This window comes from Pyrgilauda ruficollis, unplaced genomic scaffold (genome assembly GCF_017590135.1).
Source record: "Pyrgilauda ruficollis isolate IOZ18807 unplaced genomic scaffold, ASM1759013v1 scaffold73, whole genome shotgun sequence".
Lineage (NCBI taxonomy): Eukaryota > Metazoa > Chordata > Aves > Passeriformes > Passeridae > Pyrgilauda > Pyrgilauda ruficollis.
In genome coordinates, this window is record NW_024529155.1 from 4,114,184 (window position 1) to 4,230,463 (window position 116,280).

At 40.4% G+C, this 116,280-nt stretch overlaps 1 protein-coding gene across 2 annotated transcripts; it reads right to left on the minus strand.

Annotated features, from left to right (window-relative positions):
* Positions 1–6,276: 6,276 nt before the first annotated feature.
* FBLN1 (fibulin 1) lies at positions 6,277–81,876 on the minus strand. Of its 2 annotated transcripts, XM_041486004.1 has the most exons (17): positions 81,518–81,876; positions 68,889–68,988; positions 60,823–60,958; positions 55,017–55,188; positions 52,468–52,527; positions 50,639–50,740; positions 48,954–49,091; positions 46,724–46,861; positions 45,135–45,278; positions 44,182–44,310; positions 43,570–43,695; positions 42,311–42,430; positions 41,340–41,471; positions 40,168–40,291; positions 27,215–27,357; positions 25,244–25,375; positions 6,277–7,441 (listed from the first exon to the last, which is right to left on the minus strand). In XM_041486004.1, the coding sequence occupies exons 1-17, from the start codon at positions 81,603–81,605 to the stop codon at positions 7,302–7,304; spliced, it is 2,124 nt and encodes a 707-aa protein (XP_041341938.1). In that variant the 5' UTR covers positions 81,606–81,876; the 3' UTR covers positions 6,277–7,301. The 2 variants fall into 2 exon arrangements, with proteins under 2 accessions (XP_041341938.1, XP_041341939.1); XM_041486005.1 differs by lacking the exons at positions 6,277–7,441; positions 25,244–25,375; positions 27,215–27,357 and adding an exon at positions 31,829–32,284.
* Between the last annotated feature and the right edge of the window lie 34,404 nt (positions 81,877–116,280).

The following is a 116,280-nucleotide window of genomic DNA, read 5'->3' on the forward strand; positions in this document are numbered from 1 at the left end:
AAGGCATTAAGCATTGTAGAAGAATCTAAAAGAAAACAGAGGTTAGGGAGAGAGCTAGCAAAAGATGTTCAGTCACTAATGAAATTCACTGGTCAAAACTAATGGCAATGCTCCTTACACTTCAAAAAAGCAAATTCAGGCCATGAACTGCAACTCAAAGAGAATAAAAGAAACTTGTGTGGACAAGACACACATGCAGTGTAACTTAAGGGACAGATGCTACTCAGGTATTTCAGTGTGATGCATTTCTGAGGCAGACCCAAGGCTGTACTTACCCAAAGGCTCTTTATTTGAGCATGAGCTCAATTTCATTAATAATTACCAGCTACAAAACAAAGCAGTTTACATCAACCCAGTGGCTTACATGGTATTCCAAAGAAATGCCAAAGAGCCTGGCAGGTGCCAAACAACTGTAGAGGGCAGGGAGGAAAACATGTATACCATTAGCACTGAAAAGGAGATTAAATAAAAAGAACATAGCTGCAGATAAGGTGCTTTTACAAATTCCTTCAAAATGTCTGATGTAAACTCTTTCACATACTGCAAGTAATTACATTCTTGGATTTCCTTTAACCTCACATATGTGAGACTTACAGCTTTGAGTGAGGCCTCTGTGGTTTGAAGGTGATTTGTTGAACTTCTATGTATCTGATAGCCCCCAACACAGCACTGTAAATTAGTCATGGCTAATTTGGTTATAGCAATGCTTTATCTTTATTTTTGTTATGATATTTTGTCTCTCCCACTTATAGGGAGAAAACAATCTCTCCCACCCCAAAAGTAGTTATTTGTCATTTTAAAGGCTTCTGACAATTCAAGGAAAGAAGGACCTAGGGACCAAGAGCTATAGGTAGGAGCACTTCAGGGTACTGAGCCCTTGGACTCGCTCTGCAGGATCAAACCAACCCTTCAGGATCCTCCCAGCTCAGGATATTCTACAGCAAGGGCCAATGGAAGCCACCCTGTGAGCATCCCCTGGAACACAGGGGCAGAGCTGTGCTCTCTGCTGAAGGTGTTTTCCCTTTTGACCTCCCCAGTAACTATTGCCTCCCTGCAGTGGTCCCAGACAGCCTTTCCACTCTTTCTGTCAAGTTTCTGGGTTATGAATTTAGAACACTTCCAGAACCTCTCTTAACATTTTTATACAGCTAAAGATGTATATTAAAGACAAACCAGTTAATAACATTTCCATGTTCTCCAAAAGAGTCTGCCACCCAAGGGTTCAGTACAACTGGCCTTTATTTACAAAATATCAGAATGTGAGTTTTTCAGACAACTATCCACATAATCTCCATACACAGCAGGAATGGATAAAACATGAAGAAGTAAAACACTTGCCCAAGGTCTCTTTGAAATGCTGTGTGCCTGATGAATCAGGAACTCTTCATTAACTTCAATGGACATCAATTTAAGCTTTTAATGTCATTGCCAGAAGATGAAACAAAAGTCAGAATGTCCTGCCCCCAGTGCAGTTGCAGAGAGTAATTGGATGGCTGTGTTTTAGATCATTTTGGACCCCCCCAGGCCCTGGACCTCCTTGGCTGGCCCCAGAGAAACCACCCAGCCCTGCCTCAGCAGCCGAGCAGGTGGGGAGGCAGGCTGGTGTCTCTATGTCATCTTATGAAAATCCTTTCACTAGGATTTTCTCCTGAGAAGCCTCAGAAAAGAAATGTAAACAATCACCTCTCTGACTGCTTTGGAATGTGGTCTGGAGCTGGTTTACCAACAGGTGCATCTTTGATTTGTTCCATGTGAATTGTTTGTACTTAGTGACCAATCACAGCCAGCTGTGTCAGACGCTCTGGTCTGTCACGGGTTTTTATTATTCATTCCTTTCCTAGCCTTCGGATGTATTCCTTTATTATTTTTAGTATAGCTTTTGGTATAGCATATAATATAATATAATATAATATAAGATAAGATAATATAATATAATATAATATAAGATAATATAAGATAATATAATATAATATAATATAATATAATATAAGTCAACCTTCTAAGAAATATGGGGTCAGATTCATCTCTTCCCTCATCCTGGGACCCGCAAACACATCGACAGGCTGGGTACACTGAGCCCAGGGAGGAGCCCGTGCTGTGTGAGACCAGAGGCACAAGGAGCCCTTCCAGAACATTCCTCCCCTCCATGGGCTCCCACAGCTGCACTCAGGCTGCTGCACATCCCTGGGTCCAAACAGCACACGGCCATCAGTCCAGCACCATGGCCTCTCCATTCCACCAGGTCATACTGACGCACCCTGGAAAAGAGGATGGACCAGATGGGTCCCAGCCCCTCTTGCCAAGCCCCTGCCTCCGTGTGTCACAGGAGATGGGAGTCCAGAGCTTTGCTGCAGAGACACTAGAGAGGCTCTGCTGACCTCATGGAACTGCTGTTCTCCCATTTCTCTCCCAACAGAGAGGCTCCTGCAGAGGCAGCCTCTGTTCCAAGCATCAAATACAACACCACTGCTGAGAGGGGGTTTCCAGATCCTGCCTCAGCTGACTGTGTGTGCCTGGTCAGAGTCCTTGTGCCCCTGCCCAGGTAAGCCCATATCCATGGAACTCTGGTTTAGTGGCTTTCTAACCCTGTCCCAGTAACCACTGCCTCTGCAGATCTGGGAAATCTTGTGGGTTTAGGGGGAAAAAGAGCAGCTCATTTTCTCAGTGCCCTTCAGTGGGAGCAATCTTGTAGCCACCCACACCTATCAGGTAACTGCACTTGGCCAGTCATCAAAACCAAAGGCAAGCGTCAGCCACTCGTGATTTCAGTGTAGCTTTGCCTGGCAGGAGCTCAGGGAAGCCCACACGTTCTCAGACTGCATTAATACTCCCTTCCTGCTCGCTAACACGGACACTTTCCTGCCCTGCTCACCCCCATGACCACCTTCTCTGGTCTCTGACACAGCAGCTCCACAGCACAGTAACTTATGGAGCAGAAAATCTCATTTCTCTTTGACTGACACAGGCATCTGCAGCTGAAATACTCTGTCCATGTTCCCAGGTGTTCCCCACTTGAGAAACTTAAAGAGAGGGAAGTGGAATAAGGGGTCAGGTGTAAATCTTACTCAGAGGAGAGGTAAAAAATAATTGTAATCATAAACATTTAGAGAGCTCAGTAGCCAGAGATTCTTCTACATTGTGGGTTCTTCTACAATGATTTGGAAAAAAATCAAGTTGCTTGTATGAGTTGAAGACAGCACTAAAATCAATCAATGCATGTAATTAAAGACAAAATGAAACTCACTGTTGCTAAAGAAAGCAAAGTTTACCATGACTTGTTAACTGATGGGCTCTAATTAAAAAAAAATAAATAAATAAATAGGAGATTTAGTGGCTGCAAATGAGATCCCTAATCTGTAAGATGTAAAGTGCATCATAGGTTGAAGGCTTGACAGTCCATTTTTCTTCAAGTTTTTGGCAGCTGTTTTACAAACTACTTCAGCCTCTCAATACCACAGAAAATCTGATGCTTCCTGGTAGAGCTGGACAAATGGTCACCAGCTCAATAGGTACAAATGTACACAATTTTTCCACTTTGCAAGAGAAAAACCCCATTTTTTTCCTAATTTCTAGCTTCTAGACAGCTGGCCACAGTTCAAGCACCATTTAGGACTTTCTGGCTAGCCTTAGTTAAACACATATTTGTAATTTTCAAAACCTAAACTGTAGTTACAGAGTTATGATGGTATCCATTACAGTATTGCTTTTTTATGATTATTACAATTTATTCTCAAAATGTTGGCAGTATTAGGACAATTTGGCAACATGAAATTTAACTTACCTCACATCCACAGTCAGGGGTGGTTGTTCTCATCAGGTCCAAGGTCACTCATGGGCTGGGTTCAGATAAAGTTGGTTTTGGCTTTGCCTGAGTGGAGGAACCCAAAATCCCTCCCATCACTGTATGACCTGCACCAGATCTCACTCATGTGAGAACCATCAGCTAATGACAAAACAAAACACCTTACCACCATCTTGGGGATCAACCTGCAAATGTTGCTCTGTGAGCATGGCTAAGAAACCCATCACCTATGGTGTGATACACCACAGCTGCTTTCCTTTCATGTCTATTGGTTTTTACCTTTTTTTATTTTATATATTCTTAGTATTCTTTACACATATATTTGGAGCTCTGTAGCTTATTACTGCATTTGTAGCTAGTTTTCCCTGCCCTTTCCCTGAGCAGGAACACAAAACAAATTCCAGAGCTCCAAGCCCCGGGGGTACAAGGCCTCTATTCTTGGTTTTTCCTGGGAACCAAGGCTGAAAACAGCTCTTTGAGACACATTTTCATAAACAAAGTACAAATAGTACCAAGTGGGGTGGAGTGGAGCTCCAGAGAAGGGGCTTGACTTGGGGGGAATTGCATCACCACTTGTCCTCCTAGCTGGTGCTTTTTATCAATTATGCTAATTTCCTGAAACCTATAAAAATGTATGTACCCCTGTGGGGGTGGATTTTTGTGGGCATTCTATAACTGCTCTTGGAGTTCCAATAAAGATCCACTTTTATATTGTCTCCTATACTAAAACTATCTCGAGTTTCGTTTCTAGGTTGAAAAAGGCGTCACCTTCCATTTGATTTATTGGTTTTTAATTTAAGTGGGGTGGCTTGCCTTCCATCTAAGCAGTACCAAAGCCAGACTTAAGCTAGGTGTGATCATGGAGTATCTGTGCTTTGCCCTCATGGGTTCTCAAACACAGTGTAAAAACCACAGAATCCCAGAATGTCTTGGTTTGGAAGGGACCTCAAAGGTCATCCAGTTCCATCCCCTTCCACTGGATCAGGTTGCTCCAAGCCCCATCTGACCTATCCTTGGACACTTCCAGGTATGGGGCAGCCACAGCTTCTCTGGGCAAGCTGTGCCAGGGCCTCACCACCCTCACACAGAAGAAAATTTTTTTTCTAATATCTAATATAAACCTGTTTTCTTCCATGTGAAGCCATTCCCCCTTGTCCTGTCACTCCAGACCCTTGTAAATAGTCTCTCTACATCTTCCTTCAGGGCTCCCTTCAGGTACTAAAAGGCGCAATTAGGTCAATTCTTTTTTTTCCAGGCTGAACAATCCCAATTCTCTCAGCCTTTCCTCACAGAAGATGTGCTTCAAGACTGAAGTTTAAAAGAAGGTGGCCAGAAAATGTCCCATGAAAGTGTCCCTCCTGGCATGGTCTGGATGTGATTCAGAGTATCATGATAAATCATTTGGGTATGAAAGCAAATGAGCCTTTGTCTGCAGTCAGCCCAGGAGGGGTTTTCTCTCTGCAGTTGTTCAAGATCTCTCTCCTGGGTCTGGTGATCATGTTTAGCTCAATTGATCAGTTGCAAGTAAACACTCATTGATACAAAAAAAAAATACAAAGATGGATGCAGAGAATGAGAATATGGGGAGGGAGAGAAGTCAGTAAAGGAAAGGAAGAGGGAAAAACCCCAATGGGGTAAGATAAGGTGAAAGCACCACCCGCCAACCACCTCCGTCTCTGTGTGTGACACAGCCAATGGCAAAGGGAACAATGCTTTGCTCAACCTCTGGGAAATCCCACCTGGCTGGGAAAGCTGTCCAAGGTGATGAGAGCACCCCAATCGTGGGTTTCTTGTCCAGCTGCATTAGTGATCTCTGGTGTCAAGAGTGAGACTTGGGAGATGAGTTGTCAGGCTCAGATGGGTAAGAAAAAGGCAATGTGGGCATGGCGTGAACGTCTCCATCCCTGCCCAGCACCTGAATACAAACATAAATACTGTTTTCCTACACAGTGTGGCTTAACACCACCACAGAATACTGAAAAGTCATGTGTCAGCATCCCTGTAAAAGCCATTTCTGTAACACTAAATGCAAACTGCTGAAACGCAGCAAGGGGGTTGCTAGAGGCTGGTGCTCACAGAACATCCCTCAGAGCCCACACTCTTCTGTCACAGCTGGCACCTGCTGTTTTCTGCATCAATAACAACCTCCCAAATACACCCAGACCACAAACACACATTTAAAAAGCAAAGGTAGCAGGATCACATTGACCTTAAAGTTCATTCAGTTCCAACCCCTGCCATGGACAGGGACCTTCTACTATCCCAGGTTGCTCCAAGCCCCATCCAGCCTGGCCCTGGGCACTTCCAGGCATGGGACAGCCACAGCTTCTCACAGCAGCCTGTTCCATGCTTAGTGCCAATAATGACCAAGGGGGTCTGGTTAGAGTGGGGAATATGGATATGATGAATTTGCTTACAAAAGCTGAATCATGTAATTTTCCTGGGAATCAGAAACCATGGCATACTTTGGAGTATTTCCCATCTGACCTTCTTTATTTCCTCATATCTTAACAAACATAACAAACTGAAACATGGAGTTATTTCTTTTCTGTTCTGTAATAAAAAGATACAGTATTTTGATGCCCAGAAAATACATTAAACATTCATTTATTGGTGAGATTTTCATTATATAATTACATATGCCTTAGTTTGGTGCATAGGAAATGTACAGTTTAACATGCTAATTTTATTACCAATTTTAAAAAGGCATGGAGCTTTGTAACAGACAGGAGATAAGGTATGAGGTTCCCATGTATTGTTGAGTACTGGTGAGATTGGAATTGAAGCAATGTGCTGTGTTCCTGTAACAGATTCATTTTAATGAGAGGTACCTGTTCAGTTAGAATCAATCAATCTTACAATCAAATAATAAGTACCAAAAAAATAGGAGTATTTTTTTTAATATGTGCAATAGCTTGTTAGTTTCTAAGTATTTCTAATTCCTTTTGCACTTCCTCTGGCAGCTGCAGCTGAATGGCACTTCTTAAATATCCAGACTGAACTTTTCAGGAATAATTAGCAGTTCTGGGGACCTATTCAGAGGGCCCAAACCTATTTATCACTCTCTGGAAATCCTCTGCAAGGTAGTTAATTTGAGGTGAAATTATTAATCCTTATCCAACTTCTTCCATCCAAAGACACCGTATACTCCTCCCAATGAACCCTGACATCTGCTTTGTCACACAGCCTGTCACCCAGGTTATCTGACCAAGGAGCCAGTTGAGATCTGTCCAAACATTTAGAAAAGTTTTAAATTTCACCAGGCAGCTGAGCAGTTTTACACACTATGTATTTATACAAACAACTACGTCAGGCTCACTTAATTTGCTCAGCCCTATGTCTAATCAACATAATAGCTTGTTATTTGTCTTAAACTATAAACCAAATATTTAAAAATTAAAAAAAAAAAAGAGAGAACACTATTGGGTTTTAAAAACAAGTATATGACATAATAGCTTGTGGTAATGTTTCAGGCTGGAGCACTTGCTGTGGGTGTCCCTCAGAACCAGTACTCAGACACGAAGATGTGGACGTTGACGATGTTGCGGTGAGACACCACCCCGCCCATGACGTAGTTCATCTCCAGTTTCAGGATGGCATGAAAAGGTCCAATTATGGGCCTCACCTGGCGAACTACACCTGTTGGGACAGAAACAGGTTGCTGAGATTATTAGATCCAGCTAAGTCTGGGGGAGCTACCCTTGGTGTTCAGTACAGCCCTGGAAAAGGTATTTTATCTGTTGGGCCTGTAAACAGCTTGCAAGAAAGCTTGCAAAAGAAGGATAAAATACAACTTTTGAGTCAAATATCTGGAAGATCTATAATGAGCACTGAAGTGTTGCAAATGGCAAAACCCTCCTATATATTCTGAAATCAATAATTTTTTTACCTTTTATTTGGAGACATAAATTCAATAAGCATGCTGTGACACTGCTTTTACATAGGGCAGAATGAGATTTCCCTGGGTAACCCAGAACACACATTCTGGGTTAGCACACCTGGGAACTCCATGCAATTCCTGGTATTGTGTTGAAAACCCCATTTCATTTGGAACAATGGAAACCATCTGTATTGCATCAGTAAAATCAACCCTTCCCCTGCGAATGACACCAATGATGTAAATCATTGACAATGATGTAAATCAGATGACACCAATCTGTAAATCATTAGTGTGCTGAGTCATGGATGGACAACCCCACGGGACACTACAGGAATAAAGTTTAATGAGGAAAGGGGGCTATCTCTGCACCTGTTCCCGTGTCATCCTCAAGTGAATGGTGGCCAGCACTGGGGTTTGATAAGGAAGGAAGCAGTCAGGGAGAAGCAAACTCTGTCTTCCAGGCCTCCAGTCCTGTGACTGGTTTGCCATGGAGGACCCCAGTGCCAGGCACAGCGTGATGGAGACTGCTGGGCTCCTCAGAGGGTGGCAGGGCAGGGCTTGTCCCCCTCCCCAGCCAGGCAGCAGGGCAGCCCAGGGGCATCCAGGTTCAGCCAGAAACCCACATCATGCCCTGGCTCGGGGGTGATCTGGGCCAAAGTCAAACTGGGGAGGAAACGTGTGGGACAAGAGAAAGTGGACCCTCATCTGTGCTACAGCCAGAGCCCAGCTCTCTTCCAGCACTGCTCAGGCAGGGGACTGAAGGTGACATTGGCTCCTGGGCTCTGGGTAGGGGGTGGGAGAGGACCCTGGGCAGGCACGTCTGGGTCACGAGGGGTTGTCTGTGCCTGGACGCGATGCGGCTACGCAGAATAGGGATGCAGCTTCAGACCTACAAAACAAAGTCAACACAAGCTTTGCCCTCGATTCCAAAGGCTCCAGATCAGGTTCTAAGCATATTCTCACTTCTTGTTTATTTTCTAGGCCTGGTGTTACAGAGTAGGCAGCTACCAAACTGCTCTCAGCTGAAAAGGATGTCCCCAGATGTCAAAATCGCAGGAAGCCAAGGTCAGCCAGCAGGCACAGGGAGTCTGGTGGGGACCCCCCTCCACAGACACCTCCCTCTGACAGCAGACTGCTCTGACAGGCTGTTGGATTCAGAAGGAAATGCACAGTTTAAGGAAGGATGGTTTGAGATGTACTCCTCCTGATGCTGGGGATTATAATGCAGTCCCAGCCCAGCTCCTGCAGCTGTTCCCTACAAACACTCTGGCCTGAGATCTGATGGGAGACAAAAATGTTTGCTTATGCAGCCTGTCAGCACCTTTTCCTAAGGCAGTGATGACATTACACTTCTGTCCTGTTCAAACACTAACTAATATCTTCAGCATGCAATGAAATAGAAAACTTCTCACCACAGTCACTTTGCCTGCCATATTTGATGAATACACTTTTTAAGCATCCTGCCCCCTACAATTTATATGCATGCATATAAATACATACTTATATTTTATTTTTTATATTTTAATTTTCTTTAGATTTCTTGGCTACTCTCCTGTATCTTATAAAAATGAATGGGCTTGGCAGATGATGTATTGAAACAGAAAAACCTTGCTAAAATTGTCCTCCCTTTAGGGTAGCAGTTAAAGCATTTTACTACCAACACATCACATTATTGCAGGCACTGCTCTAAATGAGAGCCACAGAAATGCACAGCATTGAAATCACTCAGTGCTGGCAATCTTTAACCGAGCCTGTGAGCAGCTCCTGCAGTCATCACCAAGCCCTAGAGAGCTGCTGGTTTGGTTTAGCAATCCTGTTATAGCATTCTACACTTTCTGCACCACTCCACTAGTTCACTCTGCTCTAGAGTGGGATTGCAGTATGGCAAACATTCACACATCACTGATGCAGCACTCAAAGCCATTAGTAACCTCCTCATTCGTGTAGAGATGCTCCCTGCTGACAGGCAGGGAAAAGGTGCAATGGGCAAACACTGCAGTCCATGTGGCAGTGCCTCTTCACACAGTTCTCTTGCTGCAGTTTTAAAATCCAGCTGATAAAATGGCTTGAGAAGTGAATGCCACACATGCTGACAGCTGTACTGAAGAAAGAACTCGAGGGAATGTAGAAAGAAACAATACTCTGACAATAGTTATTTCTACAGTTTGTTGTTCTAGATGGTCCTGAATCCACTGCAGGAAATACTTCCCTTCTCTCCCATTAAATGAAAGAGGATGATACAGGATGATACAGGCAGATGGTTTTGTGCTACAGCATATGTGTAAGGATGCCTTTGTTCTGAATAGGTAGAATGAAAAAAAAAAAAAAGAGGAGAAACCCTTGAAATGTTCATATGAGAGGTTTGCTGCTCTTGGCAGATTCACTCCTTGAGAGTTTTGCATTTTTGTTTTGTGACAAGTGCTAAAATGGAAAACCAGAGAATTTTTCTTCACCAAACTCAAGGACAAACACAGGTGGAAACCATGCAAGATGCTTTCTGTGTCTGATTCTCTCCTGTCTCAAACCTTTCACGTCACCTACGAGGGAGGCATAGCTCTGCCAGCCCCAAACAAGGCCAGCAGTACCTTGGGCTGACTCACACAAAAGACCAAAAAAAATCTTGAGATCTAGGCCTGGTCCATGTACTTCCCATACGTGGCTCAACAAATCAGTCAGTATCTGAAAAGCATTTAGCCCAGGACACATTTGAAGAAGCCACATGTAATAATTCTGGGTGTTTTGAAGTTACATGGATTTGTGAGACACTGCAGCATTTGCATAAACATGCTGTTTCACTATCCCTTTTGGCAAACTCCTGGGTCCAGATTTGTGGTCTGGCAACTGTCAGCATTTAGAGCTGAACACTAAGTACAAAAGCATACCTTATAGAAACAGGAAGGTTAAGATTTTTAAATGCACTGAGAAGTCAGGAAATGTAAAAATTAAGCAGCTACTCTTTGATCTGTTTTTTACCTGTCCAAATCCAAAGCAGCTGGGTGGAGCCACTCAGATTTGCCATGGGGATAATTGGACTCAGTCCTGGAGCACTGCAGCCATGCCCACTGTCTGTGGGTCACTGTCAGGAGCACCAGTGGGGCTGCTCAGGAAATTACTTGCAAACAGAGGGCTCTCACATTTTTGGTCGTCTCAGGGACCACAGCTACATGCTCCACATTTGGCAAAGAAGTGAGTTCCTTTAAGCAAGCTCACCCCAATTCTTTTCCAACAATGTTAGACTTCAGCCAGGGTAGCATAGAAAAAGAACAACAACAACAACAACAACAACAACAACAACAAGGTGAACCCTTGATCATAAATGAACACGGAGATTCCCCCTGCTGAATCCAATGTGTTGGGCAGCCTCAAGCATCTGTGCTGTCTTGCCTGCAGGCACCTAGACCAGTGTTGGTGCTCTCCAGCCAGCCTGATGAGCTGCTGGTGCTGTTCATTCTCTTTGGTTCATCATCTGTGACCCAAGCACAGACTCAGCCTGCAGAAAATGCCATGTGTCACAGGCCAGGCAGAATGCCTTCCATGAGCTCACCTGTGCTGGGATTTGCTGCTTTGTTAACTGAGCACAGATGCTATTACATGTCCCAAATCTGTTTGGGTATCTTCATGATTTGTTGACCTTCTTTGAAAAAACAGTGATAAGATTTATTTCTCTTGTGAGCACAGATGCTATTACATGTCCCAAATCTGTTTGGGTATCTTCATGATTTGTTGACCTTCTTTGAAAAAACAGTGATAAGATTTATTTCTCTTGCACACTTTACCATTATTGTAAACAGGATCTATGGCAATCCTCTCCACCTGCTGATCTGTGAAAGCAAATAGCCTCAGAGGGAGAGGCAGCAAGTTTTTGGATGTCACAGTAATGGTCTGAACCACGGTCCAGCTCCTAAAGCTCTGTAACTAAAATATTGAGCTACTCTCCTCTCCTGTTTTTTACTTCATGTTTTGTATTTTAGTTTTTTTCCTAAGGTAAAGCATGTCACCATGTATAGTGAGGACAATAACCTAAATAATATATAATACATATTTTTAAATGAGAGCAATGCCAACAGCCAATAATCTGAGTAACTGTCACTGACTTACCAAAGCTTTGCTTATCAGAGAAGATGGGATAAATAAGACAGCAAGGATAATATTGTTAATATTCCTAAGCCTTTCAGCAGCATTTCTAGTATTTTAATCTGAGAGAATCATATAATTGTTGAGATTGGAAAAGGCCTCTAAGATCAAGTCCAACCATTAATTCAGCACTGCCAAGGCCATCACTAACCGATGTCCCCAAGTGCCACATCCACCCGTTGGTTAAATCCCTCCCGGGTTGGTGCCTCAACTACTTCCCTGAGCAGCCTGCCCAAATGCTTGACAACCCTTCTAGTGAAGGAATTTTCCCTAACATTCACTCTAAACCTCCTCTGGCACTACTTTAAGCTGTTTGCCTTTGCCCTTGTTCCCTGGGAGCAGAGCCTGACCCTCCCCTGGCTGCCCCCTCCTGTCAGGGATTTGGGGACAGTGAGAAGTTATCCCCTGAGCCTCCTTTTCTCCAGGCTCAGCTCCCACAGCTCCCTCAGCTGCTCCGCCTAAGACATGTGCTCTAGATGCCACAGGTATTCCTTGGGTTTTCTATACCTCTTTAAGATATCATTGCATTTTTCTGCTTCAAAAGATCCTTAGGCAATTCACCTCTGTGTTTGGTTTCTGCTTGTACTTCTGCATTAGGCAGCAGATTTGCTAAGAAGCTCAATTTTCAGCTGAGGAGAAGAGCTGCTTTTTTGTTCCCACATTAACCCAATCTGGCTGACAAGTCCCTGCCTTGTCATGCACTCACATCTTGCCTCCAGACTCCTAATCCTGATTTCTATTCTAGCTCCTTAAAATAGTCCTGTTTAAACGAACCTTTCTTCCTCTTTTTCCACTGCTATCCACAAAATCTGCTGCAATTACACTCCCAGGGGATCTGGGTCGTGATGTTCCTCACACTGCATTTGCATTTCCTCTAAAGAAAGTTCCTCTAGGAGGATTCACCATAGTGTGCAAAAAGCAAAGCAGAACCAAGCAGCTTATTTTCATGCTGCCATAAGAAACAACTGGTTTGCATTGGTAGAGAGGTTGCAGTATTTTACATTTTATGGTTCAGAGGTGAAGCTCATAGGATTCTCCACAGGGATTGATTCTTGAGTCTAGTCAAATATTTCAATCTATATCATCATTAGGAGCACAGAACAGACATAAATTGCAGCCATTCCTCAAAAAGAGAGCTTCAGAGATCCTAAATTTTTAAGGATCCCCCAAATCAAGCAGAGAAATGTTAGTGGAGCAGGCAAATAATCAGAGGCTGACAGTGGAGCTGTAACTGGCGACTGCTGGAAGAGGGGATGTGCTGCAGTAAACTCCTCTTGCCTTGCCTGCATATTCAGGCAGATGTATTTGTGTATATATAAACAATCCCAGCTACTGCCAAATCAAAAATTGTTCTTCCAAATAACCTGTGGGCTACACTCAGGGAAATACAATAAATAGTTATCAAAATTGGGATCAACTCCCTCAACCACATTTCGAGCTTTGTGTTAAGTAACAAGCACAAGAGCTCTTGTTCCTCTTGCCCCCTTCCCATCACTTCCCCCATGGGCCTACAGCTATATTGTTTTTTCCTGCCACCACATACCAAAGGACAGTAAAAACCACCTTTTTCATTCTCTTTGTGCTCACAGCAAGCACACAATGTCCTTTCTTGACTCTTCTCAGGAGGCAAGTTAACAGAGAGATGTCTGCTTGGTTACTGTTGGGTGAATCCAGCAGTATTACCGTATTTTCACTAGTGTAACACTTCACCCTTGACATTACAGGCAAGTACTAATTTAGCAACTTATTCTGGGAACAAACAATTGATTTAGGATAATTCGGTTTTGGTTTTTTTCATTGTTTAGTTGTATGATCTGTGGTCAGCTGAAAACTGACCATGAACTGAATAAGTTCATGGGATGTACGGTAAGGAGTTACTGAGAAAGCATGAAATGATAAAAGGAAGAAAATCCACTTTTCTTAATCATTCATCTATAGCTGACTTATTAATGAGATCATAAATAGAACATGATGCATATTTTTATTAATTCTAAGTCCTATTTTAAATTAAACACTCTGTAAAAAAGGTGTAAAATAATAAGAACGGGATATATATTTGAAATACCAGAGGCAGTCAAACAAACGCCATGGTTTCATGATGAATGTGGTGGTGGTGCTGGGTTGATGGTTGGACTTGAATTTAAAGGTCTTTTCCAACTTTAATCATTCTGTGATGCTGCAAAGTCTGACCATAGCTCATCGTTTGCTTTTCCTTCAAAATAAGCACTTGCTGCTATTCGGCTATTTTGGGGTTTGCAGTGGCCATGCACTATTGAAATTAACTTCCATTAATTGGAAACTAATACTGGTAGCAATATATGAATGTCTATTCCTCATTAGATAAGTAAAATCCCATGTGAGATCAAGCATGTCTGGTGTTCTCCCTAAATTTCCCAACGCTTGGGCTACGAAAGGCCTGACTGTAAGATAAAGCTTAAAAAAGCTTCATCCTGAAAAGGAGCCACAGAACCACAGTGTGGGTTGGGTTGGAAGGGATCCTAAAGCACATTCAGTCCTTCCCCTGCCATGGGCAGGGACACCTTCCACTATCCCAGGTTGCTCAGAGCCCCATCCAGCCTGGCCTTGGGCACTTCCAGGGATGGGGCAGCCACAGCTTCTCTGGGTACCCTGTGCCAGGGCCTGACCACCCTCACAGGGAAGAATTTCTTCTGTATATCCAGCCTAAATTGCCCCTCTTTCACTTTTAAACCATTGTGAATCCATTGAAAATCCCCCCATTTGCAAAGAAGCACAGGAAGGATTGTCAAGAGGATGTGCTGTTACATGGTGAGAGAGTGATGTCCCAAAAGATGGAACTTTTGGGATGAGCTGCTTGTGACACCTACATGACAGAGATTTCAATGACATGAAAAAATCCCACCTTATAATTTTTCCTCCAGCTACTTTCCTTGTGCTTTAAATGGATACTTGGAACATGAAATGATCAATTGGGAAAAATTCAAGGATGAGAAGACCTGATGAGAGCTTTGGAACTGGAACCTAAACTCAGCTAAAACTCAAGTAATTTATTTGCCTTTATATTAAATTCCAAATTATCTCAGGCTATGTTCTGAAGTCCTACATTTAGCTGTTCCTGGGCCTCTGTTTCCCCACAAAAGTTTCACTTGAGCAATACAAGACCAAGCTCCTCATGTTAATGTGAGATCCTGGACTATAACTTCAAATTTTCTTTTCTCCTGAGGGCTTTTTGCTTTATATTGCAGGCCAAGATTTACAGAATTAAGAGTAAACATCTCTACTGCATCAGTGTTACTTAGGAGTGCTGTCATAGTTTCAGAAGAGATGTTCAGGCAATTACGAAATTTAGGACTAGGGAAATGATCATGGCAGAGATTATTATAAAAGGTAAATTGATAGTATCGTTCCAGAAATGAGCAAGAGGAAAATAAACCCAGACATGAATTAATGCTTCTTTGGATCAAATCATAGGAGTTGCAGGTTAGGCTTGAACACCAAGCTCTCTCAGTCTTCAACATGTAAATACATATCTATAGTGTGAAGCTAAAACTTCATAGCCAATTTTTGGCTTTTCAGACCTTAACTCACAAGAAGTCATGATTAGATTTGTAATTTCTTATTCAGTATTAATTACAAGTATACAGAGTTTATCAGTAAGGTTGAAAAATAATTCACATCCTGGTCACAAACAGAAAACACATGTTTTAGGCTATTTTAGCAATTTTTTTGTTCTGTAAAAAGCTTTGTGTTAAAGTTTAATTAAATTCTTTTCCTAAAGGCTTCTGTTTATTACACAAAAGGTTGTGCCAGAGTAATGATTAGCAGTGCATAAATTGCTCTGCCTACATAATTACTGGAGTACTTACTGACCTGTGCTATGCCAGGGAAGGGAATCAACTCCTAATTGCCTAATGTGTTCTGCCATTGAAAATGCAGTGCTCAAACACTGCACATCAGGGAATGTTGTGCTGCACCTGGAAGAAGAAGAGCTGCCTTTGCTGGGCCTCCCAAGGCTCCTGTCAGTCTGTTGCTCCAGCCTCTCAAGGTGCCTCTGCCTGGCAGCACAGCTCTGGTTCCTCACCTCTGTCCAGGTGCCCTCTGACTCATTGGCCAGGCCCTTGGTGAAGAAAGTGACCCCAAAATCGACCCCTCAGATGCACCATTGGTGACTGGCAGGGAGCTGTGCTGCTGGTCCCAACCCTACCAGCCTGGAGTTCAGCCTTTTTCCAATCTATCTCACTGTCCATTCATCCAGCCTACATTTCCTTGAGTGAGGATATGAAGGGGGATGGTGTTGAAAGCCTTACTGAAGTCCAGATAAGCAACATCCACTCTTCTCATCAATCCAGCCGTCTTTTTGTAGAAGGGTGTCAGGTAGGTCAGGCAGGATTTTCCTTCCATAAATCCTTGCTGACTGCCTCCAGTGACCTCTTGGTCCTTATGGTGTTTGGAAATGGTTTCCAGGTGGATTTGCTCCATCACCTTCCCAGAGAGGCTGATCTGTACTTCCAGATCCTTTCTGGTCTTCCTGAAGATTGCAGTGACATTTGCCTTTTTCTATGGGAACTTTTGATCACCACAATCTTTCAAAGATACTTGAGAGTGCCTTACAATGACATTGGCCAGTTCCCTCAGCACTTGTCTCTCAGTATCCCAGCAGCACCCATGGACTTGGTTATTCCCAGCTCAAATGTTCCCAAACCTGAACCTCCTCCACTGTGGGTGAGTATTTCCTGCTCCACATCTTCTTCTTGCTCTGAGAGCCCCAGGACTCCTGAAGACCAGTCTTATCAGTAAAGAATGAGGCAAAGAAGGCATTGAATACTTCAGCTTTCTCCATGTCTTTTGTCACCAGTTCTCCTGCCCTATTCCTGCCAACACAGGCAGCCTCACAGGCATTATTTCCCTCCACTCCTCTCCAGTTCATGACTGTGCCTAAAGGAACAATCTAGCTGTCAAACTGCAGGCATTTCCCAGACCACCAGATATCTGTCTGCTGACTGCAGAAAGTTAATTTATATTTGAGATTCCTCCATCTCTCAAAAGCTGAACAGGTTTTTTTTTCATGTACTTTTTTTTTTCTTTTTTTTTTCTTGTGTATGTGAAAGCTTTCTATATTTCACTCCATTATTTGTCACAATAACAATGTGGCTCCTGCTATGTGGTGCTCTATAGTTTCTGATATAATATGTTTTATTAATAAGTGGCTGCTCTTTGTAAAATGAAATATTTCTTGGTAATCATCACTTCAGGCATCAAATCATATACAGAAAAATAGCTCTGAAGATATCATTAATCCTTAAGATGCCACACCTGACAAACATAACTACAGTGAAAGGATTCAGAAAACTCATTAATCAAAATACAAGTACCAAAATAGATTTCCTCATGCTTTGAAGTATATTGCCCTCATAACATTGTGAATTAGACCTTCATTCAAGTTTGATGGTGAACACTTCACAAAATAAAAGTTTTGGAGAATCAAGTTAGAGCTGGATGTTCACAAGGTTTCCATGCTGATGGAGAACTGCTTCACAGGAATGTGACTGGCTATACATGTCTTTGCTGAAGTATCTGGGGACAAGATTTTCAAAAACATACTTTTCAAACATGAACATCCCAGATCTTTATTTAGGAAAAAGGCCTGGTTTTCAACTTTTGAGCAACCAAGTGCTTATAAAAGACTTCAGAAGTCAGTTTGGGCATTTAAAATTCACTTTTATAAGCTATATGACGCTCAGGGTAATTTCACTGTTGGTTTAAGCTGATCAAAAATAGTGGTCCTGTTATATCCTCCACCCCTTTCCTTGGATGAACACCTGGAAGAACCAAAACCACAGCTTGCCGCACAAGCACTCATCTGACCACAGGGTGGAGTGTGTGCTCAGAGGTGGGCAGGAGAAGGGGATTTCCCTTTGGAGCACCAACAAAGCTCCATAACCCTGAACACAACCCCCGTGTTCCTATTGGGAATAGAAAGGTAGCAGTGATTTGGGTTCTGCACTGGTGGCATGAACAGGGCTCCTAATGACCCAGGCCTGCTGACTGCAGTGGCACATTACCCTGGGATATAAAAATAATATATGTGTGTGTGTGTGTGTGTGTCCCTGGAGAAATTAAACTACCATTTTCCAACAGTGCAGCTCAAGGCACCACTGGATGCTCCTCTGAGAAGTGTCAAAGTGGACCAGGGGCATGTCAAGACACCCCTCAGAAAAACAGTGTGACCCGGTGGGCATGCCTGGGACCACAGCCACCACCTCTGGCTCACATCCCTCCCGTAGGCAGAAGATCTGTGGCCACCAGAATCATTTATGAGCCACGTAAAGGCAAAGCTCTCTTTTAAAAACTGCTTAAACAATTGTCTAGAACTCCCCAGGTACTCACAGCCTTTGTTTCCACCCAGGGTACGATTGTTAGTTGAAGTTTACCTAAAACTGAATCTTCTTCTCTTTTCCCTTTTGCTTCAACTCCAAAGAGAAAAAGATTAAATTACAGTGCAGGAATTACATTTCAGCATGGAAAAGGATATTTCTGCATTACTCAACAGATCAGAACTTAAGGATTCAGTTTGTTATGAATTCAACAACTCCATGAAGTTTAATTTCATTAACCCTTGGGCTTCTCTAGAAATCTTTGATTGCTGAAATGCATCAAATAAAGAGGCCATAAAGAGGTGTCATCGCATTAACACATTTTTTGGCCAGAAACAAATGGTGAATATTTTCAAAGCTATTATCTGTCATGCTGGATCATATGGAGCCTTGGTATTATGAAAGAATTTTTAAAAATCTTTGATTTTACTGAGGTTTGGATAGTTTACAAATACTGTGATCTTTATTAAGGACACTAAATAACTTCAGAGAGATGTGCTCTTATCTTGGTTTGGCAAACTTTAAGTGCTTTAAGATGTCTGGTTTGCCTTCCAGCCAAACCTCGCAATGGGTTTCATTGTTGACAATGCTGTGAAATCACTCATGCCTAAAATGCAATAACGGTACTTGAAGTAGCCTCATTAAGAAATAGTTTCCATCATATATTTTTAATCTTTTCTGTTCCACCTTTAGGAATGTGAGATGCTCTGTGTATTAGAAGAGCCTTACACATTTACTAAAACAGGTGGAAAAAAACTTGAGCAATAAATGTCCAAAATGTGCAATATCACATATATCAGCCTCTTGCTACTTTATTCCCAATATCTTCTACTGCAGCCCTTGTGATAAAAGCATTACTTGGCAAAGAGCCACAATTAAGGCACACAGCATGATATGGCTCTGTGACTTGATTTACCATGGAAGAAAAAGAACTTAATCCTGAGGCTTTGACACAGAAGCCCCTATAGAGTGCTCAGTCATCACCTTGAGACAATAGCTCTGCTTTTCCTGTTTGCAGAGTTCTGACAAGGAGACTTCCTGAATTTTAATGTGTGTCAATTCCTGACCAGTTCTCAAAGGCTAAAATAAGGGTTCATTTCACCACGTTTTTCCCCTTTAAAAACAAAAGTTAAGATAGGGCTGTTTTTAAGTGAGCCAGGCATCTGTGTATCATACTGAGAAAGATTTACAATACACTTTGGGTGTTATGTTCCTTTTCCATTTTTATGGGGTGTGTAGGTGCTGCTGCAGGAATAGGATGGTTGCCATCAACACACAAACTTGGATACAGCAGCAGAAGCACCTGAATCACAGAATTATTAAGACTGGAAAAGATTTTCCAAGACCATTAAGTCCAACCTTTGACCAAACACCACTGTCTCAACCAAACCAGGGCACTGGGTATCATGCCCAGTCATTAATCAATTGCACATATATTTCACACTTGGAGAGCATCATAAAAGCAGGTCTTTGACTACTCTGAACTGGGCAGAGCACCTCAGAAAGCTGGGTTCACACAGACATCTCTCAGAGCAACTGCTATGGTATATTTCTTGGTGTACTGGATTTCAAATCTGGCTTTATTTGCTCATCTGTGCAGTACCTTATCTCACTGTTTAACATGAATACCAGAAAATGCATGCTATGCAACCTGAACCAAGGACTTTGGTGCTCTTTGCTGTCCCTAATTTAGTCCATTTCTTTCCCAAGTTGTCAGGTTTTATACTTCCCACCACAGTTCACAAAACTTCATCAGAGCTGCAGGATAATTTTAATTTCCATGAGCCTGCTGAGCCTCATGGAAATTGTAACCAAAAGTGGTCTGTACCAATGGGAATACTTGTACCACCAGAGAGGTGAGATGAACATAGATCCAGGAGGAGAGTTGAATTAACCAGACTCTTGCAATGTGCTAGAGTGAAATTGGCATTAGAAGGTTGTTCCCCTTGAGATCAAGACTCATTCTCACCAGAAAAGCACCTTCAGCATTTCTCAGATATGAAATGAAAATTTGCCTCCTGCTCAAGGTGCTTCTTTGCCCCCAGAAGAGCTCTCCATCCTCATTTTTTTTCTGGAGGAGAGGGAGGGTGTTGAACAATTTGACTACTGAGCAGTGCAGTCAGCAGCATCCTGAAAGGGCAGGTTTAGGCAGCAGATCCAGGATCCCATTTACCAAATGGCTTCTGGGCACCCTCATCTCAAATGCACTGCTGCTGATTTCAACAGGGCAACCTGGCACAGAGAAAAACTCAAAATATTCTTTTCTGAGGAGGTGCTCTTGTGAGAGAGGAAGCCTAGGGATGAAACCAGAACGAAGATACTGAAAGGGACTGTGTCTTTTTTAATGTACAGCTGCAAAGCCCTGTTGAAAAACCTACTGAATTCTGTCCTGCTCCATGAGCTGGCTGGCAATGACTGGGCAGCACCAGTTTGGTATGGCCAGACCCCATTGCTGTTTCACACTTATGACATTATAATCACAACAAAATGTTCCTATTGCTGCTTACTTTCTAGAAAGAGTGTCCACATGGGGAGATAAGTGTTCTCTCTCCTTGCCCCTGAAAGCAGCAGAGCTTGCCTGGATGCTCTGGCTCTACACCTCCCTGCCTCACAGAAACCCAGCTGTAGTGAAATGTTGTTTTCAGCACCAGCTGTGCCAGGAAGCCCACATGAGTCTGGGAAACATTTTGCTGAACACCAAAACATATGCACAGCAAGAACCAGTCAGCCTCTAGCCCAAAGACAGAGTTTGGAGCAACAGAGAAGGAGAGAGAAACGTGAAGGCACTTGCCTGGCAATGGGTCCAGGGACAAAGTTCAGAACCAAATCTTTTGCAGACCAATGACTGAATTTAATGTCAGACCATACAAACATTTGCATGGAGGACTGTAAAAAGACTGCCACACTGCTACTGGCCAAACTACTGATGAGATACAGAGCTACTACCCCTGTGCTAAGGACAGGGGCCACAAAAGTCAAACCAACCTCGAATCTCCTTCTCCTGCCCCAAATAATATGGGATCTCACAAACACACTTGATCATGGTACCCAATTTTGTTTATCTTCTTGATCATTTTTGACAGGTCTCTCTTCAGACTCTGGAACACACCAATCATGACACCACAGTAGAAATTAGGTTAGTGACAAATCCAGCATAGTGCTACCAGTAGTTGAGACACTTCAGTGGTTCAAGGGTAGCATCACAAGTTGTCACCCACATAAAAGAGGCAGCAAATTCAGGACAGAGGCAGCAATGGACCCCTTGCAAATAGCAATGGAGAGCAGTAGTACATATCAGGGTAGATACAAGTGCATTCAAGCACCAGCACAACCCACCATTGAAACTCTTATAGTGACTTTTTATAGCTATATTGGCTCTGGCTATTTTTCCAGAAGAATAGCACCATTCTGCTTATAGGCAAGGATATAGGCTTAGGTTATTAACCAAATGCAATACGGAAGATTTCAGCCTATCAAAACTACTTTTAGATGTGTTATGAAGTTTTTAAACCTTCCTGAAGTTTACCAGACTACAAGGTGGGATTACTGTTTTAAAAAAATGAATGCATAGCTGAAGGGGAAAGTGTTTTATAGCAACTGATAATACCTTAGGCACTGATAGGACATTTTTGCACAGGTTGAAAATGCATTCTTCATTTTTCACTGACAGCTGGTTAAAGGAGGAATGCAGTGAAAAGTCTGTAAAAGTTTTAAAGAAACACCAAACCTGGATAGGTCTGCACTTCTGTTTTTCTCCCACCCATGCTAGTAAGTGATGTTAGGTTTTTAACAGTATCATTTAGATTCATTGCCACCTTGGCCTGTAACCACACCAGGAAACAAGGAGACCTCAGCACCTTCTGAACCAGGAAATCCCCAGGATTGGGGATTTGCATTTTTGTTTTCATACAACAGGGTAAAAATATAGGAAGCAGATTTTATACAATTCTTTTTTGTCAGATTGCATGAAGTCTACACACTGCCTCTCCAGGAATCTGGCTTTCATTCTTCCCCTTCCACTAGAAGATACTTTCTGTAGGTCAGCAGAACTACTTCTGGAGTTTGTTCTTAGTTCTTTTGGCTCCTCCATGTCTGATAGTGCTCATCATTGATTCCTGTTTGATATGTTTTCTTTCCTTGATTTTGCAATAGTGTCCTTGCCTCTTTCTTCTCCTACCTTTGGGCCTAATTCTTCTACATATCTTTTGGGAGACTGTGTTCTTTCTTCTTGTAACATTCCCTGAGGCAGTCCTTTCCTCTGCCTCTGTTTTCTTCTTTTATGTACCTCACAGCTGCTCCTTCACACTCACCTCCTCCGATGACCTCAGCTGCAATCTGTCCCTCAGCAAAGCACAAACCAGCCTGCTCAGCCATTCTCCATCCCAGCTCACACACCACTCAGCTTCCCTAACTAACATCTCCCTGAAGTCTCAGTGTCAGCTTAGAGGGGTAATGGCTGAAACTGGTAACCTGAATCTTTTCAGCCCAAAATTCTCAGTGTTGAACCCCCCACTTTTCTTCTGTAACTTTGCTCTAACAGCTCCTCCCACTCTTTAAACCTTTCCCAAAGTAACTGTATTTTTCACTTTTTTTTCCCCCCCAGTTGCACTTTGAGGGCATCTTGTTCTTTTGCATTCACACAAGCACAGGTTACATGAGGTCCTTCTTAAGGCACCACCTCTGTCCTTGTTAGTGACAGCCTAGCTAAAACTGTATTACTAAGGAGGGTCTTCCTGCAAGTGCATCTTCGTTGGTCTGTCCTTCCTCTCCCTCTTTTCCCAGTGCTCCCTCCTTTCTCTGAATCCCTTCATCAGCTTCCTCTAGTCTGAAACTGAGTCAGGGTTTATTACACTGAGGTCTTTCAGTAATTCTGGTTATTATTTTCCTACTTTTTCCATATACACTTATGCATTTCGTCACACTCTGCATTTGTCTGTGTCTTTTCTTTAACAAAAAAAAAAACATCCACTCAATCAACAAAAAGCCTACTGCAGAAATTGCCAATCTTTTCTCTTGTAGAGAAAATTAGTTTTGTTAAAAAAAAAAATAATGGGTGATCTAATTTCCATTAGCAGACAAAATATCTTTGATATTCTGGCCATTTCTCCTGAAACACTACAACAGAATGAAGCATGCTTCTTGTTTCTTTTACCAATGCATTTATGATTTATTATCAAAATAAATGTATTCTTCCCTATATAGGCAGCAAAAAGACATTTAAAAGTATGTATAAAAAATTTTAAAATATGCTGCATGGATCTCAGTGGCATATGTGATCATCCAGCATGATGGTCCAGGTATGCTCTTCCAGAAGTGCATAAACTGGTTTTTCAACAAGCTGGAACATTGTAATTGCAGAAACAATCCTGAAAACCCTTCTGTTACTGCCCTAGCTGGGCATTTGCTCTGCTAGAGTTGCTATGTTCCACACAGTTCTCATGTCCCTGTAACGTAGTGGGATAACCACTAAAGCTTTCTGATACTGTCTGTGCCCTTTGGGTTTTCCTCCCTTACATAAACCCTTCCCTTTCTTTAAAACAGGGACTTTGTGAATTCTCATGGACTAGGATCCCATCTGATTTGTCTTGAAAACTTCCCAGAACTTTTTAAGGAAACACCTAACATTCTGATTATTAATAATAATAAAAAGTATATTATGATGAGAGCAGCAGAACTGCTGCTGGCAGAATTATTTGCAATCCTAATATCACACAATGTGCTGTCCTCAACCTCTGCCCCTCCAGGTAATTTCAGCTGGGGGGTTGTTTTGATTTTCCTTTTCCAATTCTGCTGTAGGCAGTTTTCTTTGCAGCTTCCATCCATTAATCTCAAAGTACTTTTACATAGAGGAATTAATTAAGAGTCTTACACACAAGAATTAATTAAACAGTAGTAGGCATGTTTTATCATCTCCATGTTGCACAGGGGGAACTGAGGTGAAGAAAGAGTTGCCCAATTCTTTCACAGAGCTGGGAATACACTTGGGCGTGCACCATATCTTCTCAACTCAGTGTGTAAGAATATCCTTTCTCTCTTTACAATGTGAGACAAATAATCCGGTTTACCAAGTAAAATACTATGACACACAGTCCTGCTCTTCAAAATGGAAAGCCTTCCCTCAGGCAAATACCTTGGCCAGTTGAATTTCCAAACACATCCTTCTTTCTTATTTCAGACAGAAAGAAGCACACAGCACGAAAAGCAAACTACTGTAACTCCCATGAGATCTGATAACATTTATACTCTGCTAAAGAAATGCCCCAATAACTGAAATCTGTAATCTTATCCTGTTTTAACAGACTCTCCCTTTTTCTCAGCATTCACATGTATACTTCTGTTTGATCAAGAAAGAAATAGAAACCTAATGACTTGGGATTTTTATCTACAGTTCATAAAACCTTTGCAGAGCTGACATTGTGCTATCCTGCTTCTGAAATGCACCAGTGCCACCTTCAGATCACGGGAAATAGGGCTTTTTCACAGCCCTCCATATGAAAGCTGCAGTGGTTTTTCTTTTCCCCAGGACAAGTCCTGCTGAAGCACTTGTATGAACCTGAGCAGAATCTGCATGTTCACATACCAAAGCACAAGTGTTCACTGGGAACAGGAGTCTTTCTTTGCATAAATAAACATTAATAAAGAGCAATCAAATGCTACTTTTTAATACTTGGCATGAGGATTCCAGTGTATTCCCCTGCCACTGCCTGGGCAGCTCCCATTGGGCAGAGCAACACATCAGCTGGGATCTGCTCCTGCCCTCCTCCTTAACATCATTTGCCAACTGCTCCTGGTTACATTAGGTTCCTCATCATTTTAAATCTAAGCCATTTGCATTTTTAGCTAGGGCTAGTTCTGAAAAAAAGTTAAAATACTTCTCAAATTAAAGAATAGGCCTCTGGTATTTTGCGTAAAAAATTATCCATGATATTGGTTCAAATTACATGTATTGGACTGAAGAATATGAAATCAACACTGGCTTGGAAATAAAGGTAGGAATTAATTACTTTAATTAATTTCTGTGACTCTGTCCTACAGTTAGTTGAAAGAAGAAAGCAGGCAGAAAACACTACTCACCCACTGTCATACCATCCATGTAACGCTTGATGATATCAAATGAATCTCTTAAATTTCCTTCTGTAATGTCAAATATGATATCTGCCTGGTTGGCCGGATATGTAGGTGTGATGGCACGAAGAAAAATAATCTCTGCAAATAAAGAGTATCACAGAATGCACTGACAAGTATTTGAAAACACCACTGAAGAATCCAACAGAATTTGATCCAAAATGACTTGTCCTCAAAGTTGGTGGAAGATATTACCCTCCCTTACCACTGCCAGTTTGTCCTTTAGAATGGAAAGGCAGAAGATCTAAGGGAAGCGAGGATTTGGATAGATTTTCTTTCTCCTCCTATTTCCACCATCCAAGGGCCCTGAAGCCAAAACAGTCTTACTTTTAAAATCAAAAAAGATTGCTCTGAAGAAGCCAATCAGATTTCCAGCATGTACCCAAAGAGGACAACACCAAGGATCCCAGGCTGGGCTGAGGAAGGGACCAAAGAGATAAACATCTCCACTCCGATTCCCCATGGCAGTTACACAAAGTATTGCCATTACAAATTAAAGAGTGCTTTAGAGTACTGGAGATCTTTAGGTTTAAAAATAAAAGTGAGACTATTTTCAAGTCCCTTGTGAGGGATGGAGGTATTATTACTCTCATTATTATCCTGACTCTACAGATGATGAAACTAGACTTGGAGCTGTAAGAATTCACCTGAGGCCATGCACTGAATTACAGTTTACATCTTCTGGGCTTCAGCAGTAATCTCAGATCACTAGGTCTCATCTCTTCTTATTAAAACACGCGGATGGACTCTTGAGGTTTGGGAAGCAACCTGGGCCAAATCCTTAGCTCTGCTGCCAGTACACCTGGTGGAGCTGAAGGGGTATGTATGGGAGCAGAAGTGGCCATGGGGCATTCCTCCATTCCCTGTGAAGCAGGGCCAGCCAAGGCCTGAAACAGAACCTACAGGAGCTCTGCATCAGTGGTTAAATTGTTCCTGTCTGGGCAAGGACTGGGATGTCTTTTTCTCCACTCCTGCCTGGTGCAGAAGGGAAGAGTCAGCTTTGGCTTTCCTTTAGGACAACTTCCAGAAACAGCAAGGCTGAGACTTTGGGTACATCAGAAATGAGGATTTAAGACCTTTAGAAACCCCTCCAGAATAACCTTTCTTACCTCCATACCCTTTTCTCTGTGTCTGTGCTACTCAGTAAGGTGCTGAGAGCAGCAGGGCTGCAGGCAGTCATCCCACTGATGGATGCATTGCCAGAAAATCCGTACAAATGGCAAGGAGCAAAAACTGGCTCTTGATCTGTAAGTTTTTAGTTTTTATGTGAGCTAAGAAAGTGAGTGAAAAGTGAGTGTGAAACTGCAGGACTTAAAAACTCGCAAGTACTGCAGAGGACAGCCACTCAGTTGGGTGCTTTTTGAAATTCTTGTCTTAAAAACTTTCTGCCCAGTCCTTGGAATTTCCCTTCCTTTAATCTATAATGAACAATACTTTGTTCATAGGTCAAAAATCAGCCAATCATCATATACTCAATATAATTTATTTTGTGATTAACGTCTGCATGTAAGGTTTTTATTCTTGGAACAAGTCACCTGTCAGTAGCAAACAACAGGTCATAGACAGATGAGAGAAATATATTTAGTACCTTGTTCCTACAGCAAAACCTGCAAACAAGGAAAGAAAAAATGTCATGGGGCATATGGCTATTGTGTGAGTAAATGTGGTACATGGGAATTCAGAGTCAATATTTCCTTAGACTGGGAAGCAGTATGAGTTAGAGCTCAGAATGACTTTCTTTCCTCCATAAAATTAAAACTCCTGGGTATCGAAGGTTTTAATTAAATGAATGGTAAACTGTAATTTGGAGATGTGCAAACATTTACTGCTCCGGTAGTGAGTCTGGCTTTAGGCAAGGGTTTCCGGTGCAGGTTTTATATGCTGCAATCTATTAAATGGAACAAGGAACAAACCACTTACCTTCAGGTCTTGTAAATTCTCTGAACGTGGGCAGTGAAATGACAGTGTGGGAAATTGTGTGGACGGGATCCAGCAGACAGCTGACATCATTTGGTCGACAAGACTTAATACAACGGATGGTATCTGTCTTTTCTAGTCTGACACTAAGAGAAACCAAAAAGAGATTCATATATAGACTGAGTATTAAATGCTTTGTGTTTTGCAATCTAGGGAGCCAGAAACTGTAATTGATATAAATGTTGATTCTTCACCACAAAAACTTTAGAGAAATGCAGTTCGTCAGAACTTGGGGACCCCTGAAGAACTTGGTTTGGCTCAGAGGTGCAGTCAAAACCCCCTCAAACCCAGTTCTTCAAGCCAGGCATGTGAAAACAAAGAGAATTGTAGTGCCCAAGATGCCATGCAATGTCCTTTTCCAAGGACAAACAGGACCAAACAGTGAGACCCACACCCTCTCAGCTGGCCTGCTTTCAGCAATTTCAGTGGAGCCACTTTTACTGGCACAAGCCTTTTTTACTCAGTCATATAAAGCAGACAGAATTGATTCTGTTTTAGAAACCTGGCACAAATATGTAAAGGGCCAGCTTTCACGATTTTCAGTGTAGCAAGGGCCAGAAGAGCCTCTTTTAAGTCTTTTTGTCACACCCTCCCTTTCCATCTGAAAGAACTGAGAAAACAGAGAGGAATGGAAACCAGGGGGAGAAAAAGTTAACCACATTATTTAAAATCTCACACAAAGGTTGAATTCTGAGCTTGGGGAAATGGTAAGGATCATTTCATATTCCATCTCAACCAGCTGCTCATTCGTCCTTGAAAGTCTATTAAAAGTTAAATGACTTCTCACCCTTGTCCACTAGAGTGAATTTAAAGTCACTTACAGTTCAAGAACTTCACACAATGCCCACTCTGTCTTCATGAGAGATGAAAGGGCTGTGCTGGGACTTCAAATGTGACTAAGCCCCACAAATGATCTCAACTTTGACCTGCCCATTTCTACATATTTCTAAGTGGAAAAAGAAAATGCTGCAGTGTCAGAGGGGGAGGAATTAAAAGATTAAAAGTAAGGAAAAATTATTGAGTTAAAGGGAAACCAAAAAAAGGAAGATTTATTTTGTTCTAAAAACAAATAATTCTTGCTCTTTTCAAAATGTCTTATCCCAGCCCACACCTACAAACCATCTTTTTTCAGATGTTCAAAGGGACTTTATGGCTCTATAAATAGATAATTTATAATCAATATATCAGTAATTTCCTTACATATTTTATGTATATATATAATAATAATCAATATATCAGTAATTTTTTATAATCAATATATCAGTAATTTCCTTACATATTCCCAACTCTGCTCACCAAAAAAAATTAAGCCAAGCATGATGATACAGTATGAAGTTAAGTAAGAGGAAAACACAAGGAACTCATGCTTCAACAGATGTGAACTGGCACAGTCCATGGGGAGGCAACAGAGCTGAGTTAATAAACACCAGCTGAGCCTGGTATTCACACCCTGTACTTGATGTTTTGAGACTGGACAGGAGATACAGGCCTGTACCCTTTTGCTTCCCACCATTATCTGTGTACAAAGTCTTGTCATGTCCTAGACACCTCACTTACAAACAGTAAGTTGTAATTGTTGTTTTGGGACACTATTGCAGATTAAATACTATTAGAATACATAGAACATCCTAAACTACCACAGCTGTATTTAGATAATAGAATTTGTATGCAGAAAACATTGTGGTGGGAGTGTCTCAGGCATTCAGTAGTGGTCTCCTTTTGCTTCTTCCTGGGAATGAAAGGGAGCTTTACTCTCAGCTTCAGCTGGAACAAAAGGCAAATGCAAGTATTTCTGAAATACTTTGCCAATAAAGCCATAATTTTGTGTAAGGTGAAGTCCTGAATAAGTCTTGCATTCATGGTCCTCACCTGTGGAATAAAGCCTTCTGACATGACTTTGGTACAGATCAGAGGATCTCAATGGTCACAAGTGATTTGTGTTAGCTCTCATCTAAACTGAGTTTATAGATCCATCCAGCTCATAACCACACGTGTGACAGATAAATGTCTGTGTCAACTCTATTTCTTTGCACCTTTTGTGTCTCCTCTTACAAATTCCACTAACTTTTGGGGTTTTTGGAATGCTCTGTCTACACTGCTAAACTGGAATTTGTTCTTTCATTATACTCACTCTCTGATCACCTTTCTTTTGCTATCCCTGCTAATTGCCTCATGCCAGCATACCCAAAGTGCAGTTGATAACACTTTGTTCTCTCATTGCTTCATCTTTTGGACATCTCTGAACTGAAGTAACTTCTTTCACAACTAACATCTATCTCAAACCCTGATATTTGCTATGAATTATATGCTCTGTTCTCATAATACTTAATAATTTTATCCTTACACATCATCTTTGCATTTCATCTTCTGATTAGCTGATATTTTCCATTTTGCTCATATTCTCCTACAGTGGGGATTATGACATATGACTATGAAGGCAAAAGTTTCTTCCTCAATGATGAGAACTTTTTTATTTGTACCTTTCCTTCAAGTTTTCTGCCTCTAGCACAAATTACAGATTTGGAGATCCTCTTCCCTCTAGGCATTTTCATTTAAAGAGAAGAAAGTTAAGAAACAGCTCAACTGCTCTGATTATTTCCTGAGTATAATCTTTTCATTCTTCTAAGGTCCTGGTACTATTCTTTTTCATATTGTCTCTTAGATTCAGTCAATAAATTCTTTGGACCAGGAGCTGTGATTTAACTTTCATTTGGAAAATATAAATAGCACTTATGGAATAGTAATGGAATTACCTACATGGTCCTGAAAGTCCCAGTGACACTGCAGCATTCAAGCGTCCAACCCAGAGGAATGTGAGCTTTGTGCTCTTGAATTCCTTGCTAAATACAATCAATGTGGCAGCATTTTACAACACTGAGGGTCCTGTTCTCAAACTCCCTTATTTTCCTGCCAAAATATATATATATTAATGTTTGCAAAAATGAATATTTTTTGAATATTTATCCTACTTCATTATGGCCTCATAAGGAACTGGTAGCCAGAGAGCATTTATATATAAGCACCTTCTGTGGCAGTAATTAACCCCACTAGCTCAAGTAACAGGGGCTTGTGCTCTCAGTATTTAAAGCTGGGACTCTCTCCCCACTGGCAGCTTCTGGCACCTTTATAAGGATGTGTCAACAGGCTTATTAAACCCTGGCATTCCTTATGAGACCTGAACTCCTGTCAGCCAGCGTTGATAAACTTTGCCTTGGGGAACATGCAATACCCTGGCAGAGTGCTGCAATCCTGCCCTGATCCAGGCCTTGGCTGAGGATGAGCCTGAGAGCCTGCAGCTTCCAGCTAGTGGAGTCATTCCCTGTGCTCAGGTGATTAAGGCTCATGATCTTGCTTTAGAAGGCTCCCAGTTTCCACCCTTGTACCCTGACTGTCAGCACTTACACAGTGAGATATTTTTTCTGTAGGTGCATCCACATGGATGATTCCCTGCTCTTCTATGGAATGACTGTTCTGCCTGTCTAATGAGCAGCAGAGATGACTGAGCACAGGGCAGTGTAGAACATTAACTTTTGGATCATATCTCTCGGAGTGAACTTTTAATATTTATCAGCACAAGGACTCTGTAATACATAAATCCTCTTCCAGCTCAGAAAACAAAAGAATTCCAAAAATATTCCAGTTGTATTGTTCTTGACTGCTTAGAAGTAAACAAAGAAAGTCAAAGCAAAGGAAGAAAGAAATGGACATTGGAATTCTGACTGACTTCTCATAGCACTTATGGTTTGGTGTGATGGTAGTTGTGGATAAAGTCTTTACTGGTCAAAATTTATCAGCTTTAATAGGAAAGCTGGAGAGACAAAAGTGTTATGAGACAAATCAAATGTCTTTTTCAAATGTTCCTGTAGAGGGGAATGTTTCAGGATATAGCTTGTGAAACAGAAAGGAGCTCTCTGCTATTAGCTGAATGCTGTTATGAAGTTCATTGCTGTTCTGCTGTCATTAGTTTTTCCATTCAGCAAAAACTCCACAGAAAGAAAGATGAAATATCTCTCAAATAAATGTTCTTTAGAGGAGATTAGCTTTTGTACCATCGTTAGAGGCTAGAACTGGGATCTGTACCTGGTGGAATTCAGCATTAGCTCACGGGATACAACAGAGCAACAATAGGACAGCTTGAGAATCCGGCTGCAACTTTTACACTGACCCACGTGCTGGGGCACCTCAGGGGTCCTAAGGGTCCAAGTTAAGCCCTTTTAACAGATTTTCAGAAAATGCACACTATTTGCTGCATAAGTGATGAAATTTTCTAGGGATGTCTCAGTTGAGACAGCTCAAAATGTGTACCTATTTTCTTTGGAAAATTTAGACCTAAACCTATGTAACTGTGTATGATCAGTTGACTCCCCTACTCTGTGAAGTAAATTAATGGCTTTCAGTCCTCAGTATGCTCAGGTAATGAACTCTTAGACAACAACTTCTGCTTTGCATTATGATGCAGAGTACACAGAAGAATCTCCACAAATTAAGATGTTCAGTTATAGGGGAAAGTGGAAAACTGTAATGATGATGGCAAATAAAATGCAAGTGCAGCATGCAACAGATGAACTAAAACTTTATTAAAATTGGGGGGGGGCGGGGGGGGGGGGAAGCTACTCTTAGAAGAGAAAGAGTAGCCAATGATGACTGTAAGTGAGGAATCAAAGCTGTGCAGAGACAAAGATAAAAAGTTTGGCAACAAATGTGTTGACAGTTCCGTGGCGGGAAAGTCGCATTTGAATTGTCAGAAGAAGGTCTCTGGGCTCTGTGATTGGACGCTGCATGACCACAAGGCCACTGTGGTTGTTCACTTTTTTTGTGGTGAAAAACCCCTCCTGGTTCCCGCTGATGATGGACAGCTGAATTTTATCCCCAGGGACAGCATTGGAAGGACCCATGCGGAAAATGTCGGTGGGTACTTGAATGTTGGTGGGAAAAGAGAGGTGATAGTAGGTTATTCTCAGAGGCAGGCTCTGGCACTCCTTATTTTCATTACAAGGCAAGCGCTCACAGCGACTGCAAGAAAAGTGAGAACACAAGACAAGAGGAAGATTAGCGCACACGTAGCGAGTGGGAGGGAGAGCAAGGGCAGTGGGGGTGGGAAAAGATAGGCTGACTGGCATCCTGTATCCACTCTTCAGCCTGGCACCTCACTCATATTGCAAAGGGATATGAACTCAATGAGGATGAACTTGCCTGCAGCTGGAGCTTTGGGAGAAGCGTTGCCATTGTCAGGAGTGTTGCCCTTGCTCTGCACGCACAGATGGATCAAGTCAGGCACCTCAGCAGGGATGAGAGTTTATTTTCATTTACGTCAGCCAAGCCCCCCTGGGAGAACACTGCCACTGTTTTCCCCTCCAAGTTTTATTCTTTTGCTGGTTGGACATATGTTCAGTAAAGGAAGAGATTCTAAATGGTAAGGGAGTGTGTCTTACTTGGGATGTCTGGCTGTATTTTAAGACTGAGTGAAGTACTCTGAAAACCATGAATGTCCAAGGAGTTGGTCTCTGAAGATGAACCTTTTCCTGCTGATATGGCACAAGTATTGCTCTGTGCTATCAGAACCAGAGTCAGTATAACACCCTTCTAGGCAAGCCCTGAAAACAAGATCCAATGGCCTGATGTCTCCAGCATGTGTCCTACACATTCAGTCTCCTCCTACATAGCCCTAAGTCATGAGAATGATTCTGCTGAGAGGAGTTTGCCCTCTGCTCCTTCATTCCCTCAGCACTGCGTCACAGTGAAAAATCCAGAGCCCTGGCAAGAGATCACCCATACAGGCTGGCAGGCAGCAACAAACCTTTACATTAGCAGTCACAATCTTCATGCTTTCTGCTCCAGAGAGAAGAGAACTTTGTCCAGAAAATATGGTAGACAGCTATGGGCATCCAAGTCACTGCTGTTTAAGAGTGTTATAGTTTATGAACACATTAATGAAGATCTGACATCATGGTACCTGGTGGGTTTGAGAAGTGTGTAAAGGATTGCTTACTGGGTAAGTTTGTATGCATTTCAGATTAAAGATATGCCCAAATCACCACACAGGTAACCCAAATATCCTTTCAGGCAGGTGTGTGGAAGTAAAGGTAAACAACAATCTCAGCTGGATGATGACTTTGCAAAATTTCATCATGATCAGGTTGAGCATTTAGCTCCAAATTTGCTTCCTGCAAAACTATGAATCAATTATATGCAAGAGTCCCTCCACTCTAAGCAGTATTTGCTCCACCGGTTGAAATTTTGGAACCTAAACAATTTCTTTCCTTACCAAGAAATGCTCCAGCATAAAAGCATGGTTTGTTTCTTACCACCTCAAGGAAATCTGAGTGTCCATTTCATTACTTTATTCTGACATGAGTTTGAGCTCCTATCAGCAGTATCTGCTACCAACAGAGCTGTGGTTCACGAGCAAGCCCCACTTTGTTGCCAATGCACTGTGATCTGAATTCCAGGAACTTCTCATTATATGCAAAATCATCACTTTCAAGAAGACTAATTAAAAGCACCCTCAGTTCTTCAATTAGTGTGTTGCATGTTTTCTTTTAATACTACTTGCAAACAAAAGTGGTTCTTTGAAGCAATTCTTTGAAGATTAGAATGCATTCTTAGTTTTATTCATGTGTTTAAAGATCACGCACAAGTCCTCACAGGATGGCCAGCTAATTAGGCGTGGATACTCTTGAAGTATTTTCAGGTATGGAGAGCTCTGCATTCTTTTCTGAAACGTCATTAATAACTCCACTAAGGAGAATGACTTGGTATTGTTAAAATCATGAGGCTACTTGGTTTTGCTGAAATCATGGAGCAAGTTGAGGCAGTTAATTCCTTAGCTGGGAATGTTTTCTTCAAGTACAATTTCTTAGAAGCATGTACATGCTTATGAGCACTTACACTCTCATAAAGATGCTCTCCCTTATTATTTTATAAAAATAAAATACATTTTTAAATTATGGCCAGAATTTTTTAAGAGAACAAAAAACCAAAACTTCCAGCTTTCGAAGAAAAAGGACGTTTTGTGGATTCAGAAAGTTATTTGTGCAGATAGATGTGCCTGCAGCTAGGACTAAAATTATTCAAAATTCATGATCTTTTATCTCATGCTTTGGTGGTATGCACTGCACACTGCACTGCAGGTTCAGTTAATGTGCAGTAATTGTTCCATCAAATAACCACAGAGGAGAGATAGCAAATATTATTGCTTTCAAGAACCAGAGTTCATTCTGGGGTCACACACCACAAAGGTGAGAAACAAAGAGCATTTCAACCCCGGTGTACTCTCCAGACTTCAGCGGGCAGCAGGAAATCACATGGGAGGGATGCAACAAGGGAGCAGCCCAAGCCCTGTGGCTCCCTGGGAGAGGGGAGCTGCCTGCAGAGCTCCTGGGTCCTGCCACTGCACTGAGAGCCACGGGACAGAGCCAGGGGGCCCAGCAGGAGTGGGGAGTGCTGAGGAGGCACAAAGTGCCACCAGAGAAAACCAGCCCAGAGCCCAGGGGCAGTTTTACATGTCTTTGCAAAACTCTGAAATCAGGTGCATATCAGGGCCACAGAAGTAAGTGTATTCTGCTGCTAAATTCTTATTCCTGATTTTGAACCCAGTTATTTTAGCTCACTTTCTACTCTGTTCTATTATATGTGGCTGAAATATTGGTTTCAAAGAAGTACTCCTAGTTTGAATTTCATGTACCAAACACTGATAAATGAAAACTACCAAAACTGGAGGGATTCCATTTGTAGATAATAAATACAACATTTTGTAACAGAAAAACAAGGATAAAAATATTTTGTGCTTTCCTTCACGTTAATTTCTGAGTCAGATTTTCACTTCATTGTGCTCAAAGGAGTTGAGTGGTATGTAACAATTCCTCATGTACTGAAGGAAAACAAACTTTCTATTAGCAAGATTTATGGCTTTATTACTTACTTCCTACAGGGAAACCAACATGCTGAACAACTAACCAAGTTTTATTAGTGAACTATACCCTCACTATACATTCTATGCTGTAGATTTCCAGAGCTGTAACCATCTTCCAGGCCTCCTGGAATATATTCCACTGCAAAGGCTCATGCTATTGTTGGTGTGCACTTCTTTTCAGCAGGTTGCATCACACTATGAGGTCCAGGGTGAGCCATTGCCACATCATGGACATTGATGCTAATGATCAGCTGTGCAGGGAAGGTGATTTTTGTCTTAAACAGACCAGAACTTCAAGGGAATGAAACCAACTGATGGTTGGTCTTCACAGACAATTCTTAGCCAGAGGAGAATCTGGAGCCTCACTTCAGGAAGGAAAACAGGATGCAGCAGAGTAGTGATGAGGATGGACAAGTGCTCTGTATGCTCCTCCTGTCTGGCGATAGAAAGTCTCTAGGACATTGCAAGCTGTAGAGGAGACAGAACTATATTCTCTTAGCCCTCAGCACTGAGCCTTTGCATCCAATCCTTGTCTCCTTTGTCTGTCTTTCCTAATATAGTTTCTTCCTCCTATCCCCCTTCCTAGCCTATGCCCTTGCTTCCCACTCAAATATTTGGCATCAGGACTGTCTACTCAGCCACTGCCAATCCTCCTCTTGCTCCATTCTCTCCTGGCTGACACTTAGTTCTCTGTTTCCACCTCACAGCCCTAGACCCAAAGAACAGATCCTTTCCTTCAGGATCTTTGTGTGGCCTTCCCAAATTATTACTTCCATTGATGGTCCTCATCCATATGTGGAATAGAATAATGGAATCATTAAGGATAGAAAATACCTCCAAGACCATCAAGTCCAGCCTGTGACCCAGAGCCTTGTCACCCAGAGCAGAGCACTGAGTGCCACGTCCAGGCGTTCCTTGGAAACCTTCAGGAATGGGGACTCCAACACTTCCCTGGGCAGCCCCTTCCAATGCCTGGCCACCACTTCAGTGAAGGAATGCTTCCTGATGTCCTCTTGTCCTGTCAATAGTTCCCTGGAATCAGCCACCCTTGACCATAAGGACCTGACCCCTGTGGCTGCCCCCTTTGTAGTTTTACCCCATTTTACCTGCTGCCCCTGAAGCATCTCCCAGACTCATTCTCCTCACCTTGACATACCTTCAGATCCTTCCCTCCCTGCATTCAACCTCCTTATCTCCAAGTATTCATTTTTTTCTCATCTTCTTCTTACCAGGTTGGCTCCTCTCTCACCGCTGCTAGAAACAGCTCACTGATCCATGGAGCTGGGGCTATCCAGGCAGGCAGTACCTGGCCCAGGACAGACTGGGCTCCCCTCCTGTGGCTTTATGTGGGAGCAGGCTCAGACAGTCTGTGGAGTTGGATCTGCATGTCTCAGGCTGCTTTGAAGAGCAATAAGAAGCTCAGGACCACTAAATCAGAAGTGAACTCTTTGTTGATGGAAGAAAAAGACCTCCCAATTGATAGGAAGAATTAAATTGCTGTGAGGCAGATAGCCAAACACAAATGCAGATTGCTACTGAGGCTATGAAATCCTTATCCTTCAAGGACTTGGAGCAAAAGAACTCTCAGAAAGATTCCAGGTATGTCTGAGCCTATTTTGGCACAGAGGAGTTGGTTAAGTTTACCCATTAAGGTCTTAATTTCTTAAAAAAGGCTGAATGCAATTCTGCAAATTTTGCAAAGTTTGTAATTTTAAAAGTTTCCGAGGATTTTGGTAAGTATGACAAAAAGTGCAAAAGCAATTTCATAACAAATTTCAGATTTCTGCTCCATAACATGACAGCAAACTGTTAAAATAAATTTAAAAAAATAAATCACCAAAATGTCTTTAAAACCAGTGTGTTCCTCTCTCCACTTGTTCTTGGAAATGGGTGAACTGCTCTGGCTGAAATTTGCCAAAACTTGAGCCTGAGTCAGACACCTGGCATGTAAAATTTCAGCCATTGGTTACATTTTGGCAAAATTTTAAAGAGTTAAAAACGTCCTAATAATGATAAACACCAGGCAACCTTAATAATATGTACAGACATGTCTAGAAAACACAAATAGTTCCCCATTTGGTTCAATGCAGCACGTCTGACATGTTGCCATAAACGCTTCTTTATCTTTTCTACTATTTTTCTTGGCTTAAATATTACAAATGTTAGACTTCAGTGTCATATAAAGAGAAGTTAATTGTTATGCAATTTGAAAACAAAAACTGTTTGGCAAGGCAGTGCAGCAAGTTAAGCTCTATTATGAGGAGCAGCAGATCTTATCTATCCTGGGAAAAATCCCAAGTCTATAGACTGATCAATGACAAACAAAAAGCAGAATTTAAGCAAAAGAGATATGGCCTTCAATAAAATTGTTACCATTTAGATTAAGCCAGGCATTTTGATGTCTCTGAGGAAGATAACACAGACTGTTTCCTCCTGGAGCTCGGAGCATCTAAACAGCATCCTGAGGTTTCAGCCCATAGCTTGGGATGATCCTGCAATTACTTCACCTGGTGGCAATCACCACTGCAACAGCCACCATGCAAAAAACCTCTGCTTTACAGGCACTGGGTAAAGAAAATTCTGGATCACTGAGTGCTGTTGCCTGTACATAAGGATTTTAGAGAAAAATAAGAATACGAAAACTTGGATTTACAGGACTGAGGCCTATTAAACTACGGCTATTCCAATGAAAATAGTGGGGAACAGGGTAAAAAAAAATTTCCTGAGGTGCCAGCTTGATGGGAATGAAAAAATAAGTTGTCTTTCTTATGATGTGCCAAGCTGGTGAAACTGGAATGTGTTTTGAATAAAAAGGAGAGAAAAAATAGTATCTGAACTAGGTGTGATAAGAAGCCAACTGCTTTGATTTTAGAGCCTGGGTGAAAAAGCAATTTAATGTCGTTATCATGCAGAATGTAACAAAGATATGCTGGCTATCAGCCCTGCTGGGGTACATATGCAAAACTGATTCAGTCAAGGAGATGTAAAGTAGTTTGGTTGTAAAAAGGGTGCTAAAGAGCTGCCTTATGAACTGCTCCCCAGTGAGCACCAGGTAATCCCAGCCACAAACCCTGATTCCTGCACACTGGTGTAACATTCCTATCCATCCTGTGGAACCCACTGTGCTTCACCAATAACAACAGTGAACTCACATTCTCTTTGCTTTATGCAAACATCTTTTCAGCAATCTATCCATAGCTGTTGAGAGGGGAAAATCTAATAAATCCAACAAGATAATAACTGAAGGAATTAAAATAATTAGAATTTCACTGAGCAGCTGCAGGATTTGTGTCTGACTCAGCCTAATTATAGCCTGAGCACATCAGAAGGATCTCACCCCATGAGTAGGTCTGAGTTAGGCAGAGAAAGCCATTACAGAGCCCAACAACCTAGACACAGAGAAACATTCAGACACTCTACTGCTTTCCCAAAAGATCCCATATAGCTCAAATAGCCAATGAAGTCAAATACAGATAAGAGAGAAAATGAAATGGAATGTGTGTATGACATGTATTTTATAAATTGAACTCTGCAATGCAGGAATGTAAGAGCAGAAATCTGCTAATTCTGCCTAGTGGCCCATTGCAGTTTTTTCACTTTTTTAAAAATTAGGATACCAATGAACCCACAGTCTTACAAATAAAGAGAACATCTGCGTCATGAGGCGCTGCTTGGTCACTGATGTGACAAATTTAATTTAAAATTCAATTCCTATTACCCTTCCCAGAACACAAGCCTGCTTTATAAATAGCTAGGTTTACACCATGAACTTCCTCTCCAGCATTCTGATCAAATACATCTGCTGTGCCACTTATATGACATTTCAGAGACTAAGGCTTAAATGCAAACTAACTAATCCCCACAAAATCCCCGAGATGGAGATCAGTGCTGGCTTCATTCTACAGGGGAGGCACTCAGGTCTGTCTGACAGATGGTGGCCATGCCAGCACTGACTGGGAAAAGCAATAGTGGGCTGATAGCAAATGGGATTTGTCAGCTTTCCTCCCTGGCTGGTGGAGCACACACTTACCTGAGTATGGGGCACACGGGGAGACCATGAAACAGCCTTTGGAAGAATTGCTGGAGTACAGGGTGGCCTGAAAGCCACAGGGCAGGAGGCAAAGCATCACCTTCCCCAGCCACAAACTCTAGCTACACAAATGAGAGTTTGCAGCAGCTTCTCCTCTCTGCTGGCTCAATTTGATGGCTATAAAAGAGCTGCCAGCTGCCTCTCCTCCCAGAGCTGTCTCCTGTTTCCCACACCAGAATGCACAGACTATCTCTGAGCTAGGTTAGAGACACAATTATGAGCTGCAGCTAATATACCACCCTTGCTAGGATTCCCAGGTTTTTAATATGGGTGAAAATTGGATACAAATTGAAAGAGGGGAGGTTTATGTAAGATATAGGAAGAAATTTTCTATTGTGAGGGTGGTAAGACACTGGAGCAGGTTGGCCAGTGAGGTGGATGCCCCAACCCTGGCAGTGCTCAAGGGCAGTTTGGATATGGCCTTGAGCAAACTGGTCGAGTGGGACATGTCCCTGTACATGAGAGGTGATTTTTAAGGTCCATTCTAACCCCTTTATAGTCTATGATTCAATTAAATGGTACCAAAAATAATAAATTCTCGCAATGCTTTGCAACAGTACAGGTGAGAATTCAGAGAGGGAGCTAAAAAGAAGCCTTCAGCTGAAGTGTGAAGGTAAGGAAAGACTATGTGTGATTCTGAAATAAAAGCCAAGGATTTCAAAGCCCAGTATAGCCCTCCTATCAGGCTGTCTTGTAAGGGAGCCAGAAAGAGAGTATCTGCTTATGGATCTGGAGATCATTATGGTGCAAACCACTGACACATGGCATTTTTTAAGGGAGTATCTTTTTTCCTTAGAAAGAGGAGCATGAGAAAGAAACCAGACTTGTGAGTGCAAAACACAGGGTAGGCCTGCCACCAAAAACCTGTTTGACCTTGAAGAAGAAGGTACTTACGTATCTCCTGACTTGCGATAATTCTCGGGACATTCCAAAGACAGGCAGCGAAAGCCACCCTGAATGTTAAAGCAGGTCTCATTGAAAGAGCAGTTGTGGCTTTCTGCAACACACTCGTCGATATCTGCCAAATGGAAACAGGGGCGTGGGTTAAACACAGGCTTTTCCTCTCCTTGCAGGTGCCAGACAATGACAGAATGACAGAATCACAAGGTTGGAAGAGACCTTCAAGATCATCAAGTCCAACCCAGCCCTAACATCTTCAGCTAAACCATGGCACTGAGTGCCACATCCAGTCATTTTTAAACACATCCAGGGATGGTGACTCCACCACCTCCCTGGGCAGGCCATTCCAGAACTTTATCACTATTTCAGTGAAAAACTTTTTCCTAATATCCAACCTGTATTTCCCTTGATGCAGACTGAGACTGTGTCCTCTGGTTCTGTCAGTGCTGCCTGGAGAAAGAGACCAGCCCCACCTGCTACAGCCACCTTTCAGGAAGGTGTAGAGTGATAAGGTCACCCCTGAGTCTCCTTTTCTCCAGGCTAAACACCCCCAGCTCCCTCAGTCATTTCTCACAGGGTTTGTGTTCCAAGCCCCCCTCCAGCCTCACTGTCCCCTCTGGACACACTCAAGCATCTCAAAATCCTTCCCAAAATGAGGGCCCAGAACCGAACACAGCACTCAAGATGTGGCCAGTATCCTGTCAGGTACTACAGAACATGGGCGCAATTAAACATTACTGAAGGACTGCAAGGAGAGGACAGAATAGCAAAAAAGAAGAACACAAACCCAACCAACCAGCCAGAAGAAAAGGAAGAGCAGCAGTGCCACTAAGTGGACAACACCTAAATATTTGCTGACATGTTTACAGCAGGATATTTCCTTTTAATGGCTAAATTAACTCATAGCATTTCACCATTGGAATCTTCATTGTAAGAAATTTTTATAATTATTTAATAATGTTTTTAAAAGTAGTCTCTACTGAATTACTTTGTAACTGAAATTTCCTGTATATGTATTATAAAAGACTTATTTCTTCAGATGTCGAGCTGATGTGTACTGCATTACCTATCATGTCACAGGAAAGGCATTTTTTAAGTACAAAAACTGCTAGAATTTGTCAGAATTCCACAATCCAGTGAGGTCTCCCTGCAGTTATTGAACCCACCTTGGCAGTTTCGTGCATTGGGTGCCAGCCTGTACCCAGTGGAGGGACAAGTACATTGAAAGCTCCCAGGAATATTAATGCATCGAAAGGAACAGATATGTCCTCCAGTGGGCAAAGCACATTCATCAATATCTGCAAGAAAAAAAACACCACTAATATTTTATGCACTCATGACATTCAGCCCAGTGCACACATACAGTGCTCCTGCTATAAGCTTCAAATACAATTTGATTATTCTAGTTTCTGGGCAATGAAGAAGATCATCAGATAGGTGTGGCTCTAGCCAACAACATCTAAATAGCAAAGATTTTGAGGAATAAATGGAACACTGAAGAAAATTAAAAGATGTATCAGAGCCCAAGAGACAAAGTAATGGACAAGAGCAAGCACTTTACAATGACATGTATTGTAGTGCTTTGTAAAAGGGAGGGAGAGGAATAGTTTTATCCTTATTTTCACAAAAGGAAATCAAAATTAGGTGTTCTGCCCAAGGCCTCACTTTTTAGTAAGTCTTGGAGACCTAAGTCCAAGCTCAGGATCTTGTCCACAAGGACACACCCACATCTTCCTTGTATTTGAGAACACATTAGCTCAGAACCAGCCACAAAAAGAGGCTATATAAAATATTCCCTAGTAATATAATGTATTTCATATGTAACACATAAATATGTTCATATCTCCACTTGCTGAAGACTAGAAATTCTCTTAATTCCTCAGGAAAAACACAAATTTCTGTCAAATTACAATAGTGTGTCAAGCTACAATTCAGTGTGAACAGCAAAAATGACACCACACATACAAAGAGATGCTTCTAGAAAAAGACATGGGCGGGAGACCTTCATTATATACAGTTAGAAAGTAAAGAAAATACCGAAGAGACTCAAATGTTAAAATGAAAGAACTACATGGAATTGCTCATGAACAATAAGAAATGGCCATCCACCCTCTCCCTGCAGCACCACAGAGCTCACCTTCACAGGAGATGCCATCGATGTCGCTGAGCTGGAATCCCCGGCGGCAATAGCACTGGTAGGAGCCGTACACATTGGCACACTCTTGACTACAGGGGTTGCTCTCACACTCATTCAAATCTGAAATGCAGAGTTATACACCTGAACCCCAAATTTATTGCAATATTCATCACTCCTAATACTGGAATAAGACAAAAATTTGGAAGGTAGCTGTTTTAATTAAAAAAGGATGGTGGATATCACTGAGTAACCTGGAAATAGGGGACTCTCTGTGTGTTACTCTTAACAGGCAGTATAGGTTAATTTGCAGTGTGCTATAATTTCCTCCTGTACTTCAAAGTGTGAGACTGGGAGGGAATCTTTAGGCCAACACTTACATTTTTGTGTCTGGATATCAGCAAGGCTGGTTTTGAAGGTTTTGAACCTGATTAAGTTGAATCACCCTTCAGAGTGCAGCAAAAGCAGACCCATACACCTCTGCATCACAGAATCACAGAACCATTCAAGCTGGAAAATACCTCCAAGACCATCGAGTCCAACCTGTGCCCAATCCCCATCTTGTCACCCAGACCAGAGCACAGAGTGCCATGTCCAAGCATTCCTTGGACACCTCCGGGAGGGGGACTCCACCACCTCCCTGAGAAGCCCCTTCTAATGTCTCACCACCCTTTCAGGGAAAAAATTCTTCCTGATTCATCCAAACTGAACCTTCCCTGGTGCAGCTTGAGGTTGTGTCATCTTGTCCTGTCAAATGATGCATCTAAGGGTGATATATTCAAGCTGTGGGCTACAGTGGCCTCGACCAAGCACAGCAGCACTTATCTAATCAAAGAGACCGCACTGTAACTTTCTCATGCCATTCTAGTGCAGTCTTGCAAGCTAAAATAAAAAAAAAAAAAAACAGCTAAAAGAGCAATGAGCTGTTTCTCACACTCCATAACCAAAGCACTGCCAGCCGTACCTGTCACTTTAGGACATGAAATAGAACGACGCGGACACTGGAATCTCCAAGGTAAAAAAAAAAGGGAAGTTTAATTCTGACTAACATTTATAGATTTCCAAAAGTGACAGTGGATTGGAGGGTGAAAGTGCCACCTCTCCAATGACACTGGACAAACCAACAGTCTATCAAATCTCTCCTCCTCCAGAAAAGAATGCAAAACAATTAATTATTTACGTAAAGTCCGTAAGAAAGTTCGTTACAAGAACGTAAACATCAGAAGGCTTAGAAGAACTCGAAAGAACAGGGCAACACGTACCTTCACAGGATCTGCCATCAGCTGAAAGTTTGAAGCCCATGGTACAAGTGCAGTAGTAGGAGCCAGGAGTGTTCTCACACTTGTGAGCACAGAGGCGGCCTGGGTAGCGCCTGCACTCATTGATATCTGCAATGACAAACACAGAGAGCTCTGTGCATTGGCTGGCCCACTGCAATACCAGTCTGGACAAGAATGTGATTATAAAAGTTTGATTGTTATTTTCCAGATTTAAATTTCATACTGAAGAGAGAAGACGTCCTCAAAATGCTCATTTAGAAGCATGCCAGAGTATAATTAGATTAGATCTGTACAGGAGAAAGTTGCTTTGATCTTCCAAAGGAATCTTTTGCTGTTGGTGCTTATAAAAACATCACACAAAACTCTCACAACCTTACTTTTTAACAGGATAGCAGATAACATGTTACAATACTAATACAACTTCCTTTGAAGTATCAGCAGTTCTTTAATATGGTTTTAGAGTCAGCCAGATAATACAGCAGTCAATTCTACATTCTGATGACAGAGGCTGTGCACAGAGCAGCAGCATTCTTTACACAGGATCATTTTGTAAGTGCTGTGGCTGCAGGTATTTAGATTGATGGTGCAACTTACCAATACATGTCCTACTGATGACATCAAAGGTGTAGCCAGCCTTGCACTCGCAGCGGTAATTGCCTGGGGCATTGATACAAACGTGCCCTTCTCCACAGGGCTGGTTGGAGGATGAGCACTCATCCACATCTGAAACAAAACGTGATTTTAAGTACACTTCTAACTATGCAAGTTGAGAGAAGAGCAACATGTTAATGTATTTTTTTGTCCTCTGGTGGTTATAAAGTGTTTTGAAACCGAAAACAAGATGTTATCATGCTCTCAGGTTTTACAAGATCAGAGACACAAATCCAAACTATTCGTACCAAAGCAGGTTAGCTCTAAGGTGTCCTTAATGTTGATGGACTTGGGATGAAAACAATTAAGTAATCAGGCAATCTTTGGAGGAATTCAGGGGCAAAATTGTTTTATTATGCATACTCATATTTGTGGATCAGATTTTCATCTAGTCTAAGATGTTTAAGATCCAGTCATCAGTAGTGCTTTGATAAGCCACTCACAGAAATGAAAATACATACAAAAATGCCTGTCTTTGCTAAAACCACCTCAGTTAAAAGCCAGCCAAAGGCATCTGTGCCTTTCAGTGTTACTTGCATGGCTTCTGTGGGGCATTAAGTTGACCTTGTGTTATCTCCCTGTACTAAGGAGATTTGGGACCACACAGCATGGTTCCACTGATGCAGTCACAGCCAATGCCATTTATGGGGGCTGATAATAATTACTCCTCTTCTCAAAATGTAGGGTTTCCTGAGTTTTACGAAGGACAGAGGGTGGATGCTTGTCATTCTTCACTTGCTGGAACTGCCATGAGGGAAAGAACAGGATCAAGAATTGACTGTGGGAATGATAAAAACCTGGACAAAGCACAAGAAACTGGTAAACATAAATTATTTATGTGAGTTATTTTCTTAGAACTGCCTTTTCTTCCCAAAGAAGAAAGAAGTGTCACTCACCTACGCATCTCGTCCCATCTTCATTGAGATGGTAACCTCGGCCACAGCTGGGTGAGATTCTCTGGCAGGTGAAGGAGCCATCAGTGTTAATACAGATCTGGCCAGCTGGGCACGGCATGTTGGTACTCAGGCATTCATTGATATCTACAAGAGCACAAGTCAGTGTAACTCTTTCTGAGGTTTAAGGTAAGATGCTCTCATTATGTAACCCTTCAGAGAAAAGTTTTGCCTGTGGGAGAAGAAAACTATTTATGACATTTTAGCTTCACTGTTACAATTCTTCCAGAGTGAAGACCGGGGAGGTATAAAAGCCATAGTTACCACTGAAAAGCAGTGGAAATTTGGTATAGAACTCGTATTTGTTTTAAAGCCTTTAAAAGCCTAAACATACAAAGAGCTGATCAGTAGTTCAGTTCACCAGCTTAACCAGTTCTGCTTCATTCTGTGTGTTCTGATGGAGCTCTTAGCTTCTACATGATGATCAGAGTCACAAATCCAACAACAAAACCCCCTCAGCTCCGCACAGAGCAGCGTTTGATTCCCAGTGCGTAAAGTCAGGCTGTGAAACTGCCTAAATGTTTTGAGCAAATGCATTTTACAGGCCATAACTATTGCTGCTGCAAATTGATGTGGCTTTACTGATGTCCATGACAGCAAGTGAATCAAAAGCTGCCATGGACCTGGCACTACCTGTGGCAGGCGTGTTCTTGCAAAGGGCTTGCTGTGCACAGGCACTGCCCCCCCTCGTTTTAAAGGCTGCAGTTTTGTTTTCAGTCTGTTTCCAGTGTCAGATTTCAACACTACAGGAGAAGAAGAGGCTGATAATGAGTGCAACTTGGCAGCTGCTGCTGCTCGGCCAGTTCCACAAGTCCAAGGCTTGCTATGCCAATGGGGGAATTAAAAGTTGAGTTGAGACTTGAAAATAATACTCAAGGGAATAACTGATAGATTTGTAGGTCACATTAGACAAATCCGTATAAACTCTGCTGGAAACCAGTAATTTTAATGCATTTATGTGAAGGCTATAATTCTGGTTTTGGGGAGTCTTGGAAACAAGGCATTGGCCTGACAAGATTGTCATCAGTCTTTAAAGTAAAACTCCTCTCTACAGTATGTTATAACTGTCCTATCTTTCTCATACTCAGTAAGATTCTTCATGGGCTATAACGTGGGACAGGTCTGGAAAGACCTACATGCCTGTAAAACCAAGCAGACTAATATCAAAGGGTGTTCCAGAGGATGCCATAATAACAGCTTTCTACACAAACCTTTGGCTAAAACCTTTTGGATAGGGTTAGATAAAATAAATGACAATTTTTTCTTACAAATTTTGTTTCAGATAAAACACCCAAAGACTTAAGCAGCTAACCACCACCTTAGGCAATGCAATCTTATTAAAAATAGTGACCTAACATTTAAGTCTTTTATTTAAATGTCTTTCACCTGTCACTCTTACCTGTGGGATCAAGGAAAGAGCAATGCACACACAGACGAAGAACGGCTTGAGCAGTTCAGAACCTACCCAGTGAAATTACAACTTTTCTCCCAGGCAAGATGTGAGCATTCCCCAAGACAAGAACAAGCCTTACCAATACAGTTGCCTAGTGCATCTTGTATAAACCCACTCATGCACTGTAGCTTGGGTCGGCAGCGGAAAGATCCTGGAGTATTCTGACAGATAAAATCGGGGGGGCAGTTATGAGTACCAGTCTCACATTCGTCAATATCTGGTACATCACAAAAAAAAACTGTTAGCGGGAATTAGACAGGTTTTTCCATTACATTTAAAACACAAGACATCATTAAAATCATCACATAGATTAATCCTCAGCATACCTTCCTGGAATTCTGTGATCCAGGATCAATCTGATTACCTCGAAAAGGATTACAGTAAAACCAGGTAGGTTAAGAATTTTTTACAATTTCATTATTATTATTATACATAGGGGTTGTCTGTGCATATTATGCTTTACAAGTTTAGTTTTCACAACTAAATGATTCAAAACTATTATAGAGTACCTAAAGCATCACATTCAGCATGGCTCAGCCTTGATTCAGCAGTGTGCTGGGATTTGAAGTCAGGAAGATTTAATTATCCAAGTGCAATTTTAATTTTAGCTTTAGATCTAATGCAGATATTGTTCATTTCTTTCATAAGTGAATTAATTGGCCTTGATTCCCATCCATATTAAGGCTTGCAATATCCCTGCATTACCCTGCTTTAAAATGCACATAAATATGACTTCTGCTTACTTTAATATTCTACTCCAGTTCAGAATAGACAATGAATATTTCTGGATTGTTATTCACGTAAAGCAGATAAAGGAGACAACAGCAAATAAGGTTTCACTCACAAATGTAGTCCTGTCCACATACAGCAACTAAAATTTAATGTTTGCCAACTGGCAATGGGATGAACTCTCCTAAAGCTATCAAAATACAGAACTCTCCAGCAAAAGGATACCTCAGCTTTCTCATTCATGCAGTTGATACAACAGCAGCCCTAGAGCTTTGTGGGACTTAAAAAATGAGTGTGGAAACCATTTGACGTTTGGGTTGAGTTAATACTGAACTGGGTTTAGCAGGGTTCTACATGTAGCACAGCTCAGTCATGTTACTTGGCATTTAAAAACCATACATGACTATTTTTATCACTATTAACACAGCATTAATTATTAACATTATTAACATATCTTACCCTGATAAGAACTTTCTAACATTAGCTGCAGGTATAATTTACTATCTGTACTCCTTTTTTCCAACATAGAAATATGTTAATACTTGCCAGTAAGCTATTTGTTGGCCTAAATGTCATTCAAACCAATGGAAATGTTACTTCAGAGGGATCACAGTTACACCATGATACTTTCAAAAACATTGCATGATGTTCTGCAGGTTTGGCATTGGAGTTTGTTCATCAGCTTTTTTTATTCAATCTATTTATTATTCATCACTGATCAGTTCCTACAGTAAAACCTTACCTAAAATTTTGGTTGAGTTAATTTACTTATAAACCAGTCTAAGCTTAGGGGGAACAGACTTTCTCATGGTGAAAACCAATTCCACATCAGCTGGAGTTTGCTGCTAATTTAAATCTCTGTAAAGGCAGCATGCCAGGTGAAGTTACAGATGCACATAAGAGCATTCTTTAAGCTAGATGGAACTTGAAATAAGTAACTTTTTTTTTTTTTTTTTGTTCTTGACTAGCTGAAAACCACTAACTAGTGTTTTTTACCCCTTTACATTTTTAAATCCCTAGGAATGCTGTCATTAAAATATTAATACCTTTGTAACCTCCTAATGATAAAAGCTTGCTTTCTTTTTCTAAAGATGCCTCCACCTTCACATTTTCAAACTGAATCGTCTGGTTCCTCCACTTGCCACAATTTTTTTCACACTCCAGAATGTGCAAACTTGGTTCATTCAGGTGCATCTAAACCATTAGATATGCTCCAAGAACAGGACTTGGGCACTCCACTCACAAATGAGCAATCAATCCCACAGACCAGACTGGAGCTAGCCAGAAATAATCTCCAGGGTATTGTGTATAGTGTGAGTTCTGGGCCTTGGTAATCACCTGTTTTAGTCCCCAGAGCAGCTCCTAACATGAAACACTAACTGCCAGTGTGAAATACAGTTATCTCTCCTGGAATTCTTTGCAGCAGCCCACAGCATGACCTGGATTTTTGCGAGGCGGAAAAACTGCTGTCCTTGAAGTGTGTGTGTCTCATTTACCAAAGGCCAAAGAGCATGACATGATGATGTGCTTAGTTTTTAACTTAAGCCTGGAAGGTTCTGGTTTCTCTGCAGAGGACATACCTTTGCATCGACTGTCATCTGTCAGCTCGTAACCAGTTCCACAGCTCGTGTCCCGCTGGCAGCGGAAAGATCCCAATGTGTTGACACAGGTTTGTCCAATCCCACAGTTGTGTGTCCCAGTGATACATTCGTTAATATCTACAATATGCAAAATTATTTGAGAGTAAATAAGAAGCATGACATCCCTGGGAAGAGAGCAGGTTGAAGGCTAGCTGTGGGCACACCTCCAACCAGGCATTCCTCTGAATTCAAAGGTGTGGATTTGGCCTCACATTCACATCCTGCTACACAGCTGTCACCAGGGCATGAGCCAGCAAAGACATTTGGACCCTGTTGGTACCAGAACTTGCTGATACACTGTACTTAAGAAGAGGAAGTTTAACTGAGTGAGAGCAAAGACACAACATCATCTGATTGAGTCTAGTAGTCGATGATGTCTCCAGATGTGTCTAAAGCTGTTACAGCTAGGATGTGTGTACATGGTCTGCTGTGGAACTGGCAGTGTTTGGTTTATGTTGGATTTGAAGATCTTTAGGGTCTTTTCCAACCTCAGTGATTTCATGGTCAGATTATAGCGACTATAGGAATGAAGCAAACTTTCAGAAATCCTCCCCTTGCTCTGCATCCCACCAACGGCTGAGGGACTCTCTGAGCCAAGCTGTGACTTTCTACTTCACAGCTACTGATAGACATTTCCTTTGTGAATTTCTTTTTCATTTTTACTTTGAATGCGTAAGAAAATCTGTCATCCATGTGTATCAAATGTAAAAGATCTTCCTTTTTATATGTCCAACTAGGTTAGCGTTAATCTTACCAATCATCAATATTTATTTTATATTCTGAAGTTTGTATCTGAGGTACTTAAGTACAGTCACAGACAGACAAAGGCACTCTTCATCTGGAACACTTGTCATCCTTGGATAGCTATGCAGGATGGGCAAAGTGAACTATGCCCTGGAAGGGCTCATATCCCTCAGCAACAGGGAGCCTGGGCTCACTAGCTCAGAGCCAAATGGCATATTGCACATGCCTGAAGCCAAATGCAACCTCTATCCCAGCCCATTTCATTTGATGCCACAGACTAGAATATACTGACTTGGAAGGCACCCACAGGGATCATTGAGTCCAACTCCTGGCCCTGCACAGACACCCAAACAATCCCCCCTGTGCCTAAGAGCATTGTCCAAACGCTCCCGGAGCTCTGGCAGCCTTGGGGCCGTGACCATTCCCTGGGGAGCCTGGGCCGTGCCTGACCACACTCAGGGATGTAGGAAGAGTCAGTTCTTCTCCTGGGAGAAACTAACAATCCTTCCTTGACAGTTGCCATGCCACTCACAGAGTCCAGAACATTAATCCTTTCTGTCAGTTGTGTCCTTAACAAGCTAAAGAATCCTACTCTATTTATTTTGTCTGTCTTATTGTCAATAACAATCCACTTTTACAAGAAAGAATAGGTGTTCTGTTTTGGTTTTTCTACAACAACAAATTCAAACTCTGCCTCTTCTTCATTCTAAATTCTCCACCTTTTCCACTGACCCTCTCTTAACTTCATTTTCCCACAATTCTCACTTCAACACTCCATTCAAATCAACTTTTTATGATTTCACCTCTTTCCTTTTTTGTAGCTATTCTTGCTCTTTTAAAACAAGAACATTTAATCAAAACAAGGGCTTTATTTCTTTTACCTTCACAGGTGATACCATCTGGTTGGAGCTGATAGCCAACAAAGCAGGAGCAGACATAACTGGATCCTGTGTCTCTGCACTGCTGAGAGCAGGGACCACCACCTAATGAAGATGTTAAAAGGCCTCATGTAATTAAGGGGCTCTTCACATGAACTGAAACAAACCATTAATTTACAGGATACTTGACTTAATTAGAAAATAAGTTAATACATATACAAAAGAAAGAAAGGGTTAAGCACTGAAAGCTCTAAAAAGTAATAAAAGAAGGGTTATTCTGACAAATAGAAAGAGAATACTACAGAGGATTTACACAAAATTTGGCTTATCATTAAGAAAACTTTTTCTGACCTTGTTAAGATAATATTAAAAAAGTTTCATATTCTAAAAACAGAGAAAAGGTTATACACTTCCAACAACAAATATTTGTTGTAAGGCTGCAGTTATTTTTAGTACAAACAGAACCCAAGTCCTGTTTTTTAGAATAGCTAGATAGGCATTAAACAAAAGGTGTGAGATAGGCACAATCCATGTGAGCAATTGCAGCTATAATACATTATAAATAAATTAAGTACAACAATTTCTAATGAGAACAGGGCCATTCATGCATCACTGAAAATTAGGCAGAAGCATAGTTTTGTAATTGATGTCAACAGCCTCTGCTCTCTGAATCTCTGCTAATACTGTGAGCCTCCATCCTGACACAATAACATCTGTAGTGGGAGTGTTGGAAGAACAGAACTAATTTCCCCATGTAACATGAAGGAGCTCCAAAACAAATTGCTGGAAGTTCCATTGCCTAGGAAATTTAAGTTTCCCCTGTTAAAGTTCAGGAAATTACAAGTACTTTTGACATGCCAAGTTTATCAGAAAATATACTGCAGACAGAACCACCAATTGGCAATTAGCAATACCAATCCATCTCCTGCAGGCAGCTGATTAACTGAGAAAAACAACAACTGATTACATGAAGAAATAATGGTAGAAAATATGTAACACATATTTCTATGTCATCTCCTCTAATTAGCAACTGGAGACAAGGAGGAGAGGCACTGTTGACTCTGGCTCACTAATGACCTGGTAGGTATTCTCACTCTCTCCAGAGTGTAACAGCTGTAAAACATGGAGCACAGTAAATAATTTTTCAACTGGAATAAAAGCCTATTAAATTGATTTTATCCTAAATACATTTCTGAGTTCTGAAATGCTGGCAGAAAACAATGAATCACTGTTGGTTTAGGTTTATAGACATGTAAATCATATGTGACAAGCAATAAATCAGAATACTTAGCAGAGCAATATTCCAAATGCACATTTCCAAGGAGGCAGAACAGCATAACTAATCAGAACAATAGCCACTTTTGTCTTCCTTTTTTCAGGTGCTGCATCTCAAATATAAACAAGTTTAATTTCATATTCAAACACCCTGATATTCAAACACCAAGAGAAAAAAGAAAAGATGCACATATTTAATACAGGATCACCATATTCTGAAGAATCCAAAGTACTCCACAGGTTCAAGGGTGACACTTCTGAGGTATTACCCACTAGAAGTTAAGTACAAGTTAAATGTATTGTCTCAGCTTCACTTGGATAAGATGGACTGCACTGTGAGAGACAATGCCTCCCTTGTATTTGGGCACTATTTAGGCATCACATAATGGCCCATTACTCCTTGGAAAGGCTCTTCCTCATGGTTTTTTTTTTTGTCCTTTTTTTTTTTTCACCCATAACTGTGCTAGGCGAAGGGCTTTGGTTAGATCTAATTTAGCTTCACTTTATTGAAAGCAATCACAAAAGAGCTGGCCAGCAGGACTAGTCACCTGACTCACCTCTGCAGCCATCATGCAGATAAGGATCTTCTTGGTCTAGTTCTTCCTTTGAAATTTCAACTAAAAAGAAGAGAGATAGGCATTAGAGGAGAAAGCACTTTTCTTCTCAAGGTAAAACACTGTGTGCTTGGGATGGAACTCACACGAGGGTTTTGGACAAACCTGAACAAAATTAAAAAGCATTATTTATATATTTTACAGCTATTTCTTAGATTTGACATTCAAATGCTCATGGCTATGGGGCATTTTCCATCTGACTGATTCAATATGAAAGTCACACTGTGATCATAGATTACATATGGACTAATATTTTCAAACACAGATTCTTAGTCTCAGGCTTTTAACCAGAGCTTAACCTCATTTTCATAAGTCATGCTGTTGAGGCATGCTTGGCTTCCACTGACTTTATAGTAGCTTGGGGTACTCAGAGATTTAATGAGAATCAGATTAACCTCAGTTATTTATTTAGACTTCATTAAAAAGCACTCCACACCTAAGTTTTTGGGCACATACTTACAGCATTCTTTCAAATGTACTTCTATACATTAGAAAGTTTTGTTCTGTGGTACTCCTGCCACATGTACAAATTCTAAGAGTCCATTCTTTCCACATGAGGACATGCAAGGGCCAAACACATCCTGAACCCATTGCATCCCCACAGAACCAGCTAATGGACTTTCTCCAATCCCACCACTCTGAACACAGGGGCAAAGGTAGGTTGGTAGTGTGTAAAAACACAATCCCAAAATACTCTGCTTACTGACTTGGAAACTTGGGCTTGTTTCAGTGACTGTGCATGAGCCCATTCCTCCAGCTGTCACTTACAAGCAAGTGGTGCACAGAGGATGTGAAAGCAGTGTTTGTGCAATGGCACGAGGCTGGGTTGGTTAACTGAGCCCTCAAGCCATAGGGGCACATCTCAGTTATGCAGAGCAATCTGATGGAATCAGTTTGCTCAAGTCTGGCTGTGTTTGGTACAGGTCTCTAGGGACACAATGCCAGAGATCACAAAATTAATTAGGTTGGAAAAGACCTCCAAGACCATCAAGTCTGACCTGTGGACAACACTTTATGTGACTCAGAGAGCCAGCTTGCCTCTCCCCTGCAGCAGAATGCCCTTCAAGCACTGCTGTGGCACAACAAACACAAGGTTCTAGAGTAAAAACCTGCCTTGCAAAGAGGAGCCTCATCTCCCCTTCACAATGAGCCCAAGTGTCTATTTGTGTTGTTAGCTCTGCCCTTCTACAGGCATTTTTTATTGTCCATAGGGTTATTTGATGTATGTTCAAACACCTGCTTGTTTCTTAGCTGAATGATGAGAACATTGTCCTGCCCTGCTCGTGGACACAGCCCCAGCTTTGCAATGCGCAGTGGCTCTTACGTGTGCCACATTCACCACACCAATGATTGTTGTGTGTGTCACTTACCCACAAAGGCAAGCAGGGAAATACTCTGCCATGCTCACAGTTCTCATAATGGCATATTTCTCATGCCATGCAGGTACATTGAGTATGCAAATTTCTGTTATTAGCAGAGATGTCTGAGTGCGAGAGATCTACAAGTCCAGTGCTAATGGGCAGGGGAAATTCCCTCCTGAGACAACAGCACACACAGAGAAGCTGCCCAAAAGGCATTTCCAGATGTTACCTCATAAGGGGGACACAGAAAAGCCAGGCTGGAAAGACCTGGAACAACTCTGATAACATGCTGGCTCAAGCAGATCAGTGCAAGCTTTTGTGATGGGACTTGCGTTTAAATGATTGATTGGGATGATGTCCCCCAAAATCTGTTGCTTGTGATCTGCCAGCCAGATGGAATGTTTTCAGTGCTCAGCAGCCCATGAGGGAGGCAGCACCACACAGCATGACTTGTCTGCAGTTTCAGGTCTAAGTGAAAAAGGGGAAAAAAACCCCCAAACAAATGGGAGTCTACAAGGGTCAGTCTGTACCCATTCATCCTCTTCAGCTCTGTGGACTAACTATGGAGAAGGGTGTCAGGAGCTACTGCCATCTAGGTACCCCTCTTTCTTTGGTAATATCAAAAGAAACAGTTTCCACATTTCCTGGTGATCTTCAGTTGTCCCAGGCAGTCCAGGCATTTCAAATCCCTCTGGTTTGTGGGCATTTGCCTCTTACATAATGGCAACATTTTCATTCTGCTGAGCTGGCAAAGGCCCTCTAGCTTTTCAACACAATTCAAAGAATTGTTTGTTGATTTTCATTTTAATTAAGCATTTGACAGTGGGGAAAATGCCATTAAAATTAATAGTTATATTCAGCTTCCAAAGTAAGATAATTAGTTGCCAAAATAAGCTCTTGTACATTTAAGTTCTGACACCAGAAACTGACCTCTTTCCACCTCTTTATTTTCAACAACAGCCTTTCAACTGTTACTAGCCAAAAAAATGAGCTCCAAAATATGCATCATTAAATTACTCAGATGAGATGTCAAATTAGAGGAATTCCAACAGAAATAATTTAAAATGCAAACACTCCTTGTACCCTGTATCATTTTTTGTGTCTCACTCTTTTAAGTATGCAATAAAGTACCTGGCTCTTTCTTAGGAGCATAATCACTGATGGACAGATCAATGCCTTCTTCACCTTTCCCACAGCAAGTTCTGAAGACAATTCCACACTGATATCCTATCTTCGGGTTGGGCTCACAACTCTGTCCTTGAACTTGGGCAGCCTTCCCCAGCAAACAACAGTAACAACACGTCTGTTAAAAAGAAAATGAAAATATTAACAAAGTCAAAGCAATGTGAGCTTTGACAATGGTGTCAGTAGTTATCTCACCTTGATACTGATGGAAAATTTTCTACAAACTCTTCAAGAACTCCAGGTGTACTTGGGCTCGAATTTCTGAACCTGCTGTGGAGTTCAATGAGCTCTGCATCTGGCCAAGCACAGAACCTGGGTTCAATTTCTCAGAAACACTGTGTATGTGTGAAGGTGTGTGCAAGCTGATGTGGAGGACCACAAAACCCCCCACACATACATGGGATTTCATTACTCCCTGCCCTCACAGCCTGGATTCAAACACCAGCCAGAATTCTTTACACCCCTGCTTCCCCTTTGTGTCCACATTCAACGAAGTGCAGGCTCAGTTTGACTTGTGCTGCTTGCTCACTTTCCTCCCTGAATGAACAAACACACCTTGTCCAAGGTTTGTGTTAGTAGCTGAGAGAGGAGCTCTTTTGCTCTGAAAAGCATGGCCAGACATTATACAAAAGCATCACCATCCTGATATGGTTTCCAGGAGCAACACTGGATCTGCCTCTTCAGGACCTGCTGAACTGCAGCCCTGGCATGCACCACAGAAGCAAGGACAGGACAGGTTAATCCTGTGGAGGCTTCCTTTATTTTAAATTGAGAAGATGCTACTGATTTATCCAGTTTTCTGCCTTGCTGTCAGAAAGCAGCTAAAGTGTTTGGTTCTCTGGAACTGGTGTCTGCCAGTTGCTACTGTCACATGAAAGCAGATTTAAGCTTTTTTATTAGTTTTGTTAGTCTTCCAGACTCCATTTTTCTTGAAGGAAATTGCCTGCACCATCAGACAGAACAGATGGAATATAAAATACCTAAACTTTCAACTAAATTTCTATAGTTTGGTGCTTTAAGCAACACACTGCTAAAAAGAAGGCAGCTATGAAATGCTTTGCATTACTTTGAGATGTCTATCCCTGCCTATATTCTAAGTTTTCCCTTGTAAGGAATTACATGTTTCTCTCCCTCTACTGAACTCAAAGGCACTTTTAAAACTTAGAGCAGCGTGAAGTCAAAACAGTAACAGCATCCTGAAGTATGCAAGTATTCCATTTTGTAGGAAGTCATTAAGGACACAACAGAAACTTTTCTGTGCTGCAGACTGCTGTAGGGCTGGAACTCCTCTCTCCTGGCCTCATCTCCTGGAATCTTGTTTTCATGCCCTCCCAGTCTCCAGGATACATGTTTTCCCTTATTTACCCTTGTTTGGAGATGGTTCCTACTACCCACTTTTTTTACTAGTTCCTCCAACTACTTCCATCCAGTGGCAGATGCTCCAGTTTCATCCTATTATGTCTGGGATAATTCCATCTTTTCTGGCTTTTTTGGATGACTTTAGAAATAAACCCCTGATGACTGAAACATTTCGCAATATTTATTCTAACATATCAAGCAATTCCCTGAGGCATCCTTCTCAAAGTTCTTAAATGTATGACGATAATTTTGTTAATTTTTAATTTTCCCAACCATAAATTAGAAGACAAATATGAAAGTGAGCTAAAGATTCATTACTTGACTGAACCTGCATATTTTTGATAAGCAAATCTTATTTAAGTTATTGAATAGGCTGATGCCTTGACAAATTCTGGTATTATGTAATTCTGGCACCCTCACTGGCTTCTGCTGGAAGACTCAGACCACTTCTTTATCTTGTCACAGGATGTTCATATTGGGAGTTACAGAGTTTCTCCTGAATTTTTTTGAAGAGTGATCATCAATTTTGCCCTTTTTTGAACTGTTGAACAGCATTAAGTTCCTTATTTCTTTCAGGCTAAGCTGCCATTTGAAAAGCCTCTGCTTCCAGCTCGTGTGAAATTTCAAGTACAGAACTTGCTAAATCTTGCAATATCTCTAAGACACTGCATCTTCAATTAACAAAACTGTGTGCCCTGAACCATTTGTTCCAACCCGTATTTATTCTAACTGTGCATGATGCACCTTGATTTAACTTCTTGATAATGAGAATAATTTATGTTTCTATACCTCAGCCAAAATGATCCAGAGATGGAAAGTGTCAAGTGTTTTCTTAACAGGTTTTCACAGCCTGGTTTTTGGTAGTGGGGGAGCCCCAGAGGTGGCTCCTGTGAGAAGCTGCTGGAAGCTTCCACCATGTCTGGCAGACCCAATCCCTCATGGCTCTGAAGAGGGACATGCCACTGGCCAAGGCTGGGCCAATTAGAGATGATGGTAACGCCTCTGTGATAACATATTTAAGAAGAAAATCAAAACAAAGAGAGTGGGGCAGTTTTAATTCCAGACAGGGAAGAGGAGGAGGTGAGAACGTGTGAGGGAAACAATATGGAGACAGCGAGGTCAGTGGGGAAGGAGAAGGGAGGAGGTGCTCCAGGGGTCAGAGCCAAGATTCCTCTGCAGACCGTAGTGATGACCAAAAATCAAGTTGCTGTTCTACCCTTTCACTGCCTGTAGGCCTCTGCTTCTTAAGTCACCCCAATAATACTATCAAATATATAATAATATCAAACTTTGCCCCCTCTGGCATTAGCAAAATGCCATGCAGCTTCCAAGCCATGCCTTGCTCCTCATGTTTGAATAGATAAGAGTAGACAGCTGTGTCCTGCCTGAAGTCCTGTGTTCCCTTGACTGCCTTCTCACAGCAAGGAGCAAAGGAGTAAAGTTACATGTGAGGAATTTGAAGATATAATTTTTGGTGTGATTAGGAAGCACATGAAGATTAATAAGGTCTAAGGTTTCTTAGATTAATAAGGCCTTTTGAATATGTAAAGTTTACAATACTTTTACAATATTTCTTATTATTTATGTTCGGATTTAAGCCAGTTTTGGTGTGAACCCTGTAGTAACGCTGCTTTTGGTATCTGTCCACAAGAGGTCTCTCCCTTGCTGAAATCCAATAGATGCTAACCAAAAACCCACTAATAACTCAGAGGAATTTTCCAGAACTCTTAAAGAGCTAAACAAAAATTAAAAATTAGAAATATTTTCAACAGTCCAAAGCAATAAAATTTTTGTGCTCACCTATTACACACAACCAAAGTATTCATGGCAAAACTTTTGAGATAAGGACAGATCTCAACCTTTGGAAATTACCTATGCCAAATTTTGGGGAAAATGTCCAAGTACCTTAAAGGTGGTCAAATTTCTAGAAGCTGCACTCCTTTCTGCAGGGCTGTTGTGGTACAAACTTCCAGAAAATAATTTCTACATCTTGTGTACCTAAACTGCATCTGGAAATTGATTGCTTTCTTTTGATAAGATTTTAAAGATTAATCATTCATTTTGCATCTCTTTTTCTTCCAAAGCTAGAAAAACTATGCTTCCAAACAATCAGAGGAGAAAATTCTGTCCATCATTTTCTATGCCTATTGCCTTTATGCGTAAAAGATAAGGCAAATGTGTTTGAGTTATGGTCTTTTTATCTTCTTTCCAATCCCAAGTTTTGGATTCAAAGGAAAGATTTGCTGCTTCATTTGCTGCAAAGGGCTGCAATTAATCCTACTAATTGAATTACTAAATCATTCTTTCTGCTTCCTTGAAGGAGACAAAGAAGATCCAAAAGACATGACCTAAGATTAAAAAAAATGGACCAACTTAGGCAAAATGAGATTCAAGTTTGTTTAGCACAGCAAGGCACAACTTCCAGACATTGTATGTCTCAAGGTGATGAAATTCAAAATGTATTCAACAGAAGAAGTGATGAATTGTTCACTGATATTGGATCATAAGCCACCTATGTCCACCATGGACCAGGGACTACCTTCAAAGGTACCCCTGGCTCAGTGAAGCTGTTAAGTGTAGGATGTTCCTGTTAGGGAATGGAAAGACAGAATGTGACACAAAGATTAATTAACTTAGGCTATGATTATACCAGTAAATTAAACAGGGAAAGAACACAGGCTCAGGGCATTACCCCACAATCACCTGTAAATTTTAAATACCAGCAAGCTGTAATGGCAGCTAACACTCCATCAGACAAGGCTGAAGTGTGTTCCGAGGCCAGCACAGCCCTCCTGCACTGTGTGTTGCAGGGGAAGGACAGCAGCTACGTGACAGCTGTGCTGAGCCACTTCTTCTCAGAGCCAGAGGTCAAGACCCAGTCCAATTTGTTTAATAATAAAACTGTCACTATGAAAATCTGCCATCTTTAAAGAAGTCTGGTCATTTACAAAAACACCATTAAGTCTTCTTCCTCATGCTGGCAGGCCTACATAGGGAAACATCAGGCAGTTGGTGGGTCAGTGGGTTTCCTTGAAGAGCTGCATTCTGGTTTAGAGCTGTCCTATGGCATGTGGTTAAAAGAGTACTGCTGCTAAAATTCTGTCTTTGGTAACAAGCATTTGGATCTGCAGAGTCCTCACAATGACTCCTTGTTCATCTGCTCAGAGCCCTTCAAAATATTGACACAGAGGGTGAAATAATATTTTGTGCTGCATTCAGATTGAGGGGGAGTAGTAAAGGCTGCACAGAGGAATTCCTGTGTGCCAAGACCTGGACATCATCAACAAGGGATGCATGGCCCCTCTCGGAGACACCGTGGGACAAGGAAATCCCACACATGCAGACAGACTCAGGAGAACCCAAGTGTCAGCCTCATTAGCATGGGATACCTTTCTTCTGCTCCCAGGGAGAACATGGATTACTTCCCAGCCCTAGAATCAGTGACATCCCAGTGACAGGAGCAGATCAAGCCAGCATTTTTTAGAATATGAAACTTGTCAAGCCAGCATTTTCCAGAATACGAAACTGTCTGCCATCCTCTGTATAGTAGGGGTTTTTTATTTTAATTGAATGAACCATTCAGCATCTTGAAGCAGTGGGAAGAACTAAAATCATTCTCATCTGTTCTCATCACCATGGAAAGAAATCCATAAAAAGACCAAAGCTGTTCATGACTGGTTTATGGTCAAGGTCATGATCTTACCGGTGGAACTTTCTTCCAAAAATAATCTGAAGAAAGGTATAACTATGCTCCCTTCCAGGCAGTGAGAGACAAAGACAGCAATAAAGGTGGAGGGCAGAGCACAGATTGATTGCAGATGCCAACAACAGGCATTTTTATTCTGATATCAAATGCTGGTATCACAGGCTTACAGATCTCTCCATCCAGCTGTAATTCAAAATCATGTTAACTTAGAACACTTACACAAGCTGGAATTATAAGTACTCTGGAAGGGTTAACTTCAGTCCTACCCCTTTGGACCACCAATATTGAAAACCAGTGAGTCTGACCAGTGACCTTAGGCCACGATGTTTTAGTGAAAGCTGAAGTCTGAACTGTGTCCGAGTTTCTCACCCATCCGTCACTACAGCACTGATATCTTCTTTTCATGCAAAAGTAGTTTCCTGAGCAATTATCCATTCAAGATTTTCCACCCTTTTTCATTCTCCCCTCTGCCTCAGCTAAAATGCAACGTGACAGTCTGCTTTGCTGAACAGGGCTCCATTTCTCAAAGAGAAGGACAATGCAAACAACCTTAACAGAGACACGAGGTGCAGGCGGGGAAAAAAATGTTCACATGCAGCAAACCGAGTCAAATAACCTTCAGGGCCAACCCTAAATAACCTCAATTTCACTTCTTAGAGACAAAGAGGAGTATCTCTGGTGTCTCACCTTGAAGTATTCGGCTTCACAGGTGGAATTTTTGTCGATATGTGGGTCGCACTCCTCACGCGCGTTGGCAAATTCGACCCCGTCAGAGCAGGACTGCTTCTCCAGCTGGCTGCGGCAGCACTGCACCTGGGTCATGCTGCAACAGCGTGGAAAAAAGGGAGAACAATGTCACACGTGGGTCAGCAACAGGTGATGCAACACTTGACAATTAGTACTCATACTAAGGGGTTTCTGTGGGAGCACTGTTACAACATAAAGATATTGTCTGGGAGGAGGCAGATTGTCTGTGCACATGGTTAATGCAGTTTCATTGCTCATCTACCTTGCAGTCTGCCCTAACAACTTTTTTAAACAAATGGGTAACTTCAAGCACACCTGCCCCAGGGCTCAAGGGCTTCAGGGCTGCATTCTGGCATGTATTGTGACAGCTGGTGGCTGAGGAGACTGATGGAAGGGAGAAGTTATTGTATTTGTGGGGTCCCTCGTGGCAGGAAGGAATGAAGAATCTGACTCCATGTTCTCAGAAGGCTAATTTATTATTTTATGATACTATATCATATTAAAGAATACTAAACTAAACAATACTAAATAATTCAGAAAGGATACTTACAGAAGGCTAAAAAGATAATAATGAAAACTCGTGACTCTCTCCAGAGCCCTGGCACAGCTTGGCCTTTATTGGCCAGTGAGTTAAAACAACTCACACCAGAATCCAATGAAACAATCACCTGTGGGTAAACATTCTCCAAACACATTCCAAAGGAGCAAAACACAGGAGAAGCAAATGAGATAATTATTGTTTTCCTTTTTCTCTGAGGCTTCTCAGCTTCCCAGGAGAAAAATCCTGGGTGAAGGGATTTTTCCAGAAAATATGAATGTGACAAGAAGTCAGGCCCTGGATCTTGTGAAAGCCTGCAATCCCAGTGTACCCTCGCACCTGCTGCCCCAAATCAACAGGTATGGCATGTGGAAGGAAGATCAGAGCATTGTTCTGTGGGACACCTGGAGATAATGGAGAGAAATGAAGATACCAAGGGAAGTCACAGTGAGAAACAGCAACTGTATTGCAAGCAAGAGGAAAAGAAAAACAAGGAAAAGAAAAATATTTCAGGGCAGGGAGATGTGGAGAGGAGACAGGATAAAATTTCCAGGAAACTTAGTTTTGTTACACTGCTTAAATCACTCTATCTCAATGTCAGTGGAAAAACTGGAAACTTGTTCCTGCAGGGGGAAAAAATCTGCATGGGGAGGCTTTAAACTCCTCCAGTCTGGTTGCTGCTGTCATGTGAATACAAAGCCCAGGGAAGACCTTTCTCCTCTCCCACTCTGCTTTTATGTGTAACTCTGCTTTGCTGGGTAGTTTTGTGGATAAAGCTCTTCCATCACTACTTTCTGTTACAGACACTGGGAAACAGAGAAAAAATACCCTGTACTCCTGAAAATCCCCTATTCCACTGTTGGAAATTTTGATAACATCAGGAAGAGGAGTGAGTTAGTGGAACTACTGAACTACAGGCTTCTCCCACCATCAACTGAGATAAATGGCTTGCATGGTAATGCATTCCCTCTGGAGGAGTTTTCCTCCTCTCCAGGACCATAAAATGACCTTTCAGCTCCCTCAGCTCTGCAACTAAAAGCAGAGGACATGTGGGTACTGGGCTCAGATTGTGCATCTCTGTGCATGTGGGTGAGGCCAGGTTGTCCAGATGCATTCCTGAAGATTCCAATTCCTATTTATTAGATTGTACATGGATCATTTACAACCCAAACCACTCTAGAATTGTACAGTTCCATCATTAGTAATGGTCTGACTGTGCAGACTCACTGGACAAAAACAGCCATGATATTTCAATGCATAGGAACTAAAAGCCAGGATAAATTCATGAACAAATTATTCAAAAATGGACTCTAAAATCATAGCAAGACATTAAGCCCAGGACAGTAACTTTACTTGGCAGGATATTTGAAGTTTTTGATATCTGATTTGTTTCCAGTTTGGAAGAATATGTAGCTTTTTTGTTGCTGAAATTCCCTCTGAAGCAGAATTTCCATTCCCTGCCCAGCTCCGGGGTGGTCTGAGTTTCAGGGCTTTGGAAGCCTCTAAAAACTGAACTCCAAGCCCAAGAGTGTGGGAGCTGAGACTTCCCAGCCTCTTTACCCCTTCAGATTCTCTTGAGGAGCTAGATATGTCAGCCACAGACAAGCAAACAAATAAACAAACAACAGCAGTCTTTCAGTAGATCTCTTTGATTCCTGGTGTGGCTTTGTTTTTTTCAAACACAAGCCAACTCTTTGAAATCTCTGAAAATTTCAACCAAAACAAGAAAGTTTGTTAAAATGTTTCCCACAGCTGTATTCGTCAGTCATGTGGTCCACCCCAACTGTAATAAGGAATTAAACATCAATTGGATACTGGATTAAAACACCATTTGATCATTCTGAGAACAACAACAATAAAATCACACTTCATTGCCCAACTCCTACAGCCCAGTTGCACTGGTAGCAAATACTGCTTGAGACTCTAAACACCAGCGTGGCAGTGACAGAGGCAGAAGTCCTTGAAAGATGGCAGGGAAAAAAGCTGGAAACACCTGCACAGTGCTGGTCTTCCTCTTCCCTCTGCAGCCCAGCCAGAGATCACCACAAGCAGCAAGGCAGGCTCCAGGGAGTCTGAGATGAGCAGGGGCTCTCCCTGTCTTCCCTAAATGACAAGTGTCTCCCTGCCTCAGCTAATACCTGCTCTCTTCCTGCCCCCCAGCAAGGTGAAGGAGCCAACAGGACATTTAGATTTGTCTCTTGGTGTTATACCTTCCAGGTGTACCATTAACAATCTGTGGACCATTACAGTATTGGTCTCTAAGAACAGAGAAAGTAAAGTAGGACCTTTCTATGAGTCTGGTTTTTGGGGGTTTTTTTGGTTTTTTGTTTTTGGGGTTTTTTTTCAATTAGGAGTAATACTTTAAAAAGCCAAAAGCTGTTTTTTTCTTTATGTGCCTTATTCTGACTTTCAGTTAAAAGAGAGCAATAGAATTTTTCTGAAAATAAACAGGCATTCACAATATGGCAGATATTGTCTAACATTAAGTATTGAATCTTTAGGAGTATGAGGCCTCATAACTGATATTCATTCAGAATATTTCAGGTAAAATCATGCATTTCTGAAGGATGAGTTTTATTCATGGCTCACTAGTGAACAAAAATCACCAAGACATTGAAAAAAATCCTTATTTGTTGTTTCAGATGTTGATCTAAAAGTAATTTCACTACTAGATAATTTGGTTATAAATCAAGTTAAGAAATCATGTTTTATATTCTCACTATTACCTTCTGCTAAAATTTAACCAATGTGCCTGATTTTCATGGAGTTAATTCCCAAATGAAAATCTGCACACCCACTTGCATCCACAATATTTTCACATTTATTATTCTCCTGTCTAGAGGATGCACTCCTAAGCCAGCACAGATTTCATAATCATCTATTTGTTATTTCCCTTCTTTTTATAAAAGCATTAAAATTTAACATGTTTTCTGAAAACAATGTCTTGTCGATCTACTTTTATTACCCTCTCTCATTCTACTTCCTTCAAGCTATGTCAGTGCTATTCATCTGTACAGTGGAAGGTCTTGGACAAAATATCAAAATTAAAAAGAATGATTTTGCAAAAACAAGCTAGATCTTCCAGCCTTGGATTCTTCAGCATGCATTCCTGCAACACCAGTAAATAATGCTATTCCTGGTGTAATTCCAGAAAGGCTACACATTGTTAAAGGCATGCAAGTACCATATGGAGATAGACCGTTTCTGGCATGGGAATTAAGTTCACTTGCTAAGAGCTCTGTGCAGGGAAAACTCTTCACTTAGAAAGGAAGAAGACTTATTGGACAGGTTGAGTTCCAAAATTAACTGGCAGCTCTTTCCAGCTGCCTTGAGTTTAACCACACCACGAGAAAAATGAATGAATGGGAAAAGACTCACTGTGATGACAGCCAGAGATATTACTCATTAAAATTCTACACTTGTATTAACTGAGTCAAAAAGACACAGAGATAAACACTGACATTGTCCAGTGAGATAAAATCATGTGTGGGGCAAGAAACCACAGTAAGAGATTGCAGACATTGGGCCCAGAGCCTTGTTTCAGCCTCTAGCAGGAGTAAGAGCAACCAGGGGGATTTTTGGAACTTGTGAACTTCACACACAGTCTGGCTCACCTTGTTTAGGACAAAAAAGTGAGTATGGCTGTAGTTTGAGCCACACCACACTCAGTGACAGTGACACAGCTGGCTCCCTCAGGAGCCACAAGGGACTTTGGGAGAAGAGTACTTCAAGAGTATATTATTGCCAAGGTTCCACATTGTTGTCTCCTTATCACAAAAGTTTCATACCTTCTTGGTGTGGTTTTGTGGGCAGCTCTTCAGAGCACTGACTCTTTCTTCCTCACCAAGTAGCCAACTGACTCCAGCTCCTTCTCAACCACCCAACCCACTCTTTTACAGCACTCTTCTTCTTATTGTTTGCAGCTGTGGCCTGTTAAAGTCAGGCCTGCTCCTAATCTTTGACAATTGGCCCAGCTGCAACTCCTCAGGGGTGGGATTACTTTCTGCACTATCTTTATTTTCTTATATTGTATCCCCCGACACTGCAAATGTGCTGGAACCCAGAACTGTCACCTTGGTCCTGGGATGCATGGCAGATATGAGAATGACAGGGCTGGAAAACAATTATTTCTGTGGAAGACATTTTCCCCTTGAGGGTGGTGAGATAGTGGCACAGGGTGCCCAGAGAAGCTGTGGCTGCCCCAGCCCTGGAAGTGCCCAAGGCCAGGCTGGATGGGGCTGGGAGCAGCCTGGGATAGTGGAAGGTGTCCCTGCCCCTGGCAGGGGGTGGGACTGGATGGCCTCTAACATCCCTTCCAACCCAATTCTTCTTATTGTTTGCAGCTGTGGCCTGTTAAAGTCAGGCCTGCTCCTAATCTTTGACAATTGGCCCAGCTGCAACTCCTCAGGGGTGGGATTACTTTCTGCACTATCTTTATTTTCTTATATTGTATCCCCCGACACTGCAAATGTGCTGGAACCCAGAACTGTCACCTTGGTCCTGGGATGCATGGCAGATATGAGAATGACAGGGCTGGAAAACAATTATTTCTGTGGAAGACATTTTCCCCTTGAGGGTGGTGAGATAGTGGCACAGGGTGCCCAGAGAAGCTGTGGCTGCCCCAGCCCTGGAAGTGCCCAAGGCCAGGCTGGATGGGGCTGGGAGCAGCCTGGGATAGTGGAAGGTGTCCCTGCCCCTGGCAGGGGGTGGGACTGGATGGCCTCTAACATCCCTTCCAACCCAACCCATTTCATGGTTCTAAGATTACTATGGATGTATTTTGAATGGTTGGGAAACAGCCAAGAGGATGCAATTCCAACTCAATGAGGCAGTTGGTTCCTCACAAAAGAGACTCTAGCACTGGGCTTCCTTTGAGGGAGGGGCTGAATCTGAACACCACTGATATTCCTATTCTAAACAGATGATTCAAAACAACATGGAAATTCTTGTAAAGCGTCCTGGGGAAAGCACTCACATCCATTCTCTTCTGTGTTGCACAGTCTTTGCATAATAACTGCAAAAAAAAAATCTCTTATTTCAGGAACTTTATCAAGCCTGCTCACTTCAGAATACGTTTTTCCCCTTATATTCACCTGTTAACCTTGCAAACTGAAGGTGAAATATGCAGGGCAAACAACTCTCCCTGGCATCAAGGGATATGGCTTTCTACCCTCTCACTTTTCTAGAGCACTCAAGTCAGATGGTCACCGCTGCACTGCACTGGGTGGCCAGGGCATCCCAGCTGGGGTTTAAACAACCACAGGAATGCTGACATGTGGCCCCCAGCAGCTCCCACTTCATGCAGGAGTCTGAGGAGGAGCCAAGTCCCTTTGAAAATCTGTGACCAATAAGGCATCTTGTTTCCCAATCCCCTATTCTCACCTGCCTAGCCATGGACCCAGCTCTGTTCCCATCTTTGAGCAGCAGGAATAAATGTAGAACATCAGTGTCAATACCCTCATGTGCCTGCAGAAAGAATCATGCTCCTTCAGTGCTCATCCTGGCTCCAGTTACACCAGAAATTAGGAGCGGAATTTGACCCTGACCTTTCTGTCTGAAATGGCATCCTAAAGTGTACCTCTCACAGATATGACAGTTTGCAATTACAACTGGAGTAAAATAATATTGATGTTCACAAAAGTGCTCCAAGGTGCCAATTTTACTTAGTCATTTTTAGAGCGAAACCAAGCTTCGTGGGGGGCATGCAGTCATGAATAAATGCAACCAAACTGAGTTTATCAACTTAAGGTTTTGTCAAGAAGTGCTCACACCTCTCACAGAATATGTGCCTTTTATTTTACTAGTATAATTTTCTTAACTACATCTCAGTTATGCACAAAAGCTAGATCATTAGTGAGTTTTTTCTCCAGTTCATATGAAGTCCTAGTAAGTCTCTAAAATGAAAATATTTTGAAGAATAAATTATTTGCAGAATCTCAACTCACATTAATCAAACGATTATTGAATCATCAAGATACTCACTCCCAGATTATTCAATAAACTTGGTTTCCTGTTTTTCCTGCCTCTGTTTTGTCTGTAATTCTTATGACTCCTCAACTATTTCCTAAATTGGCATTTATTTCCTATCTGTCAATTCTTCTGCATAAGAGGCTGCTTTCGATGCCAGTGTAAATGCAAAAGTCAGAAAACACAGATCAGCTTCCCTGGAAGACACATTCTTTCTGTAATAAAGATCAACTCAACCCTTCTATAATTACCAAGGCTAAATCACACTGCAATCCATTTGAGTAGGGGGGAGCAAAGCAAAGTGTTTTAAATACAAATTTCTCTGTGAAGCTGCCTCTCACACCACCAGTTGTTTGCCACACTAATTAAATGTAACAAGTGCATGTAACAGCAAAAATAATGCAAATGGTCATTGACATAAAAAATACAAATGCCACAATAACATAAGAGATGCAGTAGAATTAAAATCTTAATTAAACATTTGCTTTCATTATTTCATTTAGTAGATTACCAAACAGAAATATCCTATCAATTCTCAGCAGAATTTAAAAATCTGTATATTAACTGAAGGGTTCTATTTATTTATTTATTCTACAGTCAAATAAATATCAATAAATTCTAAAAATAGAAACACAGAATGGTTTGGGTTGGAAGGGACCTCAAAGCTCATCTCATCCACCTATCCTGCCAGGGGCAGGGACACCATCCACTATACCAGGTTGTTCCAAACTCTGTCCAGCCTGGCCTTGGACACTTCCAGGGATGGGGCAGCCACAGCTTCTCTGGGAAACCTTTGCCAGAGCCTCACCACCCTCACAGGGAAGAATTTCTTCCTAATATCTAATTTAAGCCTGCTCTCTGTCAGTTTGAAGCCCTTGTAAATAGTCTCTCTCCATCCTTCTTGTAGGCTCCTTTCCTGAGCTGGACTAATTAGGAATCTCCTTGGATCGCTCTGTGGGGGAACGCAAAGCTTAATTCAGCTGAGGACTGCAGGACAATTACCTGTGCAGCACCACAGAAGGCTGCCTCACATATGCACTTAAGATTTATCCTATGTAAAGTACACACGTGTACTTATTCAAATCACAGATTAGTCATGTGCAGGATCTGCTGTGTTCCCTTATGAACATTTGCCCAGAAAGGTGGCCAGACCCACAAGCAGCTTGGTGACATTAGTGCAGCCATTCTGAGATGCCCTGACTGCAGGCAGAGCCCAAGCCCTGTGAGCAGAGCACAGAGGGAAAACCTCTGAGGAAGAGACAGTACTTGCCACATGGGTCAGGGCTGGGTGAATCTATCCTAGACTGACACCAAAAATTAAAAGGACTGGATTGGATGAAAAGTAGGTACTCAGGAAGTACTCCCCAAGGCTACATGTGGAGTTGAAAAGCTGGGATGTAAGAGTTGGGTCATCTTGTGAGTTAGCTTTAACACCTGCCATTCCTATGGTTTCACATCAGAGTATAAACTGTGTTTTAATACATAACATGTGACTACGTACCTGCATTCTCTAGACTTAGATATTAACGGCAGAGAAGCACATATTCTGTTTTTGTTTGCCCATTCAACACCCTTGTCACAGCATTCTTCCACTGACAGATCTGCAGAAATGAGGAAAGAGAGAAAAACACAATATATTTAATACAATCTTAGTAAGTAGTATTTTAAAAAACCCCAATCAAACACAAGCAAGTCAGTTTTTCCCTCCCTGACTTACACACACAGAACAGGGCACCCACACAAAAAGCAGCCATGGCCAAAGCAAGCACCTGTCAGCACCTTGCAATACAGCCCAGCGCTGGAGGTTTTCCCTTCTTGGTGAAGCCAACTGCATTTTCTCCTAACATTCCACACAAAGACACAGCTTAGGGACTGACACACAGGCAGAAACCAGTTCAGATAGTCCTGCCAAATAAAAGGATTTTTGGGATTGCACTCCTTTATTAAAAGCAGCAGTAACAATAAGCAACATTTTAAAATCCTGAAAAATACAGGATAAATCAAATACCTGATAGAAAAACAAATGAATCTCATTTCAAGGAAATTTGCAGAACTATTTTTTTCCTGAGGTTATTATCCAGTTAATCTGTTTTCAATTTTTTACTCAGAAGTATATCTGTGCAAATGCAAAAGTACTGTGGAGAGGAATAAAAAAATACATGGTATTCTGATCACTTAACATATGAAAGAAAAATTAATCCTGTTACCAACTTACACCAACACTGAAACTAAGAGGAACCACCCCAAAGACAATTATTTGTGTAGAGTATATTTTTGCAAGCTTCTAATTTAATAAAACTGAACACTGTTAATGAACTGACAAGCACTACAGGTTTGCCTCATGTTCCAAGAGCAAAAGTTCAGTGCACAGCAGGTGTATCAGAACTTGGAATAAAACAGGAGTCACACTTCTCTATTAATTGTCTTGTAGTCTGAACACTGAACAGCTCCTTGTGTAACAAATATGCAAACTATGTAAAAACCCTATCTGACAGCTTTCTAATGATTTCTCTCTGTTCCTAAGTTGTTTCACTGATGGCCCTGACAGGTTTCACCCACAAGTGCTGAGGGAGGGGGATGATGACATTGCCAGGCTACACACGATGGACTTGGAGCTCATGGTGAATGACAGGAGCTCCTGAAGAATGAAGGAGAACAAGTGTCTCCCTGACTTCAAGAAGAACAAGAGAGAAGATCTGGGAAACTACAAGCTGGTCAACCTCTTATAGAATCACAGAATCATTCAGGTTGGAAAACACCTCTGAGATCCTCAAGGAATTCACACGTGGGAAGGCAAAAGCAGATGAAAACACATGGAGAAGGTAATTCCCTCCAGTAATTCAGAGGGTTTTTTTGCAGGGAACAACCTATATTCCCAACTAGTGATTATAATTCAAAGCAAAAATGAAAGAGTTAAGTGAGATTTTAGGATGCATCAGTCATTTTGAGGTAGGTACTCTTAAGGCAGTTATCAATTCTATAGTGCAAAGCTCTGTAGTATTGCACAGAATTCTGGCTTTCCCTGCTTAGGAAAGATTACATCAAAATGTGTAAAGAAAGATTAGGAGGATGATTAGGGGAATCAAAGTCCTGCTAAATGAGAAGAAACTGGGAGAAACAGACCATTCCAGACATAGATAAGTAAAACCTGTGAAAGGACATGGTTCCTGTCAACAAAAATTGCAGTATTACAGTATTATTACAGTAAACAACAATCAAAATTATTGTATCAAGTAAAGCAAACATGTTTTAGTAAGAAAATAATTATAACAGAATACAAACAGAATTGCATTTAAGTGTTGGTTTGTAACAGCACTCTGTATTCTATGACCCAGGTCATTCTTCTAGTCTTACCCAAAATAATGGTCAAAGTTCTGTCATTACTAAGTCAAGGCAATATTTCTCTTGAATCCCTCAGTGTGTCCAGAATTCATGCCAGTGACTGAAAGCTAAGTGCAATTTATAATGCTTCGGATTAAACTAGTCTAGTAAATAAAACTCTGCCTGAAATCCATGCATTTGTGTCTAAGCTCTTCTTTGGGCTTAGGGACCCTCTCTGGAGCCTTGTGGCTGACAAACATCATATGCATCAAATTTCATACAAAGCATCACAAATAACCTTATTTTTAGTGCTGCTGTCTGCAATCAATCCTAAGTGTGTTGAAAAGTGATACACATTTAACTGAAATGCAGAGCTGGCTGCAGGTTTTTGCAGGGCTTTGTACAAATGAGTCTTTAGCCAAGTTCCTCCCCAGTAGGACAATCCCTGGCTCTGGACACCAGCTCTTCTCTCCAAGCCCTGGCAACACACCTCCACTCCAACCAAATAACCCAAGAATTTAAAGCAGGCCAAGCTAAGCAAGTTTGTCTGAAGGAGTGCATCCAAGCAAAGAAGGATCATGGAGTTTGTTGAAGGAGAACTGTGGTCCAGGCCCATTGTTTTGGTGACATCACAATTCATATCCTCTAAAGATCCTGCCGGACATCTCCTGAGAATAGAGGGAAGTGAAAAACAAGCAGTAAAAAAAGCACTCCACCCTCAAGGCCATTCTTCTAAAATGTAACAATTAAACAGTGAAAAATATTTTCTCTTGGCTTTGCAGTTTGGTTTAAAAACAGTAGTTCACGGGCAAATCCCTATTCTTTCAAAATCTCAAAGTGTGTGTCTCACATATTAGGTGCCAACCTCTGATTGCACTGGAAGTGATTCCATTTGGGCGTTAAGAGCTGCTAATGAGTATTTAGCAACAGGACAGACTTACCAGCTCCCAGCTGCAGTTTTGTTGCTGATTCAGCTGCACACACATGCACATTCATGTGCCAGTTGGAAATCCTTGTGCAAAAAGTTCATACTGAGGCTATTTGTGCCTTCTTGCACCCTCTTCAGGGGACCAAGAGCACAGAGGGGCTGTGGCCTCCCTGCAGCCTCTCCTAACTATGAGTTGGTACTGCAGGGTGGGCAAAGAACTGGGCAGTGGGAAGCACAAGGTAGAAACTACTCTGATTATGACAACTCAAGGAATCTCATTGAAAAGAATGGTTGTTTTTTTTTTTTTTCTTGACTGTAACCATGTCTCTCACTTCAGCTGGTGGGCTCCTGGCACACCTCAGACCTGCAGTGCCAGCGATGATCAAAAAATCAGAAATCTCAGGCATCCTAAAGACTGTGCAGTTATGGGAAATGCTGATGGCATCATCTGTGTTCAGATTAAATGTGTCTTTTTATTTGGATGGAGAAACCCTACAGGAAAGTTGTAACATGCAAGAACACGGTGTCAGATCTGTTTTGTAAAACTGAGGAATGCTGATTCAGCTTTCTGGTATCACAAGACAGAAAAATATGAGGATAAACCTGTTAATAGGGGAGCATCATTCATCAGATGCAGTAATTTTGCACGCTTACTGATTGATTCAGAAAATCCCAGGTTTATTTTGGATAAAATCCAATGCATCTTTATCACTCCTTTGTTCCTGTACAAAGGTATGCGCAGCAGGGCATCCAAAAGAACTTGAGCTCAGTATGGTAACAGCAAGGATGCCTGTCCTAGTGGATACCTGGTGTATGTTGGACTGTGAGAGAGATTTCAGGAGTCTTGGGAAGGAGACAGCAGAAACACAGCTGGAACTAAGTTCTCTAATTTCACAAAAGATGTCATGAAGAAAATCTATCAGATAGGGAATGATTAAAGTCAAAAATATTCAAACATTATTTGTACATGATGCATTCATATGCTGGTTCAGAACTCTGCTTTCACAGACATGATGTGTACAAGAAAATGTTGTTTTAAAATGTTTTTAAAAAAGGATTTTTTAACAGGATTGCCATAACTTGTGGGAGTTCAAAGCAAGAAATGAGGTTAATATCTGCATAACCTTAGACTTCTGTGATGCAATAATTGCTTATTCAGCTGCTGCAGTGAATATTTTTTGCAAAAGAAAGATAAGCTGAAGAATGCAAAAAAATCATGATTCCTGGAATGAGAATCCCTGAATTGTTTCTTGTGCAAATGATAAGCAGGAGTAAAAAGAACTGGACAAATTTCACAGCAGTAGCATTCCAGCTACATCAAAAAGGGAGATTTTTTCAGGTAACAATCTACAACAGCAGCTATTCTCCACTGTTGCTTCTATGGGAAAGGCCTACATACATTCCAGGATTGGATGGCTGTTCATTACTGATCTATGGAAGACTTAGTGAAACCAAACCAAAGTGACACCTGAGCCTAGGTGGGCTCACCAAGCCAGTGCCAGCCAGGATTGCCTGTCCTTCAGGGCGGCCAGTGATGCAACCCTCAAACTCCCTGATTTCCCAGCCCACATAACCAGCTGTAGTTGGGTGTAGATTTGGAAGTGAGTCCAGGTCAAAATCACACCTTCTTATTAAGATATTTATAATCCTTTAAGCACATTAATTGATCATGTTTGCAAAATGTGGCGCAGACCTTGCCTTTCACTCAATTTGCTCTGTAAGAGGCTCAGCACTGTGGAATGTGAGAAAACAAAACATGATCATGACTTCTCAGCATATGAGGATACAGCAACAGATAGACTCTGGGAGAGCTCAGCACTAATCCAACATATTTCAGTAACAGCATGTCATGCAGAATTGTTGGAATTTGTGATTATAGCAGGCACACACTGGTTTAGTTTTCCAGTAAGAAAACCACTTTCAGCAGCCACTGATAAAACCTTTCTGATAAAACCTCTCTTGTCCTGTCCAGAAAACTCTCTCACTAGTGATGCTTATTCATCTAACTGCCAGCTGGAAAAAACTCCAAATCTACTTACAGAATTTGATCGTCAGAATGACAGACTGGCCAGTCATAATACTCAGTCACATTCTTTGTCTTCCAATCTCCCTTTACTTCTGCATTCTCACAAAACTACAGCAACTGCATATCCCTTTAACCAAGGCTCCCCTTTGCTCAACATTCAGGACAAACAAAGTGTGCTTGGCCTGGTCTGCCACACCAAATTAATTCCTCCTGAACAGTGACACTGGGCTGTTATCAGGTGGACAAACTCAGCTGCTTCTGTAGCAGGGACAACAGTGCTGGCAGCTGGGATGTGTGCTCTTGATTTTTTCCTTCTTCTTACTCTTCTTTTTTTCTTCTTACAACAAACTGTGGAAATGCTGTCTTTGGCAATGCAAACACACTCTGGCTGGCCTCTTAAGGTATGGAATAGACCTGGACACATGTTTAGACAAGAGGTAAGCCAGCTGACTTCAAAAGTCCAACTGGTAATGAACTAACATGACAAATACAGCTTTGCTCATCTTCATATTGTGTGTAAACCTAGGGATTGGGTACACAGAGCAGGGGAAAGGGTGAAGGAGACCTGAAACCATGAAAGGGAAAGATGTACAACAGAAAATCTGGCCCCATGATTCCCTGAAACTAATCGTTTGAATCAGAAGTAAAGGAGCAAAGCAGGAGAGCATGGCCATTCTTCATCTGAGACAATGTGAGTATGAGGTGGATCTCTTCAGAATGATGCCCCTCTTCCATTTAGTATGAAAAGAAAGAAGCAAAGTGAATAGAAGCTTTTATTTTTCTGCAGAGAAGAGCTCAAGCCTGTTCATCAAATGCACCAAAGCGCTGATGGGGTACAATGAACAGATACAGCTGACCTGTGGCCCTAGTCATCTTTGGACAGTAAGATGCTCTTGGTCATTCTGTTCAGTTGTTCTTACAGGCTCCCTTAAAGACTAAGACAGCATGAACTTCATCATAAAAGCATAAAACTTGGAGCCAGGACACCCTCCCTCCTAACACCCAGAGCAGCAGGGGCCAGGAGGAATTCTCCAGTGCATTTGTTGTAGGATGCAAGGCTGTGCTCCTCACCAGCTGTCCCTTTCCTGTCCTGCTCAGTCCCTCAAAGAGGATCTGTGACTCTGGGCTTCTCTCCTCCAGGTGTGAGGGGTAATACTGGAGTTTTATGGGCTGATAGAAAATTCACATATAGCTAAAAAATACTACATCCTCTCTAAACATGTTTAAAGGGTTTGAGCCTTTACTTTCAGATGGATTCTCAGCTGAGGGTGATTATTTCAAGACAGCTGAAATCACTGAAGAAACCCAGTTAACACAGTAACTAAAGCAGCAGCACCCTAGAGGAAATGCCTGGTATGTTAGTGTGTTTTGTGGTTGGTTTAAAAACAGCCAACATTTTACTGGAAATTATTTGGGTCTGGAGAACACTCATTTATAGGGAATGTGACTCTGGTAGCACCAGCAATGGCCATCACACAACTAGGGAGAATTTTCAGATACAGCCAAACCTCATTTTATGAGATATCTGTGTGCTGTTTATAAAACAAGTTCTTAAAACCTTCCATGGCAATAGCTGGTGATGAGGACAGGCCTGACAGAGGCAAAGCTATGGTGCAACATCCATTATGTCCTTATAGGGGAAAGGGGGAAAGCACATGCTTTACTGCAGATTTTTTTATTATGCCTTGGGTCAGAAAAAAATCTTCCTAAAAGCAGGCAATTGGCTACTAAAAATTAGAAAAGACAACTCCATCTATTGCAGGAATAAGGCATCTTTTATTTATATATATATATATATATATATATATATATATCTGTATCACAAAATGTCAGAAAAGACAATGATATAGAAGGCCTCAGGAGTTTTTCTTGTCTTACTCCTACTTTCAGGGAGACCTGATAAAATTCAGTCACTTGTGGGCAGAGCCCTTTATAGTTGTTTAAAATCAGTAGCAAGTGAGGCTGATTCCCAAACTTGTCTAGGCAATGTCCTCTTGTGCTCCAAGATCTCATACATTCAGCAACAACAGAAATTTTTTGATAATATATTACCTCACTGTTCACTCCAAAAGCACATTTCAATTCATTCTTTTGTTGCTACCTCTTAAACACCCAACATTTTGGGTTGCTGAAGACTGCTTCTCCCTGAGGATGCATTTTCTGGGAACAAATTGATACCTATTTTTTCATCTTTCTGGATAGCTTATTTTTTGGGCTTCCATGAAGAGGCTGAAGATCAAAATACATTAAGACTAAAAGAATAAAGACTGTTATGAAAATTTCTAGAAGATGTGAAAGTACTGAGAGAAACTTGCAGTCCACTGAATCAGCATTGTGTAAACAGCTTGGAAGGTGTAGTTTCTGTCCCAGACTGTACATACTCACAAGAACATGAAAAAAGATGGTGCATTCACAGCTCTGATGGACACAGGAGGACTGAAGAACCCAGACTCACCAAGATGACATGGAAGGACATACAAAAAAAGACTCATAATTGGAAGAACTGCAACTGCTCTGCCTTACAAATGCCTGCTAAACTTTGCCCTTCACTTTTCCCCCGTGAGAAAATCATGCAAATAATGAAATAACCTCACAGGAAAAGTGCCAAATAGGGCATTCTCATTTAAGAGCAAATTTTAATCTTCTCTTGATTTCTCATGTCAAATAATGAAAAACTGTGCGATGAGAAATTTTTATTTAGGGTATTAAAATTAACCTATTGCTAGTCCTGTTCATTTGTATAAAGGCCATGACCCCAAACATACTGTAGTAAAATGAGAGTCTTTAGGTAGACCTTAAAGAGCTTTGGATTGAGTCCAAGTATATGTATATATCCAAAATAAAGCTATTTAAATAAGGACATGAGAATGTGACAGAGCAGCACATCTCCAAATATTGAACGTATATGCTCAAGCATTTCTATTGCCATAAAATTATTTCTATTTCTATTGCTATTCCTGTAAAATGATTACAGGAAAAACATTTTCACACTGGGATTTCTGTATTTTCATCTGACTAGAAAATTAATAATAATAACTATGCTTTTATACACTACTAAAGTAAAATGTATCTACTCTGTAGGCAGCATGTTTATTGCTGAATATAAAAAATGATGGACAATGATGAAAGATTCTGATATTCTAGTATTGCCATATTTAAAGAATAGTCAGGAAACACTAAGCAGATGGGATAAAATTTATAGCACAATGGGTCAAGGTTCATGTATGGAAGGAACCACAGACTTCACAGAGCAGGAAGAAAATACAGATCCTTTTTTTGCATATATATAGCAATGCTTTAGGGAAGGTTTCATTTTAGAGAAAACATTACCAGAACTCTTACATGAGACTTTCCTCATTTTGCAATTATCTATACTGAGCCACAAATCAGTATCTATCTCTCCCAGATTCTCTTACTAAGCATTTATATTAAAAGTACTCAGAACCTGAAATTTAGTCAGTGACAAGAGCAAAGCTGGAAGGTGGCAGTATTTCCAATGGATGTACTGCAAGTAGCATTTGCACAATATATCCTTCCAAAGCTTCATAAATCCTTGAAAACACCCTAAAAAGCTGGAATATACCATACAAAGTGTTTCTACATTTGTACACTTCAGTACTGATAAAAAAGATCTTTTCTGGTACTGCTTTCTTTACTACTAAGATTAAAGATTTTGAGTAGACTGAAAAAAACCCAATTTACTGGGGAACATACTGCACCCTTGTGCAGCATCGCTCATTTGTGGTGCTACCATAACCCACAAAACAATGTACTTCCTATACCTGTGCACTCAGTACCCAAAACTACATCAGCTTTCCTTGAATGAAAATGTAACAGCAATTTGATTAACTGAAAAGAGTGCGAATGAAAATCCCTGAGCATCTTGAAATTTATTTTCTTCTTAAGATACAGCAGCACATACTTCAAATCCAAAAGGCAATTTCTCAAAACTTTTAAGTCTGAAGTAGTTCATAAGAGGTACAAATCAGAGACAAAGTACTCCTTAGTGCTGGGGGGGAAATAGAAATGTTGCTTGCTTTAAAATGTGAACAGAAGAAACTCAATGAACTTCCTTAGCCAAAGACTTGTTGGTATATTGAGGAGAGCACGAGCAGGGGAGATGCTAAGACATGCTGCATCCTGTTGATCAGAGAAGACTTTGAACACAATTTGTGCTGGACTGTCCTCAGTCTCACCAGAGGACAAGTAACCTTGCCCAGTGTGATAAACATGCAGATGACTGTCACAATTTCCCTCTCACTGTACACTGTCACCGTAAATCACCCAGTGGATCATCTCAGTACGTCCTTGTCTACTCCCTCCCCACTTACTTGACATTATTCTGAGCATTTCTAAGCTAATTTTTATTCACAAAATATTATGGCCAGTAATTCTAGCCCTTTTTCTGGAACTCTTCACTGATCTACACTGATTTTTTTCTCTCCTTTTTAGGCTTTTTGCTTGTTGTGGCTTCTTCCTTCCTATGTTTTCTCTCTTGCTCCTGGCAACTCCTTCATGGATTTCTTTGTTGACAATTTTTCTGTTCTTTCTTACCCTGCAATCTTCTCAACCTTATGCTTCCACTTCTACATCTTATCTTGGAGCAATGCTATCCAACCTCCCAGTTTAATTGTGTAATGACTTAACTATTAAAATCTCACTCCTGACATATCTCCTTCCATCAAATCTACACACAAACACGAGTGCCTAACATTTCCAGAGTGCTCACAAAACTTCTGCCTATTTTGGCTACAATTACCTGCTTAGTTTGTTATTTCTTTACTTCAGTAATTTTCTTTGCTTCCTGTAACAGTCAACCATCACTTTCTGTTACATTTTCACAAAAGCCTTTGTTCATTTATCTCTTTCCTACTAACCCACTCTGTGTTACCATTGAAATTCTTCCCTATGCTCTGATGATGTTTTATTTGGATTTCAGCTCTCTCTTTCTTGACCTTCTCTGTTTCATCCCCTTTTATTCTCTACAGACATTTTACAAATCAAGTAAACCCAGATTTTCTGCTTACTGAATTCATTTTACCACCTACTTCTCTAGAAGTATCCATCACTCAAAAAACCAAACTCAAAATCTTTAATGGTCCCAGTTAACTATTTCAGTCAAGTCCCAGAGGGCTAAAGCCCATCTTTCATTTCAGAAAATAGGAATAGAAGTATTGTAGAACAAGTTGGTCTTAACACAACTATTTATTGAAAATACATGTAAATTTGATATGAAACTTGCAGAATGGGCTAAAGTAGGACAACAAATAACTTTTGAAAGTGCATTGACCTACTCTCAGATAATGCCTGAAACCTAACAGAACAATATAAATGTACTGCAGTAACTTGATAAGCTGGTTTATGGGGGCTTCTCTTGGGTTTCACTAACACGTCTGCTTTCAATTACACAGATGAAAAACAAAGAGCTTTAACATCTTGCTCTTCTCCTGATTGCAATAAAATGCCACTTCTGAAAATGGCCTCTTAAAACTCAACTAAAAACTCAACCAAAAACTAATTGAGAGGTAGCACTCATGTTTTAGAACTGCTAGTATGTGATTTTTTGGCGCAGACTTTATGGTAACACACAAGAAAGCACAGATTTAGCCTTTTATGTGTCCTACCTCCACCCATATACTTCTTACAAATGTACTGTTATAAAAGCACATGTAAAAATCATAATCTTAAAATAAAACTCATTCCACAAAGTCAGTGGAACATTTTTTTTTTATTACAACAGTAAGCTTCCCCTGAATAGACAAGCTTCCAGATGTTTAGTAAGTTAAAACTGTGCCTGTAGTACCAAGATGTGCCAAACAGAGAGCTACAGGATGAAGTATTTATACACTGACTGGCCATGGTGGTGGAATTAATCTTCTTCACTTTATGGTAGTTGATAGGTGTTAAATAATGCAGTGTTTACTGTAAAACAAAGTTGCATCATGAAATGTTTTAAGGTTTTAAGATTGTTACTCTTGCAAAGAATGATGTCCATACCCTATATCAATGTGCACTGGGCAGTTCCCCTGAAGGCAGTCCCTTCAGTTTCTTCAGAATGAAGATTTTAAGAGCTACTGATGATTTGGTGATTCATTAGTAAGGAAAAGCAGTTAAGAAAACTGATGGTAACAAATTCAGAAGAAAACTGTATTTCATAAATACGCTATCCTAGTAACTTGGCAATTGTATCACTATAGCACACAGGAGCTCCTCTTTGCTCCAAGGCCCCTCATTCCAGACCAGCAGGGAAGAACAGGCTCTGTCCCAAAGACTTCAACAACATGACTTCACCATGTAATTACTTCATTTACCTCCAAAACACAGATTATTATTCAATATTGATTAATTATTTCACCCTAGTGAAGTCTACTCTTTAAATGCTGATCTCCTAAGCAAGAATCCTCACCTGCTTTCAGACATTTAAATCTAAGTTTATCCAGTGTACTGTTAAGCTTTAAGAAATAAAAATTCTCAATCAAATTAGAGTATGGATTCTAATTTGGAAATCAAACCCTGATATATATTTTACTGCTAATTTTTGTGTTAAAAAAACTTTTAAAAAACAAAAGCTATAGAGCTAACGCCTTCCCAGTTTTCTAAAAAGTTATCCAGTAACTAAGGTTAAATGTACAGAGGTTACAAACTGAAATTATTAATGTTCTACAATAATGTTGAATGCTTAAAATTACTATGCATGTTCACTGTGACACATCAAAGCCAAAGTTTTGCTGATGTGCTCTGTTGTCTAAGGCAAAGTAGGAGCTATTTTGATTCTGGAGGTGAATGCTGGTCTTCTGACCATCTTATTCTGCCCCTCTTTAAAATGAGCGCTACAATCTCTTTATCAAAGCAGGTATTTTGACAGATATCTGTGACAAGTGCTCTGCTGTATGAAAATCCAAGACTCAAGACACTGTGATAGTAACAAATTATTTATTTCACTGGCTTTTGTCTGGCCAGTGACCATGTGTTTCCAAGTACTTGCCTGGAGTGTAATGAAACCTCAAAGGACCCCTTGGGGTTACTCTAATGGAAAAGTCACTTACCTGTTAGCTGTGATAAATTCATTATCACCAGAGGACAAATACTTTCTTTGTCACCTCCTACAAATTAAGATTTGCATGAGATTTCTACAATGAATGAATAAGTTCACATCCTCTCTTCAGACAGTACTAAGAGATCAGGAAAAAGCGTGCAGTGCGGAAAAGGAGTCATGGCTCGGATCCAGATCCCTGCTTTCAAAAGCAACCACATCATACGGTACCATTCGCACACACTCCACGTTTTGTCTCCAAAAAGCCTGCATCCTTTGCTTCGCCATTCCTGCCTCTCCTCTGGGATTCCTGAACTGCTGGCGCAGTTTCCCATGCTTTTGGGGTGCTGCGGTGTGTCCGGCAGACCCGAGCCGACGCCTGTGCTGGGTTCGGACCCATCACCTGGCGCGGTGCCACCGCTGGGGACGAGGGGCACCGCGACATGTCGCGATTCCTGCCATATGCACCGAGCTGCGCTGGATGCCGGGCGCGGGTGTCCGTGGGGCGCACCCAGTCCCCCTTTCCCCGGGCACAGCCCGTCCCGTCCGGCAGAGCTCCTCGCACCGAGCCCGCCCGGGGACAGCGGCGGGGGCAGCACACCACGCCTTTCTGCTCACTTGGACGTGGCAGCGGCGCTTTAAAGCCTGCCCGGAACGTGCAGGGACACGGGGAAGAAGGGGGCCCCAAGGGCGGCCCCGCGGCCCCATCCCCATGCCCATGCCCCGGCAGCGCGGGAGCCCCGCAGCCCGTGCCCGGCAGCCCGCATCCCGCAGCGGGGCAGAGCCCGGCGGCTCGGCGGGCTGGAGCCGCTCGGCACTTACCTTGTGCCCGGAGCGAAGGCAGCAGCGCCAGGAGCAGGAGCAGGAGCAGGGGCAGCCGCAGCGGCCGGGCCCCGCCGAGGGTGTCCATCGGCGGGGAGCGCTCGCTGCCAGCGGGGCTCGGCTCTCCTGAGGCGTCCGGCGGGCTCTCCCTTCTCGCTCGCTGCTGCTGCTGCTGCTGCTGTCCCAGCCGCCCGAGACCGGTTGGAAAAGAGCTCGCAGGAACCCCCCACTCGGTGGGCTTTACAAAGATTTAATTCAGTGCCTGCCCGCTTAATTATACAGCCTGCAAGCGCTCGGCAGAACAGAGCCGTCAGCGCAGCTCGGAGGCACGAAGCCGGGTGCCTCTGATACCCCGCCGCCCCCACACGCCCTGAAAGTGACTCCTGGAGCTCGGGAAACTGCGGATCCTCAGCCTGAACCTCGGGCCGGCGTGACTGATTCTGTGAAAGAGAAGTGCAGCGACTTCTCTCGTTTCCAAGTAGGGGGAAAGCCACAAACAAAGGCAAGGCAAAGCAAAATAAAACAAAAGAAACCACCTAGCAGAGGTTTAACCTCTAAAGGGGAGATATTCAACCCCCCCTTCTAGGTATTTCCGTGGATTTTACCCCAAGACAGCTTTTGTCAATCAGATATGATTTTTAAAAGGAGAGAGATTCCAGAATCTTTCAATGAAATTCAGTGGGGAAAATAAAAATCCCTTCTTCCCTCCCCCTACTCTCAAGAAGTCAGGATGAGAATTTCAACCCAAATGAGGCAGCTCTGCTTTCTCTCCCCTCCCTTCTTTTTCATCTTTTTTTTTTCTTCTTTCTTTCTTTCTTTCTTTCTTTTTTTTTTTTTTTTTTAACCTCCTTATCTTATTTAAACAGGAACACAAACACTGATAGTGGTCAAAGGACCCAGTTGGCAATGCTGTTGCTGAGATCTTTCAGATAATGAGAGGGATAATATTTGCAGGCAAATGGAGATGGAAACACACAGAGAGTTCAGCACCCCTGTATACTTTGCCCTCGATTTTACACAAACAAAGAGCTGGAAGTCATTGTGTGTTTGCTTGCAGGTTGTGCCACGTGGACTCTGATTGGGCTATTCCTCTTGTAACTACTCAATAATGCAACTTTTGAGTATCTCTCCTCAAAATGTCCAAATGGAAAAAGTGTTTAAGGCAGTAAGAGTTAAATGTGTGTTTTCCTCCACACCAAGTTATTTGTGCTTTTCTAACACAAGAAAATAAATACCACCGTAAGGCCAAGAGTCCAGCTATCTGAACAGCCTGTCTTCAGCCACAGTTGTAAAGTAGTGGAAGAGCATGAATAAGAAAAACACACATGATAATTGTCACAATTACTCTCCCAGCCTTCAGTTCCTTTGAGTTTGGAGCATTTCCTCAGTGAAATATGGTCTATGTGTACTTAGTAGCCCTCAGTGAATTTCTGTTCCAGGTATTTATCATGTCTCCCCATGAGTTCTTGTAAAACTTTATCATCCAAAATACCCTTTGGCAACTGGTTTCATGCACTTACCAGCGACTGTGTGAAGGCCATTTCCTTTTTGTTCCTTTTGAACCTGGTTCCAATGCCCTTCTGGTGCTGCCTCCCACATATATTGCAGAGTTATCCAAGAACTGACCTCCATCCACACTCAAAATGTCCACATTGTCTTCCTTTAACTGCTGGTTTGTTTTTGTTTGGTTTGTTTATTGGGTTTTCTTTTTTTGGTTGTTGTTTCTTTGTTTGTTTGTTTTGATTTGGTTTTTTGGGGTTTTGTGTGAGGGTGGTTTTTTTTGGGGAGGGAGAGTTTGTTGGTTTTGGGTGTTTTTTTTTTGTTGTTGTTTAGTTTGGTTTTTGGGTTGGTGGTTTTGGTTTGGTTTTTTTTGTGGTTTTTGTTGTTGCTGTTTCTGGTGGGTTTTTTTGGTTGGTTTTCTCCTCTCTATTTTATTGGGAAGGGGCACTGGAAAAGGAGAAGAATGGATGGCTGATTTTATTTGGGGGGGGCGGATTTTAATTGGGGGATTTTCTACATAAGCATGTCTATTTCTCTCTCTTCTTTAAATGCCCTAACTCAGTTTAAAATGATTTTACATCAGTTACAGCAGGACCTTGCCAGTGTTTCATTCCAACCTCCAAGCTACCATTTTTCGTATATCAGACAGCTGGGAGAGACACCTAACAAAGATTACACCTTGTCTAAAATTCGTGCCAGTTTACTGAACCAGAGGAATCCCCTCTTGTACTAACTCTGGGTTCAGTTCAATATTGCCTTTTTTTCACTCTACATTAAAACCTCCCCTAATTGATTAAAGGTGGATAGAAAGAACTTCACCCAGCATGCCTAAAACAATGTAAAGTCATACATAATAGCCTGTCCACACATGGAGTTACCCTGATTAACACCATATGTGGACATTTTTACTCCAGAGTAAGAATTCCTTGTTCCCATCTAGTTCGCCACCACAAACTATACCAGAAATGAGGCAAATTTAAATAAACGTTTAAGAAGTACTTCTAGAAAACATCATGGCTGTGGTCATCTGCAGATCTGACAATAGGTTTTAACCGGGTTTGGAGTGGGGCTTTTTTGCTTAATACACATTTCTACTATAAATTGGCACTCTCACCTACAGTCAGATTGAGAGGCCTCGAGTACATGTGATTCCAATTACTGACCCCGAGCTTTGTAATGAGCTGAGCCATGCACTGCAGGATCAATCCAGAGGTCCTGGGAGTCCATGGAAAGCAAGGGCTTATGAGAGGGAACGTTTTGCATAACCACATTTTTTTTTCCTTATATCTGTTTGTAAAAGCTGTGTAATCTTTTGTGTAGCTCTAAAACAAACAAATTCTTTAATGAGGATTTTGTTTCTACTTCAGAAGAATAAAAATAATTTGCAGAAGCTCATATTAACGAGTAATGACAGCATAACAAATCGCTGCACAAGTCATTTCCAAGGGTCCTGCTGAGAGTAGATACATGCAAGTAGATCGACAAAGAATTTAGAATTATTTTATCAAATCCAGCCATCTATGGCAGCAGGTTCACAGCTCCCATTTGTCTACTTAGGAATTCTTGAGATGGCCTGATTAAGTCTCTGTAAGGGCATCAACCTCTGTCTAATGAACAAAGCTGACACGAAGTCCCAGCTGTTGTGCCTTCCAGCTCATCTCTTTTACTGCAGCTCCCAAAGCCTGATTTTTTTACCACTCCACCTATCTGTCCCAAAAGTTGAGTGAAAGAGAGGGAAATAAAATTGCAGTATCCTTCCTGTTTTCAGGAAGAATGTTGCAAGGAAGTTGATAGAACTTACCTAGAAATTAAATCTAACTGTAGATTTGTAACTGCAAAGGGAAACTCCTTGGGGCCTATGGCAAAAAATGAAGTTACATATTGTCTCCTGTTACATGCTGCATTAAAGATGCATAAAAAAGGCCTCTTTTCCTACTTAATAGGAAGAATACATCACTGATTGGTACATACACAGAAGGATTAAGAGGATTCATGTGGATCTTACCATCTCCCACTGTAAATATAAGACCTCAAACTCTACAGTAGGTAAATCCATGGCTGTTGGAGAACAAATGACCACTCAGCTCCAAACACTAGTATGAGCATGATACAACTGACATTCAGCTTCTTTCCAGGCTGGAGCAGGAAAAGAAAAAGAAACTCAGCACAGTTTTCGGAGATGGATGTACAGTAATCCTTGGCTATTTTTTGAAACAGCTAATGTCATTATAAATAACAATTGCTTGCTTATTTTGAGTCAAAATCAATGTAGTTTAGTTTTTAATAGCTCTCTGGGCTTGTATTCATGTTGAAGTTGTCACTTTGTGCATCACCACTGATCACCAAATCCCCTTGGGTAGTATCACTTGGAGACACTTTATATGCACTTTCCATATCCTTGTCAGGGGTTAATTTGGAATAAATCAGGATGCAGGCATATCCCCATCCTCAAATCCAAACTACAAAAAATCCATACCAAATGGCTCCCAGCCTAGCTAAACAAAAGGAAATGGGAGAGCTGTGAGCCTCATCTGTTGCTCTACAAGTCCAAAACTGCACTGCCAAGAAGGCCCACCCAGACACCACCACCAGGTTTTGTTATAGCATCTTGTAGCTAAAGGCAGAGCTGGAATTCCTTCTAGAGTAATTATTATGTCATTCATAACAATCCTAAATTTAGACTGCTTTTTTTTATAAATTGTATTACATAGAAATAGAAATACATAAGTAAGTCATATATTTATATATGTATATGTATAATTACAGGGATGCCAGTAGTCCAAGCTACTATGCCATTTGCATATGCAAGAAATACAGATGCTTGTATCCAAACAAGGGAATCTACCTGGGCTCTGTTTCAAATGCCTAAAGACTGTCAGAAGAGGCTTGGCTTATCTTCAAGAGCTTTCCTTGTCTCTTTTCACACTTCGCATGGATCAGTTAAATATTCCAGGCTGGACCTCATAACCCTGAGTACTTTTCAACAACATTGCTTCTAAGCATGTTGAGGTTTTGCCCATTTTGGAGTTTGTATCCATTTTTTACAGGTTGCCTACATTTTCTTTTCTCTCCTGTCTGATTTAGGGAAATAGATATAGCTCTCTTGGACACACAGGACACACACTGGCTGTCCATTAATATGTTTGGGGACTGCTTCTAAGACAAGAGGGGAGTTTATCTGGGCATGAAGGAATGCTTTGATGATCCATGTCATTTCCCTTGTGGCATTATTTGTAGAATTCAGGAATAACTAAATCTGACATTCATGGGGCATTTCCTGCCTCTCCTAGAGATGCATCCTCCCAGCCTCTCAGATCTCACTTCCCATAAATTTCCTTTCCCCTTCTAAACTTTCTCATGTCCCCACACACTGACCTAGCTGGATGTGTGGATCTGCAAGGTGTTTTCCATGACCTGAGCCCTAGGAAGGCTGGGATCCTTTGGATAAGCTGGAGAACAGTGTGAGTCATGCACACACAGGTTGGAGGGGACAACAGCATCTGCTTTAGACTCTGCTTGGAGCCTCCACAAATCCAACAACAGCAGGGATCAGCCACTATTTTAGCTGCAGTCTAAATAAAATCCCATTGTAAAGAGTGGGGAAAATCCATCAGTAAAGTAAATGGCTATTCTGGTAAAGGCCATTTCCCCTGCTGATAACCCTGGGAAATCTGAACTCCATCCCTTGCCAAACAAAATTAACATCCAAGTATGTGACCCAATGATCTCTGGGCACCAGAAAATATACAAATGAATATAAGACATTTCAGTCTTGAATAAATAAAACCAGTTGTACCTACTAGCTTCAAACCAGGAGAAGTTTTCTGTGTTTCCTCATGGTCACTGAAGACCTGCATCATTCAGTGCTGTTTCTTCATTGTTTTATGAATTTCCTGTATTATTACAAGTATTTTTGCATAATAATAAAAAAGAACCTATCCTACCCATCTGCAAACAATTCCAGCTTGCCAGAAAACCTTTATCTTACCAGTAAAAACTCTGATTTAAAACAGTATAATGTAAGCAGGCAGTCAGTAGAAAGAGTATGAACACTGATAAAACTCTGCAACAAATTCATGTGTACTCATTTCCTTCTTCTCCCCCAGTTTCACAAACAGCCTGTTTCTTTTCCTCAGTCTCAATTTCCTTATCAGAGGTTCTCAAACTTTATTTACTCTTGTGCCATATCTTTTAGACTTCACAGCCTTGGGCTGAGTATCTTTGTCCTAGAAACCCAAGATCAGTCTTGATAGTCTGATTCTACAAACACATGTTAATAATACTATTTACAGGGACTGTGGCTTGCATTTACAAAATGCTGACACAATTCTGAGCAGTGGCTATGAGAGGGTATCTTAATAAACATGAATTTAAAAGTTATTGTAGTGTAGCAGACTGTTTAAATAAAAATATTATAAACTTACCATATTATCTGGCACAATTCCACAGAAACTGGTTATACCTGGTGTGTCTGAAATTTGTACACACGGAGTTTTAATTGGAAGGGTGAATGGATCAGAAGATCAGTGTACAGCTGCAAAATATAAATATTGAATGAGCTTCATGCTCCATGCTGAGTGTGCCCTGTGGTTCTCAGGACAGCCAGATTCATTTGTAGGCACTCCAGCATTAGCCACAGCCCATGTGGATCAGGAGGCTGGCCTAGAGTCTTTGGAGAGCTATAGTATACTCCAAGCTTTGGATAACATTGAGCTTTTCTGTCTGTCAGGGACTACTCTGTCATTCCTTTCTTAGCTCCTGGCCGAGCTCTGGAAGCAGAGTAAGCAAGAAAGTTTAGGTTCTGGCTAAAAGAACTTGAAACAACTAACCTTTTCTTTTCCAGACTACCCTTTCCTCACACTCTTATTTATTTTGACTTTGATCTCACAACTGTTCTTTCATATAGTCCTAGAGTTTGGGATTGGGTCATGGAGACATTCCTGCAAGAGGGAAGAACAGCCCCCAAGTGAATGTACGAAAATAGGACGTGGCATACAGACTGACAGCAGCAACTTACACCAAAACGAGGTAGAAAAACATCCAGGTTGCTCACAAAAATCACCCCCCACACCCTGAAAGTCAGTCCTAAATATTTAGGAATTAATTATCCAGGAGAAATATGGCCTGCATAACAGCAAGCTTCAGCAGACTTTAACAGATATTCTCTTTCTAGCTCATTCTCTCTGGCTTCTGAGAGATCTTTTGACCAAATATTGGACCTCTTGGTGCCTCATGTTGTCTATAGGGATAACCTGATTTGTAAAATGTTTTGAGTTTCATAAAATTAAACAAGGTACATAAGAATTAGTTGTTAGAAACTAGCAGCTTTAAGCCATTAGCTTCCCAAGATTGTGGCATGAAGTATTTTAGGCCAATTTTAATTTAACTTCTATTTGCCCTGTTTCAAAGCAGCATCCTATATTACAGTAACATTAGTGTTTAGAATAGCTCTCATATTTTCTCCAAACTCAGAAATGTACAGACAGGCACATTTCCAGCTGAATAGCAGATATAGACATTTGCTGGATACTTATTTGTACTCTACTTCTGAAATACTCCACAAACACACAGGCTGTCATTATGGAGATCTAACTTGTGCTTGTCAGTAATAGCTGCATTGCAAGTCAGAAAACAGGGCTCTTTCAAATAGGTGTACTTGGGGGCTATATGAAGGGTGTCTTACCTCTCCTGCAGCAAATAGGTAGCATGAAAAGCACTTGCAGAATCATTTACATGAATCCAGAAAAAGAAATGCCTTTATTCATCTCCGTTTATTCGATATACTGTATTTAATAGCTCTGCTGAAGACAAGTGAAAGCTTGGCTCTATGGAAAACATTGGCAAAATTCCCACTGACTTCAGTGAGGCCAGTACTGTTAACTCTTCCCTACAAGGAAAATCCAGATTGCCTAGGAAGCTGGCCTGCCTCTGCTAAGACCTCAGACCAGACTGCTTACAAGTTGAACTGACTTTGTACAATTACAAAAGCTGTTATTCTTGAGAATTTGCCAAATCCTCAAGACAAAACTAGCATAATAAATTATTCCCAAACTTTTACACTGGAGTAAAACAAAACTTCTCATTTTATAAATGAAAGTACCTGTGTAGACTTCCATATTCCAGTGGTTTCACTGATAGTTTTACAGAAATTAAAAAATTTATTATTTTCAAAAAGAAACTCATGCTTACTAAATGAACACTGATGAAACATTCTGCCTCCAAGTTTGACATCTCATTACAAATGCACTAAAATATATAAAATTTGTTGAAATAGAAATATATTGTTTTATATCTTCTGAAACTACCAGAATTAAGGATGATTTATAGTCTGTGAGGAAAGGCTAAGTGAATTGGGATTGTTCAGTCTGGAAAAGAGAAGGCTCTGGGGTGACATAATTGCCTCTTCCAGTATCTGAAGGAAGCCTAGAAGAAAGATGGAGAGAGACTATTTACAAGGGCTTGGAGTGACAGGACAAAGGGGAATGGTTTCAAACAGACAGAGAGTAGGTTTGGATTGGATATTAGGAAGAAATTCTCTGCTGTGAGGGTGGTCAGGCCTGGCACAGCTTGCCCAGAGAAGCTGTGGCTGCTCCATCACTGAAAGTGTTCAAGACCAAGTTGGACAGGGCTTGGAGCAACCTGGAATAGTGGAAGGTGTCCCTGCCCACGGCAGGGGGTGAAATGGGATGGGCTCTAAGTTCCCTCCCAACACAGACATTCTATAATTTTAATATATGTCTATTCCAGACCATTTACTACACCAAACCATTCAGTTTCCTCGTTCCCATCAAAATACAAAGATGGCTTTGTGAATAGGAAAAAAACACAAGGAACTTAATTTAATGTGGAACAGAAAATTCAGCAACATTGTGATAGTGCAACAAAACCCCTAAAAATCCAGCTGTGGAGAGTTCTCTCTATAAGTTCTGTTCAAGGATGGTCCATATTTAGAGTCCTCTACTAAACACACAGAATGCAGATCCATGTTAGTGGTCATTAACTCTCTGTGTTCCCTTGCAAAGTCTTCGTAGCTGCTTTTCTTTTGGACTCTGGAAAGCTTCACTGTAGATGTTCAAGTACTGTTCTGATCATAGCTGGAAGAAATTGGTCTGTTTGCTCTGAAGCAGCAAAGCTAAGAATAGCTTTAACTTTGCAAAGAACTGCCACTGAAGAAACTGGTAATATTTCTGTTGGAGTGCTGTAAGACTTGTTCTCATGGGATGGTATGTAGCCTGATTTCAATACAGCCAAACACTTCATCATTATTTAACAGGCTTATTAACTTCACTGGGATTACTCACACACCTTAATTTATATTTGCCCTTAAATTCTTTATTGAACTGGGTTATATAAAGTGCCCTAAAAAAAAAAGTCCACTCATGTTTTTAATTTTCCAAACTGTATGTTAAGAACTGTAGTTTTTCACTATGACTTCTGAAGCCAGCATTTGCCAGACTCCATCACGGGTCAAAGGAATCTTTTTCACACACATGCTGTTCATGCCTCCTTCTGTATTTTCTGACAGCTCACAGAATGTGACGTCCCTTTCACTTCACTGCCTGTCACAGTGAGCTGTTTCCTTTCTTAGTAAAGCCAGACTTACTAGAAATGTCTGTAAATTCTCTTCTGGTTTGCTGTTCTGTTTCCAGTAAAAAAAAAAAAAATCATGCTGGAGTTTTCATTGCCAGATTTCTGTTCATTCCTCAAGCAAGGAAGAGGACCCAAATAGTAATGTCAGCATTGCTTTCATATGTAGATTTTCAAAAGAAAAAGAAAAAATAAATTTTCCCACTTATGTTCTGAGTTTATTTATTCTGTGAAGGAGGCAATGACTGTTCTTTTTAAAGAGCTAGCAATCTTGGCATTCAATTTTTCTTCAGAATTTACTTCCACAGGGAACACACACAAGAATGTGTTTGTATCTCAAGCAAGTGTACCCCGTATTCATTTTATTCATGAGTGAAGATACAGGAGTAGGGACTTTCAGGAGATTACAGACAAACCCATTAACACATTGGCTCAACCCCCTGACTGTTGTTCTTTGTGTTTTAGTTGAAAGTCATCTCTTCCAGGCATGGTTCTACACAGTGGAATCACTCCTTTATTTGCTTACGTGGATTTTAGCTGGCCACTCCTAGAGGATCTAGCACTGTGGAGTGACATTTGTAAAACCAGACCCCTAGATACTGCCTTCATATTCATATAAACAGCAACTAGCAGTAGTAATGGTCTATGAAATATTAATAAAAGCCTAAAGAATCATCTGTTCTCTCTCCTTACATTCTCCTCCTCATACAATATAATTAATATTTACCTTAGACACCAGATAAAATACTGGAGCTTTAAGCTGTCAGAGCTGCTAATACCTTCTCAACAGAGTGATGGCTTCTGAGATGAAAGATTAACTAGAGAGCTTTCCTGCTAGAAAGACAAGTTTGTTCTTAAGAGCACTGTCAGGACAGAAATGAGACTTAATTATGTATGTGACTTTAAAAGCCCTCATTATTTTACCAGCAGGATGGCAAGGTCAGAAAGTACTTATGAGAAAGATTTTATCACCCTTTATAATGCTTTCAGAATTATATTATTTTTCAAGCTTATTGTGAATATTCACAGCATTTTCTAATGCCTACCTACAGTGTTATGTCCCACATTTCCTTTCCATCCAGACATATGATGAGAGAGGAATGTCAAAATACCTCTTCCCACATTTTCTTAACTACAAAGTCCTAGAGAAAACTTCTGTCCTGTCTATGAACAGTCATCTAGGAAGCCATTTAAGACATGGCTAAAGAACAACAATTTGTACTTTTCTCCCACCTCAGGCTGATGCTTCATTATTTCATATTTGTTATTCTTTGGGGGGTTTTACCCTTTCTTCCCCTTTACACTCATTTTGATGATTGCTTTGGCTGTCATGGAACCACTGTATTCCATGGCTACTATCTGCCTTTATGACACACTGATTAATAAAGTCCCTCTAAGGTCCTTTGTTCTGTTTGAAGTTCTGTTTAAATCTTTGTTATTAATTGTCGTGGTGTGACACTGGCCAAATGCCAGGCACTCAGGACAGCCGCTTTCTTGCCCTCTCCTGCCACAGCTGGGCAGAGGAGAGAAAAAAAAAAAATAAATAAATAAATAAATAAAGGGTTAATGAGCTAAGAACTGGGAGAAAAACACTCCAACGGCACAACTGGCCCGGCTTAAAGGCACAAATTGAGTTTATTACTAACAAAATCAGAGGTGGATAATGAGAAGTAAAATAAGGCCTTAAAACACCTTTTCTTCCCCCAACCCCTCCCTCCTTCCCAGCAACAGCGCAGGGAGACAGGGTATGGGGGTTTTGGTCAGTTTGTTACCCAAGGTTTTCTTCCACTGCTCTGGGAGAGGAGTCCTTCTCCTGTGAGACCATGAGGTCCCTTCCCACAGGAGACTGTTCTCCATGAACTTCTCCAGTGTGGTTCCATTCTTATGAGCAGCAATCCTCCCAAAACTGCTGCAACGTGAGTGGCTCCCACAGGGAGACAATCCTCCCAAAACTGCTGTGGCGTGGGTCTCTGCCACGGGGTGCAGCCCTCCAAGGACAGGCTGCTCCAGCCTGGAAGCACGGCCCCTCCCTCTGCCTGGGCTCCCACTGGATCACAGCCTCCTCCAGGGATCCACCTGCTCCAGCACCTTCCCCATGGGCTGTGCATGGATCTCTGCATCCCCTGTGGATCCCCATGGGCTGTGGGTGGATCTCTGCATCCCCCATGGATCCCCATGGGCTGGGGGTGGATCTCTGCATCCCCCATGGATCCCCAGGGGCTGCAGGGGCTCACCAGCAGCTTCACCCTGGTCTCACATGGCCTGCAGAGGAATCTTGGCTCTGACCCCTGGAGCACCTCCTCCCTTCTCCTTCCCCACTGACCTCGCTGTCTCCATATTGTTTCCCTCACACGTTCTCACTTCCTCCTCTTCTCTGTCTGGAATTAAAACTGCCCCACTCTCTTTGTTTTGATTTTCTTCTTAAATATGTTATCACAGAGGCGTTACCATCATCTCTAATTGGCCCAGCCTTGGCCAGTGGCATGTCCCTCTTCAGAGCCATGAGGGATTGGGTCTGCCAGACATGGTGGAAGCTTCCAGCAGCTTCTCACAGGAGCCACCTCTGGGACTCCCCCACTACCAAAAACCAGGCTATGCAAAACCAACACAATAACACACACAGATGAGAAGCATACACATCAGCCTGCAGCAATTTTAAGCCCTGTATTATGAGTACTTGAGAACCAGAATGCACACACAATGATTCCTCTCTATCTGTCTGTCCCATGGGAACACTCTTCAAAATACAGTTTTTCAAGATTTATTTAGAGTATAAGAAAATGCTCAGGCAATGTGGGTTTGTCTGGCTCCCGTTTTTATGTGTTTGTACTAAGTTTGGCTTTGGCATTCCTGTGTACCACCCAAGCTGTATTTTATTTGGAGGCATTTTCGTGGTGCTCCTCTCTACTTCAGAGGACTCAGCAAAGGAATACAAGTTTTGCACTTTGCAACATGGAACTGGAACTGTCACTATAGCATGTACAACTACATTTAGATATTGAATTGTCTAGGCACTGTTATTTATCTCGAGAACAGGATGTGTGTTTTCTGGGACAAACACAACCACCTTCTCTTTTGACTCTAATGCCTATGAAAAGCACCCATAATTAGTAGTGAAACATCACAAAAAGGCCAAGTTTGAGCATGTGTTTCTTTCCTTTTTTGTTTATTTATGTATCTATGCATACATTGTTATGCTGGCCAGGCTCTTGCTTCAACATATGCCCAATTTCAGCTGAAAAGCTCAAGAGGTTAATGTTCAATGTCTCCCAAAATGAAAAATTCTTGTTTAAAAGACCTTTTGTACACTTCAGGAAGTTACATGGTTTTGCCTTCAGACTCTTACATTCCAACCATAATTTCAGGGAAAGACTGAACAGATACCGAGTAAAAACTCATCCATGGCATGAAGAAAAACAAAAGTAATATAATAAACAAAAATGCAATGGAAGCACAAATATCTATATGTCAGGATTCTCAGTCTCATGCAAATCCTCATGGCTCCACTCTTTTCATCAAAATTGTGACAATTTGCAACAGAAGAAGATTGTCAAATCTTGGGGAAAAAAAGGAGGTGCAGTATCCTACAAAATTCTATATGTAATGCAGGAAGTTTATTCATGTGTCCTTAAAGATATTGTAGTCCATCTCTTAATTTAAAATAAAAATGGGAAGGGAAGGGAAAGGAAAGGGCCTTTTAAAGTTTGAAACTTAGACTTGGAATAACACCAATCACTGTAAAGTCAGACCTTTAACACTTCAGGGTATAAGGCATTACACTGAGATGTAATATTTAAAATTAATGACACTACTTGTAAAATCATATATAGGACTTGGATTTAAAGTTCTTTCTGTTATTACATTTCCCATCTCCTCTTTTTATGCTTTTTTTTTGTTTGTTTGTTTGTTCAGAGTAAAAACTTCTTACAGCCTCTGCTTCAAATACAAGAAAATCTGTTGCCAGATGTCACTAATTGGGAACAGGTTAGCAGAGAGATTTACACAGAGATGCCTGAAGTTACAAATCATCACGTGGGATCTGACAACAGCCTGTTTCACTGGGCTGTTTCATTTCATTGTATGATAATAAGCTTTAACCAGTACCATGCAAAGCACAGAGGACATATTTAAGCAGGGAAATTACATTAATATAGGTCTTTCTAAAAGCTCTTAGTGTTTGTAACATAGCAAGTACCATGTAAATATCTCTCTTCTAGCCAGAGATTCAGCATAAGCACAAATTGAAAAGAGAAGTACATTAATCTGGGTCTTGTGTTTCTTAACAACTGACATTTAAAAACTAAATTTAAGGAGTTATATGTCTTTCAGCAGATCACTAGTTAAAGAACATTTAAAAATTAATATTCTCTAATAAACATATTATTTGGAGAGAGAAGGAGAAGTAAAGGGAATTGCAGTTAGTTATGATGCAGATTTGCTTTTGCTGCTGGAATCAGCAGGAACGTTGCCATTAATTTCAAGGGTAGAAAGACTGAGCTAATTACATTACAGTTGCACTAAATGAATGAACAGAAATACTTCTTGCCCACGGGATTAAAACACTGTATTGAAACACAAATATTTAATTTGAAATCTAGTCTTTAAAAAATAAATTATCAAATTACAAATAATCAAGACAGTTCTGCACATTTACATGCAAGCTTAGTCCAGAGACCACTGAAGTCAACTAACAATTCTCAACACATTTCAACTGGTTGAAACTGCCAGATAGCACTCACTATTGGCCAATCATTTAACTAAGATATTAACACTTGGGTTCCATTAGAAATATTTACTTCAAATTTATTTATAAGGCTTTTTTCCTACTATACAATAAAAGAATGCAATTGCACATACAAATTCTGGCATGCTATCAATTACAGTATTTTGTGAGCCTTATTGTCCATTTTCCCGTGTTTCATGTTAGTCATTAGCCCTGGTGCCAATTGTGAGTAAGTCAGAAAAACAGTGGGAGTTGTCTTTCATTTTCTTTTCATTGTCTCAAATGACTGTATAAGAATTTGGGCCCATTGAAATACACTGCAAAATTCTCCTTACATCATAGGAAATACGATCCAATCCAAGTTATGTGAAACATTTTCTGCTGTGGAGATTACTTTAGACATACTCTGTCCTTCAAATAAAATGAAAACTAGCAGGCAGTTAATATGTATGCATATACTAACTAACCATACAATTATTAACATGTTATTTATTAATGTGTAAGTTCTTTTTCCCCTTAATTTCATGGTCAGGTGAATATTAAGATCCACTTTTGAATCATGCAGTTGAAATACACTGGTTTTGAAAAGAAAGGTTTTAAATAGCGAGATCCCATTTTTGTTTTCAAGATCACTTTTTGTCCCTAGATCAGTAACATGATATAATTATTCTGACAGGTAACACCAGAGACTCTGACTCCCTGTCCTGTAAGAGAGGTCTTTGGCATACTACAAGGTATTGTGGGAGCCACTGGTCTTTACGGAAGGTATATCCCTATGGAAGCATCAGATTAGGAGAAGGAGAGATGGCACTTAAAATTAACTTTCACCAAAAAATCGAGTTTTTCACTTAAAAGAAAATCCATGTGCATTTTTCACTTAGTGCAATCACAAGCTGCACCTGAATTCCAACATGGAGTCATCTTTGTGTTGTTTTAAAACTACCCTGTAATTTTTCTGTTCATTTAATCCCTGGTTTCTGTATTGGATTCATATAAAGTCTCCAAACAGAAGAGCTCAGAAGGCTTAACAATGTAGGTGAAATGGAGAAAAGCAAACTGCCATCTTCTTGTAACAATTGCACAGAACATGCAAGCAAGGACACTAAATTTTTACCAAGCTTTCTTAGGCTCAAAGGAAGTGCCCCAAGCACCCTCTCAAGCTCAGAATGTCTCCTCTTCAATATTTAGGGAGGAGTGCGTATGTCTGGCTTTGTGGCACACAGAGTGCTCAAAGCATTACTAGTAATTAATATTAGTTATGAGTTATATATTAAATTCATTATGGAAATTAACAATGAGATTACTGCAAGAATGAAAATCGTCATCACATTCTTACTATTCTCCTAAACTTCTTGAAGTACAAAGCAAAGAAGAAACAGACCAAAACATTTCAAAAGAAATGTTTTTGTTTGTACCAATTGTGCCTCCTTCTAAACAGCCAGTTTGGCTTCCCAGTGAGGAACAGGGAAAATAAATCTGCTATGCTGATAAGAAATGAAATTCTCAGACTACATTCAGTTCATATTAAAAGATATCCACACACACACACAGGTCTCCAGCCTCTCCTGTGAGGAAAAGAAAACAAGGGAATGAAATTTCTTCTCTAGACTAAAATTTTCATTGCTCCTAAACCAGCCCTTTACAGCCCCTTTAGAATCTAAATTTCAAACAGATTTGCCTAGCCCCTCTGATGTATTCAGGGCAACTTTTAAGCAGTATAAGAAAGGTAATATAGTGGAGCCTCTTTGGCAATTTGCCTGAATCCAAACACATATCATCTGTTGGCAAGACAGAAATGGTTTGGTTATGTCAAAAGTGGCATATGTTACTTTAGGAAACAAATTTCCTCTGCAGCAGGAATTTAAACACAAGTGCAGCTCCAAAGTATCTGAACAGTGCTCTTAACTGAACAAGGAAACTTGTTTGAATGAATGAATGAATGAATGAATGAATGAATGAATGAATGAATGAATGAATGCCCAACACACAGGAAGGGATGCAATTTGTCTGAGGATTCAACTAATATGCTAGAATACAAATAAAAATCTAAATGCTATTCTGCAAAACAGTTACTACCATTGTTTATTATAGCTAAAGGATGAGAAAAAATCAAAATAACAAAATTATGATCTATGCTGCTTGTAATTTAGACTTGAGTCTTAGATGCACTGATGTTGGGAGCAAAATTCTCAGTGAATGTTCCCTCCTTCACTCCAAGCTTCAAAAATACTCTTATTCCAACTTAAAAATTTTGATTTCTTGCACTTTATTATTTACTAGATAGGCAGCCCAAGAAATCAGCTGTCACATGCAACATGATATTATTGCATTACATGTTAGTCGACATGAAGAACTAAAGTGCTTTGCTAATTTTACAGAATATTATCATTATTATTATTATTATTATTAGGGGTCAGTATATACTGCAGACAACAAATAACATAAGCAAAAGACAGTGTAGTAAGAAAACTAATTTTGTCAGAAATGCTGTAATGTATTGCTAGAGATAACATATTCTGTACATATATAAAAATACATTCATTTCATAATCAGTCAGCAGGAGTCTTTAGGTGAACTCAGCATCCCAGGGTGCCTAATATAAGCCTCATTTAATTGTGAATCAAGCAGGTATGTTAATGATGGACAGCATGCTAGCATCTGGATAGACAGGGAATTTTCATTGAGTAGACAGTGAACAGTGATTTCCCTATTTATCCATACTTCTTTAGGAGCTTTATGCTAATATAAAAATATTATTTTCAAAATCCTAAACTTGCATAAATCTCATGAAGTTGAACAAAAAAGAGGATTAATTGCTGTTAACAGAACTAAGCTGAAGTTAATAATGTAAAATATACTTTTCTTAAGTCCCTGGAATCCATTAAAGGAAACTGTTGTGGCTGTGGTGGACTGAATGTTAATCTAACACATATGCTTGTGAAATGCCCATTCATACATAAATTCTCAGATGAAATATTTGAAAGCATTATTATAATCTTGTACTGGAATATTTTTCTAGATCTTAAACTGGGTAGTTTTAAGAAATATATGCCTTAAGGAACCACATAATTTTTTGTTGAGTTTTAGCTGAAATAAAAAAACCCCAAGCCCCAGTTGGTTCTTCAGAAATAATCCTTCTAAAGGGTTTTGCATTCTAGAGTGCTGTAGCCTCAATAAGTCAGCAAATTAAGAAAACACTATTCTGCTTGAATGAACATCAACTGGTTTTGAACTCCTTTTTCTCATACCAGGCTTTTAAAACAGAAACATGAGTTTCTACTCACACTATATTGAAAATACGTATGGCAGATAAACAACCTTAAAAAATAACAGAAGATATAAATCCCTAATTAAAGTACCAAAGTAAATGTAATTTTTACTGCAATCAATACTCTTTGATCTTGTCTGTATAATTTTTTATGCCTCAGTTTTCAGTGACAACAAATACAATGAAATGTCTAAACCAGACTGCAATTTGGTCAGATTTGGAAGCCATTTAGTCCATTTAAGTAATTTTGGAAGTCATTAAGTCCTTTAGCATTTTACAAAAATATAATCTCTAAATTCTTGCTTGGATATCTAAATAGTCTCATAATACAGTGCACCACATGCCCCAAACAGGTGATTTTGGTCTTAAATTGTGTGATTTTGGTCTGCATTGTTTTTAAAAAAGAAACACTTTATTTGCACTTCTTAGGAACAGGAATTCAAGCCAGGGGGCCATTCAGACTGGTATTTTTTTCTAGCTGTAGCTGTAAGTGGATGCTCAGTGAAGAGCAACACAGAAAAAACCAGACTTTTCCTTCAGAAGTCTCTCAGTTTTCAATTATATGCAGGTCACACGATTTCCTAAGCTTACTGGATTCTTTTCTGATTAGTAATCTTAAGTGGATTCCTCTTCAAAGTGCTTGTCCACTTCCCCCTAAAGTCCACATAAATATGAGCATCTGCAATGCCTCCTGGTGAGCAGTTCCATGGGGATACTACTCTCTGCATAAAGAACTGCCATACTGTATTTGTTCTGAAATCAGCTTCATTTGATGGTCCTTAGTTTTTCTATGAAAAGAGACAGCAAACAGCTGACCTGCATCAGCTATCCCTGTGAAAGCCAGGATCCTGTGGATTTCTTATCAGCCCTCTAAATCACCCTTTTCTGAGTTAAAAATGCCTAGCCTAGTAACCCACCCCTTCTAGAGAAACTCCATGCTTTTGTTACCTTTTTTGCCTTCACTGAATATTTTCAAGTTTTAATACATTCCTTTTTGAGATCAAGAGATCAGAACTTACACAAAATCCAAAAAACCTTGATTGAACTATAAAGGTACATGGTGGCGTAATGGTGTTCTCTGTTTTGTTTTCAGTCCTGAAAATGCCTAACAGTTGATTTGGTTTTATGACTGTCACTGAGCAATGAATCAATGTTTTATGAAACTAAAGGATCATAACCTCAGAATCTTGCTCTTGAATGGGAACATCTGGTTCAGTTTTATGTGACTCCCAAGTTGTTTCTGCCATGTGTTTGATTTCACATTTATTTACTCTGAATTTCAACTGCCATTTTATTGCCTGGTCATTTAGTCCTATAAGCTCTTCTTTATCATCTCCTCTTCTTCCCTCTATCCTGAATTACTTATCTTCCAAACTTTTAATCTGAATGTTCACATCTGCTTCTAAGTTATTTATGAGTACATTGAATAGTGTAGATCTTAGCATAGACCATTCCTGAAATTTGCAAATGACTGTTCATTGTAAAAACTACATTTTAGACTTATCCTCCTTAGCCAATATTTTAGGTGACTTTTTAGCTAAGCAAGGACCTTCCTTTTTTGTCTGTGCTGATTAATTTTCTTAAAAGCTCTCAGTGACAGACCTCTTTAAATGCACTGCCTATCTACATAAACTATGGCCTGCAATAACAACTTTGTCCACACCTTCAATGATCCTCTGAAAGATCACCCAGAGGTCCATAAGGCAAAAGTCTCTTGATTCTCTTATGTAGAGCATATTGAGTAAGTTTTCCCCATTTTAATTTTTATTATGAATTTATAACTGAATTCTGCATGAAACAGGTCACTGCACATGATAAACAGGAACAAATTAGTATTTCCAAACCCAAAAGGTACTGTTTTACAAATGTGGGGCAATATGGCAAAGAAAGAAAGAAAGGCAGTCTCTCAGGGAGGTTGTGGCTGCCCCATCCCTGGAAGTGTTCAAAGCCAGGTTGGATAAAGCCTTTTGCAACCTGGTCTAGAGGGAGGTGTCCCTGCACATGGTAGGGGAGGTTGGGGCTATATGATCTTTAAGGAGCATTCCAACCCCTTAACATTCTACAGTTCCATGATTCTATGAAGCTGCCTTGATTTGGACTTGATGATCTTGGAGACCTTTTCCAACCTTAATGATTCCATTTACATGGGTGGTAAACTGGACTGATTGGCTTTTACTTTCACTGGAATATATCATCCTGTAAGCCAAAATAACGTTTTACCAAAAACTCAAATGATTCATTCTTTTGCTTTAATTCATAGAAAAAGAAAAAAGACTAATTAATTCATTAGGAAAACCTAGAAACCTGGAAAACTAAAGCTGTCTAGGAAGAAAACTCCTATCATTATTTGAACCCTTTCTAGCCATATAAAAAAAGTACTTGCAAAAACCTTCAAGGAAAAACACAGTATATTCACAGTAAACTGTGAATATTTTCCTTCTCTGACAAAGAATTAATCTAAAAACAACTGCATTCATTACAGCTACTTTTTTAAAGCGATACCCACAGCCAGTGTTCCATAGCCAGCTGCACCACCCTGTATCCTCTCCATACAACACTGGCTCATAGTCCCCTGAAAGCAGGACTCAAAGAGATACTCTTTTTCTACTATCTAAAAGACATCAAGTCTCCTAGGCCCATCCATGAAAGCTCCCTATGATGAAAAATCAATAAGTAAAAAAAGGCTGTCTGGATAATGAGATTCCAAATGTATTGGATAAATTTCTAATTATTATTTATATTGAGTCACTATATTTATAAAGGCATTTAATTATTTCTGCATTCAACATTAATTAGCACCTAAATATATTTAAAACTCCACCATGTAGGACAAAATGGAATTTAGATGCCAAAAGTATACATGGGCCAAAATACTCCTGATTAAAATTTAGGACAGAAAACTTCAGTGAGAGGTAAACACACAAATTGAGCACAGGCTAACAGAAATATGGCATTAAGTTGTCTTGCTTGTAATAATAGATGAACTGCTTATCCCCTCTCAGTATCTTCAGTTTTTCATTCATTTATCAATATCAACCCTAAGTCATTCATCAAAGGAACTGTAAAGTAAATTCAAGGGGTGTGAAAAGACAAACAGTGCTGGTAGAGAAGATGCAGGTCATTGTCCTGGGTGTGGGAAGCAGTTTTACATGTATAGAACACCTGATTTCAATTTCTCCCCTTTTAGGAGATCACCTGATTTCTTTTTCTCCTCTCATTGCAGATTTTTTTGCAAAAGGGAACTGATGCAAGACACAAGGAATAAAGAACGTGAGTTCCTGAAGCTGTGCTGTTCATGTCTGGTTGGTGACAGCCAGGCTTTGGCCAGCACTGAAGTTGGAAACCATATGGTAAGTGTCACAAACACTTGGAAAATACTGCTCTGAAAACTACTCAAGGCAGCAAGGAGCATGTTCCAATTACAGCATCGTACTGTAAGTTCAGTTGGCATGGATGCAAGGCAGGATGAAAAGCAACAGGCTGAAAATCAGAATATTTTAGGGGCAATTGCTGGGACTTTGTCAGTAAAAGCTGTGCACATGAGTGAACAACTTTTTGGCCTTTAGTAGTTAAAATAATAATACAATTAAGCACCAGGCATAGAAAAAAAATGGTGTGTTTGGTTTTACTTGTTTTTTTTTAACTTAAAATTGCATTAATCATTTGAGACTGCAGTGAGTTAAAGACTTGATTTGTTTGCAGGGTATCTCCAGCAAAATACATCTTTATCAAAAAATATTTTTTGTCTAAAATATTAGCAAAACCCAACATCCATTCAATATTGTTCTAATAAATCAAATAGCCATGTCAGTGTCTGTTCTCCACCCAATCTATTTGCTCTATGTACAGCAAGTAGTTGTTCAGTTCCCCAAAACATTTTATACCAGATATAAGAACTGAGTGTGGAAAGACAATCCTTTAACATCTCTGTGAGCACAAAGTCTCAATTCTGCACCAGTTATGCTTTTACTAAACTGCTGCATTAGAAACACTTAGAGGTCTCTCATAACAGAGGCATATTTTCCCTCCAGTGCAAGTTTGAAATTCAGTTTACCCACCTCTTCAGTGCACCATACAACGCATGATGAAAGAATTTTCCAAAAGACAAGAACCTTCCTAAGAAACTTCTGTAAGTGAAGAATCCATTAGAAATCCCTCCTTTCTCAACCCAAATACTGTAACTCCGACTACAAATGCCACACCTCAGTATCAGATAAGGACTGTTCTCTGCTCAACAGAAAACCCGAACTGCCTGAGCAATGAATGGCAAATGCTTCCCATGGTGATGCTCCTGCATTTTGTTCCATGCCAGGGAGCCAGTGTCAGGGGAACGTGTCAGACATTGCTCTGTTCAGCACACTGTCACATTTGCAAACCAGTTTTTACCTTGGCACGGTAAAAATACCCATTCCTGCTCTGTGTTACTCCAACTGCATTACTGCAACTTCCTTTTTACATTTAACTCTACTGAGTGATTTCCAGTTGAACTGGTATAAATCACTGTAGATCAAAAGGCTTCTTCTAGGCCAAACATTAAAGGCTAAAAAATTTAAAGAAACAGAGGCAAAAAGGAGCAATTTAATTTTGTTTTAAAAAGTATTTTAGACAATCTAAAATACTTTTAAAAACAAAATTAAATTGCTCCTAATGCTTTCACACATCTCTCCCTCTTGTACATTATTTTCACAGACTGGGCCAAATTCAATAGACACATTGAATGGCCTTATCTGATCTCAGGTCACTGCTTAATTAGATGACAGAGAATTATTATATGACAGGGAGCCGGTGAGAGAAAGAATAACCTTGGGCAAAAACAAAACTCCAAATCTGAGATATAAATACAGATGAAGCAAGCATCACTTCTGGGTATTTTGCACTTTTTCCAAAAAATATTAGTGCTAATTTAGGAACTGGCATAGTGAACTCCAAAATGATCACACACAGTTTTCTTGGATTCTCAGAAACAGAAGATTCAGATTTATATGAGGAAGATTGCATTATAAATTATAAAAAGATTATGTATCATGCTCTAGGAAAGTTTATTATTTCCTAATCATTGGGAAGAGTCTGTGGACTGGAATGTGACATGGGCAAATGGACATTTTTGTGTAAGAGGTCTATTACAACAACTGAAAATAAGCAACTAGATCTTGGCATCTGTCACTGAAAAAAAAAGAGCACGAGTTGAAAAGATGGAAGAAAATGGACTTTTTTTTCTTCTCACAGTTTTAAACAGCAAGTTGTGCAGAACCTACACATCTTCATGGCTGCCTCAAATTGTAAGATACAGTAAGATAGAGTTTCCATACTTTCAAGAAGGTGGGGAGCCACCCATATACATTACATATTTGCTCTTCATATTCTAAAATAATTTGGCATATTGTACCTCAGCTGGAGTATCTCAGAGCAGGAGAAGACATAAAAAACACCTTCCCTGTCTCTCAAGAACCAGTATCTTTCCTTCTCTGTCATAGAACTGCTTCAATTGCAGGTTTTTGGTACTATTTGTGCATCTTGGAGTGTTTGTCTTTGGTTACAATGTAAGGAGTGTATTCCATCACCACCTACATCACCTTCTGATGATCTGTCACTGGTCAGTTTTTGCAACAGCTGCCCAATGCACACTCAGCCTAAAGGGGGGCCATCTCTGCTAACAGGCCATCCAGGGCTTCCCAGAATGACCCAGAGAATTACATCATCCTGCTGTGAAAAGCCCCTCTGGGGGTGGTACTGAACGTTCCTACCTGTACATAGTCTGGGGCTGGGACACCACAATACCACCATGGGTGCCCAGAAGAAAAGAGCTCTCAACAAGCACCACTGGACCTCTAGAGAAGGACCAGAGCTTTCTACAGGATCACCACTTCATCCATCATTCCAACTGGACTGCTGCCGCCACCCTGACCAACAGGATGCAGGTTGTGTTCTGACATTGTTGGTTTAAGCCAGTGTTTCTGTACTGTTGCCTTTATTGTAATTTTTCCTATTAAACTGTAGTTCTGACTTGGAATCTCTAGCAACATGTTTATGTGGAGTTCATTCCTCCTGCTGGTTTGCCTTCAAAACAGCACAGTGCTTTTTCCTATTTAAAAGATAGAAAGATATTGGCTCTGCTCCCCTGAAACTACCAGGAATATGTAATTTCTGAGAATTTCTTTGGAAAACCTAAATTTTCTATATGGCTTGACTCATTATGAAGGTAGATTGGTTAATTCTGTCCAGAATAACACTACTGAGTACATAATCCCAGAAGGGATTAAAACTTCCTGGTTTTACATAGAAGAATTTTACTCCATCAGAGTTTTTCCTGTCAGTGGACAGCACCACTTTTATTACAGTATTACATTAACAAATTTAATTTTACTTCATTTTACTTTATTTTTTCCTTCTCCTCCTTTTTGTTATTTTATGTTTTTCCTTTCCTATTTCTCTGTCCAAGACCTTTTGAGACTAATTTAATAACATGGAAGAACAAATGAAAGCAAAGAGAAACCAACCCATGGAGACTAACAATTTATTTTACTTGTATGTTACTTCAGAAATGGCTTATAAAGTCTCACTTGCCTTGCTAAATTACACAGTTATCCAAATGGCCCTGAGGTTGTGCTTTAGAACTGTCTGGTACATAGCTGACATACAGATGTTCCTTTTCTGTTCTTCTGGATGTCACAGTAATATTGAGATAAAATATGCCTAGATACACAGAGGAATATTTTAAATGAAGAAAAAAAATATTCCCTTCATTTTTTTAGAGGCAAAAAATGAAATCACAAAGTTACAGAATGGTTATGTCTGGAAGCAACCTCTGGAAATGATGTGGAGAGTCCCTGAGCCAAACAGAGCCACTTAGAGCTGGTCACCCAGGACTGTATCCAGATGAATTTTGAGTATCTCTGAGAATCAAGACTCATTTTCTCTGGGCAATCTGTTATAGTGCTCTATCATTCTCCTGGGAATGACTTTCAAGTACAAATGCACAGCCCCATGTAAAAACGGCACCACACACTGTCTTACAATGAAATATAGATGTTTAGAAAAAACCCAGAAAAGCTAAAACTGAAAATTCAGGTTGGCAGTCAAGTAAATCATCACAAGAATATTCGCTCATTTTACTTCATATCTAATTGTGTGTTCTTACCTACTATTAGTGATAACACTCTCAACCAAAAGTTTCACTCTCTGTTTATTTTCTGTGACATGAATATGAAGATAACTGTACATGTTCACACTCAATACCATCATATCCTTTGATTAAATCCTAAGCACTTGATAAGAAAACAGACGATACCAAAAGTACTGAGATCGCACTGCTGACTTTAATAGTTTTGGATGTGGACATAAACCAATCTGAACCAAAACTCACAATGTCTCTTGAAAGTAAATGTCCTTCAAGATTCCAGAAAAAAAACCAGACATCAGTAAATTTGTATATTGATGCAGCATGCAGCATGATGACAATTATATGTATTATACATATATTTTCTCTAGATATTCCAAAAAAGTACAGCCAACACTGATAAAGACAACTATACTTTCCACAGAAAGTAAGAATGAAAAAAACCTTTTATGATATTTAGTTCGTGCACAGATTACTCAGGGCCTGAAGCTTCAGCACAGTCCTAATTCAGCTCACAGGATAACAGTGCTTTTAGGCAGATGAACAGAATTTGATTATTCTGTGCATCTAGGACCTCACATTTTAGCATATTAAAACTATTAACATGGCTCCATTCTAAAGATAAACAACAGTTTCTAGACACAACAACATCTTTTGTTTGCGTAAATGCTTTTTACTGAATCTGAGTAGCATTTGAAAACCATACATTTTTTGTTTAATGTTCCTTGCCAAGAATGAGAACACCATTTGGACTACAAGCTCAGTGACATCATTGCTGAAGAATGAAATTATTTTCCTAGCTACTTAAAAAACCTGGATACTATATAACATTTTTAAAGTGTCTGTTCCTAGGATATACATGTCCATGTAATTGACATTTCCCAGTGGGAACAAGTCTGTTTTCAGAGAGGTCAAACAGACCATGAAGAAGATAGGATTCATAATTCATTTCTCCTCAATGTACTACAGAGAAAGGAAAAGAAAATGTTGAAAATTTGCTCTTTACAGGAAAATATAAGAACATGAACAACTTATTGGATCAGACCAGTTGTCCATCTATCATAATATCCTGCCTTGGACAGTAACTTATGCATTAGAGGGGAGTAAGAGCAAGGCATAATAGACACCTTCCAAAGAACCTGCCCACAGCTGACTTCTGCCACTGAACTATGAGCTTCTGAGCCAGTGGAGCACTGAGGTATGCTTTATCTTTGAGTATGAACTGTTCCATTGCCTTGAATGAAATCATGCCTCCTCCTAACCTGCTTTAGTGATTTATCACACAGTGATCCTTAATAATTTTTTTAAGCCTTGAACATGACTGTTTACATCATCATTTTCACAACATGCCAAAGTGGTTCAATAAATTCTCACTAAGCATATAAGGAAATTGTTCAATTTTATTAAACCCTCTCAAAGATTCTATTTCCTTACTTTATGTGTTGCTTTCAAACATTTCCTTCTACAATGGTAAGCATATTGCCTTCCATTTTTATTGTCTTCTCTTCCCATAGCAGAGACTCAATTAGACAGCCCATTCACTGTGTTCTCAGTTGTAGTATCTGTGCAAAGCTCAAGTGGCTGGAGACACCTGAGCTTACCCAAACCAGACCTAGTTTGGATTGCAATTCTGCACAAATGCAACTTCTCTATTCTTGAGGTTGGCTGCATTTCAGGAGCAGTTGGTATTATCATGTTGCAAAGAAGGCAGTTAAATAGAAGTCACTAACAACCTGAGGATGCCCATGAGAACTACAAAACTAGTATGTAAAAATAATATGAGACCTGTAATGGCTCGATGTGTGTTGAGATATTCAGGCTTACCAGCTGCCCAGTAGAACTTGACAACTATTTCACTTATCAGTTTGTCTTATGTATTTTTCTATCTCTGTCTAGTGACATAAAATCTTTGACATATTTATTGGGTTTTGTTCTAGTCAGTTCTTCTGTTTTATCTGTCTTTATAATTTAATGCCATTATTTAATTTTATCATTTGACTGCAGTGCTGTGAAATAGTTGCTTCAAATTCAAAGTGAGCATAGAAAATAGATCTAATCTATATATTTGTTTATACTATTTGCTATTGAATTATTCTCATTTTGCAGACTAGAAATAAAGTGGAGAAATCTTAAAATTGTCCTGGTCAGACATGACATGGGGCAGACCATCAGACAATCATGGTCCCCAGTGTTCTGAACTATTGCACAAACTGATTCCTTCTGAGTTCAGACATTTTTTCTTTCTCATCTCCAAAATGCTCCCTTTTGTACTTCAGAATTTTTTGGCAGAGGACACTCACAGCCAAGCACAAGGTATTGGATCATGTTATGTCATTCCTTAATCAGTTTGGGGTTTGGAGCTGTGACAAACTGGCTAGAAATCTTCCCTCATCAGTTTGTACTTGTCTTACCTCTTTTTCTTCAGTGGCTACAACTTCTCCTTAATAGGTGTCATTATTATTTTCAGCAGCCATTGTCTTCCACTAGGTTTAAGGCATTATTGTGCTGCTTATTGGCTTTATCAGTGAAATGTTATATGTGCTGCTATTATATAAAAGCACTTTCTAACGTGTCTTGTATTTTCAGAGACCTGGGCTAGGGAAGGTTTGATTTTTGAGCTTTGTCCATAGATCCCTGTGACTTTCTTTTTTTCCTATGGTTATAGGACTTGCACAGTGACAGAACCTGTATTTCCTGTCTTGCATTCCTGCTCTCCATTCACACATTGAATCCCTTACCAGTTTCAACCCAAAAAAAAGAAGGGAAAGTTTCAAATAGAAATTTCTATTCTTTTCACAAGCTGAGCTTGGAGAAGGTAGAAAGAACAAAGGTGATTGACCTGCTTAGGGAAAGGACGCAGCAGCTCAATACTTCTGTTCCATGTGGCTTCTGTTCCATGTGCCCTGTCAGGCAGCACAGCTGCAGGCCTGAGCAAAGCACAGCTTGTGGTCAGGTGACACAGGAGGGACACTGAGAATTTTACTGCAAAATGGCATCATGGAGGAGAAGTTAAAATGCCACTACATCATGCATGAATTAAGGCTTTTCTATAAATCTAAAATCTATAAATCTATCATAATATCCAGAATATAGTAAGTCTCATGTGCTAGAGACCTACTGTACAAAGTGATTTCCTTTAGTAGAGATGCTGGTATTACTCAAGTACTTCTTCTTGACATTTACCTTCACAACGACATCACCAATCCAATCCTACATCAGGTAATTATAAACTACAAAATTTTCCAGTAAAAGAAACATTAATTAATACACACAGCAGAACTGAATAAACATTTAAATTCACAGTAAGGAAGGTCTGCAGGCCCTGGGACAATAATTGTTATACAGGTATCTTTAAGAGTTCATCTTATTAACAAATAATACTAGAATAAATAGAAGTAATTCACTGTGCTGGCCAAACTTGTTATACTCATTTTTCGTTCATTAACTTTTTCTAGTAAGTTGCTCTTTTGTACTGAAATATGACAACAAAACAGTTTTCTAGCACTTAAAAAAGCCCTGAAGGAGGAGGCTGAGGCCTTTCTTTTTCCCCAAACCTTTGGTATGTTGAACTATAATTGGTAACTTCAGGGCACATAGGTTTTATCTGACAGAAAAGAAAAATGTACTGTCTTTAGCAGAAGTCACATTTCCAGAAGAGAAAAATATGTACTATTTCTTTAAAATCTTTTCAGCCTTACTTATGTCTAACAGAAGGCTTTTTCTGCTCCATGCTGATGCATTTCCTCATAAACTGAATTATGTCACAGCTCTATGGCTTATTTATATACAGGTCAAATTGAAAACTGATGCTGTACTCCAGATTTAATACAGCAAGGGCTTTCATCTTCAGTAAGGATGCAAAATCATTTTCTTCTTCAATGCATGCAATTAACAATTTGAATTTTACAAGGAAGGGAGGAGAGAAAATCCCAAGCCAGGTGAACATTGCAGTGAGGGTCTCCCTTTTTCTGTAATATTCCCTTTTTGTGCTTCAATATTTTCAACACGGAATGTAACAGGAAATATATACCTATGTAGTAGCCTGAGATTCTTCCATCTCTATGCAACCTATACCTTGATTATAATCATGCAGGAAGAAACTCAAACTTTCACGTTCCATGTTTCAGAAAAGGTATCTAGACTGTAAAGGACTAAGTCTCCCAAGTGTCCTTCTGCATTAAGGAAACCTGTGCAGAATGTGCAATTTCTTGTCAAACTATGAACAACTAAATCAGAAACGTGCAAGGAAAAGATTCTAACAGGTAAGTGGCAAACTGTGACCTCCTTGCAGAATACTAATGCATCAACACCCATTGTAAACGACAGAATAAGAAGGGCTGACTTACTTCAGAGTGGAAGAGGCTTTATTGAAACTGTCACCTTCCATTTTCCTGAGCTCAGTACATGCTGCTTCCCATGCTCTGGCAGAGTGGCCAGATAGCTGTACACACCTGAACGTTCAAATCATGGTTGCAGCCAACAGTGTCCATAGTCCTGACCAGAACCTCAGTGATCTTTGCTCGATTTTGTTCATAAATTACCTGTAAAGAAGCTCAAAAGTGCAACAATTGGAAGCATGAAGTATTACTTTCATAATTTACTCAGATTTTTATACAGCCATGCTTTGATGTTTCTGACTTTTCATTCATATTTTATTTATTTTTCTACTTTTTTTGTTTTTCCATTCTGTTTCTTGCTTAGATATCTGAAAACACAGATGATTCAGTTAACCAGAATAAAATCTCTTTTCCCTTGGCTAATACAAAACTTGCCACTAACCTTTGTATCAGTAAATTCTATCCCATCACCTTAAAGAAAAACTATAGCTCTATTCCCTGTGGGATGCTAATAATAGCTTACCAAACTAAAAACCAACAGGGAGAGGTAAGGGATGAAATTTTGGTTCCACTCAGGGGTTGTGTTTACACAGGTTGTGTACCTTTTAAGCATACAAAGGTACACACCCCACCAGAGCTCACTTCTTTATGCCATACATGACTCATCCTCTCACTTCTGGAAGAACTGTTACACATCCTACTGAGGCCTCAAAAATAGAAAAGCAAAGAGCATGCAGACCATTCTTTAATGCAGTTCATCAAAGCAATAAGCTATTTCCCAACTGGATAAAACCAGCTGGATAACACTTGGCTAGCCTTAGCAGAATCTCTCATTCTTCAGTCCTTAAAGCTCACAGGGAAAAACATTTTCTTTGTAGAAATACGCTTATGATCTCTGTTGGAATGAACTCTGGCCCTGGCCATCCTTCCAAAAAACTACTATTGTATCTTTCTTTTTTTTTTTTTAAGCCAGCAGGAGCTAAACAGATGGTTTTGAAAATTGCACTCTAATTTCTGTCTATGTGCACACATCTACTTACATTACATGCTCCCATATATTGTGGGAGGCTACAAACATCTATCCACTGCATTTTATCCTGAGTCTAGGCTTGGTACTTGGATCTCTGAGCTGGACTTAGGTAACTACAGATAAAAGCAGACCTGCATCTCCCAAGAATTCACAACTCAAAATAGTCATTGTTTCACACTGGCTGTTATTCCAGTAGAAGCATGAACCCAGGGAATGACCGTGGATCTTTCTGCATGTGAAAAGACAAACAGTATTTTCCAGTTAGAAGTTTTGCTTGAAACTATTTTACCCATTTTGCTACTCAGCAAACCCCAATTGTTATATGTCCTTTAAACTGAGTTTTCTCATATACCATACTATGAAACTGTTGAGCAATTGTACCATTTTTTCATCTACCTTTTCACTAATTTCCCCACTCATCCTGATTTCAGAGCAGTGTCATTGGTTTCAGGCATTTTAACCAATTTTCAAGACATCGTGTATAAACATCTCATCACTTAATTGCCACTGACAGCATTAAACTAGCAACTAATATCTTCATATTACCAATTAAATATTTTGTTTTTTAAAATACTAACATCTTTATGTAGCTGGCTGTTTCTTTTTGTCAGTTTTTCCTGTATATGCTCTATTTTTCAATCCTCACTTTCTTCCTAGCATTTTCAAATAAGAAACCTAAATTAACTCTTAAATTTTATTGATGGATGAAGCTCATTGAAAATCTAATAAAGATCAAAAGTAAATAATTTTCATTTTTATATGCTGTATCAAACACCCACAGTATTTACAGTACTCCGTTTTTTAGTGTATTTCAACCACCACTGCAATAGCAAATACTCTTATTAGAAAGGCCATAGCACACACTGGAGCACTGTTTTTCTCAAGTTGGTGTGACAGCGATGTATCTGGAGCATCAGTATTTCCACTCTTTTGTATTATTGCAAAATGTCATAGTTAGATTAGACTTTGTATTATTAAAAAAAAATACCCTTATCCCTATTTTCTAAGGAGCTTAGCATGAATATTTTTTGCTGTGTGAACAGCAATTGTGCAATTTCTACTATGACATCTAGAGGCTGCTGCTTATTTTCTGTGGTTTCTTGTATGGGTAAGATTTTTGTGGTTTCTTCTGTGAAGAATCAGGATTGCTAATGAGAAGCCACAGGAATTAGATTTCTCAGGGTGAGAGTTCAGTACAATTCTGCTAAGCAGCACTATATTTAGAGCATCAATAGCAACAAACATTCCAAAGGTAATGTCCTAACTTCATAACTCTTGTAATAAATCTAGAAAAGGACAGTATATTTGGAAAAGTATTTAAACCAACAGAAAGTATGCTGAAGTCCCAAAAAAGTATTTAAAGATTCATACAAAAATGGACACAGATACAGATATATATATATATATACATACACATAGACATAGCTGTAGCAACAGAAGGGTAATAATAATCAATTTAATAAAGTTAACTAAAATCAGTAAGCTAAGCCAAACTTTAAAAAAATCATATTTAGATAAAACTCTGCCTTCAAAAAGCAATATCTATCCTGATTAAATGAACACCTGAAATATTCCTCATACTCCCATTGTATCATCATCCTTTAATTGATTAGAATATCTACTAGATATCCAATTTTCCCTGGTTCCATGTGCTGTCATCTGAAAAGCATTAACTTCACTGATAACTGCAACAAGGTATGACAGAAATTACACATAAAATTCACTGGAACAGATTGAACATTAATTTCCTCCCTAATTCATACCGAGTATTTTTGTGCTTTGAGAATTTGAAGTACAGTTTTTTGGTACTACAGGGCTGGGAACACACACACAATATCCTCAGGAAATAAATGTGGAAGAGTATGTGAAGCAAATTTAAAAAAAATAATTACAGCAGGTAAACCAGGACTGATGTAGCTTCCTTCATTATGTGCTTTTATTTGGTTTTTAGCATTATGGTGCTAGATAAGTTGAAAATACAAGCAATATTTCAGTAATAGCTGCAAATAAAACTTAACTTTGCCCTTGCAGGAGAAAACTGAGGAAGTCAGTGAAATGTAGTTTATTCATTCAGAAACTGATTTTTTTCTCCATTCAGAATTTTTTTTCTGATTTTCAAATTTGTACGTCCATTTGTCCATGAATAGTTTGCCTTGTTCATTTGTAAATTACATTTAGGATTATGTAACATATCTTCCTACAATGCTAAATTTTGAGATTAGTATTCTCTGAATTGCATTTGATATGAAACAGTATCTTCAGTTTAAAATGAGGAACTAAAAACTGGTTCTGAGAAAATGTTCTAAAAAATTCACTCAAAAAGAGAAATATCAGGATCCTCACAGAGATATGAAATGGAATAGAGAAAGGAAATTTGCACTTTTTCTCATTCTGTAACCAGACTTCAGTATTTGTAATGGCTATTTTCAACCTGACTCTCCATTACTTGCTTATGCAACTTGCCAACATAACAGCAAAAAAAAAAGTAATACACTTAAAATAAAAAAAAGCCGTAATTTACTTGGTGAAATCCTTCAAAACTATTAGTTATAACAACTTCACAAATACACATTTTAACTCTTTCAGCAGATATTTTTATTTGCATAGAACTTAATGACTACAAACGGAATGTCATCTACCCAACCAAATATAAAATTCAGTAATATAACAGGTTTAATTCTGATTATTCCAATTCAGATACTTACTTTACTGATGTGAACAGATGAAAAAAAATAGTGAAGGGTCAAACCTGAGCCAGAATAACATCAAGAAACTATTTTATAAGGTCTGATCACTCCTTTTTGATTTACGATGTTCCATTGGCTTATTCATTTTTTAATTGAAATTTTTCTTTGTTTCTCAGTGTGTTTGGTTAAGCTGAAAATACACTTAAAATATCATTCCTGTACCATGCAAACAACATAATAAGTAAGTAGTTATAATACTTAACTGTAGTTATAATACATAACTGTAGTTAAGTATTAAGTTTTACTATTATGCTGTCTTTCTTAGCTATTGTGAAGTTAATTGCAGTGATTTCTGGGGTTTTAACAGAAAAGAGCTGAACTTGTGCCTGCTCACTTCTGATTCAAAGCTCACTAACATCTGCAAGACTCTTACTAGGCCTTTCTGAGCTTCAGAAAAGAGAGAAAGAGATTATCACAACTTAGAAACTCAGTCATCTCTTCTTGTAAAATAGCAAAGTAAGCAGCAGACTTATTTTTCTTTAAACATTTATTTAAAAGATAAAATGGAAGAATTCATACTTTTCCAGAAGAAAATAAACTGCCTACTGGCATGAGGATAAGAGGGAACTGGGTTTTCCTTTCTTTCATTTGTCTCTCTCACCTATAAAAGCAAAGTAAAACCTGGGAAAATATTTTTAACATAGTGATTTCTTAAATTAATTGGCCAGAAAATGTGAAAATTCCTAGCTAAGTAAAAAACTACTAAAAAAATAAAAGTAAACAAAATTAAACATTATCCAAACCTTAGAGAAAAATCTTCCCCAAGCATCATTAGGTAGCAGAGAAAATCTTTTCAAGGAAGCTGTCAACTCCTCCAAAGGTCCATACCAGAAGCAGAGGGGAAATCAAACTGTGGCAAGTTGGATGTGAAACTTAACAACATAGACTAAAAATAAAGTTTAAGGATCTCTAAAGTAAAGGTATAAAATTTACGTTCCTTTCTGAATGCCTCATAAGCAGGTGATCTTAAAAAGAATCCTGTAGGAGACAAAATTTCTTAAAGCAGCAGAAAAAATAAGGTCATTGCAAACAGTTGAAGAGATTTTTTGTGTATTCACAAAAAATACACAAAAATACAGTGGTGGAGAGTAGGGATGTTTCAAAACCAGAACACTGCATTATGTGGAACTTATTGGTAGTGTTTCAAGCTGTAGTGTTGATTATAGACAGTTCAGGACAGAGTAACACAATAGACAGTAACAGGTTGCACAGAATGAAAATTCCCTTTGAAACTTCCCTGTGGAGGGAAATTGCTAAGTTCCATGAGCCCTGGGTAAAATGCTATTCAACATCCTAAAAAAGGAAGTAAATGTGATCATATATTTTCCTGATCCTATTAACCTACCTGTGCAGCAAAAGGATGATGGGCAGATAAAATGTTAGGTGAAGCTTGATACAGGAAAACCCAAAAGTGACACATACCAAGAACCACCTCCCCCTTTCCCCCCAGTTTTAAGTACATATTTTGGGGCATCTGAACGAGTTGATACACTGAAGAAAAAAATATCTTTGAGACATTTTGAGATACTACAGAGTTCTATGAAAATGCCTCTCAGTGGTAAACAATGGCCAAAACCCCAATGTTAGGATTCTATATAAATACACAGGTATTTGCATTAAGGAAAATAGGAATTAACCAAAAATACAATTATTACACAATCTTCTGCCCCCTCATCTCAAAGATTTTATATAGTCGATTTTTTTATAGTACAGAAGTCAGTAAAAAGGACTGAGAAATCTGTGTGATAACTTCTACAAAGGAAAAACTGGACAAACTTAGGATTCTTCCTGCAGAAGAGGAGGCTCAGAGGTGACCTTATTGCTCTCTACACCTTCCTGAAGGGAGGCTGTACACAGGTGGGGTCGGTCTCTTCCACCAGGCAGCACTGACAGAACCAGAGGACAGAGTCCCAGCTACGTCAGGGAAGGTACAGGATATATTGGATATTAGGAAAAAAATTTTCACCGAAAGAATAATAAAGTACTGGAATGCTCTTCCCAGAGAGGTGATGGAATCAGCATCTCTGGATGTGTTTAAAAAAAGGCTGGCCATGGCACTTGGTGCTATAGTCTAGCTGAGGCGTTAGGACATGGGTTGGACTCGATGATCTTAGAGGTCTCTTCCAACCTCATTATTCTGTGATTCTGTGATTCAAAGCATCAGGGTGGATGTAGGAATACCTTCCCCCCTGCTTTTCCACACTAATTCTAACACACATTCTGTTTCAGTGCCATGCCTCAGTGCACTAATCACCTCAATGACTATTGAACTCTTTTCTCCTTATTCCCACTGTTCACAAAATTTCTGACCAACTTGACCACTTCTTCCTTTTTTCTTGCCTTTCTGTCTAGCTGGGTTTTTTGCTTTAAGAAAATCCAAAACGAAAAAACCCAAAACCAAACCACAAACAAACCAACACAAAATTTTCTGCCTAGGTTATCTTCCTTCCCTCC

Excerpts from the sequence above, each read along its gene's own strand:
- FBLN1 (XM_041486004.1), bottom strand. The coding sequence starts at position 81,605 with ATGGACACCCTCGGCGGGGCCCGGCCGCTGCGGCTGCCCCTGCTCCTG. Across the intron at positions 68,989-81,517 it reads GCCTTCGCTCCGGGCACAAG|ATCTGTCAGTGGAAGAATGC; the intron begins GTAAGTGCCGAG and ends TCATTTCTGCAG. Across the intron at positions 25,376-27,214 it reads AGAATTTACAAGACCTGAAG|AGATTATTTTTCTTCGTGCC; the intron begins GTAAGTGGTTTG and ends CTTTATTTGCAG.